Here is a 140,452-nt window from a genome sequence, read left to right on the forward strand (position 1 = left end):
AACAGAGAAACTCCCAGCAGCTTCAGAGGACCTGGAGCATTTTACCTTCAAGCTCTCTGCCACATTCCCTTTGCATCTGCTTCTAAGAGCAGCAGGAACAGCAGATGACTGATGTTCTTGCCTGCGGGAAAGTAAAGACAGTGTGGCAGCGAGGATCACTCTGGGAGAAACCAAGTGAGTCTGGGAAATTCGCCAATTCTTGATAGTTGCTGTGGATTAAAATGCTGTGGAAATGGAGAGGATGTCCTGCGTGCACAGCTCTGCAGAGGTGTCAAGTAACATTGGTCTGGTTTGGATGGAGAACGCTGAGGGGTGTGTGCGTGCAGTTTTGGAGGTGTTCATTGTCCCTAAGAGTTCCTCAGTGCCCAGAGTTGCTTCTTAGCAAGGGCATGAGGAGGACTGTGTGGTTCCTGTCCTTTTGGAGCACTTCTTGAAACACTTTTTGTGTCTCCACCAGAGCTTTCACCTTGTCTTGGTCTGAAAGACAAGTGCCTGCCAAGGAAGGCAGGAGCAGCCCTTGGAATGGAGACTAATCACCCCCTTCCCTCAGAATTATTTTAACTTTGAAATTAAGGGGCTTTCAGGCAAAGCTATGGGAGAAGGAGCAGCAGCTCTTTACGAGTATGTGCAGCAAGGCCAACAACAGCAGCTGTGGCATTAGCCACGAGCAGCCGCAGAGACTCAGGCCCAGCTTTCTCTCGGCCGCTGGCCATTTCCCCTCTGTGCAGTTCCGGGCGCGGCCGCCAGGGGCGCTGCTGGCTCCGGGCCCGGCGGCTGCGGCGCTCCCCCGCGCCGGCAGGGGGCGCTGTGGGGCGGGCCCGCTCAGCTCTCTCATGCTGTAATGGCGGACACGCCGGCGGAAGGGATGGAAAAAGGGCTTGATCCGCAAACCTCGGGGGCAGCCGACCACAGTGCCCCAGCAGGAACCTTGGAAGTGGCAAGCTGAAGCGGCAGGAACGAGCTCACCCGGGATAGCAAGCAAGAGGCAGCTGTAGCAGGAGCTGCGGGGTGTGCTGACAGTCACGGGGTGTGGGGTTACAGTCTTGCAAAAAAACCCTGGAGCAGTAGCGCAGGCACAGCAGGGGCTGAGCAGCAGCAGACCCGCTCCCAAACTGGGCCCAGACAGGCTCCCTTGAAGGGGGAAGGGGCTCAGGGATGCCAGGGTTTCCCCTGAGGCACCTCAGCAGACAGTGAAGTGTTTGCTAAGGAAGGTGCTCATAAGGTCCCAGTGCAATGGCCACTCCAAGGAGCAGAGCTCCACTCACGGTAGGAGGCAGCAGGAGACTGAACCCCGTGGTGGTGGCAAATTCTTCCCTCAGCGACCACAGCCTCTTCCCCCTCTGAGAGCTGAGAAAGCAAGAGAGCTAGGAGCTGTGCCCAAACTCATTTTCCCCAGCCCAATCCTCTCGGTATCTCTGCCCTCTGAGAGAAACCCTGTTGGAGTAGAGGGTAAGAGAAGTTCAGCCAGGTGCCCTCCTCCCATGAGCTTGGCAACTTCTTTTGTCTCTCTTAAGTACCAGTCATATTTTATTAAGAGACACATGGGACAAAATTCCATGACAGAAAGAAATAGAAGGGCAAAATACTAAACCCAAACACACCTCCATTAAAGATGCAAGCAATTGCCATCACACAGAGCAGCTTCTGTGAGTACCGGTCTCAGTTCGGAGACAAATTCTGGGAGAAAAATGCTCTAAAATTACTGTTTTTCTCTAAAGAGAGAGGCTTCAAACTCCCCTTTCTTCTGCCAATGACAGAAAGGGATGCCTGGGGTTGAAAGTGAAAAAAAATAAATGTTTTATTAACAAAAGAAATTTTTTTTTAAAAAAGGTGCCCACAAAGCACAGTGGGGGGAAAAAAGGAAAAGGAAAAGGAAAAGGAAATATTTTGAACTTTACAGCACACTCCCATCTCACCGCATGGCAGAGGCAAAGATGGCGACCGCCCTTCTGTGTCTATGGGGACGGGAGGAGAAAAGAGTTCACAGCAGCTGGGAACCTCTTGAATTTCTGGCGTGGGTCTTCTCCTTGCAGCAGGCGACGTTGGGGTCTCGGGTTCGGGACGGTCCCGCCGGCTCCCCGGACAGCCGAAGAAAAAAAAAAAAGAAAAAAAAAAATTAAAAAAAAAAAAAAAAAGCAGCCAATCGCCGAGAGAATTCCCGATACAGCCTCTAAGCTAGGCAATGAGAAGGGAAAAAACTTTTTGCTCCACGCGGAGGCGGAGGGGGGGTGGGGCGGGGGAGACAGATAACAATCCAACAAAAGGAACAATGTAGTCTCCCGGCCCACCCTGTCCGGAGGACCCAGAGGAGAGCTTGAACAGAGCCCGTGCAGGAACCCAAAGCTCTCTGCCCCACACCCGGATCCACATTAAAGCTGCAGCACACATTTTCTGGGCATAAAGCAGACGCTTAGGGAATAAAGCATCATCATAAAATCACCCCAAGGCAGTACCAAATTCCCCAAAAGACAAGACACATTGGAGGAGGGCACAATGAGTGGGGTTACCTTGTGTGCTAGTCACTTACTTTTTTCTGTCTTTCCTCCAAATACTCCTCACCAGATGACTCTCTGTAGAAATGCATGGTGACTAATCAGACTAGTGATCAGATGCAAGGCTCTGGGTGGAAAGAAAGTTGGCCAAAGTTAGAGAAAAGCAGCTTCTTGCCCGTGAGCAAAAGGAAACAGCCCTTTTCCAGAGTTGTGTGTGGAGGGGTGAAGGAGAATGGCCGCCTCTACTGTTTGCTTGGATTATAGGTGAGAGCTGGGTCTTCTGGGTGCAGAAGAGTACTTTGTGAAAAGGCTTTCTTCAGCCATAAGAATCTTTTCTTGTCCATCAGCATCTGGTGTCTTTGCAGGCCTTAGTGAGGGAGTAACTTGACCACAAAGGGTCCTGTTTCCTCTGCAGAAGATTTGTGTGGCCTGGCAGCAACCAGACAGTGTTGGGGTGGGGGGAGTCCACAACTTGGACACCTACTTCATAAACCTTGTCTTGCAGCATTTGATATACATGCTGACACTGGCTGGTGCCACTTGCTCTCCTAGGAGCAGAGCTGGTCATATGAGTCCTTGTTCAGTCAGCTCTGAGGGATGGAAAAACAGCAGTGATTCTAGGAAGATAGGTCTCAATTTTTCTCTAGAAGCTGCCTTTGGGTGTTATGATCAGAAAAGGTTCAGCAGAGCATAGGGAGCATGTTGTTTGAGTTCATAAACTCATGGAATCCCAGTTTGGAAGGGACCTCAAGGATCCAGCACCAACCCTTCCTGGCAAAAGCACAATCTAGACAAGACTGGCCCAGCACCCAGTCCAGCTGAATCTCAAAAGCGTCCAATGTTAAGGAATCCACTATAGGATACACAGGACAACCCCGATGAAGGGAGAAAATTATGCATCCAACTCCATTGATATCAGAAGGGTAATTAATTATTATACTATATTATTCTATACTATATTACACTACATCTAAACTGAATCTGTACAAGCACTCAACTCCACTGAACTGAATCTTGTGACTGTCTGCTGACTGACAGTCTGCACACATGCTTGGCCCTGATAGGCCAAGGAAACAAAACACCATCACTTTGGGTAAACAGTCTCCAGAATACATTCCACAAGAGCAGAACATGAGGAGCAGCAATAAAGATAAGAATTGTTTTTTCTTTCTCTGAGGTTCCTCGTTACAATTCCCAGAAAATATCCTTGGGAAGTTGTGCCTTGCTTTTCTCTGTGAAGAGAAATGCGGCCATGATCCACTACTTCCCTGGGGTGATTATTCCAGTGTCTGATTGTGTTCTCATTGTGGAAAATTTTCCTCTTCATCCAATTGGAACCTCCCCAGGAGCAACTTGCATGCATAAATGTGTCATGCTCAAAGTTTCAAGGTCATCCCTAGCTTCCTGTGACTGATGAAGTGCATTTGAAAGGATGCTGTCATTTGGATTTCCCGCTGTTGCCAGAAAGATGCTAAAATGGAGGACATGGGCATCCTGGATCCTCAGCATTGCTTCGCACCTTGTTTCTGTAGTGCCCTGCCACTGTGCTAAGTGACATGGTTAGTCACCGGTGAATGATGAGGAGGGGGAAAAAACGTGAACCAAACCAGCCCTGAAAAGACACATCAGGTGGCACCATACAAAACCAATCAGAAACTGGTGTGAGATTCTATTAAAAGCTGGAATTCTATGGAGGAAAAAAAAAATCATTCCTTATTTGGTAAACCTTGTTACATACAGGTAAAACTGTATAAAAGAAAGACCTTGTAAAAAATAGTTCAGTCCTTGCTAGTCTAAGCTAGCCTATTAAGTTTCTTTAAGAAAAATTATAAGAATGAGAATCAGTTCACATAACAATCTATTCTTGCAAGAAAACAGTTTGCACCTAAAAAATAAGTCTATCCCATGAGAATCTGTGAAGAAAGGATGTAAACACATCTAGAAAGAAAAAAGTTTGATGGACATGTACACTAGCCATTACCAACCAATGAACTGAATTTCATTGGATTGCTGGCTAACTAAATTCAAACATGATGCCTTCTGATACCATATAAAAATGAGCTGTGTGCAATAAAAATTGGGCTATTCCACACAAAGAAACAGGTGTCTTGTCTGAATCAATTGCAACAAAACCCTTGAGGTTTTTTGCTGTGATTTTAGTTCTAGGGATGCACAAAGGCACTGACACATCAGACTGGAGAGCACAGAGATGTGCTGGTGCCTTTTCTGCCCAGGGAAGGTAAAGGCCAGGACCTTTCTGGTCCCACACTGTAGGAGTGTGCCCCTTAATGAGAGAGTGGTAAAACTATCTTTTGTCCCCCCAAAAAGGAAAGAAGCCCAGAAGTTTCTCTCAACAATTAGATGAAAAGCCACCTCATAGGACCTCAGAGACTTCACCAAAACCTTGAGGACAGCTAATTGGATAGAAGCCAAAAAGTTCCACCTGAACCATCAGGTAGAAAAAGAAGAGAACAAAAAAGGTAAGAGCTTTTGTGAGGTGTTTTTACCAGGAGCAGACCTCTGCACCTGGCTCAAGTTTTTCTGTTTGTTATTTTGCCTTTTATTAAACCTTTTTGTTTCTAACACTGCAGCAGAAGTCATCCTGCTTATTTTATGCCCCCAAAATAATAGCTGAGCTATCCTTGGGTGTATTATATTTCTTTTGAGAGCTTATGAGACCTGGCCCAAGAAAAAGAAATATAATACCACACCTTTGTGTGGGAGCAATCCCTGGATGTGTTCAAATTTTGGAGGTGGAATCAAAATTTGGGAGGAGGGCTCATGAAGAAGAAGGACAGTGCCTTCCCTTCCTGGGGGAGGAAAATACCCAGGCCCAGGGTTGGTGGGGCAGATGTTGGGCCCAGGGAAGGTAAAGGCCACTGACAGCTTTCTGCAGTGCTCCACAGTCTCCCCAGTGTTCTCAGGGTTCTCCTCAGGGCTCCCAGTGCCCCTCCCATTGCTCCCTGTCTCCTGCACTGCTCCTAGTGCCCTCTCCAGTGCTCCCACATTTGCCTCACTGCTTTCCAGTGCTCCTCCTTCCAGTCTTCCCCAGTCTCTCCACTTGGATGGTGGCAATTTGCTGGAGAGTGACATCCCAGCAGGCATCAATGGTCCCATGGGTGATCATTGCTCCCCAAGCATGTCTCCCTCTTGGTTTCATATCATCTGTGCCAGGAAATGCACTCTGGAGATCTCCCAGATATCTGGATTCTCCTCCTGTCAGGTACCAAGGGAGGGTGGGGGGGCTTGAGGGCTGGCACAGGTGCCCCATGAGGACCAGGACTTTTGAAGGAGCCTCACCTACCTGTTCCTCCTGAAGAGCAGGTACCTGCAAGCATGGCACCCACCTTGGGCTATTCTGCTGCTCAGTCCCACCCTGAGCAGGAGGCAAAGAGGCAAACCCAGTTTCTCACCCTCCTGAAGAGCCCATGTCCCCCCATGAGGCCCCCCTCCCCTGTCCTTATCCCCATGGTCCCAGCACACTCTCAGCCATTACACAGCTTCATCACCAGGCCGAGACCACTCAGTCAGGTGGGAACAGAGGTATTTATTTTGTATCCACAGGTGGACCTCAGCAGGTGAGCAGCCTCCCAGCCCCATCACCAGCAGCCTCTGCTGCAGCCACAGCTCCAGCCCCAGCCCTTCATGCGCTGGACCAGCACCTGGAGCTGAGGTGAGAGGGAGAGAGGGAGAGGTCCAATCAAGCAGGCGGGCAGAAGGCAGAGAATTTCTGCAGGATTGGCTCAGGCCATCAGATCACATCAAGGTGGCCATGCAGATGCCTCTGGTGATTTCCCAGACCATGAGAAGGTCCCTGGTGCAGCTGAGGCAAAGCCAGATTGGGCTGAGACCTTGGGTGTCGCATATAGGTGTCCCCACTCAGGACAAGGTATTGTGGGGTAGGACTCTGCCAGGAAAGGACATGCTCTCAAGTCTGGGAAGGGGACGGCCTGCCATCAAGGTCCCTCTGTCTTCAGCCAGGACTTTTCTGTCCTGTATGGGAAGCCAATGCTGGGTGTCCAGGTGGGTGCTAGGGGAGTCCAGCCCACAGGCAGCCTCCAGATCCCACTTCTGTCCCCCAGAGCTGCCTCAGCAGGAACACAGGAAATTCCAGTCCTGTGGAGTTACCTGCAGAACTGCCTTTGCTGCTCCTGCCGCCGCCGGTTGTTCTCAGCCAAAAACATGAAGATGTTCCTCCGTGTCTGATGTGGCTCCAGCCCATGTAGCACCTGGATGGCTCGTGGGGAAAGGTGTCTGCAACAACAGGGAATCATCATCCCAGAGCTGCCAGCTGCCTCTACCCTCACCCCACCCTGCACCCACACAGTCCCACATCCACCCACCTGGACCCAGGCTGGAATCTCTCTGCGATTTTCTCTGTGGGGAGGGGGGTTCCAGCTGTCCCCCACCTCACAGTGACCCCCTTTCGTGGGGGCTGGGATGGACGGTGTGGAGCCCAAGCATCTCCAACGCTGAATACCTGCCAAGGAGGGGACACTCTCAGCAAACACAGATGCCACTTCCCAGAGGACCCCTGGATATGTGGGAGCCAGGAGACTTGGCACCCCAGCATGGCTGATGGCTGCTTTTGCCCCCCAGAGTTCTCCCTTGTGGGACATATAGGTAATTCCCTGCCCTGCACCTGGGCGACCCCCAACTGCATCCCTGGGATGTCCATCTCTTTGAGTCCTAAGAGTCCCCTTGAAGGCCCAGGACACTCTAACCCCATCTGAGTCCCCTCTCTTAATCTGGGTCCCCAGGGACTCCTATCACCTGGGGTCCTAAGAGTCCCCCCCAAGTCCCAATGCACCACCCCCAACTAGCCCAGGAGTGCCCAGAAGCCCCCTGGGACAGCCTAAGCCCTCCAGAAACATCCAGCCTCTTTCCAAGGGGCCTGTCACTTGCCTCATCAGTCCTTTGTGGTCCCTCCTGACCTCCAATTCCACCCTCTGTGCCCCTGTCCCAGAGGGGTTCTGTGGCCAGCCAGGATGACCTGACACAGAGGGTCTCTGCCCCTACCTGCGGTATCTGTTGGTCCTTCCCAGCAGCCCAGGCTTCCCATGTTGCCCATTCTGCCTTCTGTTCTCTCCAGTGGGAATTCCCATGTTCCCATTCTGCATACAGCTGCCAGACCTCCTGGAGGTGTCAGGCATGATTAGGCTCAGCTTTTGAGGGGCTTCCTTCAGGTCTGACCTATCTGGCACATACCTGCAGTGCTCTCTGGCAGTTCTCAGAAGCCAGGAGTGTGATGTCAGGCCTGGCTGAAGGAGCTAACTCCTGCCCACCTGCCTCTCTCATCCTCGGAGAGCTGGCTGGGCATGGGGTAAGCACACTGCAGAAATACCAGCAGTCATCAGCATGAGCGTGGGGCAGATAGGGAACCTGTTTCCCTCAGGGCCAAAACTCCACAGGTGTTCAGAAGAATGCGGGAGCTAGGGCTGTTCCCGTGGACCTTCCTAAGTTGCTACACAGTCCAAGGGTCTGAGGGGGATTTCACCCAGGGTGCAAGGATCCCTCCAAACCATTCCCACAAGAGTTTCACCTGGCAGGTGGCTTTGACCTTGGCTCTTGCTGCCTTGTGCCTGGCCTCTGGTATGGCAGCACAAGGAGGGAAAACTTTCCAGGATGCTCTTGCTCCCCTGAGAAAGAAGGAAGCTCTTGGGAACAGTCCATGAGGTTGTGTGGTCACAGATGTGATCACCCCATGTGTGACAGAGCAGCAGGAACCCATTCCATACCCGTTCTGACCCTGTGTTTCTCTGCAGCCTTTGTATGTTGGGTGGAAAAAGCATCAGACACAGTAAGCTGAAACCTGGAATCACAGAATGACAATATCCTGAATCGGAAGGGACCCACAAGAATACGTGAGGCTAACTCCAGAAGAAAATGATGCCACATGCTTGAGAAATGGCAGACCCCACACCCTGCAGGCAATGAAAGAACCAGAAAATCAAGAAAATGCACTCACCTGGGGAACATGTGGGCCTGTGCAGCCTGCACCCCCTGAGCAGTGGTCACTCCATTGTTGACACCAGAACCTGGTATACTTAGCCTCTGCAGAGTGACAGGGAGCTGTCAGGAGATTTCCATGGAGAAAGCAGACCGGTCTCCTGCTCCTATAGGAGCCACTTCTCCAAACTCCTCTTCCCAAATCTCATTTGTTAACATCATGGAATCAAAGAACCAATAAGACTGGAAGAACCCTTGGAGGCTAACAAGTCCAACAATGGCTACATCCACATATCTCTTAAATCCCTCCATGGTTGATGAGTCCACCATTGCCCTGGGCAGCCTATGTCAGGGGTGGACAGCCTCTTACATGAAGAAATTTTCCCTAAAATCCCACCTAAACCTCTCCTGGTGGAATTCATCTTCTGTTATCTGGGAGAACAGGCTGACCCCACCTGGCTTCACCCTCCTTTCATGCAGATGCAGAGCAAAAAGGTCCTCCCTGAGCCTCCTTTTATTCAGGCTCAGCCACCACAGCTGCTCCTCATGAGACTTGTGCTTCAGATCCTTTCCCATCCTCTCTACCCTTCTCTGCGTACTCTCCAGAACTTCAGTATCCCCAGATTCGAGCTCACCGTGAGCAGCAGAGCCACCCAGGTGTCCTGACTCTCCAGTGCTGCAATGCAGCTGCAGTGGAATTGCATGCACAGGACATTGTCCTGGCAGGACAGGATGCCAATATTCTCAAAGGTGAATGCAGGGCGCTGCCTGTCCCTCAGCTGGAAGGAGTACAAGAGAATGGTCTCCTCCACACAGCCCCTCACCACGTCAGGCGAGAGGGAATTGGTCTGGGACAGCCACCAGTAATCCAGTGGCATGATCACGATGTCACCTGCAAAGAGGAGAGCATTGTCACTACCACAGCTGAGCAAATTTTCATGTGAGATTCATGGCAAAATGTCAGAAAGACAGGTCAGTCTGGGGGCAATTCAAGCAGTCCTCCAACTTTGGAGGCAATTCCCCCCTCCCCCAGAGAGCAGAGCACACAGTGCCCCCAAATGTGGAGCTAGATCCCTTCTCACCAGGGATCATCACAGTTGGGAACACCAGCTCCTGTAGACAGGACATGTCCATGTCCAGCTGGAACACGGGTCTTCGAACCACATACACCTCTTCTGTGCTGTTGATTTGCTCTGGGACCACAGCAAAGGTCCCAAGACCTGGGACAAGAACACCCTGTCCAGGAAGAAATCAAAACAGTTGAGATAGCTGTCACATCCCAGACCCTTAAATCCAGGGGTTAAACTCAAAGTTCCTTTACTCTAGCTGGTGCAAAGGAGAAACCCCCACCAGCTATATTCAAGAGGTGAAAAATCACACAAAAGAAAGCTAAGGAAATTTTGGCAAAGGAATAAATACACTAACAAATTCAACATAAAACCACTTATCAGTCATCCCATTACTTAGCATTTACCCAAAAAGGTTCCATGAAAAGAGGATTAGAAGGAGAGACAGAGACAGAAAAGGTACAGCAAAACACACCTATAGCTACCAGCTCCTGGGTTCCCCCAGAGTCCCAGACAAGGCACAGTCCACATGCTGGCTACCTTGTGGTCTGCCTGTTTTAAGTCCTTGGGCCTTTGTGGGCCCATGCCCCAGGCGGAACTGCTGGTTCCACCATGGGCTATGATTGACAGCCCAGCTAGGGGCTGGGGGCGGGACAGAGCATTGCTTCACTATGCAAAGCCTGGCCTGCCCCTCCCATCAGACACAGACACTGGCATTACAAGTGCAAGATGTCTCGAGACATTGTTCTAATCCAGTCTCTGACAAAAGGAAGCGTGAAAACTGTGGGGAAAACCCATGTTCTCCATTTTTTTACTTTTCCTCTCCAAAATATTCACAAAAATTCCTCAGCTAAAGAAGAACCCAAGCCATTCCAACTCAGGGAAAGATTCCCATGGATGATCCTTGCATAGACCCAGCAGGATCCTGTATCTCTCTGCTAGATCTCTCCACCCCTGGCCGTTCAGGGTACACTAGGATGAGTTCTCCCAGGGTGTTGCCATGATGCGTGGGGAGAGGGACCACAGGAGTCCAAGACAGCAGCCAACCTTGTCCAGCTTCATCTGTCCTAGGATGTAGGCAGACACGACATCCCAGATGGCCACCACCTCTGGAAAATACCAGAAAGAGGCGTCAGGTTGCACTTGTGGCATTTTGAGGAGCTCTGTGGAGTGACAGATGGGGCTGACAAAGAGTCTGGACTGGACTGTGCCCCTGGTTCTACTCCCCAAGGGAGTTGGGTTCTCTCTACTCCCCAAGCAGGGCTGGGGCAGAACTGGGGGTGTGAAAAGGCCTCAGAACCAGGGCTGTGGTCATCTAACCCCCAAAAGGAGATCACAACCCAAAATCCAGCTGGCTCCTGAGAGCCCAGTAGGAGCTGTCAGACCTCCAATAAGAGCCAGAAACTTGAGAGGTCAGAGCTCCCACAGCTCAGAAGCTGGCTCTGGTAGGGGGACATGCTGTGCCCATGGGACCCTCACAGCAGCCCCAGCTCTGTCCAACCCTCCTTCTGGCCCCTGGGGGGCTCTCAAAACCCTTACCTTTGGTGGAGAGACACAGGAGTGTGGGGAACAAGTAACTCTGCTTCTTGCTGATGCTGATGGTGCAGCACCCCTCCATCTTGTTCCCCAAATGATCAGCCCCCTGCCCTGCCTGTCCCTGAGGGCCCTCCCATTAAAACTCCCACACCCACCAGAACAACCCCCCAACCCTGACTGAGGCTGCCGGCAGTGCCCAGCATCCCCCAGTTGTCACCATGGGGGCTGCCACCTTGTGATGTCACTGGCAGACTGGGGAGGTGCATTGTGATATCAGCAGAAAGATGGCACCTTGGAGATGGGGGAGGAGGGTTGTGGAAAGAAGAGCCTGTCCTGGCCCACCTCAGGTGTCGCCAGGTGTCAAGAGGTGTCACTGCTACTGAGCTGGGTTGCCTTCCTAGAGAAAATCATAGCTAATAACCAAAATAAACATATAAAAATATAAATTTATCAATAATATCTATTAAAAATTATGAAGAAACTGTTTTCTGGGCTTTTTTTTTTTTTGCTATGATGTATGACAGCTTAAGGGTTTTTATCCTGGCTCACACATTTCCAGGGGTCCTCTACGAAGTGGCACCTCTGGTTTGCTGAGGGTGTTTCTGTCGCTATTGAGTTAGGGACGGCTGATAGAAAGCAACATTTGACTCCATGCTCAGAAGGCAGAAGAGCAAATTTTATTAGAACTTTGTGGTATTCACATTCTCTGAACAGAGAGAGATATAATTCTCTCTCCCAGGATTTTTCCTGGGGAAGGCAGTGAGAAACTCAGAGAAGAGAAAACAATTCTTATCTCTATTCGCTGCTCCTGTTGTTTGGCACATGTGGAATGTGTTATGGAGATTGTTTACTGAAGGTGATGGTTGTTTGGATTGATTGGCCAGTTGGGTCAAAGCTGTGTCATGGCTGTCTCTAGACAGTCACAGGGTTTTCTTGAGTATCTCTTTACTATAGTTATAGTATCAGTGTAATATAGAATAGCTTAATGAAGCATTTCTTCAGCCTTCTGAAATCATGGAGTGAGAGCACATTATTCCTTCATCGGGGCCTGCTCTGCATCAATAGAACTTCACATTTTTATAGGCAAAATCGTTCACCCAGAACTTCTGAGTTTTTACATTGCCTCAGAGATGCAATGCATCGCCATACACCATTAGATCCTGAAACCAAGATAGGGATACAGCAGCTAATAAATTTATTTTTAGGGCGATCTATGGGAGATATCAGGAGGAAACTTCAGAAGCTCCAGGAACCAGAGGGAAGGAATTTGGAGGCCTTGCTAGATGAGGCATGGAGGGTTTTCAGCAACAGAGAAGAAGGATATAAGCAAGGGATGAGAAAGTTAATGGCAGTAGTAAAAGAGGAAGGTAAAGGAAGGCGGAGACAAGGACCACCTAGGCAAGGAGTGCCACCCCAGCTGGGCAAAGATCAGTGTTCAAATTGCAGAAAATTTGGACACTGGAAAAACCAGTGCCCTGAACAAAAAAGAAATGGGAAAGGGAACCAGGGAAGGGAGGTGGTGGTTGCTCATACAAAAAGCGACTGAAGCGAACCAGGGGACCTTACCCCAGGAGATCCACTGGTTATAAAAATGAAACTGGGGAAGGAGGGAAAAGAGGTGGAACTTACAGTGGACACAGGGGCAACATTTGCAGTTTTAAATAAAACTTTGGTGCCAGTGGGGAATGAATATGTTAGGGTAAAGGGAGCAACTGGCCAATCTGAAATAGCATATTTTTGCAAGCCACTCAAATACAAATATGGAAAACAGTGGGGCATCCATAAACTCTTATATATGCCCAATTCCCCAGATTCGCTCCTAGGGAGAGATTTCTTGGAGAAGCTAAAGGCAACTATTTTGTTTAAAAATTGAGAGGTTACTCTGGAATTGAATGAGCAAAAATATGTAGAAGCACTGAGTTTAATATTGACAGCCATTAAAGCTAAAGATGAAATTAGTGAGGAGATCCTGGATCAAGTGTTTCTGGGAGTATGGGCCTCCAATGTACCAGGGAGGGTGAAAAATGCATCACCAATATAAATTTAGCTTAGGGAATGAAAGCAACTGGTTAGAATGAAATTGTATCCTTTGAGGAAGGAAGATAGAGAAGGAATTAGCCCGATAATTGAAATTTTTTCACAGCTGGCATTATTGAAGGAGTGCCAATCTGACTTCACTCCTATCCTGCCTGTCTGAAAACCTGATGCATCATACCGGGTTGTGCAGGACTTATGGGCTGTTAATAAGATAACTGAGGATCTCTACCCTGTGGTGGCTAACCCGTACACCTTGTTAACGTGTTTAACACCAGAGCTAACTTGATTTACTGCTTTAGACTTGAAGGATGCCTTCTTTTGCCTCCCTCTCCATGAAGCCAACCAGAAAATTTTTTCATTTGAGTGGCAAAATTCCAAAAGTGGACAAAAAACTTAGCTCACATGGACAGTCCTACCCCAAGGATAACAACTTGCGAAGGATTTGGAATCCTGGGAAGTTCCATCAGGAGAAGGGCAAATATTGCAGTATGGAGATGACATCCTAATAGCTACCTCTAGAGAAGGGTCTGTGGCCTGGACCGTAAGCCTTCTAAACTTTTCGGGGCTTCAGGGATATAGAATATCAAAGAAAAAGGCTCAGGTAGTAAAACAAAAGGTGATCTACCTAGGTTATGAGGTCAGTGCTGGACAACAGACCTTGGGGAAAGAACGCATAGAAATCAATATACCAAACCCTGAAACCTCAAACAATAAATGAGCTAAGACCCTTCCTGCACATGACAGGATGGTGCAGACTATGGATTTACAACTATGGAGTACTCATGAAACCTCTGTATTCACTCATTGAAAATGGAAGGAGAGATCTTCAATGGAAAAAGGAAGCCACATAGGCCTTTGGTCAACTGAAAAGGGGTCTCATGTCAGCTACAGCTTTAGGACTTCCAGACGTGAGTACACCATTCTTTCTCTTCTCTCATGAGAAACAGGGAATTGCCCTGGAAGTAATGGCATAGGATGTGGGCCCATACATGAGGGGAGTTGCTTATCTTTCTAAACAGCTGGATGCAGCAGCCAAAGGATGGCCAGGTTGCCTCAGAGCAGTGGCCGTAGCTGTACTCAATATTCAGGAAGTTCACCTGTAAGTTCACCCTGGGCCAGAAAATGACTGTGCTAGTGTCACACCCAGTATCCTCAGTACTGGAAACAAAGGGCAGCCACTGTCTCTCCCCACAACAGTTTCTGAAATATCAAGCTATCATGGTAAAACAGGATGATGTAGAGATAGTGGTAACTAACATTGTCAACACAGCCTCTTTTCTTAGTGAGAACCAAGGAGAGCCAATTCATCATGACTGCCTGGAGACTATTTCTCAGGATTTCCTCTGGTTGAGATGATCCCAAGGTGTGTTAAAAGTCTTTTTTCCCCAACCCAGCTGTTGAAGAAGAAATCAGAAGTCTTCAGCTGTCCTTCTCAAGGTTGTTTATTATTTTATCTAAAATATTTTCTGTCTGACCTGCCAAGGTCTGTTCTGCAGGTCAGTCTGAGGCACACTCTGCCCACCCCTGGTATAGTTTATACTACAAACTACGTATTCGATATTTACAGCTATGTTCCAATACCTAGCACCTATGTTAGACTGTGACCTTCTAGTCTAAACCAATCCCAAAGTGCCACCATCACCAAGAAGATGGAGGCTAGGAAGAAGAAGAAAGAAGGACAGGACAATACCCAAATCCCTCCATCTTGTCTCCTAGACCCCCATAGTAAAATTCTTCAAAATTCTACCTTTCACCCTCTGACAACTACTGTTATGCTATCTAAACTTTTGTGTCTTGTAATTCTTCATATCAAGTTGGTAATTTGCTCCATGGGTTAAGATCGAATTCCCAAGTGTCTTTGGCTTCCTGCCAGGGTCTCTGAGCCCCTGCCAGGATTTTGAGCCATCCAGGGCATCCAGAGAGATGTCCTGATTTCCAACAACTATTGAAGCCACTTATTCCAGCTGCTCAGACCTGAAGAACACTCCTTTGGATGATGCGGAAACCTGGTTCACCAATAGAAGCAGCTATGTTATCAATGGAAAATGACATGCTGGGTATGCAGTTACTACATCAAGGGACCTAATCAAATTAGGACCATTATCAGCAGGTACCTCTGCACAGAAGGCAGAAATAATTGCCCTGACCTGTGCATTAGAGTTATCAAAAGCTATTGGTTTTTACCAATATTACTGAATGCTTTGTCTTGTCTGGTCCCTGCTGCTGAACCAAATAGCGGCAACTGTGGTGTTCCACCCCAGAGACACTATTTGGCTACCAGTTGGTCGCAGCTGGGCACGTGGGGACAAGTCCGGGCATGTCAGAGCTCCAGTGCTTACAGGCTGGGGCTTGTTGGTAGAAGAGGGTCACTTCTCAGGCCTCCCTGTGCTGGAGAAACCTTTTAAGGCGATGATGAAGAAAGGAGTTGGTCCTGATGGAGAGTTTAATCCAGAGTTTTTATTCTGGGCCACATGGCCTCTGAATGTAGTAACGACTCCACAAGGACTCCCCAGCGTGTGGTGTGCCCGTCCTTTTACCCAGGCGAGAGGGGGAGGGAACACAAGGACTGCAGCAGCGGCTGGCCTCGAAGACAAACCCCAGCTAGCTGCGGCCAGCACCGCCAGCAGCACGGGGGCACTCTCCCGATCCCGGGCTCTGTCAGGAGAGCGCCTAAGGCTTTCACCTTATGGGATGAGGATCCGCGACGAAGAGAAGGGGCTGCTACCCACAGAAGACAGGAGACGGACTTCGGTGACAGCACGATCCAGATTTAATCCAGGGAAACTGTCATCCGAAGACCTCGAACTGAGGTCTTACAGCGGTTTTTAAAGAGGGGTGAACAGCCAACGGGGAAACAGAGGGGTGTCAGGTGGGGGTGACTGACATAATGGGATGGCTAATAGGAGAGAGCATGGGGAGGGGCCTTGGTCCCTGAACCAATCACTCGATGCCTTGGGTAGAAGATTCTAGATGGGAAGGTTGGGCTATTGAGTGACGGACAGGGCACCAGGGAGGGGTTTAGGGGAAGATACATAGGTTGTCAAGGTAACTGGGAGGGGAAAGACTAGAAGGACGGGGTGATCGAGGAGAGAGAGACTCAGGGCAGAACCACTATAACTAAGGGGGGTACACGGAACAAACCATATTACAATCTGAAAATAAACACCACTACAAAGGACCACCAACCAGGTATGGGGGGAGGGGGTCTCAGGTGAGAGGAACATGTGGATGGGCCAATGGCCCCCCAGGGGTGGAGAGCATCCTTTGAACCTGCCAATCCCTCGATCCTCCCCTGGAATTTCTGGGTTGATAGACAGTGTGCAGCAGGAGTTGGAGTGGGGGAAAGGAGAGATGATTGACACACCACCTGAGGAAGGAAACTTCAGGGAGAAACCAGGGAAACTGAGGCACACCATGACAACACACCATAACACAAAGGAAAGAAAACAACTATTTATACAGATTCAAGATATGCATTTGGAGTAGTGCATGCCCATGGGGCTATCTGCAAAGAAAGAGATCTATTAAATTTGCAAGGAAGAACATTAAACATGCACAAGAAATAATACAACTATTGGAAGTTCAAATGCCTGAGAAAGTGGCAATCATGCACGTTAAGGCACATCAGAAAGTGAGCTCAGAATTGGAATAGGGAAATGAACTGGCAGACAGAGAGACAAAAGAAGCAGCAAAAGGTGAGGTAACAATAGAAGGAGCCTTAATTCCCGATGGCCAAATCTCCCTAGAAGGTAAGCCAGTGTATAATTAGAAGGATAGAAAGGTAATTGAGGATCAAAATGGAACATATATAACCAGGAAGGATGGGCTGTTACAGCAGAAAGGAAACTGGTTATCCCCTTCCATTTACTATGGCCATTAGTAGGAGAGGAACATTGGAAAACACACTGGGGAATTGATGCCTTGTATAATTATTTGATCAAAAGGATCACTGCCAGGAACTTATATGTCACTGTTACTCAAGTGGCCCGGTGTAGCCACAGCTCTCTTCATAGAGAGCAGGAAGGCACAACTTCCCAAGGATATTTCCTGGGAATTGCAGCGAGGAACCTTAAAACAATTATTTTCTCTATTCTCTGCTCCTGTTGTTTTGCACATGTGGAATGTGTTAAGAAGATGGTTTACCTGAAAGGATTTGGTAATTGGATTCTGGTGATGGTTGTCTATATAAATTAACCAATCACTTGAAGCTGTGTCCTGGCTCTGGCAGGCAGTCACAGGTTTTTCTTTAGTATTCTGTAGTATCTCTTTGTAGTATAGTATCTCTTTAATATAGTATAGTATAATGTAATATAGTATAGTTTAATAAAGCAATTGTTCAGCATTCTGAATCAATGGAGTCAGATGCCAATCATTCCCTGTGACAAGGGCACAATGCATTCAATAACCCAGCAGTGTGAACTTTGCCTCCAGACTGACCCAAGAATACCCCTAAACCAAACCTGGGCCAAATTGGAAAGGGCCATGAACCTGGTCATCAGTGGCAAATTGATTTTTCAGAATTACCAAGAAAAGGGGGGTATCAATATTTGTTGGTACTAACAGATACCTTTTCAGGTATGGCCAGAGGCTTTCCCTACCAGGACTGCCAAAGCCCGGGAGGTAACCAAGGTGCTGTTGCAAGAAATAATACCACACTTTGGAGTTCCAGCTACAATATCCTCAGGTAGGGGGACCACATTTTATTTTAAAAATAGTACAGCAGGTCAGTCAACTTCTGGGCATAGATTGGGAATTTCACATGCCATACTGTCCCCAGTCAAGCGGCCAAGTTGGTGAGACTAGGGCAGGAGGTTAATTTGCCTTGGCTCCAGTCCCTCCTGCTAGCATTGCTGCGACTCCCAAATAAGCCCAGAACTAAAAAGCTGAGCCCCTTCAGAATGCTTTATGGGAGACTATATGGTGTGCAGAAAGGGATAGCCACCCAAACTGGGGAAGAAAAACTGACTGCTTATATGGTAGCCCTAGGGAAGCAACTCAGAGAAATTGAAAAACATGTGGCTAGAACTCAGAGCAGAGGTCTAGATGGACCAGTGCATGACATACAGCCTGTGGATTATGTGTCTGTCAAGTGTCTTACAGAAAAGACCTTGGAGCCGCAGTGGGAAGGACTGTTCCAAGTGCCTCTCACCACTTTACTGCAATTAAGATCCAAGAGCAGAACGCCTGAATTCACCACTCTTGCATAAAGAAAGCTGCTGAGGCTCTTTGGAGAGTAACGCCAGGTGATGAACTAAGATTCACTCAAACAAAATAAGTATATTGGGGTAGAAAATGTTTAGCAAACCTTTAGCAATTGCAGGAATTTAATCAAGAAAATTGTTTTGTTAGAGTCCTAGGGTGACGTTATCATGCTTGTATACCCAGTCAGGGGTTCTGTTTATGCTGGATGTTATATTCTGTGCCTTAAAGGCTGGCTCTCACAGTGAAGGTGGGGAGAAGAAGCAGCATGGAGTTTCTTTATCAGCAGCTCTCCCCCACAGTCTGCTGGAACACAGAACTCCACTGTTGTTTTCTGGGCACAGACAGGACAGAACACAGCACTCCTTTTGCTTTTTAGATAGTTTAGCAAGCTGAACCAGTCCAAGTTTTCCCTGGACTGTTTTCCTTTCACTTTTCTTGGAACCGTTCAAACCTGCTCCAGACCAGGACCCAGGGAAACACTGAGAGCTCACACTTCATGGCCTACTGGGGTCTGCTCTGGGCAGCAGCCATTCCCAGCACCAGGGGGACTGATAACAGAGTTACCACTCCCAGGAGAGACTTTTCGGAATTTGTCATCTCTTCAGAGTGGTGAATGAGTTTTGTCACCCAGTACTGTTCATTTCTTGTGCTGGGGAGTGCTTTGCCTGTTAAATAAACCATTTTTTTCCACTTCTCTCCAAGGAAATTCTTCCCGAACTGGCTGGTGGGAGGGGCTGTGTGGGTGTCTTCGAGGGTCCCAGGATGAGGGAAGAGATGAGAATCTTGAATTCATGTTTCAGAAGGCTGATTTATTATAATGATATGATATGATATGATATGATATGATATGATATGATATGATATGATATGATATGATATGATATTGTATTATATTGCTAAAACTATACTAAAAAGAATAGAGATAAAGGATCCATCAGAAGACCAGAAAGGAAAGGAATAGAATGATAATAAAGTCCTGTGACTGCTCACAGCCTTGACACAGGTGGCTGTCATTGATCATCAAGTAAAAACAGTTTCATATGCTGGGTAAACAATTCTCCAAATCACATTCTGAAGCAGCAAAACACGGAGAAGCTGAAGCTTCTCAGGAGAAAAGATTCTGGCAAAAGGATTTTTCATAAAATATGTCTGTGACAGGGCCGTGTGAGCTTGCTTTCTGGGGGGGGGCCCTTTTGGAGGTTTTCTCCCAAATTTGCCCTAAACCAAACCAGAACTAGAAAATACCTCTAGCCAGGATAATTCTGAGTGGCCTTAGTGCCAAGCTTTTACTGGGTACACTAGATTCATGGGAGAATATTCTGATATAAAAAATCTAAACCTGTCAACTGTAGCCATGCACAAAAACCAAGTATATGGAAGGCAAGAGTGGCAAAGACAAAGATTATGGTCACTTCATGGGACTATAGGAGAGGAAATTAGGATAGGGTGTCAGATGATTAATGGAACAGATCATAAGAAAGCAATCCAAATTAGTGTTTCAACCTCTCCCACAGGCAAACACCTGGAGATTTGTAGTTGTTCAAGTGAATCAGACTGTTGGTATAACTTTACATTAGTACAGACCGTTGAGGTGGTTTGTCACTGGGCCCACGATACTATTGGGTTCACCTTCAAATTTAAAATAAATGCCACAGCTGAGCCCATTACTCCAGCCCAAACCCAAATCACGGCACCTAGGCCTGAACCCAAAATTTATAAAATTGGCCCATATGTAATAAGGAAGACAGGCCAACAGCAGTTGTTGTTTAAACCAGAATTCTCTTAAGTGTGTTGAATTATTAATGCAAACTAACATCTCTGAAATTCAACCAGCCTGCTCTTCTTTCCTAAAGACATCCTTTGAGGGTTGGCTGACATGGTTGCAAAAGCAGACATATACCAGAGGTGGAATGTGAAGAGATCTGAGTGGAATATTAGGGACAGGGCTGGGAGTTCTGAATGGAATTGATTCAGAAATATTAGTGAATAAATTGGCCACTGCGACAAGTGATCTAACAAAATTAAAACAACCCTTACGGTCATCTTGTTAGCATTGGGAACCAGTCAGTGGCAGGTTTCGAAAATATTACCAAGTGTGAAAAAAGCAGAAGACCAAGACCATGGATTAATTATAGATGCACTTGCTATGGCTCAAGATAATGTGTCTCTGGCTTTTAGTTGTATACAAGCACAATTATGGTTGCAATCAACAACTGCTTCAATTATGAGAGAAGGAAGTGAAGGAGCTTTACCAATTGAGACTCAAAAAGCCGTTTGGGACAATGCTATGGATTTTGAAAAGAAATTTCAGTCTTGGTGGACTTTAAGTAAACTTCACCTGTGACTTAAGTGATAATGTAGCTAATGCTTTTGTGTTCACCGTATGCAACACCACAGTTTACGTTATTCATCCTATTATAGCATTAGGACTAAATCAGTGCTCTACCCTTCAGAACACAGGACATTGGCACAAAGAGTAAATGAAAAATGGCAAACTGTGAATCTAGAATCTTGCGTTACCTGGGAACAACAGGGATTCATTTGTGAGAGTAACACAATCGATGCTCAAGATATACGTCTTGATACTGAACAGGGTGTTTGTCACTTTGAAATTCATCCGAATACTAGTCAAAGGACTGTGCTTGTATATATATTTGTCAAGGTTGTATTTGAGAACTGCATGTACTTTTATAAAAATAGACAAGAACAATGAACTTCTCAGTGAGAGTCATTTAAACCTTTGTATTTGTAACTTTGTTGAAATTTTAGGGTGTGACTTTCTCTTTCTCTTTCTCACCAGCTAATTAAGTCTGACAATAAGATGTATCACATGTTGTCCCCACCTATTGGAACAAACCTCATTCTAATCAGACAATTAATTAAGCGTCAGGACCTTTTCAAAATTCTAAAGGATATTCAGAAATCTGGAGAGGAAACTTTCATTACTGTCCATCATGATGCAAAGGAAATAAACAAGGTTCTCCAAAGAGTAAAACAAGATGCAAGTCACAATTAGTGGGATTCACTTTTCGGATGGTTGCCTATTGCAGCTGGAATCCTAAATACATTATGTCACCTGTCGTGGTTTGGCCCGGAAATGTGTTTCTGGAAAGGTCTAAGTCGGGCCAATCAGTGGCCAAATTCAAAATTGGCATGTGATGTGGCCATTGAGGATCTGGATACGTCTCTGAGAACACACGGGGGTTAAAAGCAGGAGATTCCCAGAGAACTTCCTCTTTGGGAATCCGGCGTTGGTGAGTAAGGTCTGACCTCTCCCCTGCCCAGCTGCGTCTGGGTGGGGCAGGGGGAGGCCATGACAGGGAGGAGGCCGGGAGCCCCAAAAGGTGCAGAGGTGGAGGAGAACATACAGGGGTTGATGAGACTTGAGATGTCTGGGCAGCCCCCCCGGAGAGAGGGACAGAGATTGTGCTGGCAGCTCAGCCGCCCAGAAGCGGGGGATGCGTCGAGAGAAGGTGCCCGGCAGCTGTGGGAGTCCTGGACAGGCAGAAGTGAAGATTTTAACCCCTTTGTAGACTAATAGAAACCTTACAAATACTGATCCTCCTGAATCAGAATGAGGTGAGAGAGAGATGGGAGATGAAATGGGCAAGCGTGAGGAAAGCTGGAAGAGGAGAGAAGAATCCTGAGTGTAAGAGATGATGGAGTGGCCTTGGGCTGGACTCTTTCTTGTATAGCCATGGACAGACCCGTGTTTTTTCCCTGTGACCCAGAGACTGTATTTAGGGGGAGGCAACACCTGGGAGTCAAGAGTGAAGCAGCGACGTGAACAGAAACGGCTGAAGGGGGTGTGAGATGCCCTCTGTCTCCACGGAGAGGAAGATCTCTGCTCATGAGGCCCCTCGGCCCCAGGGGGTGAAATGTAGGGGGGACGGGTGTCCCGAAGTTGAGAGACTGCTGTTTCTGGAAGTGGGTAGAACATCTTTAAACAGGGAGCCCTAAAAGCAGTCCTGGCCCGTGTCCAGTGGTGAGAGCACTGGACATGGGGGGAGAAGTCACGAGGGCCGATGTTCCCTGGGTGGGGCCATGGATGATGCGGAAGCACAGGAGGTTTTAATTGTGCTTCCGGGGGAGGCCCATGAGGCAAGGGGGGACTCCTCTCTCCCTGATGGATTTGAGGGTTGATAATTTGAGGGATGGTGAATCTGTGGAGAAAAGGGAGGGGGAGGAGGAAAGTATCTGGAAGGTTTTCATTTTTAGCTTGGTATGTGTTCCTTTTTAGATTTGTAATAAATAAAGTGTTGTGTTTTTCCCTCCATCCCCGAATGGGAGCCTGCTTTGTTCTGTTCCCGGGTCACATCTCACAGCAACCATTTTAGAAATATACCCTTCATGGGGGCCCTGGCATTGTGCCAGGGTCAAACCATGACACACCTCATAATTGTTTTACTAGTATTAGTTGGTATAAGTTTAACACTGTATTTTGAAATACTTATTTGGAATTGGAGACTGTTAAAAGGAGTAGCAATATTAACCTCTTTATCCCGAGTACATGGTAAAGCATTAGAAGACACATACCATAAGGATTGGAATTTTTACTAAGTAAAAGAATTTACTACTTTATTTAAAAGGGGGGACTGAAACATGGGATCAGAAACTAGAGGATATACACTAATCACAGAAATTAGAAGGTATTAAGAATAGGCACATAGATGATGGACATTGCTTAACATTTGCTGCATCCTTAGTTGTGTGAGAAAGGAAAAGAATACAGGAAAAGAATACGTGCAAAACAGCAAGAAAGAATGCAAGGATGCCTGATAAGGAGAAAGATGTTTATCAAGAAGAGAATACAGTATGCAAGGATACTGAGATAATAAGGCTCCTTGGGCCCCTGAAACCAGATGAATCTGGTTTCCTAGCTTGGACAGTGGCCAAAAGATCAGTAAGCACATGCAAGGCAGCAGGGTTAAAAGGTCAGTCCTAAGGAAGACACCATACTTCATCCCCTAAAACCCCTGAGACCCCCCAGATGACCACCAGAGACAACTGTGCAGGCCCAAAGGACTGATAAATTTATTATCATACAAAGTGGAGAGGGAGGGAAGCCAGGAAATTATCTATTGTGAAACTTGATGCATATGTAACATTCTAGGTGATAAAACTGCCTCTGTACAAGGGATACACATGTCTTTGTGGAGATATCGCCATGCATCTGGCCAAATAAAACCATACCTACTTTAAAAGCAATTATGAGTTTTACAGTCTCTCTCCACGTGTCAATTGAAGCTTTCTCTCGTTAGAGAAAAACAGTAATTTTAGAGCATTTTTCTCCCAGAATTTGTCTCCGAACTGAGACCGGTACTCACAGAAGCTGCTCTGTGTGATGGCAATTGCTTGCATCTTTAATTGGGGGAGTGTTTGGGTTTAGTATTTTGCCCTTCTATTTCTTTCTGTCATGGAATTTTGTCCCATGTGTCTCTTAGTAAAATATGACTGGTACTTAAGAGAGACAAAAGAAGTTGCCAAGCTCATGGGAGGAGGGCACCTGGCTGAACTTCTCTTACCCTCTACTCCAACAGGGTTTCTCTCAGAGGGCAGAGATACCGAGAGGACTGGGCTGGGGAAAATGAGTTTGGGCACAGCTCCTAGCTCTCTTGCTTTCTCAGCTCTCAGAGGGGGAAGAGGCTGTGGTCGCTGAGGGAAGAATTTGCCACCACCACGGGGTTCAGTCTCCTGCTGCCTCCTACCGTGAGTGGAGCTCTGCTCCTTGGAGTGGCCATTGCACTGGGACCTTATGAGCACCTTCCTTAGCAAACACTTCACCGTCTGCTGAGGTGCCTCAGGGGAAACCCTGGCATCCCTGAGCCCCTTCCTCCTTCAAGGGAGCCTGTCTGGGCCCAGTTTGGGAGCGGGTCTGCTGCTGCTCAGCCCCTGCTGTGCCTGCGCTACTGCTCCAGGGTTTTTTTGCAAGACTGTAACCCCACACCCCGTGACTGTCAGCACACCCCGCAGCTCCTGCTACAGCTGCCTCTTGCTTGCTATCCCGGGTGAGCTCGTTCCTGCCGCTTCAGCTTGCCACTTCCAAGGTTCCTGCTGGGGCACTGTGGTCGGCTGCCCCCGAGGTTTGCGGATCAAGCCCTTTTTCCATCCCTTCCGCCGGCGTGTCCGCCATTACAGCATGAGAGAGCTGAGCGGGCCCGCCCCACAGCGCCCCCTGCCGGCGCGGGGGAGCGCCGCAGCCGCCGGGCCCGGAGCCAGCAGCGCCCCTGGCGGCCGCGCCCGGAACTGCACAGAGGGGAAATGGCCAGCGGCCGAGAGAAAGCTGGGCCTGAGTCTCTGCGGCTGCTCGTGGCTAATGCCACAGCTGCTGTTGTTGGCCTTGCTGCACATACTCGTAAAGAGCTGCTGCTCCTTCTCCCATAGCTTTGCCTGAAAGCCCCTTAATTTCAAAGTTAAAATAATTCTGAGGGAAGGGGGTGATTAGTCTCCTTTCCAAGGGCTGCTTCTGCCTTCCTTGGCAGACACTTGTCTTTCAAACCAAGACAAGGTGAAAGCTCTGGTGGAGACACAAAAAGTGTTTCAAGAAGTGCTCCAAAAGGACAGGAACCACACAGTCCTCCTCATGCCCTTGCTAAGAAGCAACTCTGGGCACTGAGGAACTCTTAGGGACAATGAACACCTCCAAAACTGCATGCACACACCCCTCAGCGTTCTCCATCCAAACCAGACCAATGTTACTTGACACCTCTGCAGAGCTGTGCACGCAGGACATCCTCTCCATTTCCACAGCATTTTAATCCACAGCAACTATCAAGAATTGGCGAATTTCCCAAACTCACTTGGTTTCTCCCAGAGTGATCCTCGCTGCCACACTGTCTTTACTTTCCCGCAGGCAAGAACATCAGTCATCTGCTGTTCCTGCTGCTCTTAGAAGCAGATGCAAAGGGAATGTGGCAGAGAGCTTGAAGGTAAAATGCTCCAGGTCCTCTGAAGCTGCTGGGAGTTTCTCTGTTGGAGTCAGAAGACTTCCCAAGGCAAAACTAAGAAGACGGAAGCTGAGCTTTAACGTGTAAGTTCCCGTCATGTTCTAGTTATGTAGAAACACAAAATTCAGCCAAAGAAAAAGCACAGTGGGAAAGAGGGCTGAGAGTGTCACTATTGTCCAGTGACAAAGGGCTCATTTGGCTTATGTGGTGGTTTTATATGGGAAGCACTCAAGGAAGTGACTTTTCTAGGAGAAGCTGCTAGCATTTTCCTCCATGTCTGATAAATAAGACCAATCTGCAATTAGCTTTGAGAGTTGACAATCTGTCAAACTGATAAGGAAACTGTATACGCCTCTGTGAAGATACTTCTTTAGAATGTCTGCTGTCTCCTGGGAAGGACTAAGACTTCTTTCACCTTAATAAAAAATGCATCTTCTCCGGATTATTTTCATCAGAAACTGCAGTGTATCATAACAACTAATAAACCTCCAGTATGTGTGAGGAAATGGAGACTGGTGGAGCCTGTTCCTTTGCTTAAGAAACGCACTTGCCCCTTTGTGCAGGAAGGTTTATGAGGATAGGGGAATACTCCTCAACTTTATTTATTGTGGGATATCTGGCCCAGATTCTGGATGGAAGCAGTCAGTCTCACCATGTGCTGTGACAAGCACCTGGAATTCAAGTAATAAGCAAAAGCCTTTCCCCTCTTCTGTGGTGTGTAGAAACTTGGGAGTTCTTCAGAACTATAAACAATTAGTGCCAAAGATTTTTGGTGCAACAGATATTTAATTAGGAAGGGTTTGCTGCAAAATATCTATTACACATCCTGGTGTCAACCCCCAGGTTCCATTCCACCTGACTTTCTGTTAGTGGGTACCTCTTGCTTGTTTACAACCATCTAGCTTACAGGGGACTCCAGTTTCCAAACAGGAGTCCACAGACGCTTTGTCCTAGCAGGCCTGAGAAGCTGCTGGCCAGCTGACAAACTCTGACCGAGTTCCCTTGCCACAAGTTGCCTACCAGGAGTTGGCTGCTGAAGGATAAGGGACAAGTGTTTTCCTTGCTGTGAGCACAGTGCCAGATGCCAATCAGCGGTGTAGGGCTCCAAAGGCCCCAAATAGCCTCTCTCTAATAATTAGAAATCTCTAATAATAAAGTTACCTGGTAGAGCAAACTGATCAAAGCAACACAAACCTGAAGGGGTGAAAATAGAACACAGGTCACTTTATTGTCAGGTGGACGAGGAGTTCCTCTGATGCTGTAATTATGTCTCAAAGAAACAGCAGCAGAAGTGAGTGATAAAGTGACTGCAAGCAGAGATCCTGAACGCCAGCATTCTTCCTCTAATGCTCACAGTCCACTGTGAGCAGTCCAGGAGGTGATCCTCTTCTAGAAGGACCCTCAGCCTCTTAGCTAGTACCATGGTGGCAGTTTCACCCACTTGCAGCAACCTCCTGTTCAGGAAGCTCATTACAGGTGCCAGTGCCAAATTTTCGAGTTCCACCAAGGTTCCATCCCCTCTACTCACACTCATACAAGGACATCTCCTTTCTATAGCTCCAATTCATGGCTTTGCTTTCTCTACCTCAAGTTCAGTATCTTCCACAAAAAAAGCCTGACACCCTCTACCACAACTCAAGGCTTATTTTTTAATTGCTGCTAGGTTTTTGCTGGAGAACCAGTAAGCTAAGCAGAGTGCTCCAAGCTCCCAGGTTTAGCATATGAATATACTTGAATTGCAAAATGGGTACTCACACTTCTACATCACTAAAAACACCTATTGTATCAGGCACAGTTCCCATTTCTTTTAAAAATAAATATTTATAAACAAAAGGAAGAGATTCAGATAGCTACAAAGTTAAAAATTTTCCTGCCAACAGTACAAATGTTGTACAGTCACAGGACCAAGTTGTACACCAACACGAGCACTGTCTAAAAAACTCTCTCCTCATCAGCTGCCTCAGTCCACCCGCACAGAGATCCACATCTCCCTTTGCAGCAGCCAGCTCTTCTGCACTTCTCCATGACTTGTACTGCAGCTGCTCAATCGCCTTTCATGATCAAGTCCTCAATATATGCATCCAGTTCATCATCTGTATTAATATCAATGTCCTGAAACCAAAGCAACAAGGAATACCAGTGAGAAGTGAATACTGAGGAACAGCACAAGAAAAGAAGAGTCAGAGCAGCTTAGCACCCTCTGTTACATCTGGCCTGCTCAACCTCTCTGCCTCAACCTCCAGCATCCTCCAGCTGCTGACAGCTTGCCATGACAGCATCCCTAGCTTTCCCTGTCAGCATCCAAAAGACAGGAAACCCATCAACACCTGATGCTCAAACAACACACTCAAGTGATGGACTACTGTACTGATTTTTGTCGAGGCAGGTTTGGTTGGGGCTCTTTTAGATTTAACACGTTTTCCTTACAGGGAGAAAATGCTTCCAGATGCTTTCAGTAGCCTTTCCAGGTTGATCCTGATTTTATTGAAGTAGTTTTTTAGTTTAAAGTTAGTTTATTTATTTAAATGTTTTAATTATATATTTTCTATTTTAATATATAATGTATAACTAATGTATCAATTTTCCCACAATACTTTTTCTATATTGTTTGTTTAAAGGTTTGCATTTCTGTATGTGGAGTTCAGGATCTGCCCAAGATTGTGGCAAAAATTCCCTGATGAGCACTGTCTATGCCTGTGCCTGGGGAAATTCTCAAGCAGCCTCACGGCAGAGAACAGAACCTGTGCATTACATGAGAAATACACCATGAGAAATCGTTCTGAGAAATAACACACATCAGACTCCCACGGCCTGGATCCCAAGTGTGGGCAGTGACAGCCCAAGCTGTTCCCAACTGAGGAAGTTGGAGCTCAGCGAGACACTGGAGTGAAACACTTGTAATGCCAGAAGGGGATGAGCCAGGTGGCTATTCTGAGACAGCTCAGGATTTGCTACTATTCCTCACCCACCTCCTGCACTTTCTGTAGAAGGGCCATGATATTAGTCCTCAACTTCTGCAGTTTCTCCTCTGTTTCCCTCAGCTTCCTTTCTAAGTTCTGGAGGTTTTCCTCACAGGCTTTGGCCCGGGCATCGGCACGTGTCTGATATGAATTGCACAGGTTCTGCAGACCCACCTCATACTGCTTAAAATATTCCTTCTGTAGCAGACAAAACACAACAGATGTCATGTTAAGAGAAAGCACCAAGCATCACAAAAACATGAGCACTCACACGCTGTAGAAGATCCAAACTCCTGGCCCCCATGATCAAATCCGCCCTGCAGTGTGCCCCTGCACACTCTGCTCACACTTATATTTACATCTGATTTGCCTACACCAGCCAGCACAGAATTCACACAGTTTTCAATTTCTTCCAATACCAGAACTGCCCCCAAAGCTGCTTGAATTTAGATTAAGGGTGCAGTGGGTACTTTAAAAAGCATGAACCCACAGGTATGCTGCAGGCCTGTTTCACCCTGTAAACTGTGAGTATCCTTGGTACAGATCACCCAGACATCACAGCTTCTCACTGCAAGGTAGGGACAGCTACAGTAACCAAAAGCCCCAGCCACAACCAATGTGTCCCATGGAAGAAGCAGGAACAGTAACTCCAGCAAATGCCAGCAGATACCAGAGTTAACAGCAGGGGAGGAGACAAGAGAGAGACTGTCAATACACACACTGCAAGTCTGGGAATGCAAAACAGAACTATCTTTGGTCATGTGCTCATCTGCAGGTGGCTTTTTACATGTGCCTCCTTGGAAAGGTCTCTCTTGGTGGTATGTTGGAGAAAGAAAAAGTAAGAGAGGCCAGTTCCCTTGCCCTGCATTCCAGCCAGCACTAGTACCAGGTAACATTCTTCCTAGTACCCGGCTGCTGGTGGAAGCTCAGTCCCACCTGTCCTGTGCTCAGATAAACAGAGGTCAAAAGTCTTAATGTGTGCAGCTGACTTGCTGGCAGTCAACCTGCTCTCCAGGGGAAGTGGGAAGGGGTTTACTTCCATGTTCTCTCACACTGAAGTAAATGGCCTATAAAGGGATTGAATCCACACTAACGTTGTGGCTTCAAACCCTGTATGGGCCATTTACCTAGGAGTTGGACTCAGTGATCCTTGTGGCTTCCTTACAACTCAGAATATTCTGTGAATTTGGGGATAATTATTTGTTATTATTTATAAGATTGTCTCCAGATAGGTTATAAGGCTGAAAGCAAAACAAGCAGATATGTCTACCTCCTGCTTCTACAGTCCTGTAACCTGGTCTCTATTTTTTAGAAGTTTAACAACAATGGTTAAGAATTTAAGATAGTAGCAGACAACAGCATTCCCACACACATGCATGGTAATTAGAAAAATCCTCAGACAACTCATACAAGACTCAAGGCATCTCTCAGAGCTCTCATTCTTTTCCTCAGCTATGTTAGTCTGCCAAGGGTCCAAATTATTTTTCCAAGAGTGCGCTCCTGCATTATCAAGACGCACATTTGCCACAAGAATGGAATATGTGTGGGGAAAACACATAAACTTACTTTTCTAGAAGTACTGAACTCACCAAGGGAAATGTCAACAACCCTTCTGAGCTCATGGAACTCAGCTCATTCTTGGAGATTGGAAAACTTGGAGGCAAGAAGTATCGCAAACAATTCCTATGCAGGAAAACAAAAAGCAAAGCCAGAGCTGAGAGTTTAACAGACTGAAGTAATCAGACTGCAGAACTCATAAGATTTGCAGTGAACCCACCGAAGGATCTGGACCAGTAAGTCAACTGTTTCTTGGCTGCTGCTGGGACCAGTGGTGTCAGGCTCGATTCTGACGCAATCTGAGGTAGAAGGTTCAGCCATGACCACCTCCTCTTCCTGCTGTGTGTCTGGAGCCTGGTAGTCAGGAGAGGGAGGCTTCATAAGCCTTACATCCTCACTGCCCTTCTCTACCCTGAGAAAAAATATTAAGGGAATGTCAGGGATCTTTTTTTACATTGGACATACCTGAAACACGGTTAACAGTTTCATCAGAACCTGTACCCAAGTGTCACACAGACCTCTAGACACACAACAGCTGCCTCCAGGGCTGGCATCAGAGTGACAGACTGATGGAGTCTGTCATGCCCATTCCTTATGAAGCCCTGGACACTCCTGACCTCACATGTTTCCTGACATGACAGCAGCATATTTGTCTTCAGTATTTATGGCAATAAAACCTTCCTCCCAAAAAAAACCCAAGCCTCCAAAATTCAGTAGCTCAAGATAGTTACCAGCGATCCCTTGGTGTGGTGTCTGTAGGGACATAATCAAACTTCACCTTCCACCGGATTGCATGCCTGACCCTTTCCACAGCTGTGACACGGCCTGTGAACCACTCCTTGTTCACACGCACTTCCACGTGCAGCCCCTTATCTGTGAGAGGGAAGCAAAGGTGTTTGTAAACATTCAGCGGCTGGAAAGCACATTCCACAGAACTCTAGAGATTCAGGCACCTCAGCACGGAGCACACCTGTGACAATGCCCTCAAACAGTACGCACACCATCAAAACACAATGGGCACACAAGTCAGCTCCTGCTGAGAAACATGAAGATGCATGGAAATGAGCTGGCAATTTCAGATGGGAGATTTCTCCTGCACTCCATGCAGTTTGACATTGGCTTTACAGTCTCATGATGGGCTCTGGGAAAATTTGCCACATATCCCTAGTGGGCCACTTTCCAGACAGCTCCCTGGAAGCATGCTGAAAAGATGCCCTGCTCTGGCAGATGGTGCAGTACCACCCCAGCTATCACCTTTCCTGGGGTCTCCCAGTCACTCTTCTCTCACAGCAGTGCAGCAGATCTGGATACAGTCCTGAGCATTTTCCAGCTGACATGGCTGCATGATCCATTCAGGATGGGTGAACATGCCAACAGGTACACTCTGCAGCCCAGCCTCACCCCTGACAACATGACACAACCATCAATCACAGACCTTTCCACGTCACAATTGCCACTGGTCTAACCAAAGGGTTCTCAGCCAAAATTTTTCATGCAAGTCAGAGTAATCTTGGGGTTTGGAATTCAAATCTACACTATTTTTTATTTTAGAATCTCATTAATGAAATCACACGCTTAACTGGTACGACAGTTCTTTTCTACATCAGATACTGGCAGCAGCCCAAAGGCTCATTTCTTACCTTTCTGTGCTTTCTTCAGTTCCAACAACTCTTCCTCTCCAGCACTGTCTGTGAGCTGGGAGCAGAGAGAGCTCACATTAGTCACCTCCAATCAAGATTATAAACACCTGACAAATACCTTTTGCTGGGAAAACGAGCACACTCTTACCTCTACCACCACCTCATTGGAATCCTTCTCTTCTTTCACTGCCAAAAATTTTCCTCGTTTTGTCCTCTCCTTTTTGGGCTCACCCTCCTCCTCAGAGCCATCCTCTGGGATGTTCAAGGCCCTCTTTCGAGTGCTGGAGGCCTGAAGGAAGCAAACAAGCCCTAGGTATTAATTCCAGCCTGCTTCCAACCAAAACCTTCTTGCAGCCAAATTAAAAAAAAATGTCCCCCGCCCCAAAAAAAACCAACATCCAGTGGTAGTTAGTGAGCTTTTCTTGAAGGTTTTAGAGGTGCTACATCATCATGCAAACACTCACTCATGCCACCACTCCACGGACTTTTTTTTCCCTGAAGAAACAATCTGGTCTAACAGGAAAGAGATGAGACCAGTCTTCTCAAGGGGTGTAAATGGCACCCTAACCCAAGAGTAAAGTAGAAGTTCTTTTGTCCTGTGCAGTGCCCACAGTGCACATATCACAATACAGAACAGACAGGCTTACAGGACAGTGGGTGAAGAGCTGAGGGGTTTCATCCCATTGATTCTTACCTGTAAACATCTGCCAGAGGCAGATTTCCTTACTGCTGGCACCTTACTGGCTTTTGGATTGGGTGTCTCACGTGAGCTTTTGGGGCTCTGTTGGCCAGAGAGCGACTTCATGCTTGTACTTGGTTTGGCAAGAGTTTTTAAAGTGCTGTTGGACTTCCCAGTTTTCACAGTGTGATGGTGTGTCCTGGAAGTGCTGGCCTCCTCCTTGAAGAGCATGCTGGCTAGCTTTGGGGAGCTGGTATTTGGACGACTTAAAGAGCTCTTTTTCAGGTGAGTGCAAGACTTGTGAGGAGGTGAAGATCCTGGTGGCCTGCTGGGAGCATTCTTGATTACATCAGGCAAAGGAGGAGATCGTGGGCGCTGAGTTCGGGTGTGCTGAAACAAAGGAGGGTAGAGAGAGAGGAAGTGTACAAGAGTGGGGAACTGCTGTTCAGAACAGCTAAGGAAGCACAAAACAGTAAAAAGCATACAGCAGGATCCCATTTACCTCCCTTGAAGGCCGTGTAGTCACTTCCAGAGGCAGTCTCGTTAAGTCAGCTTGAGATAGAATTGGAGTGGTTTTCTACAAAAAACAAAAACAAACAAAAAACCAACCAAACAAACAAAACCCCCTCAAAAAAACAAACAAAAAACCCCCCAAACAAAACAACAACAAGAAAAAAAAAAACCAAATCAGAAAGTTCATGTTTAAAAGCTGCCAGGGGCTGCCTGAACCCATCCCAGCAGTTTTCCAGGCTAAACCCAACAATTATATGGTGTGTTTTGTGTCCTTCAAAAGACATCCCTTCAGCTGTCATTTCCATTTTCCCAACAGAAAATTAAATGCAAGCTGAGATGGTAAATTTCTGTTATTACAACAGCCCCAGCCCCATAAAGGAGCATAGATGGTTTCAGACTCAGCAGCAGCCCTTTGCACATAGAAGTCCATCACACCTACTCTGCTTAGCTGGAGACCTCCAGACTCACCTGCAGAGCTTCCAGCTTTTTCTGCTGCTGGCGGATTTTCTCTGTCAGTTGTTTCTGCTTTTCCTCATTTGATTTCAAGTCTTTTTTTAGAGTTCCCAGTGGTACCTTCTGCTTCTGCTCTGCAGCCTCACATCTAGCATGGAGGGAATGCAAGACAACCTCAGCAAGGACAGCAGAACCTGCATAATCTCACACAGGATTATCCCAACATCCCATTCCAAATGCAGCAGGAGAGCCACTTGCCTTTCTGCAGTACTCACAATCTCAAAAGCAGTGGTTTTCATCTTGGAAAAGAGATATGAATTAAGGATCAAAAGCATAGTTGCTAATAAAAAGGCATTTATGCTGGAAATCACCAATTCAGAGCCCAGGAACTGTGACAGTTGTGACAGCTTGTGTACTGCATCTGTACTCCAGACTTTTTCAGCAATTTTCCTTCCTATCAGCTTATTTGTTCATATCAGTTCTTCTTTCTACAGACCTCTCTCCCTTCATAAAGGAAAGCACAGTACCAGAAACCCGTGGCTAAGATGTTACCACAAGCCTTCCAGTCTCAGATGCCTTCTGCCTTGCCACTCAAGGCCAGGCAGCGTCCTTTACAATATTCTGTAGCTATTTTCTTTGTCCTTTGCTTTCCTGTGGCTGTTCAGCCCATGGCCTACAACAGTGGTGAGTATCCTACTCTTCCAGGTCCTCTCAGGTGCAGAATCCTGAAAGAGTCCTTGAATGAAAATAGAGGTAGGAAGTACTCTCTCAAATGGACTGGCATCACCTTTGAAGTGCTGGATGAGTAGCTGGACCTCAGGAGCACTGCCAGAGGAGGAAGAGAGGACTGAGCCCAGGCTCATCTCCTGTCACCAAAGAGTCATGGAAAGACAGACAAGGATCAGCGCTGCTGGGGTAAAGTCATGGAAGAATGATTTGAGCCAGAAAAGCAGCAGACAGCCCTTTTACAACACAAGAGATCGAGCAGATCTCACTCTGCACTGGAACCAAGCTGGTAACCTGCAGATGTGAGTCTTACTAGTAAAGGGAGAAACTGTTCTCACTGTAGAACACTCAAAGCTCCAACAAGCTGGGGAGAGATGATTCTATCAAGATCTCTATCTACCAGATACACTCTGATCAGCTTTGTGAGTGAGAAGGAGCACAAGCAGCAGTTCCTCCATCAGCCTCTTCCCTGCTGATGCACTTTCCATGGTTACTTCCTTGACTAAGGAAGTGTGTGTCATCACTGCAAAATGACTGCCTGACATGAAACATGCAGTTCCCAAAGATAAAGTTGAACAAGTGGCAACTTAAACAGGTTTCTCAGCACAGAAATGCATCTTCCAGCTCATGGCAAGGCTGGAAGCATTGCCAAGCTGTGTCTTACAGCACAGTAAAGAACAAAAGCACTTTGAGTTCTGTGTAAAGAAAAATTCAGACTACTCATGGCATCCAAACCCAGAGACTGCATCACTTGAGGGAGCAAATCTGAACAAATGTATTATCTTGGTAGTCAAATGGACTAAAACCAAGACTCTGATAGTGCTCAAGGAGCTCTGAGACACACAATCATCTTCAGCTGCTGCTTCAGCCACCCATTCAAATGACATTTGGGATCCAACTGGGTATCAGATAGGAGAATAGAGGCAAGCAAGCCTGACATTATTTCACAATGTGAAACAGGGACACTGCCTTCTCTGTAACAAAGTGAGCGATGGTGGCACCTGGTGCTGACATCAACACAGACAGTGGCATTGGAGGGAGTAACTGCTTCCCTGCAGAGAGCCTCACAGTACACAAGCTTGAGGATGCCACCCATGTGTTTCTCAAATCCTGTCATCCTTCAGACACTACAAATACCTGTAATGGTCAGGACACAGATATGAAGGCATCCAAAATCTGCACAAGGATCCAACAGTGCAGCACTTGGAATTTGCCCCAGCCAAAAGTCAGAGGAGTGCTGGAGAAACTTCTGCTCCATGTAAAGGACACAACTGCACTCACTGCTGGAAAGCACACGTAAGCCTACTTAATCAAAAAATGTCCTGGAGTTATTTATTCTCCCAGAGTAAGACTCCTGAGATCCCTTTCAAAGCTAAAATGACCAGAAGTTTGGCTCACCAGTGCCAAGTGCCCCACCTGCCCTTTCTCAGCTTCCTGCATGGGGGATGTAGGATGGTACAGCATGCACTGCGGAGGTACTCGGACCCACTCCAGACAACACCTCAACATGTTCTCACATGAAAAGCAGCCACCCACCCCCAATTTTCAAGGTATTGCAAATTAAAAATCTAAATTCTTTCATCAGTAAATCAAGTTCCTGGTAGGAGATACAATAAAGACCCCATTTGCAGAGAAAAGTGCACAAATATAATGGCAGGTGAGGAGGCCTGAATGACACCCTTCCATGGCTACACTCAGGCCATCACAGGAATTGCCATCCCAGAAGCTATCAGCCCATCTAGGGTCCATTTCCACAAGCCCAGAGGCCCAAAGGCAGCTCAGGGGATGCGAACTGGGCTTTTTGAGAATGGTGGAATGCAAATCTGTTCAGAGGAACAGAAACCCCTTTTGGGGTCCTGCCAAGACTGTCCTACGGCTGCCTCAGCCCCGGTGTCTGGTCAATGCGGGCAACTCTCTGAAACATCTTTTGGACCAACACAAGGAACCAAAAGCAAGTAAAGGAAAGGACTGAGATTATTTGGGAAGAACAAATATGGGAAAAATACACTATAAAAAGGGGCAGTTGTACATAAACCTTTGGCTGGTCAGTACACCTCTGTGTATTAACCTCCATGTCTCCCCCTTTCCTAGACGAGGGCCTCTGTTCTGCATGCACACCTGTGTACTGGGGGGCGTGCCAGCAGCTGCAGCGGGACCATCGGTCCCAGTGACTCATGTGCCTGAGTGCCACCAGCTGCTGTGACTACGGGTAAGTGAATGAACATGAGCCACAGGAATGTCAGGCCAGAGGAGCTAACCAGAAAGCTACCTGGGAGCAGGGGAGGGGATATCTAAGGGTGACCCGCAGGAGCTGATCACTGGAGACATGGGTGAGTCTCCTGGCTGATGGAGATGGGTATAAGGGTGTAGGTGGAACTGTGGGTGTCTCTAGGCAGAAAGGATGTGGGGAAGTGCAAAGATCCCAATCCAATCAAGACAGAGAGATCCCCCAGTGTGAGACACTGGGAGGTCTAGAGTTATGTGTGTGCTATGTGTAACCACAGGAGGTCTGTACGTCTCCCCCCAGAACTGTACGCCTCAGGGCCCATCTATCCCAGTGGAAGTAACCAGAGGCACGGGATCTGAAGGCCAGATATGGACATGAGTATTTCCACTAGTGGTCCTTCATCCTGATGAGTCAAGAGGGAAAAGGATGAAGCTGCTGGTATGGTCTGCGGGAGCATTGCACATGCCCATTTGTGCTATCTGTGGGGCTGTCTGTGTTTGTGTGTGTCTACAAGCAACATCTTTCAAACCTCGCTACTCCTTCCACCTGAAGGGCTGGTGATGTGCCAGGCCCTTAGGCTGCAGGCTCAGCCCTGCCCCAGCATTTTGTCCAGGAACATCCTCAGCACTGCCACATTGCTCAGAGCTCTACAGCAGGAGCTCTACATACACATGGAGCAAACAGGTATTCTTCCACTAAGAGGTACTAAAAGGAAGAAGTCAGAAAGTCAATACTTCGAAATGGCATCAATATTCTGCAAAATTTTCAGCCATAGATGTTAAATTTTTTATTCCAATCAAAAGTTACTGTCTGGATTCATCCCCTTTGTCTTTAAGCCCTGAGCCAGGGACCTGAGTTACAGAGGAGCAGCTTTCCTTCCTTACACAATACAGCCAAGAACTGGCTTCCAGCAGTGCTGCTTTCCACAGAGAAGCAGCCTAGAGCAATCATTTTCCTCACTCAAGTAAATGACTAGATTCTACCTACATTTTGTGACTGTAACACACGTCACTGAAAAGTGAACCATTGTGCTGTTTCTTCAAGTATGCAAAATGCCCCTCCTGGGCTCATCCCAACCAAGTGGAATTGCTGCAGTTTGGTGTCTGATGGGTGGGAGCAGTAGGAACAATAAAGACAACTGCAAAGCCCCCTGAAGTCACCTATCTCCCAGCCTGCATCATGACAGTTCTCCAACTGCCATCTATCCTGCCCATGGCAAAATTAATATAATCTAAACCTGTAATAGTATTTCTGGTGTCAGTGCAGAAAAACAACCAATGATTCAAATTTCACCATATCACTTGGTTGATAGGCTAGAGGCAGCTATCGGGGGTCTACCTCATTCCACCCTGCTCAGGCAAGGCCACCCAGCACCAGGAGCCCAGGACCACATCCTGGAATATCTCCAAGGATGGAGACTGTACAACCTCCCTGAGAAATCTGGGCCAAGATTTGGTCACCCTCATGGAAAAAAAATTGTTTCTGATACGCAGAGGTGTTGTGGTGTGATATCATGGCTTGCCTCAGTTCCCTTGGTTTCTCCCTGAAATTTCCTTTCCCAGGTGGGGTGTCAATCACCCTTCCTTTCCCCACCCTTGACCTCTTCTGGGCACTGTCTATCAACCCAGAAATTCCAAGAGGAGCATCGAGGGATTGGCAGGTTCAAAGAATGCTCTCCACCCCCTGGGGGGCCATTGGCCCACCCAGGTGTCCCTCTCACCTGAGACCCCCTCCCCCTGTTCCTCGTTGGTGGTCCCTGGGTCCCCTCTCCCCAGGTAAAAGGGCAAGCAGAGCACGCGGTCGGGGTTCTGGTGGAGAGTTCGGTTGGGAGAGTTCATTGGAGTTATTGCAAGATTCAGAGGCTGTATCACCAAAGTAAAAACTCTGGATTAAAACTCTCCATCAGGACCCACTCCTTTCTTCACCTCGCCTCAAAGGTTTCTCCAGCTCAGGAAGGCCTGAGGAGTGACCCCCTCAGCAGCAAGCTCCAGCCCACAAGCACTGGAGCTCGGGGCGTGCCCGGACTTGTCCCCACGTGCCCAGCTGTGACCCCAGGTACTGAACAGCGTCTCTGGGGAGGAAGGAGCACAGGTGCCACTGTTTGGTCAGCAGCCGAGGCCAGACAGACCAAGGCAGTCCCGGCAGTAATATTGGTACACTCCAATACAGAGGGACACTCCAGCATTCCAGTTTGTGCTCCTGGTGTCTGGTCCTGCCATTGGGCACCACTGGGAAGAGCCAGGCTCTGTCCCCTTTGCAGCCTGCCTTTATATGTTTCTATACATTGATGAGAATGCCCTGAGCCTGATCAGTCTGGGATGGACAGCACACACCAGTGCTGGGGCTGTCCTCTCTAAGGACAGGACTTTGCATTTTCCTAGTGGAATGTCAGGATAGGTTTCCGCTGGCTCATTTCTGCAACCTGCAGGTCCCTCTGGATGGATCTGTGACTGCCTGGTTTGTCAGCTGCTCCTCCCAGTTTGGTGTCACCTGTCACTTGCTGAGGATGTCCTCTGCAATTTGTACATTGCAAACGCCCACTCAGCATTCAGGTCCCTATACAATTGCCATTGCTGCTTTTTCACAGACTGAGTACAACTTAAAGGTACAGAATCCCTCCAACTGTTTTCAAAGAACAGACGACCAGGAAAAAGTTCCAAATGTGCAGATAAAGCACCTTGCAGAAAAGTCTTAATATTAACTGATTCTTACCTGTCTTGTTCAGGATCAGGGTTCATGGAGCACACCCAGCTATCAGGGTAGTTCTTCTCCACTGAGCTCAGCTGGAACGGGAGAGTCCGCCACTTGAGACAGACATCTGTTAGACAGACGCTTTGCAAGTTAGAAATACACAGCCTGAGACACATCATTTTTCCCCATAGCCCGTTTAATGCCCAAGGACCACACAAACAACAGTAAGACTAGTGGCCAAAAAAAAGTGAGACAGTCACAGAATATATTGAGTCAATTATTTCTTTGTGCTCACAAAACACTTGAATGAAACCCTCAAAGACAAACCCTCAAATGCAATGAAGCCTGGCACCAACCAACACCAGAGGACCTCACACTCCTGCTGCAACTATGACATAAAAAATGAATTGAACAGCCAGTCCAGACATCATAGCTCAGCCCAGCAGCCAGGCTGTCTCTCAATTATACCAAAGTAACACAAATCACAGACACACCCACTTAAAAAAAATTCTATTAAATTTCTGATGAACCAGGAACACAGATTTGTCTTCCAGCGTATTGCTAGCCTACCAGGAAACCAACAGCTTCACAAAATCAAGTTCTGCCAAGAAAATCCAAATGTCCTTAAATCAGGCTCTGGAAGAATATCAACAAGGGAAGACAAGAAGGAGAGCAAAGCCCCTCCTCCTTCAGAAGAACCTTGAAAAGACTGAGACAACCATCAAGGCAGAAGAGCCTAACAAATAATTCCACAAGAATGGCCTCACATTCCTTCCTATAACCACATCCTCAAGTACTGGGGAGAAAATAAGGAAGTTTGGTGACCCTCTGCCAGGTGACAAAGTGATGGTGTGGAGCTTCCCATTACTCTAACAAGGGCTTAGCCAGAGCTGTTTAGATGTGAACAGAAGAGAACTTGCATTGAATTCCACGGTAACTGTAAAAGGTTCCCTCTGTGCTGACACAGTGCAGGCCAGTGCATCAGGGTACAAATGACTTGGCCACTTCCCATTGCCTGTGAGGATGTTTCAGATCTTATTCTGGTGCTAGAATAGGTGAGTTCCAGTTCATTTGACATTTCTAAGCCTGCTCTCAACACTGCTACTGGCCGTACCTGCCCTGCTCTGTCAGAAGATCAGTTGTGAAGATCAGTTAGTGAACTGTGAAGGAAAGGAGCCTTATGCCAGGATGTCACAGAATACCACTGAGTGCAGACAAAGGCAAACTGCAGAGAAGACAGGCCCTAGGAAGGGGTAATGATAGTCCATCCCAAATCTCCTATGCATTTAACTGTCCCCATCTGCAGCCAGGAGTGTCCCTCCCATTCCCCAGAGAGAAGCAGTTGGATCAGACGCACCGCACTGAATTGTGGTGGGGATCTCCATGGCTCTCCTGCGCTTGTAGCGCAGTTCACTAGACGGAGGCTGGTTCCAGTTTGCTGATAAATAACCAAATTCATCCCAGAACTTGATGATACCTCTCTGGGCTGGAAAACAAACCACATCCTGCTCAATATGGAGCCATTATCACAAAATCACCATCTGCACTTTTGGCTGACCTCCAGCCACCCAAATCTCTCCTTCCAGACCCTGCTAATTGGGAAGCTTCATTACCTATTGCAACATCCTTCCAATACTGAGCCAAATGCTCTCCCATGGCCTTCAGCAAGTGTCGATACTCCTTGGCATCAGCAAAGTCTTGTTTATTATGGGTTGGCTCCAGAACCAAATAGGGCACATCCACCACGCCTACCACTCCTCCACATGCCCTGGAAGAGGAACACAGAGTGACACAGAGGAACACAGATTAAACTGATAGGCTGGCAACCTGAACTGTCATGCAAAATGTAAGATGGGCTCAAATATTTGTACTTGCTGTCAAGACCTATTTTGCCAGTCTCTAGAATGATGCACTAGTACTACTAGCACTCATCAGCATCAAATGCCAAGCACTTCATACTGCTGCAGGGATGACTAAAATTTGTGCAAAGAACACTCTATCAAGAAACCCGGGAAATATGAGGCAGTATTAAATTTAACTTATTTGTCAAAATGCAAACTGAAGGCTGACAAAATGAGCAGGCCTCAGGCTCATGAAGAATGATTAATGCAAAACATAGTTGTTGCACAGCCTAAGTTAGATATAGAAATGTGTAAAGCTTAAGCAAAGATTGCAGAAAAATCTTCAGGACTCACATGCCACCCTCCAGCTGTGGGCCCACCTTCTCATACATCTTGATCAGCCGACTGCAGTTATAAATGAACATGCCATCCAGCTCGCGCTGCTCAATGTTCACCCCAAAGATAAAATTCAGCTCCTTGGGCTCCTTCAGCGCCCTGTAGGGGACAAAACAGAGCCTCTAGGGATGCTGGAAATAAAGCATACTATTTGCTGATTTAGAGAGAGAGGGCATGGAAATCCAGCACCCTTGAGCATTAAACTGCTACTTCTGAAAAATACAAAATATTTGCTGAAAGAGCATTACAACCGAGTATGAACAAAATACAAAAACTTTGCAATACAAATACTAATTTAGACTGGACAGATAATTTTTCATTTGAATATGTTTTCTCCATCAGAACAGATTCTGGTTTTTACTTCAGATGTTTTTATTCAGTGAATTAGATTTATGAGAGCACTGTTGAATCCAGACTGGTCCTTTCCCATGCTATTTTGGTTTGTATTTTCCAGCTATCTATCCCTTTCTATATAAAGCATGGAAATTCAGACTTCAATACAAAAGTACAGTCTTGATATGATGATTCTAGAAAGTTCTCCTAATTCCAAGTTTCACAAGGCTGCTCCTTAAGTTCAAAAGCTGGAGGATACAATATACAGCCCAAGCAGAGCTTTTTTTCTGGAATGTCAAGATATCAATTTGCATGATTTCTCCCTTATCTATGCAGCAGATGACTCCAGCAAAAGTTGGCCTCGAGTATGTTTGTGAGTCCATACGGATTTCTCAATCTGAACCTTTGGTTACCAGGAATTCTATTTCCATTAAGGCCAAAAGCCTTGAGATTTTGATCTCTTTGTACCATAAATCAAACTCCCTGTGTCTCACAAACAAGTCCTGCCCTTCAACATACTAAATTAATGAGGTTCCACAGCTTCCCTGATAGCCATGCTGAGGATTTTTTGTAAGGATTCTCAGCCTCAGGATGAAGGTATCCTCAAATATGAGGTCCAAACTACTGCAAGGCAGAGCCTATACCATGGTCCTGCCCAACCCTCTCAATTTTGACCTGCGTTATATTCCCCCTGCCCCCATCAAATCCTTTGCAGTTATGTAGCTTATCTTAATGAGGAATTTGACTTCTGCTTAAATGGTTAGCTGAAGATGGTGGAATTCTTTAAAATGTTCTGTTGACTGTCTACTAATATAAAATATTAGGAAGACCTGAACCATGCACACATGAACCTACACAATGATCACCTGCAGATATGAGATCTGAGTCTGTCTTAATAGTGAAACTTTTCAAAAAAACCCCAAAATTAAATAAAATTCATACTAATTTTTTGTTTAAGGCCATCATCCCCCACAAAGATGCAATGGTACCCTGTGACACAACTTCATTTAAAACAGGTGACTGTAGTACATTCCTAGGAAAACACCTGAAATAGAAGCGTTCAGTAATTTCAAATCTCAACCTTTGCCAAGAGGGGTTTTGAACACTGTCAACTGCTGGGCTGGAATGTGACTCTTCGGTCTCAGCTCACTGAGGTAGAAAACCATGATTCAAGAGCATGAGCAAGTGTGGCAAAACACCCATCTCAGAGATTAATTTTCTTTTACTAACTTCTGGAAAAGAATGTAGAGCCTTACACTTCAAGAAATAGCATGTACTCACCTACAAAACAAAAAGGACATCTCATTTTTTATCAGAGAGGACAGGAAGTAAAATTATCATCTAAACCATGGAAAATGAAGTGGTGGGTCAAAAGTCAGGGATTTAATTACGGGAAATTTAGTAGCTGTCCTACTGTCTGGATTCAGATCCAACCTGATCTTACACAGCCTTTGGAAACCAGAAAGCAGTTCTTTCATTGATGCACCCAGCATCAGGGAAACAGCAAAAAACTGTCCTAGGACATCCTCTGTAACTCAAGAATTTTGCAAAAGACAACAGGGATTGGTTAGTACAGAAGCCATCCTATTATACACATCTTTCAGGATTTTTTTTTGTTTGTTTTCTGAATGAAGTACAATGCTGTGGAAAAGCATAATCCTCTGAACTGCTTCTGATCACCAGTGATGAATGCAGGGACACAGAGAGGTAACCAGCACAGTGCGCCAGCTGCTCAGTTTAACAACCCAGGCACATAAGGCGCCCATGGATATTTAACCTTTGAGGTGAACCGAAAATACATGCAAAACAGGAGAGCTATATGAGCACTTGGAGCAAACAGCCTAGGCACTCCAGAGTTTGGAAGCCCCTGCACTCACCGCTGCTTTGCATCCTTAATCCTTTTCTTGACATCAGCCTCCCGCCGCATGGTGATGGCCGAGTTCTGGACCTGACGCAATGTCACCTGCAAAGTCAAGCATCGCATAGTCAAGCTGGGAAATCCATAAAATTCACTCAATTTATGATTTTCTGCTCTTTCAGGAAGAGCTGAGAAATGTTTTAAATGAAAAGAAGTCACAACTGGTAGACAGGTACAACCAGTGTGACTCCACAGGTTGAGCAAACTTATGCTAGGTTGTTTAAGCAGCTATACAGCTGCTTGGAGGAAAATGTCTACATGTAAAAACAGGATTAAGGAAATTGAAAACAGTGCCACTGGAGCACAAGGAGACATCCAGGGCACTTGGATACTGCTGTTTCCATTACATACCAATAGGAAGCTCAGTGATATTAAACTGGTGTTACTTGCTGACCTTTCTGGTGTCCCCGCCAGCCCTCCTCCCAACTCCTGGTGCCAGGGCTCAGCCTTGCCCCTCAAAGCCACAGTCCCACTGGAAGGAAGCAAAGAAGCCCTCTCCAAAAGCCCCTGCCCAAATGCCACAGAGACAGCTGCACAGGCAGCAGGGAACAGCCAAAAAGCCCGTAGCTCTAGTTCTGTTCCCTGGGCCACTTACAACAGAGGCTGTCAGCAAACAGCACCTGGAATCTGGAGGTCACCTTCCCATGCAGGATATATTGGGTGTGTAGGCAGGGGAATGCCAGCACACTTCTCACTTGGGCTGCACACCACGTGAAGATGGTGAAACATATCCAGTGGCGATGAAGCCATGGAGATGCCTAAATGATGCTGGAAGTTCACTGCTGACTGTAGCCACCATGTGCTTAATCAGCACACGACATGCTGCCATGGGGTGCTGCCCAGTCAGCATCACTCCACTGCTTCGAACATCCCTTGGTGCCCAAAACACAACATGCTGCCAAAAACACAAGGCTCACCCTGGACTCCCGCGTGAGATCCCCTCCGAGGCGTAGCTCGAGGGCACGGGCTTTGCTCTCCGCCTCACGAGCCTTCTCTTCCGCTGAAACATACAGGCACAAGGATGCTGTCAGCCATTTGGTACAGACAGACATCGTTAGGCATTCACCCAAAGAGAGCAATTCCAGAGAGCCTTTGCTGCACTGATGTGTACAAAGGTACAAAGGAAACACGAAAATGTATAAAAATCAAACCTTACATGAGAGGGTCCCACTGACATGGCATCTTAAACATGCTCAGAGGTCACAATCAACTGGCACAATAGCAGGGATAAACTGTGCAAAAGCACATTTGAAGGAAGGATCTGTGAGGAAGACAACAAGGAACTGCAAAGTCTAAGGATTCCTATGGCCCTGCCTGCTCTGCTTGGTAATGTGATTCAGAGAAAGGTTCTCACAAAACCAAGACTAAGTTCAGGCTTGAAAAGGACTTCCAAAGAGGCAATTTTCTTGCAAAGATTAAGGGAAAGGACAACCCTCAGAAATGCTTTTATCTCTAATAATTGCTAAATTTTGCCTGGAAAAAAGACAAATCTGTGCTACGTGTTACATAGGACCCAGCATTCGGAAAACCTACCCTGCATATGATCCTCACATGCAAGAAACTTACCATGTAAAAGGAACTCCCCTTTTTGCCTCTCTCCTAGGCAAACAGGAATGCTGACAATAGGCACATACCACCCTTGTGTTACTTAAGAGTCATTCAATAAACCTCATTCTCTGCAAGGATATAATGGACTGAGAGCAGTCCTGAGTAACAAGGAACTGGGGATGCTGGTGCATGAGAGTTGGACCTTTTCCAGCTGTTTGCTCTGGCCCCCAGAAACTTTCCATGACCTGAGCTGATCCTACAGCATGTGCAGCAAGGGAGGGGGAGATTCTGTCCCTGTGCCCCGTCCAGGTGAGAACCCACTTGCAGAGCTGCCTCTAGCCCTGGGGCTCAGCACAGAAAGGAGCTGGAGCCACTGGAGAGCATCTAGAGGAGGCCAAGGAGATGCTCCAAGGGCTGCAGCACCTCTGCTCTGGAGACAGGCTGGGAGAGCTGGGGGTATTCAGCCTGGAGAAGGCTTCAGGGAGACTTTAGACAAAATGAGCTTTAAGATCCCCTCCAATACAAATCATCCTGTGATTCTGTAATTTGGCAATACAAAGGGTGCATGCTGAGGGATGGCGTAGCTCATGCCATGGCAAACAATGCCATGTTACATCATTACAGCACACCCAGAAGCCATTTCCCTCCTTGCTCTCCTCATAGGGAGATAAACTGTGGCTGTGAGACACTCAAAACAAGGAAACACACCAGTGGAGGAACGACCTTGCCTAAGATTTACATAGGATGAGGTAAGCAAGAAGATGACAGGATAGCAATTGGCTCCTAGGGATTACCAGTATCTCTCCAAAAAGCAGCACTCTGGTTGCCAGCCAGAAGGAAACTGGAGTCTGTAGCCAGTCAGTTCACTCAGACGACTACAACACAAATCTCTTTTCCTTTCTACGCATTGTCCCATTGGGAGTTTTGTTTGCCGCATTCCCACAGCAGCATGCTCTGGGGTTCACAGCTGCTTATCAAAGACTGTGCTGTGTAACTAGCCCTCATCACGAGACAGTCTGGCTAAATCAAGCCAACAGGAGGCTGGAGGCTGCTTAAAGCACTTGGTCCACTAATCAGAGCTTGTAGGGAAGTTGTTGGTGGGCTAAACATATTTGCAGCTAATGGAAAGAACACAGTGGTAACCCAGAAGGGCACAGGTCAAACCTGCTCCACTAACGCAGTGACAACTGAGACAGCTGACAGGGACCGATACAGTTACAGGGCTGAGGCCCCAAGGCATAAAGATGCATGTCCTATGCAGGACAGTGAGCACGCAGCAACTGGAACCCATATTCACATCCTCCCAGGGGACAGCAGGCATGGTGTACCCATGGCACTGCCAAGCACGTCACTGGACACACCAAAATAATCTGAAATAATACCTAGAGCAGCACAGAGCTGTTAGCTTCCAGTACTTGACACCTGCATGACTCCTCACCCCTTCCATTTGTTTGCCTTCCCAACTTTGGAAAGGGATTTCCAGAAGTGAGGCAAAGCAATGCCAAGGTGCCTCAGTGCAGTACTCAGTCTCAGTTCAGAAGAACACAGAAAGCAGGTGATGGTCTTTCACAGCCACCTTGCCCAGGAATGGTACTTTTCTCCTAGGTCCACCCACTCACTTAGGAAGCTTATTGCATGAGGCAGGAAGTTAGTTCCTGTGGAATGAAAAGTGGCTTTTCCTCATCTTAAATATATGTATGTCTTCACTCCTGAGCCATAGCTCTTTTTAGATATGCTAAAGCCATGCCACCAATAGTCACTGCTGCTCATACATCTTCCCCACCCAGCTAGTTTTGGTTATACTGTTTTAATTCCACAAGCTCATAAGCTACTTCCAGAGACTCAGCAATCTCTCAGTCTGACTGATGCCAACACATTCCTTGTAGGCAGATATCTCTGGCATTCTGGAACTGCTGTTTGCTCAACTGAAACCCACCGTTTGTCACAATGTACTCCTGGGTTTAAAAGAGCAAACTGCAAATCATTCCTGAGTGATGATCCCTCTGGAGTACTGGAGACCATGAGAAAGTAATCATTTCTACCAGTAGCAGAACAAGAAAGCTTGGTGCTACAGATTAAATCTATTTTTCTACAAGTAAAGCAATGAGACGTAGGCCTCAGAGGATAATACCCTGAGCATGTTTTAGTCCTGGAGGCTCCATGTGAGGCTACATGTATGCTCCAATCTTGCAGTAATAGTCTGAGGTCAGCTGGGAGTTTTCACCACAGTGTCCTAAGCCCTTTGCTCAGCACCCTCTTTCCCCCAGAGACACCAGGCCCATTCAGTGATCCCTGCACTCCCTGAAGCACTGGGCTGGGTTGGTGATCCCTGCACACCAAAAGCACGGGGACAGTTCACAGAATCAATTAGGTTGGAAAAGACCTCTGAGATCATGGAGTTCAACCTGTAACCAACACCACCATGTCAACTGGACCACAGCACTAAGTGCCACATGCAGTCCTTCCTTAAAGACCTCCAGGGATGGTGACTCCACCACCTTTCTGGGCAGTCCATTCCAATATCTAATGACCCCTTCTGTGAAGAAATTAATCCTAATGTCCAGCTTAAACCTCTCTTGTCGCACCTTCAGACTATGTCTTTTCATCCTGTGACTACTTGCCTGGGAGCAGAGACCTACCCCCACCTGGCTACAGCCTCCTTTCAGGTAGTTCTACCTGAGCCTCCTTCTCTCTAAGCTAAACCACCCCAGTTCTCCTCACAGGACACGCACTCCAGACCCTTCATCAGCTCCGTTGCCCTTCTCTGGACTCACTCTTAACACCTCAATGTCCTTTTTGAAATGAGGGGCCCAGAACTGGACACAGTACTTGAGGTCTGGCCTCACCAGTCCTGAGTACTAGGCAGGAGGGGGAAGAATCACTTCCCTGGTCCTACTGGCCACACTATTTCTAGCACGGGCCAGAATGCCATCGCCCTGGGCACACTGCAGGTTCAGTGATCCCTGCACACCCAAAGGCACCAGGCTGGTTTGGTGATGGAAATATGTGTCATTTTATGGCCAATGGGACCTGTTCTCAGCACTGGGACAACAATGGACACCATTTTTCAGTGCCATACACTAAGCTCCACTATTAAGTATCATTAAAGCCTCACAGACTGCTTCAGGGGAGAAGCTTCTCTAAATCCTGCTCTTTGCATCTTCTTGAAAAGCAATGGGAGTGTGTGCTCAAGACCTGCCCTAGCTATAGGGGTCAATGTAAAAATAAATTCACCTATGAGGATTGAGGCACACAACAAAATCTGCTTAAGCTTCATCTTACCAAGTCTATCTTGCCAGGCTGTACTTCCTAAAGGAGGAACAGAGAGCATGGCAATTTACATCATTTCACTCTGCTCCTTTTCTCTGGGGCAAGGTCACAATCACACTGCTCTCTGTGATGCTGTACAGGCTGAATACAGCACCATCCCTTGTATATATGACCTGCAGCCACACACAGACATGCCCAAAGCAGCTCTGATACAGGGACAGAGGACACATGCCTCCAAGTGATTTATGTAGTTGATTTATGAAACCTATAAGAAGATACAGGTCATAAATCGCTTACAACTTCAAGATTCTGCCTTCACTATGGTATTTTTGCATCAAGGGTTAGGGAGGGACACTGCTTTTTGTGTTAAATTTCTGGACATCTAATGCAGTTATAATACAGTTTAATGCTGTATTTATATGCTTGTGTGATTGCTATATGCTGAATATCCAATTATTACAAACTAAGTTTTCCCTGAGGATTACAGGACTTAACAGGAAAGGAAGATTAGATGGGCAAAAGGTATGCCTAGAAGGGTTAAAACCAAACAAACTAGGGCTCCCTTTTATACCCAGACCAATCCCTTTTTACATTAAGTGACAGAATAAAAATCTACTTTTTAACTGCCTTAACAGGAAAGGTGCAAAATGAAAACACAACCAAAAGCTCATAATATCTTAAAGGTGAGAGAAGAACTGCAGGATGACAGGGGTCAGCCAGGCTTCTGCTGGAGTGGGGGCAAACTGCTGGGACTCCAAGGGTTATCCTGTACATCTGCTACTCAGATGAAATGGTCTCTGGGAACAATGTACATTCCTTCCATTGCATGAACATAAGTCTGTGTCATCTGCAGTTGCTGCAATAATTCAATTCCTGAGCAATTCCAGTGATCCCAGAAGCAGCCAACCCCAGGTCACACCAATCAAGGGTTTAGTCCTCCCCTTAGTAACAAATGAAAGCGTACCCTGATGACTTACCTATCCTCGCCATGTGCTCTGCTTTCTTCACCTCTTGCTCTGCACGGGTCTTGAAACGGTTTGAAGTGTATTTGTACATCCTGTGATGATCAAAATTTATTAATCAGCAAACTCAGCAATAAGGTCAAACTAAAATTTCATCACTGCATGAGAGAACAAGGTCCCCACATGCTACTCCACTCCTCCCAACAGATTCAATAAATGGAGGAGGTTTACATATCATCAACTGGACGTTTTTGGATGAAGCTAAGCAAAATATTTTCAAGTCAGCGATGTTTTAGTAGTAGCTCCAACCACAATATACTCTCTTCTTCTGCATTAAGAAGTGGTGGTGAAATATATCCAAATTCTTGTAGCAAATCTCAAGACTTAGAGAAATAATTTCTTCAGAAGTAAAAAGGAGGAGTGAATATATATGGAAAGCTTCTCGAAACCCTCCTACCACAGCTAAATAACCTTTCCTGTAAACAGCTGTCCACAGGTGCAGTCTGACAGGGCCATCGCACACAGGGCTATCTCAAAGCAGAACAACAGTTTGATCAGAACTTCAAGACACTTCTGTATGTTTTGTATCTGACTCATAACCTTGTAAATTGTGCTGGAGATGGAGCAGCTTGTTTCACCTTCCCTGTATGCTAACATGCCAAATACAGATCCAAATTCACTGACTGCTGCAGAGTGAGAGACTGGTGTTTGTGAGGCAGAAGCTCATCAGTGTGTATCACCTCCAAGCACGTCACAAGGAAAAATGACACCTAGGACAAGCAGAGCCTGCAGGAACTCAGATCATCTCAAGACATGAGGTTTTGGATATACCAAGAGAGGAAAATCCCATCCCAAATGGATGGGATTAACTTTTTCAGTATTTAGCTAAACAAAAGCCATTAAAAATGCTGTTTTTACAGAGAGGCAAAAACACATGGGGATGTAACACTTGACTGACTAATTGATTGGAATCACACTTAGATCCTAATGAGCGACAAAATTCCCCCCAGATGGCAGATAAACTGTCAGGATTCAGAAGAAACAACCTTGTATTTATGAAAAGCTTTGTTTAGGTTTGTTTCTGTGGGTGAGCACACACGGTCCTGACATCAGACATAGTCTCACCAACAGGAATCCCTTGATCCTAAATCTAAAAAATTAATACCACAAGCACAGTTCCCGGAAATACATTTTGCTAAACTCATCTTCTGGTATTTGTAAGGATTTCCTCCCTGGGGAAAAAGCAGGTGAGTGCTAAGACTTCCAGAAATCACAGTTGGTGATTTCATCATGTCAGGAGCTAAAGAGTCAGGATTTTGGTGGCATCATCTCTAACCTATGTAAGGTTAGATGAAAGCTATCTGGGGCCGGGAGACAGCACACTTTGAAAGCCAGGCTGCTTTCAACATGTTGGCATAACTACACTACTTCACCCACACCTGCCTGACTTCTAAGGCAAAAATAAAAAGACAGAGAAGCAGGTGAAGCTGAATTATCCCCCCATGCCCAGCTCAGCAGGCGGGGCAGCACTTGGCGGGACCGTAGCGACAGCACTCCTTTGCTGTAGGGAGCACTGTAAGCAACTGTTGGGTGTCCTAGATGATGGTACCGTGAACCATCATGACCTTCAAGACTCTCATTCCAACTGCCTTGGAGTGCCCTCATGGAAGCACAAGCCTTACATGTGGCCTGGCTATTTCTACCTGCACAGCCCATATTGCTAAACAAGCTCCAACAGGTACTGGGGAAGAGATGGAAGCAATCCTTCAGGAGACACAGGCCACTCCCAGGGAAGCTGGGAATGTGGTAACACAACCACAAAGGCTGGTGAAGGATCCACACAAAACCATCCAGCCTCTGCCACCACAACATTATCAGCTCCAGAAAGATGAGGGGAAGGCTCTCCCACAGAAACATGGGTGGTGACAAACAGAAAACTAGTGTCCTGCTCAGGTGATGCAGTGCTATTCCTGAAAAACAGTGCAAGGGCTGCAAAATCTTTTTTTCAGTAAAGGCACTTACATACCCTAAATCCACAGTGGATTTCCATACATTGTCCTCTAACACCAACACCAGAACCTACAGACAAGCCATTGTACAGGCTTTTCCCTCAGAGATAAAGACAACCTGACGGACAGCAGGAAGGAGCCCCCTCTGATAGAAAAGAGCCCTTCAGATGTCTCAGACAAGCACACCGGCTACTCAGGCTGTAAGGCAGCAGCACCTCCACTATCTGCTCCCCATCCCTTTGCTTGACCAGGAAGGTTCAGCATTTACCTGGCCCAGGCTACTGGGCCAGAAGCACAGCCAATGCTGAAGAGCTGAGCATCACTGCTACATCAGCTGACCCCAAAGGAGCACCATAATGGAGGTCCCTTCCCCCGTGCACTCACACACAAAACAGTGCTGGCACAAATGCAAGGGATTAACCCAGTATTAACCTGCAGAGCACTCAAAGCCTAGTAGATAAATGAGGATGGTGAGCTCTGGCTTCAGCTCTAAAGGGAAAGTGAGGGCATAAGTGACCCTTTTCAGCAGGTTCAGGGAGAGAAATGTAAAAAAACCCTACAGCTATGGTAGTAAAAGCAAAGTAACCACTTTCAGAATGGACTGATTTACTGGTTTTCCCTTTAGAAAGAACCACCCAAGGCAGATTTGAGCTCTCCTGACGAAAAAAACAGCTTCCTCAACCTGCCAAGGGCACAGCATGGCATCTACCCCAAGAACAGTGCTGGCTCTCAGAACCCACAGTAAAGGCTTTGATGGCTTGTCCTTCTTCTAGAGCCCAAAGCCAGCATTGGGAAGTCCAGACAGAAGGGAGGAGTCTGGACACTCTCCAGAGAGGCCCAAAAAAGCCACAATAATTGCCACAAGACTGAGAAGATTTACACTGTGCTCTGCAGGAAGGCGTTGCAGTCTTTACTGATCTGTTGCAGGAATGGGGATTTTAAATGTAGATGTCTTTACAATGTTCAGGAATTTGCATTGGCCTATCACTCTAAGCAGATCTACAGGAGTCTGCTCAGATGTGGCACAAGCAGATCTGTGAGATACACTTGGCATCAGCACACATCAGCTTGGGGCTCCTTAGAATAGACTACTGACCACTTGAAGAAGACACTGAGGTAGATGAACATCTGGGGTGACCTGGGACACCTAATATTGTCATGATGCTAGGCAGCATCACCCACAATGATGGCATCTTGTTTATGAGTCTCACAAGAAGCTTGTCTCTGATGAGATAAAAATCTGTGTCCTCCCCTGGTTTCTCTCCCTAGTACTTCTGATGGACTACAGCACAAGCAGAAGCAGCACAAGGCCCTCCCATGTAGATAAAACATAGTCAAAAATACAGAAATCCAGAGATTCTCTACCCAGTAAATCAGGATTTACAGTGGCAAGTTCCCTGCCTTCTACAGGGGAACAACTGGCCTGGCCAGCATGAGGAGCAGTGGGTGTAACACTTTTATTTTGGTCAGGTTTCTGATACCATTTCACACAATCTCATGTAAGGAGCTGAGGAAGCCAAAGTTAAAAACCAACCAGGCTCTTCAGGCACTAACAATGGTGTAACATTGGCCTATGGCTGCTAACAGTGCCTAGTAGGCTGAGAATGAGCCCAAAATGCTATACTAAAAAACCCACAAATACTCTACAAAATTATTACTATTTGATTCAAATAAATTTTGCCAGGGTATGTAGAATGCAGACTGTGTGCTCCCAGAGAGAGTCTGCCTCAAGCAGACTGAAATACAGGTTTCCCTTTCCCATCCCATCCCAGTAACCTTTTCCAGTCTCTATTCTGCCAACTGACAGCACACCCCAGCTCACTGTCACATTTTTTGTTTAAGGAAATCTAAAAGGAATATAGGGAAAGCTTTTTCTCAATCTCTATTCAAACCTGGATTAGCTACATATAAAAGCAACTGTTTCAAAGCACTCAGTCTAGCTTCTTTTTGAAAATAATCTTAACACCCACCATATGCATTTCCTTCTTCTGCTCAAAAACAACAACATAGTTACCCAACAGTTTTGTGTGAATATGGCATTACATACAACAAGGATCTTAATTTCTTTGTTTGCTCTGAAAGGGAGCCAAATTGCACCAATGACTCATGCAATTTTCAAAGGCATTTGATTTTTCCATTATGTATCTCTCTTCCCATTATGTCAACAGCACATGCCATTCTCTTATGGTCTGATTCTGTGGCGTTAAGGTTAGGAATGGAATTATGCAGGATACACCTGGAGAGCAAAACACTACATCTTTTCTCTAACTCCAAATGGTCCCACACACCCACATATCTTGGATCCAACACTTACCTTGGCTTGTAGAGGCAGCATGAGAGTCGTTTGGTTTGTACTTTGTGTCCATTGATGAAGATCCTCATCCTGGGATCAATGTAAAGCACAGCAGCATAGGCACGGAAGGAGCGGCGCTCCGGCTTGCTGCAAGAGAGCCATCTACTTCAGAATATGCCCAAGAGATACCCTTAGCAAAACAGACAGATGAAAGAAAAGGTCTCTCTGTTTTAATTACCATGAAGCTACATTAAGTAAAGCTTTTCTTTAACGTTTTTTCTACTTATGTCTTCTCCAGACTCTTTGTTGAACTGTACATCACAACTACTGCTACAAGACACTGATACTCATGTTACTGCAACCTGAAGAGGGAGTTTGAATACATCTGGATAATAATGGCCAAATCTATAAACTGGACTATTTAACACTAAAAGGATGCCCACCAACCAAAGTGTTTCCATCCTTCAGTGAGTCAGTGGTATACTGCCACAGAACCTGCACTACTCACTGACACACATGGTACCACAACATCCGAAAGAAGAGGCAGTGATCAGTGGAAATCATGCTTGCCTTACAAACAGGCATTAAAGATACTGAGATCCCTTGGAGGGCCCCAAGGAATTTGCTCAGTAACATCACTCTAATACATAGAGCTGCTTTACAGGGTCTGAAACTTCCTATGGAAAATTCAACTACTGCAGGGAAAGAGCATGTAATCTCATCAAAAAGGTAAAGCTTGCTAGGTGTGCCCACGGAGCTCTGGGACATTCGGCTCATTTCAGCTCAGTTTTTTGTTTTCAGGCTACAGGTGATCAACTCAGCAAACATTCAGCTCTCTCTAAACAGCAGCCTGTGCTCTTCCAGCTGCCCTCTGAGCACATCCTTCTTGCCCCTCTGCAGGAAGAAGTGCTCCCTGCTCCCTGACAGATGTGATGATACACCCCACCTGCCTTCCATATTATCCACCTACAGAGGCTGATCTGCGCAGCACCTCATGTTTTGCCACAAAACTGAACAGCAATTTGGGAGCATTCTGATGAAAGCATCTTTGACAGGTATAGAAAATTAAGGCTCCTTTTTTATGGTGCCTAAAGGACAGTGAGTCTTCTTAGCTAATGGCTAAGCTGAGATCAGCCATTGCAGGCATTCACCCCAAACACAGCCACAACACCCATGGGCTGACACACACATGAACCCCAAAATACTTAAGAACAAAGTACAGATCTTTTAAATTCTCTAATTCACTACAAAAAGAGAATTTAAAAAAAAAAATCCATGCACACAGTATATAGCCATACCCTACACCAAATTTGATCAGGGCCTGTTACACCAGTCACACTTACGTTCCCTCTGGGGGTGTTTCTGCCATCTGAATATCTTGAGGGTCAGAAGTCACATCCAGCTCTGGCTCTCCATTATCCATTAGTTTGAGGTTAAAGATGATCACCAGGGTGCCTGAGCAAGTAACAAGTCAGCCAGGTGAATCCCAACCAAACCCCAAATACCTCACTTGTGACCTGCACCATCCGCATGTACCTTTCTCACCACGTATCTTATTGAACTGGTCCATCACTTCCCGTTCTGATTTGAAAGGGGAATACTTGTAAATGAGCTCTGTCTCGATAGCAAATTTCTCCATGTTGTCCGTCACGGGTTCACAGCTCCGTGCGTTCCAGGTGGGCAGGGGAACGATGACCTGCAAATCCCATTGTATTGAGAGTGACTCAGGCTCTCCCACTCCAGTCAGCCCCTCCTGCAGGTCATGGTCCAGTGACTTACCCCTCCTGACAGCCCCCTAAGTCACCATGAGAGCCCTTTCCAGCTCTTCAGTAGTTCGCATGTCTGTCAAATGCTCACAGACCCTCTCTGCCAGCCTCTGAGTTGCCTTCTTAAAATACCAGTCTCAGAGTGAACCATTCGCAAGTCGCATTAGCACTGGCTACTCACACACTCAATGGCTTTTGTTGCCCTTTTCATGTAGCAATTTTCATAATACTAAAAAATCCACTTTGGCTTAATTCCTCTCTTGAATTCGAACATCCTTCACTCATATTTATCCTGATCTCAGTCTTTGATTTTTTTAAAGGATGCTAGCAAGGTGGTTTCTCCCATTTAGAGTAAAAATATAGACAGAATTATAAACTGCAGCTGCACATCAATGACACAAACCCCATCCTAGAATTGTGGTCAAGCCAAAAAAGTAGCCAAAGCTGCTGTGGCAATTAGACTTACTTTACTCTTCCCAATCTGCTTCAGTCATGGGCTGGCTACCAGCATGCACTGCCCCTCCCCAGCTGATCTGCACAGGTCCCTTCGATCCCTCCCTCATACTACAAGATGCTTTCTGAGATGCCATCCCAGTGCAAATTTAAATTATCAACCCTTCCTGGAACAACAATGCCTGAGTTATCTATTAAAATATGCAAGTTTTTCATAGGTAGAACTACACTGACTTTTTATTAAAAATCAAAAATATCTGTAAGAAGACACACCTGCAGTTAATGACCCGTGGGTAGCAACTTCACTTTTTCATTAAACACTTTTAATTCTCTACACAAAATCAAATCAGCACAGTAAAATTAAATACATTTCAAACTCAAATTTTGTGGGAAAAGGAAAATGCAACATGTCTGGGCATGTCCTGAACTCAGCATAAGCACACCTTTAAGTGACTGAAATAAGCCCTCCAAACTTGCTCTACTCTAGAGAGACTTCTGAATTAGAATTAAAACAAAAAGGGAAAAAAATTGTTGACTTTGCAGAAGCCCTACAGCATAATGCCAAAAGAAAGCCTTACACTGATCCCACCAGAGTCACAAACAGCCCTGACACAGACTCTTCTGTGAGAGCTGGGCAAGTTCAGATGAGGCAGCATTCACTATATTAGTTCATTACAAGAAGCACATGCAAACCTCGTCAATGCCTTCTTCCTCATGGAACGTCCGTGATAAAAGGAGGCAAGTCATGGTGTTATCTTTCTTTGTGAACAGGATAAAATCCTTCCCAATCCGCATGGAACCCCTGTACGGAGAGGTCAAACTGTGTGTTACATCTGATGCACCATACTGTTCAGAATGCAGGCCACATTAATGAGCTTTCTTCCCATTATGTTCAGTTATGAGATGCCAAAACCAGGTTAGGCAGGAGGGTTGAAACAGCAACTATCATTTCTCGCTAAACATCTCATTCCTTTCAGAAGGCATATCAATTTGAGCATTTTCACAATGTTTCAAAACATTTAACATCAGTCACAATTAAAAGGTGTACAGCACTGCAGATTCCTACTATGTAGAAAGTTTAAACAAAAATTTTTAAAAAATTAAAAGACAACTGAGACGTAACAATAACCTTCAAATCTCTGAGCAGAAATGTCAGTGTGAAAGCAAGCACATTCTTCATTTCACTGTACCCAGAATCAAGTTTAGCAGTCTGGAGACAGAAAATTCATTTCCTAACCTAACTAAAGCCTTACTGATACTTCAGCTAAGGCAGCTTAGCAGCTTGTTGTCACAAAAAGGGACAGTCCCTTCGTTCTCCCCACTCTCCCATCCCAAACAGTGTCTTTGCATCTTCTCAATCTTCTCTACCAAGTTATCCTGTTACCAAGCTCATCCAAAACAGTCCCTTCGTTCTCCCCACTCTCCTATCCAAAATAGTGTCTTTGCATCTTCTCAATCTTCTCTAACAAGTTATCCTGTTACCAAGCTCATCCAAAACACCTTAACAGGTAACAATTAACATTTCATCAAAAGAAGTATGGGTGTTATGTCAGAGCATTTCTCTTCAGACTGCCTTAAGTCCATACCACAGCAGTTCCACAACCTACCTTTCGCATGTGCTGGGGCTTCAGGCAGCATCTCTCTGATGTAATAAAGTACACCTCTTGCTCAAGGTTAGGAAAGGACAGAGATCTGTCCTGGAAGCATACTGTCAGGATCTGGGATCTGTCCTGCACTGCAGCTAAAAAGATCCCCTAATTTTTCCCCCAGGTTACTGAGTCCCACTGATTTCCCAATGGGATGCATATAATCAAGCCACATGGGTGAGCACAAAGCAGAACAGCTGGAGTAAGTCACAAAGCCCTGTAACTTTTCCAAAGACACAGCAAACTTCTTCCTCTTTCCTAGCAAATCCACTCCAACCAGTAGCATTCCTTTCCCACATGTGCTCCTCTGCACTTAATCCTACCCCTCCTCTCATTGCTTCCATCATTCCCCTTCTCCCTGCATTTGTTTGGTTTAAGAACAAAAATAAACGGTTTAAGTCCATCTGCCTTGCACCAGATAACTTTCCTGTTGGGAGGCTGAAGCACTATTTTGCTCAAATTTTACTGCCTGTCTGCAACAGGGAGATGACCATTTTGTTTCCAGCTCTTCCATCATTTTCCCCAAGCTCTAACGCTCTGCCTTATGCAAGCATAGTCCCAAATCACTGTTGTCAGCTGTACAGAGCCTTCTTGGCCACTGGAAAACTACAACAGATGTTGAGAGAGCTCCTGTCTACCAAACCAGGGAATCTTAGAGTTCATCTGCTTTTTTTTTTTTTTTTCTGGGAAAAAAGCTATACACCTCTGAACAAAAAGTACATTGATCACCTAGACTACGACCTCCCCAGCCTCAGCAGGCTGGCTCTCGTTGTACCTACGATTTCAAGCCGTTCCCATACTGCCCGATTTGAGTGGACTCAGGTGATCGCTTGGCTGATTTACCAAACTGGATAACACTGGCAGCTTCATCTGCAACAAGAGACAGGGAACACAAAAAGCTTATTTCAGTGTACAGACACACACAGACACATCTTTTAGATAAAGAAGGAAGGTAACTCCTTCACCACTGGAAATAGGCCAGAAAAAGAGGCCAGAAGCCCAAGCTGAAGCTGCATCCTGAAGCTGTACCACAGAGCCCTGCGAGATACATGCTGATTGAGGGCACTGATGTTACCAGAAGATTTGTACAGGTGCCTTAATGATGACCAAAAAGGGTTTTGGTTTCAGTCTAGTCCACTGGCCCATGTGAACTGCATGAAGACGTTTCTTTTGGAAAAAAAAAATTCACAAAAATGATCTATTGTGTCCATCACAGTTGTCAATTCTTACAAATTAAGACCCTAGGATACAGTGGGTCTGTTGTATCCCATGTCCCGCTGACACCACACACTTGAGAGCACTGGCACTAGAGCATAAGTCAGGACTATTAAAAAGGTCAGTAATCCAGAATAAACACTCCTATTTCTTCACAGTGCTGAACTGAACACTCTGGTTAATTAAAGCACCAGTAGGACACAAGCTAACTTTGGCAGCAGATTGCTGGACTCCTGGCAGCCAGACAGCTTGGGAGAAAGTCAACACAAGCAGGTCCTACAGCAGTTAGCAGAGGACTTCATTAGCACAGGACAAAATGAAAGGACACAATGGCTTTACAGCTGAGAGGGTCTGTCATTTTTAGTTCCAGCCTTTCTATTGTTCAAGGGATAGACTTTTAACATCATCCCTAGGACAGAACGATTCCTTTCCCTTCCCCCAAGAGATAGTAATCATTTCACCAGAGTTTACTGAAGTTTAATTCCAGAGACAAGGAACACAAAGTGCCTTACTGTGAGGGCTAAAACCAAAAGCATACACAAGCTGTAAGGGAGCACAAGACATCATTCACCCCATCAGGCAACTATGGGGAGGCTGAGCCCATGGACAGGCTAGATTTCAGGATGCAGGAGACTCACACAGGCCTATCAGCATTGACCAGTTTTACAGTAAAATATTCAGTACTAACACCATTGGTCTGACATGACACCACTGAGCTGGTATCAGAACACCATTTTCAGTTGAAACTATATTCAGATTTAAAGACATAAATACAGGAGAACAACTGTGCAAACACCTCACTGCCTCAACTGCAGCTGTTCTCAGTGGAGCTCCACAGCTATTCCAGAAACAGCTTTGGACTGGATAAGAGTACCTCTGCCTTCCCTTCAGACTACTGTAGTATTTTCGAGCCAAAGAAAGAAAACACTGAAATGTCTTGTATTTGAGATCTGGGTAAGGATGTTGGCAATGATGATGATCATCCAATTATTATTACTCTAACTACTATTACTGTGTTATTTTAAAGCCTGGTGAGGAAAGTAGACACGGGATATTAAAAAGAGAAGGACTATTGGAACATTTTTGCTCCACAAACATTTTTCAGTAACTATTTTTAAGAAACTTTTAGAAAGTCTAAAAAGGGTAAAGAGTAATTATCCAAAGCACTTCCCCCCCCAGGAAAGGTTACCAGATGGTTTATCACTCAATGTTGGATGTCTGAAACCACCCTGTTATGACTCTTCTTTCAGGTCAGAGTGACAAAAGTGATGCTGAGCAGAGGGGAATGTGAGGTAGCACCCCTCTCCAGGCTGTCTTTAGGAGAGATTTAATATTTATAACCTCCCAAGAATCAAGACTTTTTTTTTTCAGCTCTTTAAAGGCTCTGGAGGGTGTTTCCACTTAAGGCTATTTTAGTCACCCTATTTTTGTTTCATTGTGCCTCAGAGTTACTGGATTTAAAAAAGCAAAACTCCCCAGCATGAAAAATAGAGAAGGGAGATCTATGCAAAACAAAGAAGAGAAAAAACAAGCTGAAGAAATTCACCCAAGATGGTCAAGATGGCAGGATTTAATTCATTACCTGGGGGAAATCAGCCTAAAGCCAAGTTGAACTTTCTGAGGATGGAGGAACAAGGGAAAAGCTGTGGTCCTTTATCACTGTAACAAACACAGGACACCAACCCCACATGGGGCAGTGACTGGAAACAGACAGTGACTGACAAATCGCTTTGATATATATTCCTGTAATTTGTTTTAAAAATGTGTTAACTTTAGAGGAAACATCGATGTTTAGGTTAAAGATTTAACCTTAAACAAGGTTAAAGAGACATTTTCTCCTGAGAATTGTGTGGCTCCCCTGAAAGTAGCCCCCAAGAGTCACTGTCCACACACAAGATTGTGTATACACTCTAAAGTAGGAGTTGGAGTTCCAGTTAAACATTGTTCCTCACCACTGTGAGCCTTGGATAAACAGTATTTTTTAAAATACAAATAAAGCAACTACTAAAATACTAAACAGCAAATATTAAAAACTAAAATACTAATAAAGCAACCAAGACACAACTACTTAATTAACTGCTTCCATTAAAACAAAAGCTGTTTTGAGCTTCCAAACTTCAAAAATACAGTTGAAAAAGGTAAGACCGGATATATTTGCTTCAATCTCTCAAAAAACAATGGAACAAGCCCTCTTAAAAAGTATTAGAAGCCAAACAAGGCAGCTAACTGGGCTAAGTCTGCAGAGATTTACAAAGGCAAGTCACACTTGACTGATTTGGTCACCTTCTACAAGGCAGCACTTCCTGTATTTATGGAGAGAGTAGTGGGTGTTATTTGGCTGGACTTCAACATAGCATTGGACACAGTTTAACACAGCCTGGTCCTGGACAAACTGGGGAGACACAGACCAGGCAAGTGGTATGTAAAACAAGTAGAGAATTGGCTCATGGGTCATGCTCAGAAGTGATCATCAATGGTTTTCTCTCTGGCTGGCAGGATGTCACAAGCAGAGACCCCAGGGACTGATGCTGTGCCCCACATTGCTCAACATCTCCAAACAGGATCTGGACAGCTGGGTGCTTTTGAATCCTCACCAGCTTTGTTGATAGGGGTAAATAGGAATGTTTTCTTAGACAGCTGGACCAGCTGAAATAGTGGGCAAGCAAGATTGTGTCTGAAGTTCAAGGGACTGTAAAGTCCTGCACCCAGGATTAAATAACCCAAGAGCCCAGCACAGACTGGAATCAGCAGATTGGGAGGAATAGCCTTGCTGGAAGGATCCTGGTGGACAGCAAGCTGAGTATGATCCAGCAGTGTCCCACAACAGCAACTGAGGCAAACAGGATCCTGGACTGTATCCACAGGGACATTGCCAAGAGACGGAAATGTGATTAGCCCACTCAACTTTGTGTTTGTCAGGCCCCCACCTGCTGTACTGTGTCCAGTTTTGTCTCCTCAATTCAGGAAGGATGCAGACAGACTTAACAGGGTGGTGGAACAAGGAGATGATCGGAGGGCAGCAGAAACTGTCCTATGAGAAGAACTAGGTCTCCTTTCTTGAGAAAAGAGGGCCCAAGGGGAATCTCATCACAGTATTACAGTACTTGAAGGGTAGCCACAAAGGCTATGCTTCCCTAGGAGCCACATGAAAAAGAGGCAACAGATACAAGTTGCACTGGGAGAGGTTTCTTCTTAAAAAAGTAAGAAATTTTTTAGAGATCAATCAGTCATTTAATCAATCACTAGAAAAACCTCCCCAGGTGTGTGGTGGAGTCCCCAATCACTGGAGAGACAAGGTGCTAAATCATCTATTCCCTTTCCCATGAAAGGCTGGAACAAATGATCCAAAGGTACTTTCCAACCTGAGCACTTCTGTGATGAAAATGCCAGGTAGATTTATTTTCTTCAATTGCTTAAGAATAAAACTACAGTCACTTCCTAAACTACTTGTTACACTTTCTCAACCTACAAGTTGATTCATTGAATCATTCAACCTGTATTTTGACTCTTTAAATTCACGCAGCACTTCCAGAGCCAGGCATTAGGTAAAATTTCAAGCCTGAGTAGTGATTTCACTGATAGTATGAGAAATGTGATGTGCTGCATGAGATCTATTGTTTGGTTTTCTATGGACTCCTATGTAGTTTCTTACAAAAGAGCCAGTTTTGGACCAGTACTATTATTTTGTGTTGGGAGCAGAGGGTATATACTGGATAATAATATATTTATTAATATTTGAAATTAGAAAAAGGTTCTTCACCAAAAGGATGGTCGGGCACTGGAACAGACTCCTCATGGCAGTGGTCATGGTCTCAAGCCTGACAGAGCCCCAGAAGCATTTGGACAACTCTCTCAGGCACAGAACACCCCAAAATCCCACCCTTCCAACTCAGAAGATTCTATAATTCTGATACCTTGTGACGTGATGGTTCTTTTGAAAAGAGCTGTCCTATAACATCAAGAATCCTTGGACCTCATGATAACTCATGACTACAATGTGAGATGTTTCCAGCTTGAGTGCAAATGTATTTTGATCTTGAGACCACACAACCCAGAGTGATCATTAAGAGAGCCAATGCAGTGAAAACTGAATGCAACTGCAGCAGGAATCACTTGACAAACACCCCTCATTTTTAGAAATGAGGCATTGTCATTTGGCTTGCTAATCAGAAGCCATTCAGATAGAGCACACAAATATGACCAACTGCCTCTCTATACCCTTCCGTTTTCAGAGCCTGCCAAGACTAATCTAGAATTGCCCAAGACAGAACAAGACCAAAGAGAACAGCAACAAGACAGAGTAACACAAACTGTTACTGGAACAGTTAACTTAAGCCCTGCATCTCTTTCCTCCATTCAGAAGTGCCCAGATGCAACTGGGTTTATTCACTTATCATTCTCAGATGGTGCCAGCCTTCCAAGCCATCCTTTCAGTTGACTTGTGAAGATCCCATGCTAGCATGGGCTACAACAGCCCTACAGCAAGTCATGGAGGTATTTTTTTTAACATGTCAGCTTTATGTACAATAAAAACGATTTTTAATTGAAGTTATCATGCATAAAAATAAAATACTCCCAAGATCCATGATTTCTGTTGAAGCAAAGTCTGTACTGAGGAAGAAAAGTCCAATAAAAAGTTTTCTGCTGACATCTCTTAAAGTCAGATAGGAGATCTTCAGGATATCTTTAAAACTGGTAGACCCTGCAATATGAGAAATTTATGCTCATATCCCTACATCCAGGGATGGAACCAGAGAGTCTCACGCAGCAAGTTTGAATGAAAGACTCTCCTTAGCTGCTTCCATCCACGCTGACAAGCAAATGGTGCAGCACACAGAACTTCCATCTGGCAGCCCTTGGTCAAACATCAAGACAGTCGAAGAACATGAATTACATGGAATTTGCTATATATAAATTCACAGTGCTGTGAAACACTCCTGCAACTCACAGTATCTGCCAACCTTCCTTACTGAGCATTTCAGGCTATCAGGATAAAATTCTTCAACATTTAGCTGAAAGATTAGTCAAAAGAAGCCACTTAATAGCTGTTCTAGGTAACCCAAATATTATTATATTTCATATCCATCTGTGCTCAAAGTTGAAAGTCTCTTTAAGACCCAGCAGTGCAGCCAAAATCAGAACCAGAGGGCTGGGGATGGGGACAGGCAAGTGTCAAGCTCTTTAAAGTCAAAGCATTCAGGCAGACCTTCTCTCCTCTCATAGCTTTTGCTCAAGGCAGAGGCTCTGTTTTGGGTTTTTTTTTTTTTTCTTCTGTTTCTCTCTGACCTCCAGAGGGGGTTGTTTCAGGTAGGTTTTCTGTGCTCACAACAGTAGCAACTGTTGCCACAAAATGGGATGCTGCATGTCACAATAAAAAACTTTCAGAGTGAATTTTTCAACATGTGTCTGCAGCTGCAGCATGGTGCTAAGAGGAGTGCAAGAGGCCCCAGACCCTGCAGCTGCCAGCAGCACCCAGCTGACAGGAGAAATCACAGAGTCTGAGCCACCTTAACTGGCTGCCCTGCCATCCTCTGCCAAGACAAAGGTGAAGTCCTTCCACAGGTCCTAGTCCTTCACCGAGTACCAGCTGCCAGAGTGTGTCAGTCACATATACCCACGGAGCTGCTGTCATTTTCCCTTTGTCTCCCCACACACAGTTGCCCATGGCAAGCATCATCTTGGGGAAAGGTGTCACTGCCATTTTGAGTTTCCTCTTTGTTCCCAAGGAGTCCATGACATTTAGCAATTTTGTATCTAGTGACTATTTACTGTTAGTTTGTACCTGTTGCTGTTTTGCTTGTTAGTAAATTGTTATTTTTTCACTTATTTTTACACATTTATTTCCTGTGGAAAGGGGTTGGTTAAAACTAAGGGGATATAACTCATTTCAGAGCATCCCCCTTAAATTGTCTTAAACCAAGACAATAGCCACTACTTAAATCCCATTTTAAAAATCAGCACTACAGATGCAATAACTGTATAAAAGCTGCCATAAAATTCTGTGGCATTAGAACAGACATCTGGCACCTTCCAGAGAAATGCACAGTTTTCAACACAGGCAGAGAAGGTTGTACTTTCCTCTCCCTGATCTTAAAGATTATCAGAAGGCCACACTTCAATCTCAGAGCTTTTTATTTATGGATGGGGCTTTACGGTTTCCTTCAACTAAACTGATGGCAGGAAAGTACTCTTAAGAGACCCATTTAGCATCCTTAATTGTATTCCAAAGAATATACAGAAGGTACCAATAGTTCAAACCAAATTCCTTTATGGAAGTCACAAATCTGTGTATCAAAGCACAAATTAAATTGAATTAAATGCTTCATATCTATATGGGTTTGGGCTGGGATAGAGTTCAATCTCTCCATGCTAACTGGCATGGGAATGTATTTTAGAGAAGAGTGTTGCTAATACAGGGTTTTCATTAGTGCTGAACACAGCTTACATAGCATCAAGGTCCTTTCTGCTTCTCAAACTGCACCACCAGCAAGCAGGCTGGGTTGTACAAGAAGCTGGGAGGGGACAAGTCTGGGATGGCTGATCCAAACTGACCCAAGGGATTCCAGACAGGATCATAAAATTCCAGAATGGTTAGGATTAGAACGGGCCTTGAAGACCATCTGGTTCCACCCCCTGCCGTGGCAAGGACGCTTTCCCAACTAGACCAGGTTGCTCCAAGCTTCATGCAACTTGGTGTAGTGCTCACCAGATAAAGCTGGGGAAGTAGGAGGAAGAGGGGCATGTGTGGCCTTACAGCATTCACCTTCCCAAGTCACTGTTTTACATGATGGAGGCCTGCTCTTCTGGGGGTGGCCTGCCCACAGGAAGTGGGGAATGAATTCCTTGGTTTGCTGTGCTTGCATGCACAGGTTTTGTTTTCCCTACTGAACTGTCTTTATTTCAACCCATTAAGTTTTCATATTTTACCTTTCTGATTCTCTCCACCATCCCAGTGGAGATGGAGTAAGCAGCTGTGTAGGGCTGAGTTGCCAGCTGGGATTGAACTATGAAAATATCACAAGAGGAACTTAAAGTACTGAGGAATCAGTGCAAAAATGTTAGTTGTTGCTTATTTACCCATTTCCTTTGTCTTCTCCAAATTCACCTCCCAATTTCACCCAATCTTTCTACTGTGTATGAAACTCCTCACAGGATGACTTACCAATCCTCAAGACTCAAAGGTGGGTTGACAGTGCTGCTCATTGATGCTAAAGTAAAGCAGAAAAGCTTTTCGCTTTCTCCTGCTAGATACAACACCAATTTACAGCAATTCTTACAAGGCAGAAATACATTTGCTATATTCTCATATTACTAAGGTTTTATATTGTCCAGTATTGATGTCAAACACAACGTCCATGATGAAACAACGGCAAACTGTTTTCAAAGCAGAACCTTAATTTCTGCCATGGCACACTTTCTCGTTAGAGTTGAGATACAATAATCATCTGGCAGCCAGATGGGGAAAAGGCTTATGCCATCAAACCTTGCGCTTGTTACCCTTCTTGCTCCACTATTCTCCCTTCAACCCCAAGGCCAACTTCAGCATACTGGGAAACTTCAAGTCAGGCTGACCCAACTCTATATTGCAGCAAAACAACTTTCTTTTGACCAGATTAGTTTTCTGCAGTGGAAGAGGTAAATGGTTTGACATGTAATATGGTGTGAAAGAGCAAGTGGAGAGGCAGAAGCATGTACACAGGCATGGAACATGTCCTTTTCAATGGAACTAAGCTGTTAATTTAACTTAAACTAGAACATGAAACCTCAGCTTGCAAATGCAGATGTAACTTTCTGTCACTTACTTGAATCCATTCCTGTTCCATCATCTAAAAAACACAGTATGAATCCACCTCGCAGGTCCTCTCGTCGCTCTGCAAGAGAAAAGTTATTCACTGTTCCCATAAGCAGAAGTTAAAAGTTCCATAAAATGGGATCTGTGTTAACAACAAAAGTAACACAAGAAATAGGACTTTTAAACCTGCAATATGGTTAAGCAGTAAGAAAGAGCACCAGATTTTTGTTACAGAATGACTAAGAACTTCTTCACTACAAAACTGTATTGTGTCAGTGGAGTTTTTTAGCATTCACTACAAAGAGCCACTCACTTCACCTGACCCCAGGTGAAGGCTGACTTAATTGCTTCCCCAAGATATTTGTAAAGGTACTCCTTTTTGAAAGACAAAAGGCACTATGGCACAGAAGAAATGGTAGAATAGAATTATTCAGGTTAGAAAAGACCCTTACGATCATCAAGTCCAACCACGAATGTAACATAGTTGAGTTCACTAAACCATGTCCCTAAACACCAGATCTACATTTTTTAAATATGGGTAGATAGTGACTCCCCCACTGCCCTGGGCAGCCTGTGCCAGTGTCTGACTACACCTTCAGTGAAGAAATTTTCCCTAATATCCAACCTAAACGTCTCCTGGCACAACTTGTGGCTCTTTTCTCTTATTTCTGTCACTTATTACCTGGGAGAAGAGCCCAACCCCTACATGGCTACATTCTTCTGTCAGGGAGTTGTTGGAGCAAGGTGGCCCCCCATAAACCTCCTTTTCTCCAGGCTGAGCTCCCCAGCTTCCTTAACCACTTCTCATCAGACTTGTGCTTCAGCCCCTTCTTCAGCTCCCTTACCCTTCTCTGGACATGCTCCAGCCCCTCAACATCTTTCTTGTCTTGAGGGGCCCAGTACTGATCCCAGGATTGGGCATAAGCACCCTCGCTCTTATTCAATCAAGGACAACATACATTTGCAGCCTAAATCAAAGTTAACTACTGACTTAATTGCTGACAGGCAAGGTAGCAGCATGAGTGACTTACCAGTATAAATGTCTATTCTTGTGGCATCTGCATCTCTACAAAGAAATAAAACCACAATTGATATCCAAACATTAAACAGAAATTAAGCTAAAAATCCAGGCATACACAGGCATTTCCAAAATAACTGGCTGTATAGATCAAAGCCCACAGAGGCCCCACAGTCATCAGTGACAGAAAACATTGTCCTACATATTGTTTATCTGAACCTAAACTCCAGCACAAGACATTGCCAGCACACAAACGGGTCTGGTGACAGGAAGTACCACTGGCATTCTAACAAAAGTCATTCTGGGCTGGGAATCAAATGAGTATACACTTCTGAGCTCCCTCCTGTACAAAACAAACAACATCTATAGGTTTTTCTGTCGAGCTGCCTACAAAATGTTTAGTAACTCCACATAAAGCCTCATTCCAATACATTCAAGATTACTACAGGCAACTGCCATTACAAGATCACTGAAGTGCCACACTTCACACACTGCATCCTCTCTGTATTTGAAAGTATAGCTGGTACAGCACCACTGCTCTCTTCCCAAACCAACCTGGGTTTGCTGACTAGAGGCATGGCACTATAGAGCTGTAACAAAGCCCCACTTGACAAATGCCACAGCCACTTTGTTTCAATTTTGTACCTCCAGCCCAGCCTAGCTACTTCTTCCCAGAAGACAACCTCTCTATAGCCAGAGGGGAGCCAAGAGGTGAAGGGAAAACCACCCCCAAAGGCCCCCTACTTTTTCTTACCTTGTTGCAACCATGAACACAGCACCAGCTCGCATGTGAGTGCACACACGCACACAGAGCTGATTCCCTGAACAGAAGCTTTCCAACTCAAAAATGCCCCAGTTTCAACTACTTACATCACAAAATGCACACTGTGACAAATCACACTTGAGAGAAAACAATCCCAAAATACTTCCATAGTGCTTCATGACAGTACTTCCTCTAGCTCAAGACAAAAGCACACAAGGCTTGGGAGGCTTCTATAGCAGGGATTCCCTCCACATACAGGTGAGACAGGTGGCCCAACACCTGCCATTTCCAAAGACCATAACTCCTGAATTGTCAAAATTCCTTTAGCAGTTCTTGCTTTATTTTTCAACATCCCACTTCTGATTTGATTTTCATTGTAATGTTTGATACTATGATTTTTTAGATATCAGAAGAGCCACAGCTTCTGTAATATTTATTTTAGCAATTTCTTTACACAAAAGGGCAGACTAGTTTTTTCTTTAAATCTCTCTTGTGTCTGCTATCAATTTCTTTTCCAATATGAGTTGTTCCAGGATTCATTCAAACCTGTCTTTCCAGGAATATTTTTTTAAGGGGGTTGATGAGGCAATGTAAGAGGAGAAAGTGAAATACTCATGCTAAATTAAAATTCTATTTTCTTGTAAAATCTACTAGAAGTGAAAATTGCTTAAGATCAACTAATACATAGGTGAATTAAATCTTAACCAAAGTTACCTCAGGAATTAGGCAGTCTCAGCTACATACCTGGCATTATCTACAAGTTCAGCAAGGGCACCAAACAAGAACTCATGGGTAGTTCTGCAATGAAACAGAAATCATCAGAGTTACACCAACACTGAAAAAAAGAGAGACCTTTAAATAAGCGAGAATCTCAACTACATTTTAAACAAATCCAGTCAAATAGGTATAACACAATGGTCTGGCTGACAGCAGACTAGGAACGAGTGATTTACTGTCTGCCAGAGGCAGCCATGCAGCAGCCAGTCTGTCCCAAATTGCAGCTCATTATGGTCTAGAACATACTGCAGCTACACAGACATGACAGAGAACATGATGATCCAATGAGCCTATGATCCAGTCAACAGTTCATGGAAGTCCTTATACAGCACAGTGACAGGTCTTTTCACAGCAACTAAATACTGCCTACAAGTAAATATGGCCAGATGAGGATTACCATAGAATCACAGAACAGTTTGAGTTGGAAGGGACCTTAAAGCAAATTTTATTCCAATCCTCCTGCTATGGGTAGGGACACCTTGCTCCAAGCCCTGTCCAACCTAGCCTTGAACACTTCTGGGAATGCGGTAGCCCACAGCCACTCTGGGCAACAAGACATGAACAACATTATTGACAAGGTGAGTCTCCCCCATGCACACAGTCCTACTGCGGAAGTTATTTGTGACAGAAAAATGCTTCCAGATCCTGGCTAACATCCAGTAGGTGCAACTGCTACTAATCCAGAGAAAGTCTTCTGACACCACTGTACCATGCCACCTTTCCAAATTAACACTAAAATAATGAACCCAGCTACCACTTCAGCACAATCTCAAGAGACATGTTTCATTTCCAGCCTCTTAACTGACACCTCTTTTAAGCAGTTTCCATTTGGAAGCCATTAGTTATATGCCTCATAACTGAAACAGATACTGACAAAAACTTAAGCAGCTAATAAAAATCATTATAATACACTGTCTGTTGGCATAAATGCCGTATCTTCACTTCGTGCCCAAGCTGGCAACCTAACTTCAAAATCTAACAATTTTTTCAAACATAGATGAACCACATCCACTATAAGTTTAATAGCAAAAACATGGAGAAACAGTTGATGGAATACGTTACTCCTCTAGGGTGTTCAATGAAGAGACCAAGACCTCGGAAACCAGTTTAATCAACATGTTTCAGTTTGCACAAAACCCTCACATACAGCCAACAGGTGACCAAAAAGAATGTATTTCTTCATATTTTCAGCCTTCCAAGAACAGACACATAGGTACTTCCCACACACAAAATATATAGCTGTCCACACTGTTAATAACCACAAAACACACTTCCATAGCCATATTCAGGGTGATTACACTGAACCCATCAACACAGCTCCAGTCATAGGAAAAGACATCAGGCTTTAAAGTTACCACTAAAACAACAGAAACAGAGATTTCCCTATCTCCACTCTCCCGCAGAGACAAGACCAATGGGAACAGTGTTTGGAAGACTATCTACCCCATCAGAAAGCTTCCATAGAAACACAATCTTGGTATTCCGTCCTTTGAACAGGAATTCCTGCTGTCCTGGTTTCAGCAGGGATAGAGTTCATTTTCTTCTCAGTAGGTGTTAAGAGATGTGTTTTGGATTTAGTGCGAGTACAATGTTGATAACACACTGATGTCTGGTGCCAAGCCATTCATACCCTAAGTCAAGGACTTTTCAGTGTCCTGCAGTAGTCAGCTATACAAGCTGGAGGGGAGCATGGTCAGGGCAGCTGACCCAAAGTGGGCAGAGGAATATTCCGTACCACAGAATGTTCTGCCCAGTCTACAAATCAGGGGAGGGGCCAATCACTCTTGGGGGACAGGCAGGGCATGGGTCAGTGGATGCTGAGCAATCGTATTGAGCATCACTTGACTTTTGGGGTTTATTCCTCTCTATTATCATCATATGTTTCTTCACTCCAATATTTGAAATGTTCTTATCTCAGCCCATGGGTTTTAGCCTTGTACCATTCACCTTTCCATTCCACTGGGGAGGTGAGTGAGCAGATATGTAAGATGATTACAGATATCAAATGTTCTCCCGAGTTGAAAAGTGTCTATTCAGCTCCACAGGTCAACATCACCGAAGTTTATCTAGGAAGTAACCCATAAGCAAATGGATGCTTTAGCACTAGTAACTATGCTTTATGAGCACTTTTTACTCCACAATTTTAGGAATACTTCAAAGAAAATATGCAGATAAGATACAAATAAGGATTTCCAAAGAAAGATGCTGGAACAAAACAATTGATAGCACAGCTACAGGTGACAAGAAAGGCAAAACAAAACATTGCATAGCCCAACACTACTGACCTTGACTACTGACTTTGCCACAAGCCAATGAAATTCACTCCACCTATTTATCACTAAGAGAAAAGAATATATACTATGAAAGTCTTCCATTCAATTTATTAATTTGAACACACTTGTCAATATCTAACTTAAGTCAGATGAAGTGCTTTGGGACCTGATTTAATCAGCTAATCTCAAACAAACCAAATGGTCTTGCCTTACAGTCAAAAGTGCCTGAAATACTTCACATCCATCATGATCAACCGGTGACCATTTCTCACACCTCCTCAAAAAAGTTTGGGATGATTTTACTTGCAGCACAACTTCAAAAAACAAGACAAACTGTTGGCAAAATGAAGCCTATCAGAGCTTGCTACTAACCTGCAAACATGGTGAGCTTATTTTAGATAGGCATCATCAGAGGCAAAAACAACCTGCATCAGAGTATCCAAAATACAACTATTACTGCCATACAATGGGTGAAACGACATATAGAAGGGAGGAAAGTAGCATCAAAATCCATAGTGTCAACAACAGCTCATCTGGGTAGACAAAGACTGGCCTGGATCATCCCACAATGTGCGCCTTCCATTTGAGCCAGCTCCATGCAGAACTGGAGGCTTGATAAGGAATCTAAAAGGGGAGTCCAACATTGAATTTGGCAATTTATTGAAACATAAGTGACAAAAGGTCAAATTAGATGGCTCTAAAACACAACCAACTTCAAACACCTCTACAACGAATCATTTGGAGTAGTGTCCCAAGGGAAGAAAAACTTGTTTTGTGAGAAGTTCCTACAGGAACCTCCTGCTTGAACCTAGGTGGACTCCAGACCCTGCAGACAAGTATCTAATTACTAATGAGAGACTTAAGACTTCACTTTTCTTCTGAAGGAGAGAACATCTGGGAAAATAGTTTATTTTGGCACATCGGGAACAACAGCCATTCTCTAAATAATGCACTCTGTTTCAGGCCAAAATAGAGAAAAAGCACATGAAGAGGGAATTTGGTGAGGGAGTGAAATACTGTTGGTCTATTATTACTAGTTTTCTTCAAGTCCATCATTTAGTCATTTTGAAGTCTCTTCAAGTGACCTTCTTCCACTCCAACTGTATTCACCAGGACAATTCTTGTTATACAACAACACACAAGTTGCAAGCTAAAGGCTAGCTACTGCTAGAAGACAATTAACAGGTCCTCAACTTTTAACAAAATAATTCAATTTTTTATTATAAATATTCAAAATATGCAAATACAAATTAGTTGGTCTCTGTTATATTTTTGGCATCATCTCAATTAATAACTTTGGAAGTATCTTAATGTATCTTAATGTAACAGCATTTAATTGTTAAGGAAAACCAATGCAAAGGTAAGCAGGTGACACTGGAAAGTCATAAAACAATTCACATGTAATTTTCATGTGCTTATGCACACTGATTTTCATTCTAGGATTTAAAAGAACTTTAACATGGAAACATAAGGGTTGAAAAAGACCTTTAAAGGTCATCAAGTACGGCCATGGGCAGGAACACCTTCCACTAGGCCAGGTTGCTCCAAGCCCCATCCAACCTGGCCTTGGACACTTTGAGGGATGAGGCAGCCACAGCTTCTCTGAGCACCCTTTTCCAGGGCCTTCCCACCCACACAGGGAAGACTATCTTCCTTCCATCTAGTATGAACCTATCTAGTATGAACTCTTATGTTAAAGCCATGGCCTTCTGTCTCATCACTACAGAACTTACAAAAAAAGTCTGTCTGCCCTCAACTATTCATCAATAAATCAGTTGGGAAAGCAGAGCGATATTTTTACTTTTTAAAAATATGGCAACTGAATCTATTAATGTAGATGCTGGAGGTTCAACTCCATGTGCCATCAGACATGCAAGCATTAAGCTGCTATTGGAAAGATCTGCTGCAGGTCCTCAAGCTCAGGGACCTGACCAACTGTCTCCTGTAAAGCACTTCAGATTGAGTGCTCTGACTTGGACATATGGAAACTTTTCTGAAAGAAAGTCTTTAAAAGGAAGGGGAGAAAAAATTAAAAAAAAGAAAACAACACATGGTTTTCTTCTGCACCCTAGCAGCCAGATGGTTGGTCTTTCACTGCAATTTAAAGAATTTCTACCTCCTTGATTATGAGAATACACTTAGCACTGAAGTAGAATTTATCTAAGATGGGATGGTCTCCCTCAGCAAGAGAGCAGTCCAGAGGAGACCAGTCTCCTCTATCAAAATCTCTATACTGGCCTTGGGTTGATTTGGGGATTAGCTCGTTTTCTTTTTTGCTCTTTTTTTTTCTGGAGGAGCAGGAGAGGTTGGTTGTTATGGGTCAGTTTGCTGCTTTGTTTTTATAATGACTTCCATAACTCCCATTGCCATTCTTAGGGAAGCATTTCATTTATGCACTGATTCCCATAACCTCAAAAGGCTCTTTGTTCACAATGGACGAGCAGCTCTGGCTTTGGCTTATCCAAGCATTGGCTTCCATCTCCATCTCTTTCCAAGAATTCGGTAATGCAGGTATCACTGCAGACATGCAGCACACCACAAGCAGACAACAGCGTAAACACAATGGCAACATGAAGCAGCTTTAATATACTTGAGAGCAGCAGCAACAACTCGGTCTTTAGCACAGGCTTTATCTTCTTATGAAGAGCTTTGTAAGCAAACACAAGCTGCTGACAGAGCACTGCCATCATCTGCACAGTCTTCTCATCCATAAAAAAAATTGTCTTCTAGAGCTGGACATGAGAATTTCACAAATCAACAATAGCACCACAACATGACTCAGTATTGTCTATCTTCAGGCACCAGACTGTTCACTCCAACTGCCACCAGCCAAGCTAAAGAGCAGACCCAAATGTGACATGGAGCCACCACTAGGTTTATTTCCCTGTTCAAAGCCCATTACTTTCCTGATTCTGAAAATAAGTGGATTGTAATGGTCTTCACATATGTGAGATTAGTCTTAACTGCTCTTGTAGATGTATCTCATTACCAACAGAACCAGACAAAAATCCTTTGCAACCAAGTTGCCCATGTTCCTGTGCCTTCTTTAGACTGCTGTCGACCACTGTGATCCTTCACATGTTGAAAAGAGAAACAAAAAGATAAACCTGCACTTTATTTATTCTTCTATTGATGGATAAAAGTAAGCCAACTCTTCCACAGAACATCAGCAGACAATCTTACGCTGGTGACCAGCTGATCAAAATGAAGCAATGCCAAGTGATTCCACAGAGTTCTTCCAGTTTGGGCAGAACAAGCTCTTCTATCTCCTCTATACGTGCCATTACAAGGCTTAGGAGCAGCAGGCGGGTGTTGATGGGCGCCCTAACCCCGCTTAAGTGCTGCTTCCTGATGGTGCTTCTCATTTGCTAGACATGCGTCCACGAGAAACTCATCTTAAATAATGGCTTTGCCTCTTCTCAAGAGGTATTATTTTGGGGCATTCACTGGCGACATGTAAAAATCTGACTGGAAAAAATGTTATCATAATCCTGTTAAAAATAAACCTGCAAAACAGTCACACATAAAGCCAGATGCCGCAGAGGGATGGTGGCTGGCACGACAGCGCACACACACTGTTCTCCAGAGGTCCGACCGTGCGGGTCTGGTTGCCCAAAGGGCCTCCCCGTTCCTCCCGGGGCCTCTTGTCCCCACGCACCGGCTCTCCGTGATCCACGGACCTGTCCGCGGTACAAAAGCCGGTCCCCGGAAGGACCACGAAGCGCCCGGGCCTGGGGCTGGGGCCCACTTAGCCCCACCAGCCCTCGTGGCTTCGGCCAGGCCCATCGCACTGAGCCGGGGTCCCGAGCAGGCCAGATGCTGCGGGCCCGCACCACCCCAGCCGGGTACTCACGAGTTGGTGTGCAGGTATTCGAAGGTAAGCTGGGCCCGGTTCAGGCTGCTGTAATTACCCAGGGACATGGCGGCAGTGGTCGCCATCGGGCCTGGGCCTGCGCCGCATGCACCGGCGGCCGCGCGCGCCTCGAGCCCGCCCCGCCCCCTGCCGGTCACGGCCCCCGCCGGGTGAGCAGCCGGCGCTGCGCTGCGCTTCGTTATGCCGTGCCGCGCCGCGCCGCGCCCCGCCCCGGCGGTGCGGTGCGGTGCGGTGCGGTGCGGTGCGGTGCGGTGCGGTGCGGTGCGGTGCGGTGCGGTGCGGTGCGGTGCGGTGCGGTGCGGTGCGGTGCGGTGCGGTGCGGTGCGGTGCGGTGCGGTGCGGTGCGACTTTGTCTCCGCCGCGCTGGGACCGCACCCTGCACCGCAACTGCCCCCGCGGGGCGGAGCCACGCGGCCGCCCCCCATTGGTCAAGAAGAGGCACGTGATGCAAATGCCTCGGCGCGGCCAATGTGGGCTCTGCGCCGCCGCGTGACGAGCGCGCGCGGCCGGGTGGGAGCGGCGGAGGTGGGTGAGTGCGGCACGCGTGGCCGCTCCGGGGCCCTTCACGGGATCCTCTGTTTCCCTCAGGCTCCGTCCCGGCGGCAGCCGAGCGCCTCAGCGCCGCGGGAGCGGCGGCCGCGGCCTCCTAGGGCGGGGGAGCGGCTGTGGTGGGGCCGGGCTGCGCGGTGAGGTGGCCTGGGAGCGGGAGCTCCCTCCGACCCTGGGCGAGCTCGCCGGGCGTGCGCGGAGGGCACCAGCTGGCAGGGACTGCCGGGTGCCAGGTTGGAGCGGGTGAGGCCCGCCGGTCCCGAACGGCGGGAGTGGCTCCAGGACCCGTCTGGATGGAAGGATCCCGCTGCTGATCTCTTATGAAGGCTCTGCGCAGATTTCGGCGGGTGCCGGTCCTGCTGCGCTGGTGAAGGCTCTGTGAAGTCACCGAGCAGAAGCTCCTGAAAGTGCCCGTACTTACCAAAAAACATTAATGTAAAGGGTATATAAAGTCATAAATATTCTTCAATTCTGTGCTTTTGGTTCATCTTGAAATGTGAAAGGATTGAGCTCAGGGGCTGTCCTATCTCTGTCCTTCACCCATCATTCCCCCCCTCTACCCTCACAAAATGCAGCCTGAACACAGGAACCCTCAAGACTAGGAGTACTTGTCTGAGCACCTGACTTGTCTGGTGGAAAAACAACTCCAATTGTTCTTCTGACATGGACACTGAAACAGCATGGCTCTGTCTTGGATAATAGGAATCTGAACTTAATATCCAAAATCTGAAGGAATTAAGTCTGTGCAGAAATTATTGTGGTATATTTCTTCTTGAAGAATGTCCAGCAAGAATGAAACATGTAAGATTTCAGATTTAAAAAGGATAAACATTATTTGACACTTTATTTATAGGGCACCAAAGGGAAAAGGTAGAGGTTTTGTTAAAGAAAAGAGAAGCACTTTAATTTTGTCTGATAATTTTCCAACAATAGAATCGAACTCATTAGAGGAAAAAAAAGAAGGCTGTGGGAGTTGGGATTATTCAGCCTCAGGAAGAGAAGCATCTAGGGTGACCTTACTGCAGCTTTTCAGTACCTATGGGGACTCCAAGGGAACTGGAGAGGGACTTTGGACAAGGGGTAATGGCTTCCCACTGCCAGAGGGCAGGGTTATTGGAATAATAAGAAGGACTTCCATGGGAGAGTGGCAAGACCCTGGCACAGGGTGCCCATAGAAGCTGTTGCTGCTCCATCCCTCAAAGTGTACAAGGCCAGGTTGGACAGGGCTTTTGAAGCAATGTGGCCTAGTAGAAGGTGTCCCTGCCTGTGGCAGGGGGTATAACAAGATGAGTTTTAAGATCCTTTCCATCCCAAACCATTCTATGATTCTGTGGTATCCAAGAGGTGGTAAAAAGTTAAATCTGTTACTCATGATTGGTAAATGGCTAATATCTGACTTTCATGTTTCAGTTGTTTGACCTCCATCCCCAGTTGTGTATGAGCATGACCTAATGAGTCTGCAGCTTTGTCCTGGGAACTTCACTTCCCAGAACAGCCTTTAGTTCTGTTTACCCTCAGTTTGGCCTGTTCAGGCCAGCAAGTTGTATCATTCCTCCTGTCAGGGATTTCTCTGTGTGTTCTTGTGAAGGCGTGAAAAAATCACTGTGCATGTGTGTGCAGTGGCTCTTTTAGGCCTTATCTCTGAAAAGCTGTCCACAACAGGACATTGAACTGCATGAAAGAATTATAAAAATTACTGTTGATCACTGTGTTTAGGTGTATTCGGTTTATGACAATCAATGAGTCTATTACAGATTGTAGCATCGTCTGTTGTGCTAAGTTTTATTTTGTTACATTGTAGTCAATGTCAGCAGCAGATGTTCAAAAGCAATATCCTATCAGTGTAAGTGCAAGGTAATTACCAAAATATGTGTTCCTGAGGAACATGAGCCTCAACTTATGCATCATATCAACCTTGTCCTCTTAGGTAATCATAGTGTCTCTGTGCCTACCAGGAATTTTGTCTCGTCATCTTACCTTCAGGGAGGAACCAATGTTTCTTTCCTGGTGTTGGAGAAGTTGACAACATTATCTGAGTACTGCAGTGCTGTGGACAGAGCAGTTGAACACCTTCCTGCTGCTCCTATGGGATCTGACCTGTTCTGTAGGCGGGCTAGCTGGATGCCAGTCCTTTCCATCTGGCCCTTGGTAGAAGACCAGTACAATGCGGTTCTATTTCATTTGGCCAGCCCAGGCAGGAAATTGCTCATTACTGTCTCACCATTTGATGGTGATCAATCTGACAAAAGTGAAGTGAGAATTTAATTATTACACTTTCCCTAGCTGTTCTGCAGTAGGTTTCAGACATGTTCCTGACTTCTGTTCTTTGGTCTATTTTGCCCAAGTCTTGAAAGATTTATACCTTCATTTGCTGGCTATCTCAGCTGCCAGACATTGGCCCAAGGTGTGATGAAATGAATTCACCTTTTTTTTGCAAAGCAGCATTTAGATTATATCACAGCTTTGCCTTGGCCACGGCAGAGCCATGCTTTGATAGGAACCTCTCTGTCTGTGGATGGAGACATAACAGGCTTGTTTGGCCTGTGTCCCACTGCTGCAAACTGCTGAATTTCTCAGTACTTTGTAGAGATGAAAGTCTTCCCACTGGAAATTCACCTTTGTCCTCTTTTGGGGCAGCTGTTTTTCCTTGGAAACTCTCTCCCTAAACTTTGTTTAAATCATTCTAGATCTTTCAGTTATACTGGTTATGACAGGTAACCTCCCTTTTTGGTTTTTTTTTTCCTTCTGCTACCAGCACCATTTCCCTGAGTTTCTGTTCAGTCCCAGGATCTCTGCATCTTACAGTAATGAACAAAACAAGTCTGGCTGATCAGGTGTCACAGGCAGTACCCCCTCATTTTTGAAGTCTCCAGTGCAGTAGAAGGCAGCAGTTTGCTGCACTAACTTTCCTCATAAATGACCTGTGGGTTGGTGGTTTGTGCAGCCCGTACAAGTGGAGCTTGGGGCAAACTGTACTGCTCTTCTTTAACCCTAAGGCTGAGTTTCTTACTCTGAAATAATCCCCAACTTCACTTGTAAAACTAGTCTTTTGATTCCACACATTTTGATTCAAAATCTATGTTTCTAGGTTGTGGTGTGAGTTCCCATGCAGTCCCATGTAGTGTTTTCTGGGTGCTTTGGCACAGCATTTTGTTAGGCCTCTTTCCACTGGAGTCCAGGCTGAGGTCATTGAGGAGTTTATTTATGTGGCCACTTTTGTGCAAGTTGAAGCTAGCCGCCTTCTACACCTGTGTGGGCCTTGAGTCAACAATTGTTCTTTTTCTCCCTATTTTTTAAGAAGCTAGCCTGCTAAGGCAATACTTAATGCAGGAGCCATCATAATGGTAAGTACTAGATTCTGCACCAGACAAGTGCTGTGAGTGCAACAAAGTGTCTTTTTCACACACCTGTGAGGTCTCCCAAGTTAACTGTAGCTTTATTCTGTGTTTATGTACATGAAGAAATGTAAAACTTTGCATTGTAGAAATTAGATTTTCAGTGTCAGAATTAAATAAGCAGGCAGTGAAAAATAAATCTGGGACATCACCAGTAATCCTCAGGTGTTTACTGGTCCTGCCTTTATCCTTTGTTTTTCTGGAAGGAAAAAATGGCATTGCCTCTGGATGCAGAGTCCTCTGTCTTACCTCATGACAGAAACTGCTGAAGTTCTAGGTCAGTGCTGTTCTACTGAGCATTCACCTTGGTACTTGTAAGAAGATTGGGTGCAGTTGCAAGCCCCAGTAACCAGATTGGCATGGATCTCTTTTCCATTGCCCTGAGTTTGTAGAAAGAATTTCAAAGCAGCTTCCTTTAATAGGCTTGAAGTCATGTTGCCTCACAACTTTTTGGTTTATTCTTTCATGTCATGCTGTATGCTGTCTCTGCTGTGTGATGAGTTCTCATTGTCTCCCAGTACAGAATGGGAACTTCTGCCATGAGTACGGAATGTTGCTGCCTCCAGCGTGGGGTGTTGTCCTTTAGACAGAGCATGCCAGTCTCACTCACAGAGAAGAGCTATGTCAAAAAGCATCAGAAGCATTCCTTTTCTTGGGCATGATTTGTATCTCCGTGTCAATTCAATACAATCCAAGAACAGAACCCTGAAGTCAAACATTTAGAAGGAAGTGTTTTCCTCCTGGCTTCTCCTAGTAAGAAGTTATTCCCTGTATGACCTGGGGCAGCCCTATTTCTTGTGTTCATAGGCACATCTGCCCAGCTTCTCCACTGTTTGCATCAAGTAGCAGAGCAATTTGCTGACTAAATGTAAGTATCATGAAGTTGGACCTCTCTTCATGGAAGTGTCTTTTCCTCCTGTGTTGGGAAGCCTAAATCCTGCAGTTCTTCTCTGGAACAGTAGTTTTATGAACAGTCTGTTTATCAGTCCTTACAAGATGTGCAGAGCGAGATAGTCAAAGATGAGCACCTAAACATGTGTGGAAGGTACTGGCATAGCAGTTCAGAGACCTTCTCTGTAGTGCTAGCTGTCAATCTCTCGATGCTTTGTTTTCAGGGAATGTCACATCATGGATTTAAATTCATTATTTCAGTCTAGGTACCATTCTCAGTCAGACACTGGTGGTCAGGAATTACTTTGTAAATGAGTTTGCAAAAGAGTGGAAAGGGTGATTGAGAGCAGGGAGACATCTTGGAGTGAATTGTCAGCAGAATGGTGAACAGGGAGGATCTTCTACTGCCAGTCAGGCTCCCAGTATCCTGAGCCCATGTTTGATTAATGAATTAATAACATGAAAAAAATGTCACAGCTGTTACAGCATTCATGTCACCACCTTAGTCCTACTGCAGAAAACACTCTGCCTTGGCAGGAAAGACAGGCAGAAGAGCCTACGAGAAGATGGTAGAAAAGGAGACATTGTGGTGTCTTACAAGACTTTTCCTCACAAACTTGAAAGAGTTATGGATGGTATGAACTCATTGTCGAAATTGATAGTTTGATCGAGGTTGGATGGTTTTCCACAGGGATGCTGCAAAGGACCCAAGCCCAGAGGCTTTCTGCTCTAAGCTGTAACTTTGATGTTTTTAGTGGCTTCGACCAACGTAAGAATGTGTGCAGGCTTCTTAATAAGGTAACTAACTAGTGCAATTCTTTTTATGAATAAATAGTTTTTCCTGTCTCATTATTTGAAATATGTGGACTGTGTTTCTTGTGGGTTTGGTCCAACTGAGAGTGTCTGTTTAACCCAGGCTGATGGATGTGTGCCTGACGTGGGTAGTTCAGGTGATTTCAGTCTGGTAACTTGAAAGCAACCAAAAACATACTCTTATAATGAAAAGCTTATGGAAATCTCTTGGGTGTCTCATGGCAGCAGCATCCAAGTAGACTGAGCTGTGGTACGAATGAAGAGATGAACAGATGTATCACCATATCTGGTACAGAACATGCATGGGGAATGCTATGGAGAGAGCAGGGTTTTGCCAGTCATTCCCATCAAAGCATCTCTCAGTGGTGACTAGATAACTGCTCCTCTAGCATTTCCTGTGAATGCCATCATTTATCAAATGTCTTTTGTCATCTCTGAAGGCATTAATCTCCCCTAGCTTTAGATGTAGACAAGTGCTAGGTGCATGAGAACCCTGGGCTGCCCTTCTGCCTTATAGGAATCTGACATCACCATGAAGAACTGATTGCCTTGGTGGGAGAGAATGAAGAGAACTTCACAGATGTGTAATATATTCCCCGGAATGTCATGGTTTGCAGGAAGCTGGCCGGTCTGGCAGTCAAGAGATGGTGTGAGGAGCAGAAATACTGCAGGAAAAAGCTGTCAGTACTCTATCAGTACACAGCTCTGGAGACTGTCCCTAGCCTGAGCTAGGACTATCAGGAAGCTGGGAAGTTCTTGGGAGGCCAAAAAAGAAGAATCTGTGAGGCAGTGTCATTTTTTCAGCAACTTCACCCTGAAGTAATTTCTTGTCACTCAGATCTTCCGTCCAAACCTGTTTTTTTTCTTTAAGAGAAACAAAGTCAGGAAATGTATTATCAGCACAGTTGGATCATCTCATGATGGTTTAACCAGTCCTCATCAATCCTATAATCCCATTTGGAGGATGTGTGATATAATTTTGCTTGTTCAATACATCCTAAGCCTCGCTTCTTTGTCCTGCACTGGTGATCTGCATAATACATAATCTGCATAATATTTTGAAAAGACAAAGGATTTTGTTTTGTGAAAGTGGTTTTGCCTGTGCCTCTCCCAACCTCCTTCCCTAATCCTGCCCCACCTAATGTAAGAAAGAGCAGAGTATCCATGGGCTCACAGGAGTGTCGTGGTGGCTTGTTTCCTACTAGCGTGTGGGATAATGTGTATGTGAAAACCAATGAAGAGACTCCAGCCTGCGTTGAAAGTCAGTTTTGGTGTTGCATCAGGTGGCACTGGCTGAAATGTAGGAGAATACCAGCATTAATGACAGTAGTGCAAAATTTAAAGGAGGTGTCTGGCTCTGGGCTGAGGTTAAACGGAGAGGTGACCGCTAAGCCAAAGAAATGCCAGCCCTGTCCAAAGGCTGAGAAGAAAGCAAGAAATAGCCAGACAAAGGGGTGAGAGTATCAGCAGTGCTGCCTGACTGGGATCACTCACCAAGGCTACAATCACTGAACAATTTCTGCAAAATCAGCAGAAATTGAGCCTGAGAGAGAACTGGGCTAGGTTGTTCATATGGTAGGGGGAAATAGGGGCAAAACAGAAGGCAAAGCATGTGATGGGGCTGTTTGGTGCCAGGGTGGGCATCAGCTTGGGAGCGTGACACCAAATCTGCTAGGGTTCTGTGGGTGGTTTGCCTTGCTTCTGCAGCCATGGTAGTGGGATGTGACCCCCAGCATCACTGAACAAGTGTCCTGACATGGCAGCTGTGAGTGTGACTTAAATTAGCAGCTCAGTTCATCAGAATCTCAGAAAAGGCCATTTAAGGAATCTCGTCTGTGTTCACATCCCTCTGCAACTCTCCAGACAGGACTGAAGGACAGAGGAAGGTCATAAACTGCCCTCCCACTTCCCAGGAAGAGCTCTGCTGGCCCTTTCCCATGTTGCTGCTGGCAGGGTCTTTGAAGTTGACAGCATGTCTCACACTCTAGCACACCCAGCCATTTGGTTCAAACTGGGAGGTGACCCTTGCCAGGAGGGATTCAGCATTTCCAGGCCATAGGAATACATGCCACCAGACCTGTCAGTGCAACTCAGACCCACCTGAAGTCATCCCAACTCCAAACACTAAATGGGGAAGCTGCCTGAAAAATGAGGGAACACTTTTGCATCAAGAATTACTCAAGGCTTTGGTATATAGTGTTCTCAAAAATTTGTTTCAGTGTTCTTATAAATGTTCTATTTGAAGAAAAATATTGTAATTAGCCAATATTCCAGAATCTAAATATTTTGCTCTAAGACAGTACTTCCTTTCCCCACCTCATAGAGCTTTAATCCTTTTCTGATTATGTAGCTCAGGTTCTGGTCGTGATGAGGGCTACCCTACACTGTTCACATATAGCTACGGTCTTAATCCAGCCACTGTCATAGCAAGGGGGAGAAAAGAATTCATCCTTAGTTAATCCTGGGAAGAGTTTTCCATCTAACTTACGCGCTTCGAATGAGGAGTATGAAAGAATGCACATTGGAAGAGGATGGGAGAATTGAGGGGCAGAAACCAAGCCTCCCTCGCTGCATCAGCTGTGCAGGGAAGGGGTCACTTGCCAGAAATGGAGAGCCCTTGAAAGAGATGCCATGGGATCTCAGAGCTTGTGAGATCCCTGGAGCTCAGCATGGTGAAGAACAGGCAGTGTGGGTCAAGTGCCACAACTGGAATTTGTCCCTGCCTGCTCCTCCCTGAGGTTCTCCAAAGCCTTTGCTTGTTAAGGGGCTCGCCTTCCCATTGGATGGCAAAGGTGCTGCCTGCTTTCATGGTGTGGAAAGGGTTTTAGGCACACCACATGGTCCCTGCTGTGGAGAAACATCCTGCCCTGCACACAAGGATCTGAAGTGTTCACAAGTGTGCTGGATTCATGGTTTGGAGATGCACCAGGCAGAGAGGAGTGTGAGCCTGCACTGAGGGATGCGCCTTGGCATGACTGCTGTTGGAGCACCCAAGTGGTTGGGCATGCTCTCCCCTCTCCCAGGTTTGTGGCAGAGCTGAGATCAGGCTGCTGGGCTGTAGGTGTTGGAACGAGCAGGCACTGGGTTCCAGGTATGCAGACGTGTGAAGCCCAACTTCCTTTTGGGATGCCAGTAACTGATAGGAGCTGGGTGTCTCTTGAGCAAGTGCTTCCCTGAAACATGGAGGAAGATGAGAAGACTGGAGGCCAAAGGATTCAAGAGAAGAAGTAACAGCATGCAGCATGTTGGTGCAAGTTCTGCCCAGCACAGGGAAGCACATTCAGCTGGAAGCCCATTACCCCAGCCTCATGTTGAGGTGTAGCTAATGGGGTTTGGACCAACTGGAGGCTCCTGCTGCCACTGAGGCTGAGCCACAAGACTAGGCATAGCATGTGGGTTCAAGGGAACCTGGAGCAGTGGTGTCTTGTCACACATAGCTGTTGGTGGGACAAGCTGCCTGCTCTTTTTGCTTTCGGTGGGAAGTTTGGCAGTTAGTGTGTGTTCTGTGGTGTTTCCTCAGTGACCAGTCTGGCAGTACCTGCTGTGTTTCCATGGGGTGGTTTGAGAAGTCCATTATAGGAGCATCTGAAGAATTGTGAGGAATTTTTGTAACATCAGATGGAGACTTTGATCCATTTTATGATCTTGGTGGATGTTGATGATATCCTTCATTATTCTGCTGGTTCACTTTACCATGTGTACTTGGGGCCAGGAACATCTTAACAGGAAGAGAAGAGAAGAGAAGAGAAGAGAAGAGAAGAGAAGAGAAGAGAAGAGAAGAGAAGAGAAGAGAAGAGAAGAGAAGAGAAGAGAAGAGAAGAGAAGAGAAGAGAAGAGAAGAGAAGAGAAGAGAAGAGAAGAGAAGAGAAGAGAAGAGAAGAGAAGAGAAGAGAAGAGAAGAGAAGAGAAGAGAAGCCTTGTAACACCACCTGCTGATATGCAGGATGTTAAAGGTGTGTGGGTGTTAAGAATAAAACATAAATGCTGTGAGGTGATTGTGAGAAGCTTTGCTTTGTGACAGCTGGTTTTTGTGTCCTGCATCACAGCTGCTGGAGTGGGTATAGGAATGGGGCATGGTTTGGGTGGCAGGCAGAGCAGTTTCTTGAGGGACGAAACACAGCATAAGGGACATTGAAATGCGGGCACAACTTGCAAGGGATGGCAGAATTTTTGTGAAAGGTTATCTTAAGATTTCTCTGTGTGCCATCATACCACGAAGGAGGGAGAAGAAATATCATGGAAGGAGATAGCTGGATTGGGATGCATCTGACAGCTGTAAATGAATCAAAAGGAGCCAAATGCTGGTTTGTAACCACCATACATGATAGAGCTGCAGTTGACTCTAGTTCAGTGACTGAAGTTGGGACATAAGAGAATGACCTCCAGAAAAGGGAAGGGTGGGAAAGCACTTCACAGGGAGCCAGCAGAGCATCACATTATGCTGGTGGAAGTTTTTGCTGCATACTTGTTCATACTGGCTTTGCAGTGGATAAATTAGTCTATCTCCAAAGTTAATTGGAGACCACATGCAAAATGCTGAATGGAGTACTAGCAATCTCAGTTGGTCAGTTACTAGCATGGTGCTAGTAACTCCAAGACTGTGGGTTTGATCCTCCTATGGGCCATTCACTTAAGAGTTGGACTTGATGATCCTTCTGGGTCCCTTCCATCTCAGACTATTCTGTGATTCCATGAAGAGCTCTGTGAATCTCATTGTGTATGGACAGGACATTTTAATGCAACAGCTCAGCCTGCCTGTTGTATATTAGGCATAGCAGCAAGGATTAGGAGTCCAGTGCAAGTGTTGGCAGAATCACAGCTGGGCAGAGAAGACTCCTGACCCAGTGGCTGTTCGGTTCTTTCTTAGGTAAGCCACCCAGACAAGAAGAAGCAATGCTCTGGCATGAGAGTATTTCTCCCTCCACAGACGGTCTCCAGTCTACAGCTTTCATATCTGATCTTGTGCAAAGCAGGAAGGGAACAGAAAAAGGATGTTGGTAGTGCAGCCAGCTATGCATCAGAGAAAAGTCTAGAAACCACTATAAAAGTAATGGAAAAGAACAGTAACTAGTGAGATTTATTACAGCTAGGAAAACATCTGATATTTTGCACACAGAAGGTGCAGCATTGCCAAGAAAAATCTCAAGGTAAGCCCACAAAACTCAGGTAGTGCAAGAGGACACAGCAGGAAAGGAGAAGGGTGGTCCTGGGGAGGAACAGCCCTGAAGAGTATACTCAGGAATATTTTTCCAAGTCTTCTTAATTCCTTGTGACTGTCCTGGGGAGAATCAAGTGTCTATAAGGAGAGAATATGTTCAGAAAAGAGTCTGGTCTTAAAATATTTTACATGATAAATGAGACAGAAGGGCCCCTGCCTCAGGTACAGAGGCAAACAGACCTGTCACCAGAGAGTAACAGATGAAACCTCATCCTCTTGATCCATAAGGATGTGGTAGTCCTGGAGCATGGGGCAGCCATCACCAACCACAGGCAGCAGAAAGCCCAGAGGTGTGACACAGAGCCACGCTGTCCACCTGTTGGTAGGACATGACCCATTGGGAGCAGCACACCCAACTGTCTTGTGTCAGCATGTGACGTGTCTCATTAGCAAATATCTAAATATTTTGCAGGTCTGATCATGTACAGGTGCTCCATAACATTATAGCTTTCAGACTTCTTGGGGTCGCTGGTGCTTGTGATGCAGTTTCCACACTGCCAGTGACCACAAGACAGCAACTTCTGAATGCTGAGGCAGATTTGTCCCCAGCTCCTCAGTTCTGTAGGTGAAATTGTGTCTATAGTCAGGGCTGCCCATAGTCAGGGCTGCCTGCAGCCAGCCTGTGAGTGTGGGCCATGCTGAACCCTGCACTTGGGGCTGTGTCTCCCTCCATGCAGGCAGTGTCACAGCTCCAGGACAAACACTCTGTTTGCCTTGGCACAAGGCTGCAGAGAAGACCTGGGCAGTCCAGGGGGTTTGGCCACCTCTACCCAGGTCTGTTTGGCCTTGCTTAGGGCAAGTGGCACTTGCTTGTGGTACAGTAGTGCTACTTTGGTTTCCAGTCCCAGTGATTTGGGGGACCTTCCCCGAACCCATCCCTGCAAGAATCGTCTTGCTGTTGACATACAGCTTGTAAATAAAGCCATTTTTTTAGGCAGTCTGGAAAACAATTCCTTGATTGCCTCCCAGTGTATTGGTGGTCAAAACCCCTAACTCCTAACTGACAGGCAGGATTCTTGGAGATGCAGATGGCTACTCTAGTCTTCTGAGAAAGCCCTGAAAGGGTTATTGTGTTTCACAAAATAGCTCAGGCTGGAAGGGACCTCAAACTCATTTCATTTCATTCCCCTGCCATGGGCAGGAACACCTTCCATTATCCCAGGTTGCTCCAAGACCTGTCCAACCTGGCCCAGAACACTTACAGAGATGGGGCAGCCACAGCTTCTCTGGGCAATGTGCCAGTGCTTTAACATCCTCACAGGGAAAAATTTCTTCCTAATATCTTATATAAATCTTTCCTCTGACAGTTTTAAACCATTCCCTCTTATCCTATCACTGCCTGCCCCCACTAAGCACTGGAAGGCAGCAATAAAAGGTCTCCCTAGAGCCTTCTCCAGGCTGAGCAGCATTTGGAACCTGGGTTTTAGGGGTAAGTGACCAGGAGTGGTATCTTTCCTGAATCCCTGTTCTTTTTCCAAACCCTTTCTTGGCCACAGCAGATCTCAACATTTCATTTATGGGCTTTTGAGGTGTCTCAAAAACGGGGAAAAAGTGCTGTGTTCATTCAGTATGACAGAGAAATTGGAAAGGCAGGATGGAAGATTGCTGTCAGGTCACCTCTCAGGAATGCCTTGTCTGTCGAAATACTGAAGCAGCCTCCCTCAGTGTAACACATGGCCAGGGCTTCATGTGAGATCCCAGAGCTGCAGCTGAGCTGGAGCCTCCCTCGGTTCTGATAGCACAGATTCTGGAGAGAAAGATACTTCTCTCCAGCTTCAGGTGGAGTTTCTGATGTGACCAGGGGCTAAAGTCCCCCTGGGACCCTGTTTCTTACCACTGCTGAAGGCACAGAGAAAAGCAGGATGAGAGTCCTGTGGATCAGCATGACAGGAGGAATACAACCCCTTGGAGGAAGAACAGTCAGACAAGGGGGATTTGAAGGTCTGGGCAGGCTGGAGGGAAAACTCTGCAGCCTACCAGTGCCATCTAAGCAGGCTCACAGCTCTGTGGGAAGTTCAGATGCCACAGAGCACCTCTGCAGGCCCTGGCAGCACCGGCTGTGCAACAGGACAGGGACCATGCGCTCAGCCTGGGTACACATGTTGCCATGCACAGATCCATCTGGAAATGCCAGCATACAGCAGGGAAGGGAGGTTCCCACTCTTCTTTGCAGGCTGGCAGCCCTGTGGTTGCTGGAGATGCTAACACCAAGGCCCTGTTTTCAAGCACTCCAGTCATCTGGGCCCACTACCAGGGAACAGGCTGCAGCCTGGGGAGTTGTGTCCTGAGCAGATGCTAGTTCCATGGCTGCCTCTGCCTGTGGGCTCCCTCTCCTTCTGGTGGATATGGCTTGTGGCTGCATGCTGCACTGTGGGGTGCTGTGCAGTGCCCTGGGCTCCTGGGCTCCTGCAGTGCTGGGTACTGAGTGTTTCCCTCTCCCCTCCTTCCTGGGGCACAGGGCAAGGTAGACTTATGGCCAAGAGGTGCCCTGCTAGGAGCAGGCTGTGTCAGAGGCACTGCAGCAGAAGCAGATCCAGGCTCCTGTGGCAGATGTGGTGCTGAAGGATAGACCCACTGGCTCCTGTGGCAGGGCAGGGAATGGGACAGACTGTGCTCGCTTCACAGGATCCTTGGGGGATTCTGTTCAGGACAGGGGCCAAAGGTCACTGGAAGGAAATGGAGTCACACTTTAACTCCTACAAGCCAAGGCAGGAGCTCAGTGCTCCAGTGCTGCAACCCCCACAGCACAAATTGAGCTGGACTGGGGTGGGCATGGACAGGAAGGGTGCTAACCCAGCACCTTGTGTGTGGATCTACCCTCTGGAGTGGCTCCACCAGGAGTGCAGGTGCGTGTCCTGAGCAGGCTGAGCCCCCGAGGACTCACCAGCATTACTCCTATACCAGCACAAGCAACAGACAAGAGCCTGCAGATAGACAGATAGACCTGCCCGTTCTCTTCCTCTATGCAGGTAGAGGCACAACAGAGATCCAGCCCCTGAGACCCACACCTGGGGCAAATTGCTTCTAGTTCATAGGGAAGTGGTGTGTGCTTTCTGCATGCTGGTGCCCATACCAGCCAGCCAAGTGGGACAACTGGAGCCCTCTGTATGTGGCAGCAATGTAGCACCCCAAAAGTGGGGCCTTCCTTGTCACATGGCTCCTTCCTATCCCAGATGAAGCAGCACCTCCAGGCAGGTAGGAGGCTGCCCATTGCCCCTGCCAGCAGCAGGATGTGAGGGATCCATTACACCTGATCCTGCCCTGGCTCCCAGCAGGATATGAATCATTCCTGAGAAATGGGGATATGTTTAGGCATGAGTATCCTGTCCTAAGCAAGTGGCACCAGTTCTGTGCAGGCAGGTGGTCCCTGTGGCTGGTCTGGCTGCTGCAGAGCTTCCATACTGCTGCCCTTCTGCTGATGCTGCTCTCCAGCTGCACTATGTGTCCCAAGACACATTCCTGTGCATCACCCTGGCCACTCTGTGCTGCCCAGCCTCCATCCACACCCAAGGGCAGCCCTTAACCCATCCCTTACCCTGACCCATCTCTGAGGTGTGCCCATACCCAGGTTCTGCCGTCTCTCAGAGGGTACAGCACTACATCCACCCCAGGTCCTGCTGCTCTGGCCTCTCTTCGTGCCAGCCTCTGAATTAAACAAGCTGCATAGTTCCCAGGGAATTACTGTCAAGGAGGATCTTGTCACATCATCACACCCAAGGCTGCAATTCTCAGGAGTGAGACGAGGAAGAGGAGGCAGGGAGAGCCCAGCTTCTCCTGCAGCCCAGGCAGATGGAGGATTTTCTCTCCTGCCACGAGGAGCTGGGAACCATGGAGTACTCTGCCATGGGAGGCCCTGAGAAGTAGGTCTGAGAGCTCCAAAACTCAACCACCATGATGTCACTGTTGATAATAGCATGGTGCCCTGTGGGACCTGCCCTGTTGTCAGCATACAAAGGAGTAGCAGCATCAGGGTTCACATGTGCATACCATGGGCAAACAGCACAGTACAGTGGAGCCAAGAACTACCCTTCTCCTCCCCTTTTTCCTGCTCCTCCCTACCCCCCCCCCCCCCTCGCTTAGCTCATCCTGCTGCTTTGGTCAGTTAGGAGTGGGTGCCTGGCCCAAACATACACCTGGGGTGACAGGTCTCCCTTCCCTGGCTTCCTCTGGGACTGAGGCCAGCCAGGTCAAGCCAATTTGTGATTTTGGGAACAGTAACAAAATATTGGGTGTGTGGACACTGGGATGGACAAAGGTCTGTGCATGTCAGAAGTTCCCAGGAGAGGAGGTATGAAACCAGGAAAGCTTCAGGAGGAAGAAGAAGTGATGGATTCCAAGACCCTCCTCTGCCCACTGCCGCCTGTGTAGCCCTGCACTGCCTGAGGGTCTTTGCTGCCAGAACAGCAGGGTAATGCTGGCCCCACACTGTGCTCCTGGGCCCAGAGGAAGGGCTATGCCCCAAATGAGATTGAATTGAATTGAACTGATTGAATTCTCCCTGCCTGGCACTAGTCACATCCCTACCCTTGTCTGCATTATCCCATCCGTGAATCAGGCAGGTGCCCAGACCTGTTCCAGACGTGTGCTTGCACAATAAAATTCCGTCACTGCTACTTAACATTATGTTTAGCATCCCCAAAGGGAACCCAAAGGATTCTTGCCCCTCCTCCCTTTGCGGCACTTATCCCCTGGCAGAGGGAGCCCCCAGGATCTGTGCACCCACCCAGGCCTCTGCCCCCTGATGCAGGTTCATCCCATCTACTGGGTAATATGATCACCTTTGTCAGCACAGAACACACAACAGCATACTGTGATTGCTGAAAACTGGTGAGATCACTCCCTCACCTGCCCTGCGCCAATGCACAGGGTAGCCTCCCCACAGCCCTCCCAGAGCCAGGCTTGGAGCTGGAGCCCTTGAAGAATCGTGTTGCCTGGGCTGTTGGGGTCCACTCCGGCTAGCTATAGACCCTTACCCACACGACACTTCATAGACAAAGGTAAAAGATTAGAGAAGCACTCTCCTCCATGTGGGAAACCTTGTCCTTTATTCCAAGGCACACATCAGGTGGACAAACCCATGGGAGAAAAAGAGAGCATTCCCAGGCGGCAGGGAGCTTTTATACCCCCGGGATGGGGACAGAGGGAGAGGTGCACAGCCAATGGGACACCAGTGAGGAGTGGCGAGGGGAGGGGTAACCCAGGGGAGAGAGCACCAGGTGGTACCGGGACAGGTGAGGGAAAGACCATGTGATGGGGAAAGGGGGTAACAAACCATATGATATAACATAAGCTATACAGTGCAATATAAGACTATTCTGTGCAAATTCCCAATCACCCAGTGCAAGAGAACAACTAAACTGGTGCACCACAACAAGCCCTGGGCTCTCCAAGGGGTTTGTAAATATTTCCTTGCTCCACTTCATGGAATAAGGAGGTCTGCTTGGAGTCTGTGCTTGGCTGGCTGCATGTCCACCTCAGCCCTGGGGAGCCCTTCATATGCTGTGTAGTGGGTGGTGATCCTGGGTATGTGGCAGTGGGTCAGTGAGGATGTGACAGGATCACTACCTGGGGGGATGGAACCAGAAGTGGTGCAGACCTGTAGGAGCACAGGCAGGATAAGTGCCGCTGCACATGCTGAGAGCTGAGCATCCAAGGCTACTTTATCCACAAAGCTCAGCATGCTTCTGCTTCCAGGTGCTCCATATGGGAAGACCATGCACAGATCCATCTGGAAATGCCAGCATACACAGGGAAGGGAGGTTCCCATCCGTGCTGCCAGCCCCACATCTGTATCCCTTGCCCTGCCCAGTGCTGCTGCTGGCAGAGGGGCTGGGGAAGAAACCTGATGTAACTTCAATAGCTTAAGGTTGGCAGTAGGGTGCCCCCCATACTGCAAGGGCAGAAGAGCTGCTACCAGCTGTGCTGCCTGAAGGCCAGGAGCTGGATATGTGGCAGGGCCTGCTCCCACGTGACAGCAGAGCTGCAAGTGATGCAGACCCCTGAGTGTGCTGGTGCTTGGTTCCTGAGGGGCTGTGTGACAGCAGAGATGGAGGGCACAGCAGACCCCAGGCCCCTGTGTGGCGGCTCTGTGACAGATATGGCAGGGATCATCCAGCAAGTGAAGATGATGATGCTGCTGAGACTGGCAGAGAGTGATATGTTAGATGGCACAGTGATTGGAGGGGTCGGCTTTAGTGTAGTTGCTTGGGCAGGGGCTGTCATGCTCCAGTGGAGCCCAGTGCTGCTCAGGCCTGGAGACTGGAGAGCTGCTGAGGAATCTAGGGCAGCAGAGGGCTCTGGAATGCCAGTGCAGCTGGAGACCCACCCTGGCAAACAGGCCTGAAGTGAGACATCTGAACCAACACTCCCAGTATGGAAACTGCTGGACCTTCTAGGCATCTCTACCATACCCCACCTTTCTGGCCTACCATGATGGGTTCTTCCCTGTGTCAGATGATGCCATGGTCCTGCTCCATCCCATCCATCTTCCCAGATCACTGGGAACTCCCAGAAAAGCAGTGAATTTAATATCTATAACCTTCTCTGGAGAAGCCCCTTGGTTTCCGGGTTGCTGGACAAGGCAGGGAGCAGCACCTCTCCCCCTCACCTACAAGCTGGAGTCAGATGGCAGCTGCCTGCTTTGCAGAGCCCACAGCACCTCTGGGTTATGTCAGGTACTTAGTCCTCTCCAGGGAATACTTCTGGCCTTTGCCCAGAAACAGGATTGAGCTTCAACATGTTTGTCCTCTACAGAGCAGGTCTGCACTTCAACTGCAGGTAAGGAGCTTGGGGTCTCCAGGGGAACCTCTCGACAGTAAGACACCAGGGCTTGGCTGTCCCAGCACTGCCTTCTAGGACCTGGAACAGGATGTAAAGACAAGCAGCTTTTGAGTTGGAGCAAGCAATAGGATCATGTGGGGAGCAAAACACATCCTCAGGGAGCCCTCGCAAGTTTTTGGGGGTGCCCTGGGCATTAATCCTGCAGCGGTGTCAGGGAGCAGCTCAAACAGCTCCCCAGATCATGCAGGGGCATCCCACGGTGTGACCCCCCAGGCCCGATGGGGAGGGCCTCTAGGCAGGAGATGCTGGTGGCCCCGCATCCCGCAAGCCGAGGGGCGCAGCAGCTCCTGCGGGTGGGGAGTCCCCACAGCCCGGCAGGGCTCGGGGACACTCTGCGGGCAGCGATACGCCCTGGGGTGCAACCCCAAGGGGGCCAGGCCCAAGTTCCGCCACACGGCAGCGGCGTGGGATCCGGGACAGGAGTGAGTCCGGAGCGGCACGGCACGGCACGACTGCTGGTGCACGGTGCCGGGACAGGGCTGGGCACCGGGTACAGGACCCACAGGTCCGGCGGGGCGGCGCCGGGCCGGGCTGGCGGCGCGGGGCGAGGCGGGGCGATGGGAAGCGGCAGGGCGGTGGGAAGCGGTGGCTCTGCTGTTGGCGCTATTGGGAGCACGAACGGGAGCGGAGCGGAGCCGGGGAAGGGGGGGAGCGGGGCGGGGCGGGAACGCAGTCGAACCCAGCGCAGGGCCGCACCGCCCCGGCCGCGCTTTGTTGTCTCGGCCGCCACCGAGTCCCGGCCGCAGCAGTGCGGGCCCAACACGCAGGATGTCTCAGGAGAGTCTCCTCGGGATGGACGAGGGAGCACTGCGGAAGCTGGTGAGTCCCCAGGCTGCTGCGGGTCTCGGAGTACGGCGCGCGCCCGCGGCGGTTCCGGGGGTGGATCGTGCCTGGAGGTGTCTCGGCTCCTTGAACCCCCTCGGGCCGGGGGCTGTTGTCCCAGGCGCGGGCAGAATGGGACCGGGCGGGCCTCGGGTCTGTTGCTCGGCCGAGGGATTCCAGAGCCATGTCTGGGAGCGGATGTAGCGCTGGAGACCCAGCGCTGGTCCCAGGCGGCAGCACCTGGAGGGACCCGCGCTGGCCCGGGTTGGGCTCTGGGTCGGGATGAGCTCCAGACGAGCTCTGGTGATTCCGAAGGCTCTGGCCCCGCTGCTCTGGCCACTTTTGGCCCTTTGCTCGCAACCTCGCCTGGCCGTACTGCCTGTCGCGGCTCCATCTTCTCGGCCGGCGGATCCCGGGGAATAGTTCCCCGATGCTGGCACAGTTCCCCGCTCTCCCGTTGCGGGCTCCCGCGCTGCCGGGGGCTGGCGCAGTGCCAGGCGCACTTCCCGGGCTCTGCCTGAATGGCTTTGCATCCCATCCCCTCCTGCGCGGCGGCTTCTGGGGCACCGACCGGAGCAGTCCCAGAAGCGAGAGCTGCAGTCGTGCGCTGCCGCGGCCGGTGGGCTCTGGAAGACGAGGGCCTGCGTGTCCCGAAGACGGGACTCAGGATACTCAGCCGGGTCTGGTGTCCTGGGAAGTCCCTACAAATGCCCGGCTTTGGGCAACCCCAGGAACCCCCGGGCCGGGACTAGGGCTGTGCTGGCTGCGCCGGGGATTAAGCCGGGGTGGCCCGGGCCAGCGGGGAGTAGTCACAGCAGGAAGCTGAGTCAGCCGGGAAGACAGGTCTGCTGGAACAGGAAAGAGTCGGGATGCCGGCGGGAAGTGAGGGCTGTGCAGTGCCTCCGCACGAGAGCTGCCCCCGGCTGAGCTTTCTGTCCTGTAGCCCTCAGCCAGCTCTGAGTGACACTGCCCTTGGTTCGAGCTGAGGAGCCCACTTGCTTCTCGTGGGGTGATGTCAGGGCCAATGGACCATCCATCCAGAGGCATGGGGTTGGGTGGTCAGGGTGTCTTCCCATCTTGCCAGTGCTCCAGCTCTGCCATGTCCCAGCCGAGGTCTCTGATCTGGGATGGAGCCCCAGGAGCAGTGGGTTCCTGGTGCCTGGCCAGCCCAGGGAGGTGGATCTCATCCTGCAGCAAGCACTGCTTCTATGGCTGCTTTTTCGATGACATGCTGAGGCTTCTCCTCCCCAGAGCACTGTGCTTGTGACCCACATTCCCCTGTGCTGTGTGGCACAGGCTGGAGGAAGCCTCATCTGAGCTGACATGAGGCAGGGAAGGAATTATTTTTCTTCTGGTTAGGTTTTTGGCTCCAGTCAGCTGGAAGAGGATTAGTCCATATAAGGGAAAACTGTCTCTCCCACTGCTTCCTCCCTCTTTCTCTGCTCTCCCCAGCCCTCCACTCTGCCTTGCTTCTCCTCATTTCTCTCAAGTGACACCTAGGCAGCAGCATCTGATGTCCCCAGGGAAACTGAAAGAAGGAGGCTGGGGGACTTGAGGAGGTCCCTGCATCCCCCTCACTCCTGTGCTGGCTGGGCTGGGAGCTGCCAGGAAGCCTCTGCCCTGCAACTTCTGCCATAGGCATCCATATTCCCTCCCCAGCTACTCACTGGTATCCCAGTCCCAGGGAGGCCTGTTGTGATGAACCAATGGTGCAGCATAAAGGTGACCAAGGGCTTGGAGAAGGTGGAGGAGAGAGCTGTGGGGGATGGGGTGGGTGCTACTGCAGTGTGGCCCTTAGGTGGATGTCCAGAAGCAAGAGATTGTTTGAGTGCTCACAGCTGTACTGAGCTCCAGGCTGTGGTCTGCCAGCTTTGGGCTGGGGAATGCTTCCCTCCCCCAGCCCCTCCAACTCTTAGTCTGGTTAACTAAGGAGGATGTAAATACCTTTGGAGACAGAGTCAGGGCAGGCCTGAGCTAGGAAAGTTGCTGCCATGAGATCCCCTTCTTCTTATACCCAGTAGCCTTTGGCAAATCTTCAATGGCCCTCGGAAGCACTGCATCCCTGCCATATCCCTGTCATCCAGTGTCCTTCCTGCTTTCCTCTGCCCGGCAGGCAGCCATGCTCCCCATGGCTCTTTCCGAAGGTGACAATGAAGCTTTGGGCTGTAGGAGGTGCTCAATGTGCCAGGCTCATCTGATGTCCCAAAGCAGTTTCCCTGTGGCCAGGCTCCAGCCTCCAAATTGCTGTGTGCTGCAGCACTCCAAAGAGCCGGATGGATGCCAGGCTAATTGCAGCCCTCCTGGAGGAGCTGCCCACTGCACTAGGGGTCTGAGCACTGCTGTGTTTGGCACCAGTGGGGAAGCAGCCTATGGGTGCTGTGTCAGTGCCTCTTCACAAAGGCCCTCTGTGTGCTGAGGAGGGTGTTTGCTTGGAACCATTAATTTGCTGGCAGCTGGGCAGGGCCCATGGGGCCCCGGCATGTACTGATCCCTGAGCCTTCCTGTGCTGGCAGGGTTGAGTGCTTGGTCCTTTGCAGCTGTTGTGGTTTCCGTCATGCTTTCCCATGCTACTGGCTACGGAGCTTCCAAAGCTGCGCATTTGCCTCATCCCAGCTCCCTGCTGACGTGGGCTTGGAATAAGGCATTTTCTTCTGCCCTGCCATTTCTCCTCTGGGGAGAAGCCTTCCAGGACCTGGGTGCATGTCAGGTCCCAGCTGAAGCCTCCTGGGTAGGACAGACCCCAGAGGTGGCAGGTGGGTGCCACACAACACGCCAGTGCCAGCATGTTTCCTGCACCAGGGTCTGCAGGGCTGGTGTCCCATTGTGTCCTCCTTTCCTGGCACTCACTACTTTTACAGCTGCTGTGCAGATGCCTCTTCTCTCTCCCCCCACCTCCCCCACTGCCCCAGCTGCTGGGGCCAAGCCATTCACTGCCAGCAGCTTACTTAGGGAAGGGCCAAGGCCTTGGCCACCCAATATGTAGTTCAGGACTGTTTTCCTGTCCTCAGCCTTTGGATGGCTGCAGGGAGAGCTGTCCTTACCGCAAAGCTCTGCCTCCAGCCCCTCATTTTGAGCTGAACCAAATTCCACCACTTCCCAGCTCACTGATGATGCCCTGTTTGCAGTGAGCCAGGCTTCCTGGCTGGCTGCCATTGCTGCTGGACCATGCCATTGTCCTGGTGGTAGTTGTCCCCACTGTAGTGGCATCCTTGGCATGCCAGCAGCCATCTAGGGCAGACAGGAAATGAGAGGTCCATGAGGATGGAGGGGCTGGTTTTCTCTCCAACACTCTCCACTGCTCTGGCGGTGCCATGGCTCCTGCTCTTCCCAGCTGCTTCCCTGGCCTTATGGTGGCAGAGGTGCCTGCTCTGGATAAAAGCCCAGAGTGGGCTGCAGGCCTCAGGTCTAGCCAGGATGCTGGAAGGGATGGTACTGCCTGCTAGCATGGTAGGGGCTGCTGGGGTGGGAAGGAAAGAGCACCCTGGCTCCAGGCAGCTCACCCAGAGCTTGTGTGTATTTTTAGAGTTTGCACACCCTAGGGGTTGGTAGTCCTGGCCACTGGTATCTTCCCAGCTGGGGAAGGATAATGCTCCCTATTGGGCTTTGTGGCTGTCAAGTGTTGGAGGACAGCAGTTTTGGCTGCTGCTGGGGTGGCACATGGCATCTCTGTGCCTGCTCTGTGCTTGCTGGCTTCCCTAAGTTGGGAATACCCTCCCATGTCAGCAAACTGCAAGCAGAGAGGGCAGAGGGCAATAGCTTCTCCAGAGAGATAGCTTCTCTGCAGAGAAGTCTGCATACAGGTAGTGGTGTGGGTCCCCCAGTGTGGCTCAATTCAGGTCCAGTCAAGGGACTAACCCTGGATCCCTGCTGCAGCAGAACTCAGAGAGCCTAGGTGGGTGGCCTGTCAGTGGCCCATGGGATAGGAAGGGAAGGGACTGATGTGCTTGTGCTGTGGCACAGCCATGGCTTCTCCCAGATGGGGCTTGATGCTGCCAGCAGTTGCTGTTGGTCACTGGGTTTATTTTTAACGAGCTCCATGGGAAATCACCTCCCAGGTTCCTGATGTCAGGGCAGTGTTGATGTCCTACAGCAGGATAGTGTGAGGATAGTGGGACCATGCCTGCTCTGACTGGGCTTTCACTGCAGATCTGGCTGTCTTCTGCCCCTTGAACATCAGGAAGTGTGTTCATAGCATTCTGGAAAAACTGGAGCTGGTAGTGGGGCTGGGATGTGACCTGATCCGGAAGAGGGAGAACAGCTCTGCATGTCCATGCCAGGTGCTGGCCTTAGGTGGAGTGAGGAGCACCTGGAGTGCCTGTGACAAGTTCATGAGGGCATTTGTGGAGGAGTTGTGGCTGTGCTTCTCACACATAAAGGGTTGGACTTGGATTTAGAACAGATCCCACTCATGGATTTGGTTCCAAGAGCCACCTGCCTTCTGCTAGCAGTGAATGAGGGTGGGGAGGGCTGCAGGGTGGACAAGATGACTCCTTGGTGGGATGCTGAGGTCCTTTCAACCAGCACCTCCTGGGAAACATAGGATGAGAAGAGAATGGGCTCTTCTGTTCCTTCGTTGCTGGAGGGGCTGGCGTGAGTAGGAGGACTCATTCTAGAGCTGGTGGTACTGGGAGGGGCAGAGCTGCAGGGCACCAACCCTTGCAGGCAGCAGGACCACTGGTGGGTGTTCATTTCCCATGCTTGTCTCTTTGACCTTTACATGCCCGGAGGTTTCATTGCCACCATGACAGCCCCTCCTCACTATGGCTGGTCCCAGCATCCTGTCCCAGGGGGGCCGTGCCCACTTCCTGCAGGGCCTGGCAGTGCCAGGCAGCATGCACTGGGCACGTGGGTGCCACACACAGACAGTGCCTTTGTCCAGAGTGTGAGCAACTCATGGCAGTGTGGGAGAGGGTGGCACCAGGACCGAGATGGGGACTCAGTGACCAGAGCCAGTGTTGAGCCCTGCCCTGTGCACCCAGCTGGAGGCCACACTGGACCTGGCTGAGCGGCGCCGCATCCGCTCGGCTATCCGGGAGCTACAGCGGCAGGAGTTGGAGCGGGACGAGGAGACATTGGCATCCAAGCGCTTCCGTCCAGAACGCAGCAGCCATCGACAGGACAACAAGGAGAATTGGCCACAGTGAGTCCTGTTGTGAGCTGGAGTCATTCCTGCCTCTGCCCTAGGAGATGGGGGCTGCGGTAGCTGGCCCCACTGTGGCTGGGATAGATTTGAGTGAACATGAGGGTGGGAGCAGCATGCACAGAGCAGCTTGGCACATGGTAGGGCCTGTTGCCTGGATCTGCCAGCTGCCCACAAGGGGACTTTGCTTATAAGTGCCCGTGACAGCTCCCAAATGGCCACCCCTCCCACCCTGCTCAGGTCCCGGCACCGGGAAGAGGAGCAGAAGGCAGCCCTCGCTGCCTTGTCTGAGCAGCTCGAAGCTGTCACCAGCGTGGAGGAACTGACAAAACTGGTAAGTGACTGTGTGCCGGGGCAGCCTGTTTGCTGGGATGGAACTTGTGCTGGGGCTGACCATGGGTCACCCTGTGCTGGGGCTTTCCTGGGTCCCTCCCTCTTGCAGCTGCGGTCAGCGGGTGAGTATGAGGAACGCAAGCTGATCCGAGCTGCCATCCGTAAGCTGCGGGCTGAGGAGATTGAAGGTGAGGCACCATTCCTATGTTCTGAGGGGGAAGCCCTGGAAAGTGTGAGATGTGGGCAGCTCCTTCCTGAGCACCATTTTTGCTCCCACCCAGCTGCGACCCTGGCTGGGAATGTGCAGAGCAGCCGAAAGGATGGCAGCAAGCCCCCCACTGTGCCTGGGGAAATAAAAATTTTCCAGAGGGACAATGCTGAAACACCAGCCCTTACTGGGAGTGAAGAAAGCTGTGGTGAGGGTAGCACCAAGCCTCCAGGCACAGACAGGAGCGGGGAGAGCAGCCACCAGGACGATGAAGAGCCAGCACTGGCTGGGCCAGAGGAGAGTGGATACAGGGAGGTTGTGAAGCAGGCCCCTGCCCAGCAGCCCAAAGGCTCAGCGGTGAGTGTGTACAGCACTGCAGGGGGTGGGACTGTTCAAGGTTTCATCTTTTTTAGAGTTTGCACCTTTTCACCTTTTACTGGGATTCCTGTGCCAGCTTGCCTGGAGCACAGAGCCCTGGGCAAGCTGTGGTTGCCTGCCTGAAGGGATTGAGGCAGGTGGGACTGGGGTCTTTGGGGACAGGGCAAACACAGCTGGGCTGTGCCTGCATGACCCCAGCAGTGGTGAGCTGGGGCTGGGTCTTCAGGCCAGGGTTACCCTTGGGCTTATCCCAAGGATGCTACCTGGTGGGGATCTGGGGGCCCCTTGGTGCGTGTGGTGCACCCATCTCTGCTCCAGTTCGTGGGGATGGGGCTCTTTGGAGGCAACAGCTGTTCATCTCTCCTGCAGCAGTTCTCCTGTGTGGGTAGAAACCTCAGTTCCCTGTCCCCCTTCTCATGATGGCTGTTCCTGCCAGCCTTTGAGGGGCCAGGGCTCATTCTGGACTGAAGCTGCTGGGAGCTTTCTGGATGGGGGAGGGATAAACTGGTAGGCAGAGCTACAAGGAATAAACTGGGGTTTTCAGTGCAGCAGGGATGACGCTGCAGAGACTCTGTGGTGGTAGGCGATCTCTGCATCCAGCCCTGTGGGGTTGCCCTTTGAGGGTGGGGGTGAGAAGAGGAGAAGCAATGGGTGTACCCGCAGCCAGGTAAGAAGGTGTGGGTTCTCCCATTTGCCTCTATCCAGCCCTGCTTCTTCCTCCGCCTGCCCCAGGGCTGTAGCAAGAGACTTCCAAAGGGATGTAGCCTTGTGCCACCTTTCAGCACTGTCTGCCTCCTCATCTGGATGTGCTGGCATGCTGTCCCCAAGCCTGGCTGGGCTGGGACATCACTGAGCAGCTGAGAGGGCTGTTCTGCTGGCTGATTTTGATCTGGCCATTTCCATTCCTGAGTTTGGGGCCCGGCTCTCCTGTGCCCCCTCAGGGTATGGGCCCCTCTTAATCTCCCCCTGCCATAGAGTCATGGTGCTGCTAGAGGCACAGCCAGGACTGGCACCTTGTTCCCTAGCTGACACCAGGACACCCTAGCCCTGCTCAGACTTATGTCACAGACAGATCCGTCACCTGTGTGTGGTCCCATGTTCGGAATATTTCATCATTTGCCAAGCAGAGCTGCAGGTGCTACGGACAGGGACGGGACAATGTAAACCTGGATATTCCCTACATCACGGAACCCTGGAGTGCCTGGGCTGGAGGCATGGGGCAGGTTTGGGGTCCCCCTTCACTAGACACTGTCTCTCTCCCTGCCCAGGGTGTGGGGACACTTGTCCCCCTGTGAGCCTCTTGTTGTGACCCCTGTGCAGGGACTGGCTTGTCAATTCCCAGCAGCATGCAGGCAGGGACCTGGATAGCATGCGAAGAGTCCACAGCCTGTGTGTCCCTGCCTGGAATGGGCCACGGCCATGGTGGCCCAGTGGGAGACTGGAGCGGGGCTGGTTCTACTCCCCCCAGGCCTGCAAGCAAGAGGATGTGGTGGAGCAGGAGCATGTCCCAGCTGGGATGCAGGAGCTGTGCAGCCAGCAAGCGAGAGACCCCCAGAAACGTGGTGCTCAGGGTGAGTCCCCATAAATACCCATGGCAAAATCCTGTCAGGGTTGTGTGCCTGGGGCCAGAGCTGTGCCTGGCTGGCTGCAGGACGATGGAGGGCATACTATCTCACAATGGTGGGCAGGGCAGCTGGGTGCCTGGAGGGGCTGCAGGATGCATTGGCAGGCTACCTGAGCAGAGTCTCTTCTCACCCACAGCTGTGGTTTCAGAGACCCTTGTGCTCCTGGAGCTGCAGCCAGCCCCAGAGCCCCATCCAGAGCCTAAGGATGGTGGTGAGGACCTGCAGAAGGGTCAGCCCCAGGCAGCCTGGAAGGAAGGGAACCTGGACAGCCCTGCCAGCGCCCCAGAGCCCAGTGTGGCGCAAAGCCCCAGAGGGGAGCGACTCATCCTGGGCCAGCCCAGTGCTGGCAGTCAGGTACAAAACTGGTGGCAGCTACCGCTGCCCTCCCTGCCCAGGGCTGGCAGTCTGTGGGTGAAGCCAGCTTGATGGGGGGACTGCATGTAACCCTCAGCTGAGTACTCTGCCCCTCTACTCCCACAGCTTCATGTTGGGGTACACTGCCAGGTGCCGGGGCCAGGTGGGAGACATGAGAGGCCATCAGTGGGTAAGTGTAGCCTTGAGGGGGGTGACATGAGAGCTGTGGCCGCCTGCCAGCTGGGCAGTGCCACCCCAAGGCCCCCCCGCTCCCCTGTCCTGCAGCATGTACATCCCAGGCAGCCCTGGGGACATGACTCCAGCCCACGTGTGCTGGGCCAGGATTGTGAGTGCAGGACACAGCCAGGCCAGAGGCTGCCCTTAGCTGGGGGCCGATTGCTGCCTAGCCAAGTGGTGGCAATGCCCACCCCAGCCAGGGAGCTGGGTGCCAGGCGGGCTGTTTACTGGGGCTCCCACTCTGGCCGGGTTACTGCAGGGCCATGAAAGGGAATCTGTGCCAGTAGCAAACCCTGGCCTTTTGCATTCTTTGTCCCAATAAGGCTGGGAGCTGTGCACGGCTGGCTCTGACCACCCCTACCCTGGGCCCATCACCCTGCAGGGCCTCCCCACAGCCCTGAGGGATTCCAGTGTCCAGCAGTTGCCCTCTTCCTACTGCTGGGAAAACTATCCCCATGGCTGTGCCAAGAGGAAGTGGGGGAAAAACCAAAAAGCAGCTCTGCTTCCAGGGTCAGGGGTGCTCCCCTGACAGGCGGAGGTTGCTGTCCTTCTGAGGAGCCCCTGGAGGCTGCTGGCTCCTGGGAAGGAAGAAGCCCTGGGAAGATACTAGGGGTGATGGGTTGCAGCAAGGCACAGCCCTGGGGTAGAGGCAAGTGTACCCGACCCCCCACCCTTGCCTCACTGGAGGCTCAAACCTGGATTCTGAGGAGAAGCTGAGCCCCGTCCCCCCTCCATGGGCATCAATGACCCAACCCAAGGGCAGAGCTCTGCCTGCACCTTTGAAGGCTGAGCCATCTGGTCCCTTCAATGTCTCTCCAGAGGTGATGGTATGCCAGGGCCTGGTGAGGACAGGTTTGATCCCAACCTTTCCAACACAGATCCCAGGGACCCCTACTGCTCTGCTGGGCACAGAGCCTTCCTTCTGCTGTGTGGTTTTGCATTGCAGGATGGAGCCTGTGCCTGGGGTGCAGGGCAGCCCACAAGTGCTGATGGATTTTGGCACTAAGCTTTGGGGAGTGTGGAGTGAAAGGGAGGGAGACTGCAGGGTGCTGTGCTGGGGTGGGGGGATGCCAGCAGCACCTGTGCCGTGCTCACCCTCTGCCCCCTTTATTCATTCCTTCCCTGGCCTGTCTCTTTCCAAGCATCAGTGCCCACCCAGGAGGTCATGGGAACCCCGGCTCGCCTGAATACTCACCGGTGGGAGCTGGTGCCCTCCTCCCTTTGCCTGGCTAGCCCCACGGGTAAGATCCTAGTGGTGGCTGCCTCCATTCTCTGCTTCCCGGTGGCCGGATGTCCCCGGTGGAGCCTGGGCAGGTGTCGAGTTCTGCAGTGCCAGGATGCCGCAGCATGCTGCTGGCTGCCCACCTGCCCTTTTGCTTCCTGCCCAGAATCCCTCCCTCCCTCCCTCCTATCCATGTGCACAAGCGTCCGGCACCAGTGGGGGGAGGGAGCAGAGACTTTGAGAGGCTGCAGCCACCCTGGGAAATGCTGGCTGTATCATGGGATCTCTGGGGGACAGCAGTACCTCCCGTGAGCACGTGAGGGATTGCATGCGTGGGCAGGCGCTCCGGGGGCATTGTGCGTCCTGTGGGCAGCCTGGGGGGGGGGCTGCATGCACAGTGCGGCATCCCGGGGCGGGGCCAGCATGCATGGCAGGGGGCACCCCAGGATGGGGGGCAGCGTGTATCGCAGGGGGCACCGCAGGGCGCTGCATGCACGGCGCGGGGCGAAGCCCCGGCGGGGACACGCGCGGGCGGCCTCAGTCCGGTGACCCCGCGCCCTTCCCCGCAGAGCCGCGCCCCGCGGGACCCCCACCTTCCCCCGCCGCCGGCTCGGTGCGGGAGCGCGCACAGCGGTTCGGGCCGGCGGGGGCGGGCGGCGCGGGGGGGCGGGCCGGGCCCGGGGCCGCCCAGCGGGGGCCCCGCACGGCCCCGCCGGCGCCCGCTCAAAACGCGCGGGGCAGCGGCAGCGCAGCTCAGCACCCGGCCCCGCGCCCCGCCGGCTCCCGCCTCGACGCCATGAAGACCTTCTTCACCATCGAGATCAAGGATGGGCGCGTGCAGCCCCTGGCACCCCGCATCACGGCCGCCCCCGGCAGCCAGCGGGCAGGTGGGCACTGACGGGGTACGGGGTGTGCAGGACAGCTCCAGTGGGCAGATGGCATCTGTCATGAGGCTTGACACTGTAGGGGTGATGGACTTGGGTGTCATGCAGGGAGGTGGGATTGGAAAAGGTGCAGATCTCTGTGGAAGGTGGGCACCACAGGGAAATGGACATCCAGCGGGCTGTAAGCACTACAGGACTGTGCTCCTAATATGGCAGTGTGCACAGCTGGGCAGTGGAGCAGGTGGGTCCAGTGGGCCATCGGACACTGACATTTGGTGGGCACAAATGGGCAGGGGGAGGCAGGCAGGCTGAGCCAGGCCAGGTGGGTGCTGATTGGCAGCAGGGGCATTTAAGTGCTTCCAGAAGAACAAAGCATGCCTGGTAGCCCTCATCCTTTGGCATGCACTCTCATTGTGCTTGGAGCATCTCAGTTCGGGGAGACCATCCGGCCCTGCAGCCTGTCCGTAGCCCCACTGTCTTACCATGTTTATGTTTGGGCTCATTCCCCAATCCCTGCCCTACCCCTGCAGCCCTACCCCATCCTCTCCCCACTGACCTGCTGGTTCAGGGGAGCCCACGCCATCCTGCTCTCTTCCATCCCACTGCTGCACCGTGTCTGTTCCAGCCCTGCCCCAACCCTGCTTGCCCGCAGATGTAGCTGGCTCAGGATGGCTCCTGTGGCCATCCTCTCACCGGGGGGTCTTGGCTCCAGCTGAAACACTGCAGAAAGCACCCTTCCTTGGGGAGGATGAGAAGCCAGGGCAGAGAGGGGTCTTGACTGCCCCATCTCTTGCTTTCCCCGAAAGCACTTTCCCTGTGCCAGAGCTCAGTGCTCACTGCCTGGGCAGGATGTGTGGGGCAGGCATATAGTCCAGCCAGAGCCACTCCCCACCTGTGGCGTTGAGCCTGTGAGCTGGATCAGACCTCACATGCCTCTTGCTCCCCTTGCAGAGGTGACTCTGGATCTGCGGAGCACTCCCATCCGTATCACCACCATCCCGAGCAGCGTCAGCAGCATCTGCAACATCAGCAGTGTCAGCAGCAATGTCACCAAGGTGAGAGCCCCGGGGGTCTGTAGGGCTGTGCCCCACCTGGTCATTGCCTGGCAGCTCCAGGGCTTGGGATGGGGACCAGTGACCCAGAAGTTAGTGTAGGCAGCATGCTCCAGAGCTTCTGTCTGGTTTTGGTTGGTGCTTTTGTTTTGATAGGGTTTTTTTCATCAAGAGACCCTGGACTTTGTGTGTGGTTGCACACCCCCAAATGAGCCCCCTGCTCTGTGGACTGTGCCACCATGTACTCAGACACTTGGGGAGGTGGGCAGAGGGGGACAACGAATCTTTTGTGGGTCTCACTTTGTTTTAAACACCTTTAAGGGTGGCAGCAGCTCAGGGAAAAACCCATTGCCAACCACCCCTCTGTTTTTCCTCGTGGGGATGAACCTTGGTCATGTGTCTGGGGAGCCTGCCTTGGAGGGGGGCTACCCCTGGAGCTGTGGGTTGGAGTCTTTCATGTTTCTGCTGTGCCATCCTGAGTGGAGAGTTCTCAAAGCCCCAGCCTGTTGAGGAAGGATTCTTGGGTGCAACTGGAGAAAAAAAAACTGAAAAAACAACCCCTCTGCAGTGTCTTTGCGGGGAGAGCAGGCTGTGGCCATCCTGGGGCTGGGTGCACACAGGAGACAGCCCTTCAAGTGCTTTAATCTGCTCCTGCCCATCTAGGGTAATGCAAGGCGCCCGTGTGCCGCCTTGGCAGGAGCCAGGATGTCAAACGTGGCTCTGTTTCACTCATGGCCCTGCGCACGCCTGGCTGCCTCTGCAGGAACAGCGCTGTGTGTGGCCTGTGTCACTGCCAGTGGCTGTGGTACCACCCGTGACCTGGGGCATACTGGTGACTGTGGTACCACTGGCTTCACCCCATCCTCAGCCCAGCCCTTGCCACCATGAGGCAAGCAGTGCCCACAGGTGCTGCCCACACCTGCCAGCAGGTCCTGCCTGTGGGCAGCTGGCTGCAGTGGGGTGACTTCCCTAACGGGCATGCTTGGCCCAAGCACTTGTCAGCTCTCATTAAGGTATTAGTGGGTCTGTCCGGTGAGGTGGGGGGCCTGAGACCCATCAGCTGCGTGGCAGGAGATGCAGCCTCCAGGTATGCTCCCAGTGGGCAGCGAGGAGGAGGAGGATGAGGCAGTGGTGGTGGCAGCCCTGCCATGTAGGGCTTGGTTGGAGGACCAGCAGGCTATAGGGACCTCGGGGCAGTAGCCATGGTGGCATGTCTTCTCGTTGGTGGGGTACTGCCTGTATCTGTGCAGGCACCTGCTCCCCCTGGGGCAGGCACTGGGGAGCACAGGCATATGAAGACCTAAAATCCATGCTGTGACCAAGGCCCTTGCACCAATGCCAGCCTGGGGCTGGAGATGTTGTGCTGTGGGTGATGCTGGCCCAGAGTGGGAAGGCGCTTAGACAGAAGAACAGAGCAGTGGCTGGCTTTTTCATTCACCCAGCACTGCCGTGGTCACCACTTTGTCCCACAGCCCCGAGGCTGATATCTGGCCTGGAAGCCTCCAGGGGTGGGGGGGCCACTTGCAGGGCTCCCCTTGCTGAGCCACCTGGTCCCACAGCCGGATGTGCTGCCAAGTGTGGCGCCTGGCTCAGCACCCCTGCACGGGACCCCCGGCTGCTGGGACCAGAATAGCCCACAGGCAGGGAGTGGGCCAGCCTCCAGCTGGGGGGGTGCCTGGGCCCCTATAAAGGGCAGCAGGACAGCTGAGCGGGGCTCGCCGCAGCGCCTGCACCGCCACCATGCCGGGGCTCAGCTTGGAGGGGCTGGTGCAGGCTGGGGTGGCTGAGCTGGCAGAGCTGCGGCAGGAGCTGGTGGCATTCCGGGGGGCAGCAGAGGGGCAACTGGAGCGGGCTCTGCAGCAAGTGCAGGCACTGGCACAAGCACTGCAGACACTGGAACAGGAGCACCTGGAGTTGCGGGCAGAGCTGGGGCGCCTGGGCCGCCGCCTTGATCTGCTGGCACCAGGGCTGCAGGTGCCCCCCGGGGAGGACATCAGCACCCTCTTTCTGGAAGCACAGGACCCTTGCGCTCACTTTGAGGGCACTGAGGAGCCCAGTGGCCCTGTGGCACATCCACCCACTTTCTCCAGTACGCGCCAGCAATCGACCCTGCATCTCTCCCGAAGCAACAGCAGCGTGAGTGTGGGCAGCTCTGCCCCATGACAGGGGGAAGGGAGGTGGTTACCAGCCCCCAGGGCTCTTGTGGGTATCTGTAGCCCTGGCACAAGGTGTGACTGTGGCAGCAGTGCACGGGGACACGGCACCATGGGGATCTGCCGCTCCTTGGGCTCACTGTGGTTGGGCTGTGCACCCACCTGTTTCGCATTCCCAGGGTGCCAGGTGGGAGGCCACAGGCAGCAGTCTTGCCCCCACCACAGCACCAGGCACAGGTGGTGGCATGGGCACATGTGGCCAGTGTCAGCTCCGGCTGATGGCTTTGCCATGGATCAGTTTACCAGTTCACAGGATGCAGGATGGGGCCAGGTGTGTGCCTGGCTGCTCTGGCCCCACTCTGTCATCTCTGGTGCCCTGTGCCCTATTCTGGGCCTGGCCCACTGCCTGCTATGCATTGCTGGGGGGTTGTGCTGAAAGGGACTTGGCGTCCTGGCTATGCTTGGACAGGGGCTGAACTGGCCTAGATCTTGGCAGGGATGCAGAGGAAAGCTCTTGACCTCCTGCACAAGCTCTTCTCTACACTAAGTCCCTTAATTCCATGGAAATCCCTGTGCTGCTAATGGTGTGCACTGGCCTTGCCAGCACCTTGCCCACTGCTGGGTAACACCCACTGCTCAACCCAGAGCCGTGGACAACTCCTGCCTTCTGGGGGACCCAGCCACCTCCTGCCAGGGAGCAGGAAGGATTTGGAGATACTATGGTAGCCAGACTGCAAGGAAGAGAGGGACTGCTGGGCCTTCCTGGGGCATGGAGTGCTGCAGATTGTCATGTCCCCCTACCTGCCTTGGGCACTGCAGATGCTTGCAGCACCGACCAGCTGAGAGCGCTTAGGCCCCATGTGGCACATCCTGTCTAGACTTCTCACTGCCTGTAGCAGTGGGCAGGTGTCAGGGTGATGAGGGACTGGACCCTGAGAAGAGGTGGGGGCATGGCCAAGCTGGCAGGGGGCTCAGCTGCATAGTGATGTCCTTGCAGATGGAGCCAGAGGTGGCGGAGCAGCAGCAGGCACCAAGGCAAGAACCAGAGCTGCCCAACGGCATGGAGAAGGTGCAAGTGAGGGAGGTGGAGAGAAAGAGCAAGCTGAATGTCGAGGAGCTGAGCAAGATTGAGGATGAGGATGTTCTGGATAAGATGGTACTTCTTCCTCTGGTTTGGGCTCCTTTAAGAAGGTAAAGGGACCTCAAGCTGATGGCAGAAGACTAATGATGACTTCCCCCTCCTGTAGTTGGATCGGACGACAGACTTTGAGGAACGACGGCTGATTCGAAATGCCATGCGGGAACTGCGGCAGCGCAAGCGAGGTACTCGGGGATGGTGATCCCTGCTGGGGTCAGAATGGTGGTGGTGGTGGCAATATAGGGCACTGAAATGTGGCTGCCCAGCCGCGGGGAAGCAGTAGGAGAGTGTGTGCTGGTTCCTCTGTTGCCCCCTTGGCTTTGCGACGCCAAGGACATCATCCTTCCCACAAACCAGTTGTGGGCCAGCAGCAGCTTCAGGAGTCCTGGTGTGGCAGGAACCATGCCCACCACCCCACTTCCCTGCTGATGCCATCTCCCTCTCATGTTTGCAGACCAGCGGGAGAAGGAGCGGGACCAGCGGCTGCAGGAGGCTAGGAGCCAATCTGTGACAGGAAGAGCTGGCCATGCCACAGAGACCACCACCACACAGAGCACTCAGTCAGCCGATGGCTCAGCAAGCAGCACCGTCACCAAGACTGAGCGTCTCGTCCAGTCTAGTATGGGCTGGGCCGGGAGGGGATGTGCCAGCCCTTTGGGGGCCTTGCAGAATGCTTCCCAGTGCTCCGCCACCACAGCTCCTTTGCCATTCACTGTCTGTCCTGAGTCTGGCTAGACTGTCTTGGGAGCAGGACAGTGTTTCAGAGCTGAGTCTCTGGCTTGCCCAGAGCCTGCTTGGGAATAATTAAGGGTTTTGTTCTGGTGACTTCCCTCTGAATCCCCAACCCTGGCAGGATGGCAGGGCCTCATCTGTACCTTTGGCCTGTGTCTTGTCTCCTATATCCCTGCTCTCCCAGTCCCTGGATGGCTCAAGCTGAGTGGCTGCAGGGACTGAGGGATGCCCCAGCTCCCTGCTGCTTTGCACTTGCCTCTTTGTTCTCTGCCTGGGGGCACATGCCCTCTGTCCTCTCTCTGCCTGCCACACCCATGGCTCTACCACCTGGGACTTCTCCCTCTTGCAGTGAGTGGGTGTGAATGCTTGGCAGCAGCAGGTGTCTGTGTGTGCTGCTCCTCCCAGCCCAGCAGTTCCCGTTGCTTTGTCCCTGCAGGTGATGGCACCAAGACCTCCCGTACTACAACCATGGAGTCAAGTTACGTGAAGAGATCAGACAGTAAGAGTTTTTCCTGCCCTTTCCCCATAGCATCCTCAGGGTGCAACCCTGGGGCATCGTTGCTGAGCTGTCAATGCCCTGATGCAGGCAGAGTCCTGCCTTCCTGGCACAGCTGCCCTCAGCTCCTGCCCAGGGCCTCTTTCCTTCCTTTCTCTCTGCAGATGGCAACAGCACTTTTGTTCAAACCAAATCATCCTACAGCTCTTCATCCAAAAAGACAGGCAGGTGAGCAGAGGTGCCTGTGGAAACAGCCCCACATGGTCCCTGTCACTTACCTGCTTGCACAAACCCTCCGCCCAGCTTGCAGTGTCCCCATGCAAATGTGACTCCAAAGCCTCCTGGTCCTTGAGGTACATCCACTGTGTTCAGAGGTTCTCATGAGTCCTTCCTTGGGCACAGAGATAGGTCTGCCAGCTGAGGACCTTAAACCACCTCTCTTCTATCCCAGGGACATGGAGGTCTCCAGAGTTCCAGGGCTGGCCATGGGCTGAGACCACAGCTTGCCTTCCTCTGGACTGCCACAGTCCCTTTAGCATTGCCTGTCTCTCTCCCAGCATTTTTGACCGTGAAGATGAGAGTGCGTCTCGGCAGAGCAGCCTGGCCGCACTGGAGCGGCGTCAGGCAGAGAAGAAGAAGGAACTGATGAAGGCTCAAAGCCTGCCCAAGACATCAGCCTCACAGGCACGCAAGGCCATGATGGAGAAGCTGCAGAAGGAGGGTGGAAGGTGAGGCTGGGCCTGGGGCAGGCTGGCCAGGGCAGTGACTGCTGCACAAATAACAACTCTGCAGCTATGGATAACACCCCATGTCTCCTGCCACAGTTCAAACCCTGCAGCATCACAGACCGCTGTGCAGCGCTCCTCCAGCTTTGGCGTGCCTAACGCCAACAGTATCAAGCAGATGTTGCTGGACTGGTGCAGAGCCAAGACTCGGGGCTATGAGGTGGGTGCCACCTCCTCTTCCTGTCCCAAGGCCAGTCACTCTGTCCCTTGGTAACTTTGTTGCTTTCTCAGCATGTGGACATCCAGAACTTCTCATCCAGCTGGAGTGATGGCATGGCCTTCTGTGCCTTGGTCCACAATTTCTTCCCTGATGCATTTGACTACAGTAAGCTGACACCCCAGAACCGCCGCCAAAACTTCGAGGTGGCCTTCTCTTCTGCAGAGTACGTACCTCTCTTGCCATTACAGGGACTTGAGATGGCTTGGAGCAGCTTGGGGTGGCTCTCCTGCTCGCTGCTGGGGCGAGGGGGGATATGTGGAGTTGATGGTGCTGGAGGTGGGTGCCTGTAGGTGTCACTCCCCCCATGCAATGCAACAAGGTTAGGTGCTGTGGGGGCAAACAGCAGCTGGAATGGGCAGAGTCACAAGAGGCCAGTGCAGCCCAGTCTGGTGTGGGAAGGGTGGGTATGGGGGTCTGGTTTCCTGAATGTGGGGCAGAGCACCCAAAGACAGAGCAGCAGCCCCATGAGCCCACCTGGCTTCAGGCAGTACTTTCCATCCTGGGGTACCAGGTGTGGGACTGCAGTCTGTGGGGGGAGCAGGGTTGGCCTATGCCAGGTTCCTCCTTTCACAGTTGTAGGGGCTCAAACACCATTGCACCTTCTCCAGTCTCTTCCTTTCTCCTTTTGCTTCTGGTTTTCCTGGGTGCTGAGAGATGGGAGTGCACCCAGCTGGAGGGCTGGCAGACAGGCCCTCTCTCCTTCCTTCTGTCTCTCTCCCACCCACCCACCCACTCTTCTCCTCCAGCACCCTGCCAGGGGGCAGGGCTGGGGGTGGGGGTCCCATCCTGCTGATGTCCAAGGTGGCAGGGTGAAATGGGGACTCCCACAAGCTCCCAGGGTGCCGTGGTGCTGTTTGGTGGAGCGAGAAGGGGGCTGTGGGCCTGGCTCTTGGTGCTCCTGTTAATGGATTTTTTGCCTTAATTGGGAAACTGGTGCGTGGACTTGAGAGAGCCATCGATCTCTCCGGCCTGGAAGCCAGGTGGCCTCTCGTCCTTCCTCCTCCTCCAGCTCTTGTGAGCGTCCTTTCCCGAGCTTCCTGCACCAGGGCTGTGCCGCGCGGTTCCAAGTGGAGCTGGGCAGGAGGGCTGGGCTTGCCCCCCCGCCATCCTCCCAGCGGTTCTATATAGGAGCTGTATAGAGCGCCGCTCCACTCTGGAACCCGCACCCCGAGCACCTGGCGCACCAGAACACCTCACTCATCCTCCTACTCCTCCTCCTCTTCATCTGTCTTTCCCTCTGGACTTCACGCCTCTCCACGCCACTCACCTGCCCCTCTCCCCCTTGCTTGTGCCCCCCAGTATCACTGAATGGCCTTGGCATGGGGTGCCTGGAGCCCTCCTGCCCCTGCATCATGCATCGCCAGAGCATGCCAGAGCGGAACAGCTGCCAGTGGGATGGGAACTGCACTGATCTGTGTCTCTTGTTTTCTCTTCCTCCCCTCCCTGACTGGGCTGCGGTCACTGGCTTGCCCCTCTCTCTCCCTGCACCCAGGAAGCACGCGGACTGTCCACAGTTGCTGGACGTGGAGGACATGGTCCGGATGCGCGAGCCAGATTGGAAGTGTGTGTACACATACATTCAGGAATTCTATCGCTGCCTGGTCCAGAAGGGGCTGGTAAAAACCAAAAAGTCGTAGCCCATTGTCAGCTCCCCCAAGACTGATGGTGAGAACCTTCCCCTCCAAGTACCTGCCCATGTGCCCACCACCACCAGGGCTCAGCAGGGATCTGACTGCCTCGGCTGTGGATGAAGCTGGGGGATGCTGATGGGTGAGGGGCAAGTCCTGGCGGTGCCAGACATGGCCCAGCAGGACATTGGCAGAGACAGCTGGCTGGGCTCCAGCCTTCTGGAATAGTACCTGTGGGGGTTTGGGCAGGGGGGACTGTTTCACCCTGGAGTGCTCTTTGCTCTCCAGCTATGGGGAGGGTAGTAGTTAGAACAGAGCCGTGTCCCCATGGCTGAACGTGATCGAAGGGTCAGCTGCTGGGGATGCCGCTCAAGGTGTTCTGAATGGTCCTGTCTGAGTGTGGGTGGCCCTCAGGATGCTGCAGCATCACTGCTTCCACTTGCTGCCTCATTCCCCTGCCCCAGGGCGCATGCCCAGCTCCAAGAGGCTGCCTGCTCATATATGGGCAGAAGCAGGAGCCTGGAAAGTGTGACTCAAGGCTCAGGTCCTGCAGTGTTTGTGTCAGGGTATCCTGGTAGAGCTGTGGCTCCCCCAGCTCTGCACAGTGCTGGCACACCAGGGCCCAAACAATGGCTTTATAAGGGCAGTCACTCTCCGTGCACTGTCATTGCTCCACCACTACCCCCTGAGCCAGGCTGGCAGTGGCAAGGGCTTTCCCAAGGCCCCAAGCATCATCCCCCCCATCCACACAGTGGCCAAATCATGAGGTGGGGCTGGTGCCAGCCAGGCTGTGGGCTTGGAGCCCACTGAGCAGGCAGCAGAGACCTAATGCAATGGCTGGGGCCATGGGATCCAGGGTGGGGGCCTCTCCTGGGCCCTGGTGCTCCCCAGGGGCTGGCACTGGCTGGGGTCACTCCTTGGGGTGGAGCACTTCTAGGGGGCAAATGTGTGCAGTGGGGCTGCTGCAGGAGGGCAGAGAGGAGGTACAGGGCTTGGAGGTTGAGGGTGATGTTGTGGTGGGTGGCAAGCATAGGATTCAGACCCTCCTTGTGTACCCTGTCTTTGGGGGCAGGGCCCTGCCTTGGGAGATCCTCCTTTTGCACCCAGAGTCTTGGGGCAGAACCTTGAGCAGCCCTGGCCAAAGCAGCTGAACTGGCTGTGGCAGCAGCAGGGGCTGCCAGTTTGTGTCAGCACCACCCCCAGTGCCAGTGCAGCCCTTGCTCCAGCAGCAGCAGCAGCCTGAAGGGGAAACAGTACCTGGTAGGGGTGCAGGGCCTGGGCAGGGCCAGGAGGGTTGGCAGCAGTGGTAGGGTTGCTTCTGTGCCCCCTACCTCTTCTCTCCCTGTAGAAAGGAGGGGACAAGAGGTGGCCAGATCCCCTCCATGCCTTTCCTGGTTGCCATCCTGACTCCTAATTGTGTTGTCAGTCCCTTCAAGTGCCCAGGGAGCCCCAACTTGGGCAGAGATATAGCCCAGGGAACTGGATGGGTGGCAAGGCAGAGTGGGCCACCCCTAAAAAAGGGCAGCGGCAGAGCCCCAAGGCTACCTTGGGGATGGGGACACAACCACAGCTGATCTGCCAGGGCACCACAAGACTGGTAGCTCCTGGAGCCAGGTCCTGCATGGACCCCTGCACTGTGGTGGAGCAGGGAGAGGAGGAGATAGGCCAGGCTGAGTGAGCTGAAGCAGGGCAGTGCCCACTCCAGCAGTAGGGTGTGCTGGGCCTGGTGCAGGTAGCCCCTGGGCTCCAGTCCAGGGCAAAGGAGGGAGCCAGGTTGCCAGGGCTTAGGGGAAAGCAAAAGAGCAGTGCCAGGGCTTGAGGCAGGAGTAAGGAGCAGCATATAACCAAGATCCACCCCCTGCTTTCCCTGAACTATACGGAAATAGTAGGGAAAATAGGGGAACTATAGGGGAAATAGTAGGGTTTGAGCAATGGCACAGCAGACACCTGCAGCCAGGCTGGGCTCTCCCTAGAGGACATCAGCATCAGCTGGAGGAGCAAGAGGAGGAGGGTGGGCACGGCTTTAGCAGGGGTTGACTGCCAGCACCAAGAAGTGGGATGGAGAGGCTCTGGGGAGCCAGGGGTGCAAACAACTGGGCAACCCGTGCCCTGGGGCAGGCACCTCCCAGGGCAGATAGCACATGCTTTTCTCAGTGTCTGGAGCAGAACTGTGGGTACCAGGGTGGGGTGGGTGGTGTGTGAAAGGAGCTCAGCAGGTCTGAGGGCAGCAGTGCCCACACCAGCAGGCCCTGGGCAGTGTGGGGTGCCCATCCCAGCCCCCACAAGGGGCAGCCTGCTTGAGGCTATGCTGAAGGCTTCATCTCTGCAGGACGCTGGTGGACTGCGTGCCGCTGGTGGAGGTTGAAGACATGATGATCATGGGGAAGAAGCCTGACGCCAAGTGCGTCTTCACCTACGTGCAGTCCCTCTATAACCACCTGCGTCGCCACGAGTTGCGCATGCGGCAGAAAGAGTGCTAGAGCCTGCCCTTTGCAGCCCCACTGCTGCCCTCACCCCAGAGCTGCCTGCGGGCAAGGGAGCTGCTTGCCTGGGAGGCTCTGGGGGACCATGGGTCTGGCACTGGCAACAGAATTCTTCCACCAGGGCACCCCCACACCTCTGCATTGGCAGAGCTGCTTCTGCCTCAGCCAGCTGTGGGCTGACCCTGTGGGCAGAGCCAGGTGGGCACTGCTGGGGATGCTCCCACCTTGGCTTGCTCCCTGTGCTCCAGCCTTTTTTAAGTTATTTGTTCTCCAGGAATTATTTGCCCTTCAGGTACCATCCCTGTGTCCCTGGGGTGGCGTGGGCACAGCTGTGCCCTCAGACTCAGGCCCCCTCATGGGTCTGTGGCTGAGCAGGGCTGTGCAGTTCAACGAGGGTCATGGTACATCCTGCAGGCAGCACCTGTCAGTGGTTCCCTTGGCCCCCTGCAAGGAAGCCTTTCTGCCCACTGCAGGCCCTGCTTGGTGTCACCTCCCTGGGGACAGCTCCACAACCATGCCAACTCCCTGCTTCCCACCTCCACGTGCACCTGAGGCACTTCCACATTAGGGGCACCTGTGGGCTGGGGAGGGGGTAGCAGCAAAGGGTCCCAGGGCAGTGCAAGGTGAATGGAGCAAGCTGGGACAACCGCCCCCACTCTCCTCTCCAGCTCAGGCCACCCACGTGCTCAGCGCTGCTCGCCCCTCTGTCACATCTCTACACCCGCGCTGACATGTGTACCAACACCAGCCAGATAATAAAGATTTATTTAGGGCAATGCCTCTGGCTTAGGTCCTTCTGCCAGTGGCATACTGCACACCACAGTGCTTGGGGAACACTGGCAGTCCAGCTGCTGCAGGCCTCTCTACCTGCAACTCAACTGCTTACCCAGCCAGAGGGACACTGGGGCATGTACTGCTCCTCACCTCATTGATGATGTCCATAGCTGAGCCACCCTGACCAGGGTTCACTGCCCCCTATTGCCCCAGGCTTGGCACAGGGAAAAGATTCCACATGGCCAGCAAGACAATGGTCAAGTGCAGCTGTGCCCCACTGCCTTCCCTAGCTGAGGGCCAGATGTCCCCACTGGGCCAGTGCAGCCATGGGGCTTTGGTTCAACACTGCAGGATTCACTTATGGGTTCATGGCCATCCCCCTGCACCCCGTGAGAACAGCTCATCCCTTGCCATGGTGCCCACCACCCTCAGCCCTCTGTCATGCTGGGGAGGGGTGGCACAGGAACAGCAGAGTCGGTCTGTAGGTTGGTATGTGGCTCACCAGCAGTGACTATGACTGTGCCATCGTCTCCTACCTCTGTGAGAAGCTCTGGGGCACCCAGCTGTCCTTGGAACAGAGCAGTTTGGGATGCACACCACCAAGCTCCCTCTGAAAAGATGACACAGTACAGATGACTGCAAATAAAAGCTTTACTAGGAGTGGGATATGACATAAACCCTGCTGGGGGGTAAAGCCCCCTTCCTGGGACAGCTCTCCCACCTTTGGGACTCAGCACATCTACCCTTAGCACCTGGCGCTTTCTGCTGAGGGTTTCATCCTATCCCAAGCAGGCAGGATACTGCTGCCCAGTGCTGGGAGCAGCTAAACATCTGGGCACAGCAAGAGACTGAAAGAAATGCTGCTGCTCCTGACTGGCCAAGGATAATGGGCTCCAAGGGCAGGAGCGCATCAACCAGCACACAAGCAAGAGTGGGGGGGAAAACCTTTGCCACCCTGTGACACCACGTCCAGCTGCCATTAACGCACTCACTCCCTGCACTGGGGACTGGCTGCAGGACCCTGTCCTGAGGGTGGCACTCCTTGCTAGAGGTCTGGGTGTTCTTCCTTGTCACGTTTGGGTGGGGTCTCGCCATCAGCAGTGGGTGTTTGTGGGGGCAGCAGTATTGGCAGAGACTTGGCAGGGGCAAACTGGAACTCCTCTGGCACAGGGGCATCAGGTGTCTCCTTGCGGTAGAAGCCCAACTCCTGCACCAGCTGGTTGATCTCTTCCCGGGTCATGTCGCTCAGGGGAATTCTCTGCACCCAGACAGGGGCTGTAGCCTGGCACCCATGGGGCACTGAACACCCCAGGCCCTGTGGCAGCAGGTGCCGCACTGCCCACTCACCTCTAGCTCCTCATACCGGAGGCTGAGGAGCACAAGCTCAGGGTCAGCACCAGGCAGGTGTTTCATCTCCAGGTTATGGCTGGGCAATGTGTCAAGGAGTGGGCAGCACTGACCAGGCCCATGTAACCCTTATCCCATCCCATCCTTCATCACGTCCCCTTCTGTCCTCTGTCACAACCCATTCCTGTCTATCCTGTACCATCCCCCATCCCAGCCCATCTTCTCTCATATCCTATTGCCTTCCATCCCATCTGTTCTGTTCACCATCCTATCCTTCATTGCATAACATCCCATCCTGTTTCCCATGTAATACCATCCTATCCTTTATCACATTCCCCAACTACCCATTCTCCACTCCTCACCAAACCCTGTCCTTCATTCCTCACAAAACCGCATCCTGTCCTTCAGCTTATCCCCTCCCATACTTCATTCCCTTGCATCCTGTCCCTCACCCATCCTATCCCGTCCCTCACTCATCCCATCTTGTCTCGCAACCATCCCGTCCCGTCCCGTCCCGTCCCGTCCCGTCCCATCGGGACCGCAGTGCAGCTGCTGCCGGCAGGTACTAGAACGGGATGTCCTGGGTGACGAACGCCTTCACCTGCGGAGAGTGGCCGGTCGGGCCCGGCTCAGTGTCGGGAAGCCCCGACTCCCCGCCCCGGCCCGGCCCCAGTACGTACCTCCCTGAGGCGGTTCAGCCGTCACCCGCCGCAGGTCTGCCGGAGAGAACACCCCGTCAGGCGCCCGGCGGGCACCGGTTCACCCCGGGCACGTCCCGCGGTCCCCACCCGCGCTCACCTCCACCTTGCCGCGGGCCAGGTCCCGCAGCACGGTCTCGCGGAGCCGGGGGTGCTCCGAGCCGCTGCCCGCCGCCAGCGCCGCCGTCAGCAGCAGCCACAGCCCCGGCCCCGGCCCCGGCCCCAGCGCCCGCATCGCTCCCGCCGCTGCCACGTCCGGCGCGGCGCGGGCACGCGCACCGCGCATGCGCGAAGACTCGCGCGCGACACGTGCGCGCGCGAACGGAAACAGACCGCGGGCAGACGCGTGCGCACCGTGTGACTGGCACATAGCCGCGAGCGCTGAGCGTGCGCAGAGCGACAGCAACAGACACAGCGACACACACAGAGCAACAGACACAGCAACAGACACAGAGCGACACACACAGCAACACACAGAGCAACAGACACAGAGCGACACACACAGCAACAGACACAGCAACACACACAGCAACACACACAGAGCAACACACAGAGCAACAGACACAGCAACAGACACAGAGCGACACACACAGCAACACACAGAGCAACAGACACAGAGCGACACACACAGCAACAGACACAGCAACAGACACAGCGACACACACAGAGCAACAGACACAGCGACACACACAGCAACAGACACAGAGCGACACACACAGCAACAGACACAGCAACACACACAGCAACACACACAGAGCAACACACAGAGCAACAGACACAGCAACACACACAGCAACACACACAGCAACACACACAGAGCAACAGACCCAGCAACAGACACAGAGCAACACACACAACACACACAGCAACACACACAGCGACACACACAGAGCAACAGACACAGCAACAGACACAGAGCAACACACAGAGCAACACACACAGAGCAACACACACAGCCACAGACACAGCAACACACACAGCGACACACACAGAGCAACAGACACAGCAACAGACACAGAGCAACACACAGAGCAACACACACAGAGCAACACACACAGCAACAGACACAGCAACACACACAGCAACAGACACAGAGCAACACACAGAGCAACACACACAGAGCAACACACACAGCAACAGACACAGCAACACACACAGCAACACACACAGCAACACACACAGCAACACACACAGAGCAACAGACACAGCAACAGACACAGAGCAACACACACAACACACACAGCAACACACACAGCGACACACACAGAGCAACAGACACAGCAACAGACACAGAGCAACACACAGAGCAACACACACAGAGCAACACACACAGCAACAGACACAGCAACACACAGAGCAACACACACAGCAACACACACAGAGCAACACACAGAGCAACACACACAGAGCAACACACACAGAGCAACACACACAGCAACAGACACAGAGCAACACACACAGCAACACACACAGAGCAACACACACAGCAACAGACACAGCAACACACACAGCAACAGACACAGAGCAACAGACACAGCAACACACACAGCAACAGACACAGAGCGACACACACAGAGCAACAGACACAGAGCAACACACACAGAGCGACAGACACAGCAACAGACACAGCAACAGACACAGCGACACACACAGAGCAACAGACACAGCAACAGACACAGAGCAACAGACACAGCAACACAAACAGAGCAACACACAGAGCAACACACACAGCAACAGACACAGCAACACACAGAGCAACACACACAGCAACAGACACAGCAACACACACAGCAACACACAGAGCAACACACAGAGCAACACACACAGCAACAGACACAGCAACACACACAGCAACAGACACAGAGCAACAGACACAGCAACACACACAGCAACAGACACAGAGCGACACACACAGAGCAACAGACACAGCGACACACACAGAGCAACACACACAGAGCAACACACACAGAGCAACACACACAGCAACAGACACAGAGCAACACACACAACACACACAGCAACACACACAGCGACACACACAGAGCAACAGACACAGCAACAGACACAGCAACACACACAGCAACACACACAGCGACACACACAGAGCAACAGACACAGCAACAGACACAGCAACACACACAGCAACACACACAGCAACACACACAGAGCAACAGACCCAGCAACAGACACAGAGCAACACACACAACACACACAGCAACACACACAGCGACACACACAGAGCAACAGACACAGCAACAGACACAGAGCAACACACAGAGCAACACACACAGAGCAACACACACAGCCACAGACACAGCAACACACACAGCGACACACACAGAGCAACAGACACAGCAACAGACACAGAGCAACACACAGAGCAACACACACAGAGCAACACACACAGCAACAGACACAGCAACACACACAGCAACAGACACAGAGCAACACACAGAGCAACACACACAGAGCAACACACACAGCAACAGACACAGCAACACACACAGCAACACACACAGCAACACACACAGCAACACACACAGAGCAACAGACACAGCAACAGACACAGAGCAACACACACAACACACACAGCAACACACACAGCGACACACACAGAGCAACAGACACAGCAACAGACACAGAGCAACACACAGAGCAACACACACAGAGCAACACACACAGCAACAGACACAGCAACACACAGAGCAACACACACAGCAACACACACAGAGCAACACACAGAGCAACACACACAGAGCAACACACACAGAGCAACACACACAGCAACAGACACAGAGCAACACACACAGCAACACACACAGAGCAACACACACAGCAACAGACACAGCAACACACACAGCAACAGACACAGAGCAACAGACACAGCAACACACACAGCAACAGACACAGAGCGACACACACAGAGCAACAGACACAGAGCAACACACACAGAGCGACAGACACAGCAACAGACACAGCAACAGACACAGCGACACACACAGAGCAACAGACACAGCAACAGACACAGAGCAACAGACACAGCAACACAAACAGAGCAACACACAGAGCAACACACACAGCAACAGACACAGCAACACACAGAGCAACACACACAGCAACAGACACAGCAACACACACAGCAACACACAGAGCAACACACAGAGCAACACACACAGCAACAGACACAGCAACACACACAGCAACAGACACAGAGCAACAGACACAGCAACACACACAGCAACAGACACAGAGCGACACACACAGAGCAACAGACACAGCGACACACACAGAGCAACACACACAGAGCAACACACACAGAGCAACACACACAGCAACAGACACAGAGCAACACACACAACACACACAGCAACACACACAGCGACACACACAGAGCAACAGACACAGCAACAGACACAGCAACACACACAGCAACACACACAGCGACACACACAGAGCAACAGACACAGCAACAGACACAGCAACACACACAGCAACACACACAGCAACACACACAGAGCAACAGACCCAGCAACAGACACAGAGCAACACACACAACACACACAGCAACACACACAGCGACACACACAGAGCAACAGACACAGCAACAGACACAGAGCAACACACAGAGCAACACACACAGAGCAACACACACAGCCACAGACACAGCAACACACACAGCGACACACACAGAGCAACAGACACAGCAACAGACACAGAGCAACACACAGAGCAACACACACAGAGCAACACACACAGCAACAGACACAGCAACACACACAGCAACAGACACAGAGCAACACACAGAGCAACACACACAGAGCAACACACACAGCAACAGACACAGCAACACACACAGCAACACACACAGCAACACACACAGCAACACACACAGAGCAACAGACACAGCAACAGACACAGAGCAACACACACAACACACACAGCAACACACACAGCGACACACACAGAGCAACAGACACAGCAACAGACACAGAGCAACACACAGAGCAACACACACAGAGCAACACACACAGCAACAGACACAGCAACACACAGAGCAACACACACAGCAACACACACAGAGCAACACACAGAGCAACACACACAGAGCAACACACACAGAGCAACACACACAGCAACAGACACAGAGCAACACACACAGCAACACACACAGAGCAACACACACAGCAACAGACACAGCAACACACACAGCAACAGACACAGAGCAACAGACACAGCAACACACACAGCAACAGACACAGAGCGACACACACAGAGCAACAGACACAGAGCAACACACACAGAGCGACAGACACAGCAACAGACACAGCAACAGACACAGCGACACACACAGAGCAACAGACACAGCAACAGACACAGAGCAACAGACACAGCAACACAAACAGAGCAACACACAGAGCAACACACACAGCAACAGACACAGCAACACAGAGCAACACACACAGCAACAGACACAGCAACACACACAGCAACACACAGAGCAACACACAGAGCAACACACACAGCAACAGACACAGCAACACACACAGCAACAGACACAGAGCAACAGACACAGCAACACACACAGCAACAGACACAGAGCGACACACACAGAGCAACAGACACAGCGACACACACAGAGCAACAGACACAGAGCAACACACACAGAGCAACACACACAGCAACAGACACAGAGCAACACACAGAGCAACACACACAGAGCAACACACACAGCAACAGACACAGCAACACAGAGCAACACACACAGCAACAGACACAGCAACACACACAGCAACACACAGAGCAACACACAGAGCAACACACACAGCAACAGACACAGCAACACACACAGCAACAGACACAGAGCAACAGACACAGCAACACACACAGCAACAGACACAGAGCGACACACACAGAGCAACAGACACAGAGCAACACACACAGAGCAACAGACACAGAGCGACACACACAGAGCAACAGACACAGAGCGACACACACAGAGCGACAGACACAGCAACAGACACAGCAACAGACACAGCGACACACACAGAGCAACAGACACAGCAACACAAACAGAGCAACACACAGAGCAACACACACAGCAACACACAGAGCAACACACACAGCAACAGACACAGCAACACAGAGCAACACACACAGCAACAGACACAGCAACACAGAGCAACACACACAGAGCAACAGACACAGAGCAACACACACAGAGCAACAGACACAGCAACAGACACAGCAACAGACACAGCGACACACACAGAGCAACAGACACAGCAACAGACACAGAGCAACACACAGAGCAACACACACAGAGCAACACACACAGCAACAGACACAGCAACAGACACAGCAACAGACACAGAGCAACAGACACAGCAACACACACAGCAACAGACACAGAGCGACACACACAGAGCAACAGACACAGCAACACACACAGAGCAACAGACACAGCAACACAAACAGAGCAACACACAGAGCAACACACACAGCAACACACAGAGCAACACACACAGCAACAGACACAGCAACACAGAGCAACACACACAGCAACAGACACAGCAACACACAGAGCAACACACAGAGCAACACACACAGCAACACACACAGCAACAGACACAGCAACACACACAGCAACAGACACAGAGCAACAGACACAGCAACACACACAGCAACAGACACAGAGCGACACACACAGAGCAACAGACACAGCGACACACACAGAGCAACAGACACAGCAACAGACACAGAGCAACAGACACAGCAACACAAACAGAGCAACACACACAGCAACACACAGAGCAACACACAGAGCAACACACACAGCAACAGACACAGCAACACAGAGCAACACACACAGCAACAGACACAGCAACACACACAGCAACACACACAGAGCAACACACAGAGCAACACACAGAGCAACACACACAGCAACAGACACAGCAACACACACAGCAACAGACACAGAGCAACAGACACAGCAACACACACAGCAACAGACACAGCAACACACAGAGCAACACACAGAGCAACAGACACAGCAATACACACAGCAACAGACACAGAGCAACAGACACAGCAACACACACAGAGCGACAGACACAGCAACAGACACAGAGCAACAGACACAGCAACACACACAGCAACAGACACAGAGCGACACACACAGAGCAACAGACACAGCAACACACACAGAGCGACAGACACAGCAACAGACACAGAGCAACAGACACAGCAACACACACAGCAACAGACACAGAGCGACACACACAGAGCAACAGACACAGCAACACACACAGAGCAACAGACACAGAGCGACACACACATCAACAGACACAGCAATACACACAGCAACAGACACAGAGCAACAGACACAGAGCGACACACACAGAGCAACAGACACAGAGCAACACACACAGCAACAGACACAGAGCGACAGACACAGAGCAACACACACAGCAACAGACACAGAGTGACAGACACAGAGCAACACACACAGAGCAACAGACACAGCAACACACACAGAGCAACAGACACAGCAACACACACAGCAACACACACAGCAACACACACAGCAATACACACAGCAACACACACAGAGCAACAGACACAGCAACACACACAGAGCAACACACACAGCAACACACAGAGCAACACACAGAGCAACACACACAGCAACACACACAGCAACAGACACAGCAACACACACAGAGCAACACACACAGCAACACACACAGCAACACACACAGCAACACACACAGCAATACACACAGCAACACACACAGAGCAACAGACACAGCAACAGACACAGCAACACACAGAGCAACAGACACAGCAACACAAACAGAGCAACACACACAGCAACACACAGAGCAACACACACAGCAACACACACAGCAACAGACACAGCAACACACACAGAGCAACACACACAGCAACACACAGAGCAACACACACAGCAACACACACAGCAACAGACACAGCAACACACACAGCAACAGACACAGCAACACACACAGCAACACACAGAGCAACACACACAGAGCAACACACAGCAATCAGGCGAAGATGGGCATCATCACACAGCAAGACACACACATCAACACACATACAGCAACAGGCACAGCAGCACACACACAGCAACACACACATACACCAACACACACCCAGCAATACACAGCAACACATAGCAACACACATAGCAATGTTGCAGTGTGATGTCACACACAGCAAGACACACAGCAATACACACAACACACACAGAGCAACACATAAAATGCAACAACACAGCAACACACAGCAATACACACGCAGCAACACACATAGCAACAGACACACAGAGCAATGCACACAGAGCAACATACAGCAACAGACACAGAAACACACGACTGCAACACACAGCAGTATAGTCAGCTACACGCAGCAACACACAGCAACGTACACCCCACAACACACACAGATTAAAACACACACCACACAGCAACACATAGCAAAACACACACAGCAACACGCAAACAGCAACACACAGAGCAGTAAATACATGGCAACAGACACAGGGCAAGACACCGAGCAACACACAGCAACCGGGCACAGACTGACAGCAACACACAGCAACACACAGAGCAAATCACAGCAACACATACATAGCAACATACACACATCAACACACACCAAAACACAGCAACCATGCGCACATCAACAAAAACACACACAGGAATACACATGCAGCAACACACATAGCAACACACACAGAGCAATACACACAGTCACCCACAGAATCACACACACAGCAACACACACCAACCACGCATAGACTGACAACACAGAGACCAACACCACAACACACACAACAACACACTGCAGCCATGCACAGGTCCACACCACACAAACCAACAGCACTACCAACAGCACCACACACAGGACCACACGGACCAACTGTCATGGTTTTATATTGGAGGCAGTCAAGGAAGTGACTTTCTAAAAGAGGCTGCTAGCAGTTTCCCCTGTGTCTGACAAAAAGATCAATCAGTAATTAGTTTTTGAGAATTGACAATTTGTTAAACTACTAAGGAAACTGTACACGCCTCCATGAAGATACCTGTTACAGACATAATAGTCTGGGAGGGTCTTTTTCCCTACTGCTTTTCCCCAAAGCAGTAACGAGGCCAGGCCGGACCCGTCTCAGCCAGGCCGGGCTGAGCAGCTCCTGCTGTGGGGCCGGGCCCCTTCCCAGGGAGCCCCCAGGCCCCATCGGCTGCCGGGCAGGGCAGGGGAGGCCGCGGGGCCGAGGCCGGGCCGGGCCATGGCTGTGGCTGCTGGCATCTTGCTGCTACAAAGCCCTGCCCTGCCACCAGCCCAGGCCCAGCTGGGACCGCTGGGCCCCAGGAGCAGCCGGGGCAGGGCTGGCTTGGCCAAGATTCTGCTGCTCTTGAGGTTCACCTGCACCCACTGGGCAGGGGGAGGAGAAGCCGTCAGCCCCTGGTGTGCTGCTGCTGTGTTCTGGCCTGGCTGCTGAGATCCTAACTGCTTTCCCCTCCAGCCCAGCTCTGGCTGCAAGCTACAGAGCCTGGCCAGGGTCACATAACCATCTGCAGGCTCTGGGTGAGATATTAACTCTTTCAGTGCTTCAATCCTCCCTTGAGTGAGAGAAAAGGACAAAGTGCAAACATGTAGCAGAACAGCATTAAGACACTGTGAATGAAGACATTGAAGAAGAAGTCAAGTCCCAGATGGAAGGGATGAAGAGATGCCTTTAGTTTTAGGCTGAAAATCCTCTTATAAATATATGGAGAAGAATTTAATTGATACATCAGGCTCTTTTTCTTTGTAATGCATTGAAAAGTATGGGGAGATGAGTTGTTCAAATGGTAGATATCTAGCAAAGGCCTCTGTCTTAAAGTAAGCAAATGTTAAAGTAGCTATGATCCCATAAGAATGGGATCACAGCTACTTTATAAGTTTATATATATAGAGAGAAAAGAGTGATGAAGACCCTGTGCCCCCAGGGAGAAAAGAAGACCTCTCTTCCCAGAAATTGTGATTTTAAAGATAGATAAATAGAACCTTTGCTCTTAAACAGTTCGTCTTTAAAACAGTACCCCATAAATTGACATGGCCCATAAATACAGCTGTGAGAAAAGCTGTGAAAAATGGGAAGGACTTCACAATTGCAGATTTTCCTGGTGGTTACTATTCATAGAAATTCAAAGCCAGGAGAGAACTGTTTTCTTACAGAGCAGTCTTCACAAACTAACAAGAGAGACTTTTCTCCCTAAGCGAACCAAAGAAAGACTATTCTAAAAGTAATAAATTGACTGCATTGTTTCTGTACATTGTTAGAGAGAAAGAAAAGGTTATGGGGGGAGAAGTGTTCTAAAAGTTTTATTATAATTCTTATTATTCTTTCTTTTAGTTACTATTAATAAACTTTTCTTTATGCCCTTTTCAAGTTTAAGCCTACTTTGCCTTCCTCCTTATCCTATGTCACAGCAGGAAATGAATAAGTATATTCTAGTAAGTGCGCTGGCATTTAGCCAGCACTGAAACCCACCACACCAACTGTGCACAGATCAGCAGCACACAGACCAACAGCACCTCCACCAACAGCACCAACACACAGAGCAACACACACAAACAACTACACATACACACAGAACGCCATTGCACTGACCGACACAGAAACAACACATACTGACAACAGGAACACACACCCCAGCACCACACATCAACACATGCATACCAACACACAGACACACACCCTGACCCTCACTGCCATGAGCTCACCATCTCCTCAGGGCAAAGCAGGTGAATGACATCCTGAGCTGCATTGGGGGAGTGTTGTGAGCAGGCTACAGGAGGTCACGGGGGCTCCTATGAGACCACCCCTGGAGTGCTGTGTCCATGCATTGACTCTCCTCAGTCCTTTCCGAATTGCCACCATTGATAACAAATTATTGCAAGTGCCCCTCCACAACGCCAGGGACTTCCCACAGTTCCTTTGGCTCCTGAGTCCCATGGGGACCCAGGGATCTTATACTCTCTGACCAGTATCCTCCTCTGCCTTACTCCTTAACTCACCAGGGTCCTCCATCTTCTCAAGTTCCAGCCTTCCCCAGACACTGTAGCAGGCACAGGATGAGGATGGACCTGTCACCCAGACTCCTGTGTGTGTGTGCACCCCGAGTACAGGTGTTCAGACCTGCCCGTACAAAGTGCTTCACTGGAGCACATGGACACTGCCACACACGGGTACAGCAGCACCTACACACAAAGCCACATACACACAGCTGCACACACAGACACACACACATCCCCAGCTACACACACAGTTGCACAGAGCTGCACACATAGAGCTGCAACACAGACCAGTACACACATGGAGATGCACATTCAGCACACGCAGCCCATAGGCAAATACACACAGAGCCGGGCACAAGCACACAAACACACTCACACACAGCTGCACAAGGGTGTGTATGCTCATCAGCAATGCAAACACTCTGTAGCAGACCACAGACATATCCGGCACAAGCTGACACAACGGCTGCAGTCGTGAACAGTCGTATACAGAGTAATGCACCAGGGCAGGCATTCATTTGGAGGGGCAGATGTGCACGAGCAAGGACAGATGTGCACGGCCGGGTGCACACGCGCACACGCAGGGCCAGGTGTGCAGGGGCGGGCGCGCGGAAAGGCGCTCGGGAGGCGCGCGGCGCTCACGCCGGCGGGGCGGGCCCCAGGTGAGCGAGGGGCGGGGCCGCTCCTGCGCCTTCACGGCGCCGAGCAGGTGGCGGGCGTTGACGTCACTGTGTGGTACGTCACGGGGCGGGGCCGCAAGGTGCGCGGGGCCGGGGCCGCGGCCGCGGCCGGGGCCGCTGCGGTCTCCTGCCGCCGATGGACCTGGCCCGGCGCGGCAGCGCCGACCGGGGCTCGGCCTCCGCCGCAGGGTCTCGACCCGGTCCCCCGCGCGGCCCCGGGAGCGCGGCTCGCCTCCCGCCCGACGCTGGGGTTTCGGCGGCGCCTTTCCTCGGTGGCGGCGTCCCGGGCGGCCGTAGGAGCTCCCGACCGGACGGGCACGGCTTCGGGCACGGCTGCCCGCGGCGCGCAGGAACCGAGGAGCGGCCCCAGGCCCAGACCCCGCCCGAGGGTCTCCCGCTGCCGGCCTTGCTGTCCCCCGGCCCGGGTAGCCCCCCGTCCCCGGCAGCGCCCGGCCGGGTCGCATTCCCCGCGCCGGCCCCGCCGGAGCGGCGGGAGATGCTGCCCAAAGCGGAGTCCAGCGACCACATCGCGGCCTGGGCGGGCCCCGCGGTGCCCCGCGCCCCCACGCTGCCCAAGGCCGTGTCCAGTGAGTTCCTCGCCGGCGGATGGGCGGGCCTGACCCCCCGAGCGGAGCCGGGCGAGCTGCCCGTTCTCGCCCGGCCCCTCGGTCGTCTCGGCCCCAGCGACGTCTGCGATCTGCTGCCGGACTGCCCGGGACGAGCCTCGGAGGACGGCGCGTTCCGGTGAGTGGGGCCGCGGGGCGCTCGCGGGGACGGGGTTCGCAGTGCCGTGGGAGCAGCACCCGCTGTGCCCCTTCTTCCCGCTGTGGCGGATTGGGGTGCGGGGCTGCAGGCAATTTCCCGGCGGCGAGGATGTCTGGCGCCACTGTTCGTGTGGGATATCGTGATAGACACTGACTGTGGAGTGAGTGCTACCTGCCCCGGCTGTCCCCGAGCACTGGGGCTAGCGTGGCGCAGCTCTTCTTCCCTCTTGAATCGCCTCCCCTGTAACTGAGGCTCCTGTCACTACCAAAAGAGCCTGCGGGCCCTTTGCTGGTGCCCGTTGCGCAGTGGCATTAATGTGTTCTGACGGATGTGGCTTTGCGTTGGTGAAGGACACCGCTGCGGGGTTGCAGCACCGCTGTCACATGCGCTGCTCTGGCCTTTGTGGCTGGCAGGGGCTGGGAACTGAGATCCGGGTCTTTTTCCCCAGGAGCCTGAGCCTTCCTGGGGAATGGGGGGAAGCGGTTTTCCAGAGACACCCTGTCTCACAGCCTGCCTGTGTCAGCCGGTGGTGATGAAGACAAGGGCTCTTTGTGTTGGTTTCTAGAGTTTCAGGTGCAGATCCTGGGGGATCTTGGAGGCAAGGATCTGTCTTTCTCATGTGGGAGTTAAGGACCTGGTGTATATGCCATGACTAAGCTTCAGCCTTGGCTACTTCTGTTGCCAGCAGAAAGCTTCCTTGCTGGATCTGGGGGCTGAGCAGGGTTACAAGGAACCCCTCTGAGCCTTCGTGTTAGCTGTTCTTCCTTTGTCCTCTCAAGCATCACAGTGGTCACCTGGAACGTAGGTACAGCCATGCCCCCAAATGATGTGACGTCCCTGCTGCACCTCAACACGGGCGAGACAAACGATGTGGACATGATCGCCATTGGGTAAGAAGATGAGGTGCAGCTCCTCCTTTTCCTTCCCCTCCCCCCTCTGGCAAATCCCCTTTTGGGGGAATCCCCAAAGCCCCAGGGGACAAGGAATGGAAGAGCTGCAGCCCCAGCCACCCTTGGGGCATGGGGTGTAGGGAGGGGTGTGCATCACAAATGATAGCATGTCAGAAAAGGTGATGGAGAATCAGCTCCTGGTAGAATGGGAGTGCTGAGAGGAACTGTAAGCCTTGAGTACTGATTAGACTTGAATACTCATCGAGCCTGAGGTTGGCTATGCTGGACCAAGCTAGCCCTGCTCTTGCTGCGAGCTGTGGCAGTCCTTGGGTCAGGTCTGTCAAAGCATTTGACTCACCTGGCCAAGTCCTCTGGGAGCATTCTCCTATGTGCTTTTGCGTGTGGCATGCAGGCATCAAGGGCATAGATCTCTTGTTCTCCTGAGGCTGGATTGGCTCCATTCCCCTGTTACAAAGACCTGCAGACAGGGCAGCACCACAGCGCTGTGGTGAGGCTGGTGAGGTGAGGGTGGCTGTCCCTTGAGGACTGCAGTGGTGTATGAATTCCTGCTAAAGCCAGGGATGTGCTATCTTTGCACAGGGAGCAGGAAGCAGCCTCTGCCTATAGGTATGAGGTGGAAAAGCTGTATCTGCCTCCAGGACTAACCCCGAGCAGGATCTGCAGGGGCATAGGGTAAAGGCTGACACTGCTGGAACTATGTTGGAGCTCGTTGTGTTGGAGCCAGCCTCTCAGTCCCCTCAGCAATGCAGGCCAGTGCAATGGGTCTATGTGGATGTTAGAGGTCAACCTGAGGTGGATGAATGGGATGAGGGGTGGAGCTGATAGTAAGAGACCTGCTGGGACCATGTTCTGGCTAGGGCAGGGTGTCCTGCTACTCCTCATTTCCTGGCATCTCTGCCTGGCTGTGTCCTTCCTCTGACCTGTATCTTTGTGCTCTAAGCACTCGATATTTTTGGGCAAGAAATTTCCTGATTGTGCTGTTCTCTGTGGACGTTTTTCCTTCTCTTCATTAATTGCCGAGCTGGGAGAAGCACTGTTAGCTTTCTGGTTGCTGCTGCTCTCAGCTACGCAGCTTGAATACATCTGGACACCTTGTGCTGTTGGGACATGACTTCTCTGTAGAGACTGAAAGGCCCCGTAAGCCCCTCTTACACACCGAGATGGGCTTTAGGCTCAACCCTGTGCAGCTTAACTGCTTCTGCTTTAGAAAGGGCCAAAGCTTCCTGGATTCAGGGCCACTTCTGCCTCCTGCCACCACATGGCCCAGAATCACTGGAGCAAGGACATGGCTGGTTTGTGTTCCAAAATCAATGTCTTCCCTTGAACTGCCCTTCCCACCCTGTCCTGCTGCCCAGCATTGTGCTTCTCTCCCAAGTTCTCACTAACTGGGATACAGATGGTTTCCTGGTGTGGCTGAAGGACCTGTACATTTCCTGTCAGGCTGCAGGAGGTAAACTCCAAGATAAACAAGCGCTTGAAGGATGCCCTCTTCACAGATCAGTGGAGTGAACTCTTCATGGATGTGCTGAGTCCCTTCCACTTCATCCTGGTAAGGAGTCCTAAAGGAGTTGGCTACTGGTGTTCTCTCTGCCTGCCAGGCAGGTGGGACACAGGAATAGAAAGCTGGGAGGGAGGTGCAGTGGGAGAGCTGGCTGAAAGGACAGCCTGCAGCCATCCAGGCAGCAGGGACCACTGCTGCATCTCACCCAGCAAGTTGTTTGGCTTGTGCCACCCAGCTGCCTTTCCTGCGCTTATGCTTCCCCTCTGATGCTTTGGGGTGACTTTATGTTACCCCTGCATTGAACCAGGGTGAGGAGGTGAATGTGGAAACTGCCTGGTGCTGCTGCAACAGCCTATGAGACTCAGGGCAGGCTCAGCTCTCCCAGACAGGTTCAGCTCATGAAAGCATTTGTCTCAGAGCATATGTAAGCCCAGCATCACTGAGGCTCAGGTTTGGCCGTCAGTGCTCAGGAGGGTGTGCACAGATCTCTGAACCAAATGTGCTGTTAGTCATCTGTGGGGTGGAGGGGCACACAAAGGGTGGAGGTGCTGCCCCATGGCCTGGAGCGGGGGGCATTGTCCCCAGGCTCTCTACCATCCTACTCCAGCCCTTGCTCCAATTCCAGGTCAGCACAGTGCGGATGCAAGGTGTGATCCTGCTGGTGTTTGCCAAGTACTACCACCTGCCCTTCCTTCAGGACATCCAGACAGACTGCACCAGGACAGGGCTGGGGGGATACTGGGTGAGTGTGGCCCTGGGGGGAGATTGCAAGGGGCTGGCTTCTCAAGGAGTCATGGGATCTTCTTGGTGCAGGGCAACAAGGGTGGGGTGAGTGTTCGTCTCTCCATCTTCGGCCACATGGTCTGCTTCCTGAACTGCCACCTGCCAGCACACCTGGAGAAGGCAGAGCAGCGCAAGGAGGACTTTGCCACCATACTGCACATGCAGCAGTTTGAGGGGCCTGTGGCCAACGGCATCCTGGACCATGAGTGCGTACCCCACCACTTTGCTTCCCAGTCTGGGCTCTAGTACCAGTCCCAGTCCTTGATCACCTCCATGTAGGGTCTGGGGTCTCCCCCTGCATCCCAGCACAGCTTGGAGATCAGGTCTTGCCTGCAGAGCTGGCCCAGCATGGACTACTCAGCATGGTGGGGTAGGTGTTTATAGAGGGGTCTTGGTCTCACCACATTCAGGGCTGGTACAATTCCTGCCTTACTAGCACTGTTGGGGTTTGGGACCAGTCAGCGGGGCCAGCTCTGTCCCTGTGTCCTGGCTTTGTGATCTGAATCCAATGGGTGCCTCACTGTGGAAATTTCCACCCTTGGTTTCAGCTTGGGGAAGTCTGGCCCATTTGGCTAATGGTGCTTGGTCCTACCTGCAGAATCCTGGCAGCTGGCCAGGCTGCTGGCTGAGCAGTGGCTTGTGCCAGTGTTCCCAAGAGCACCTGTGCTGTGGGCTAAGGCTGCCCCCAGGCTGGGGCCATCTTACCCCTGCTGTCCCTGGCTCTGATAGCCTCAGCTCTTTCAGCCCATTGCCCTTGCTACCATCCACAGCCTCGTGTTCTGGTTTGGGGACCTGAATTTCCGCATCGAGAGCCTGGACATCTGTTTTGTGAAGTATGCCATTGACAGCAATGTCCTGAGCCAGCTCTGGGAGAAGGATCAGGTGAGGGGTGGGTGTGCTGCCAGCCTGCACTGGACCCCTAGCAGTCATTGACTCTCCCCAAAACTGCCCATGCAACTGTGGGACAGGGCATGTCCTCTTGCAACTGGTAGGACACAAAGGGCCCTGGCTCTCTTATCTCTGAGGGAGGAAGGGACAGCAGAATCCCAGGTCAGTCTGGATGGAGCTGGGCACACTTCCTTCATGAGTGTGTGAAGAAGAGCTGAGGCATTGAGTCTACAGACTAGCTGCTGGCATAGATGGACAAACCCTGAGAGCTGTAGGAGCTGGCAGGAATGGGACTGGGATGTCAGTGTGTGAGGGTGGGGAGATCTTGGCAGGATTTCTGGAGGGGTCTGGCTATGGGGGTTGTTGTGCTCCTTCCCCACAGTTGAACATTGCCAAAAGCACGTGGCCTGTTCTCAGAGGCTTCCAGGAGGGACCCCTGAACTTCCCACCCACTTTCAAGTTTGATGTGGGCACCAACAAGTATGACAGCAGGTAGGAGAGCAGAGCTGGGCATGAGGTGGGGTTGAGAGATGCAGGAGCTGTGGGGCTCATAGCCAGTGCAGGTGCTGGTGTGGATGGGTGGGGAGAGCAGCCATGCTAGGGTGGGCGCAGGCTGGACTGTGATGCGATGGCAGTGCTGGCGGCAGCACATGTCTGTCCCTGCAGCTGTGTTGAGTGCCAAGGTGAGCCACATCCTCTGCTCACATGTGCCATAGTGCCAGGGGGAGGTAGTCTGGGGCAGAGCCCACTGCCCCTGCCAGGCAAGACACGCCCCTCTGTGCCCTGCAGTGCCAAGAAGCGAAAACCTGCCTGGACTGACCGCATCCTGTGGAAGATAAAACCTCCCAGCAAGAGGTTGGGCACAGGCGGGCACCGGCCCAGCCAGGGTGTGCTGTCAGTGAGCCAGCTGTGCTACTGCAGTCACATGGAATACACCGTCAGTGACCACAAGCCAGTAGCTGCCATCTTTGCCGTGCAGGTGAGCACTGTCCCGGACTGCTGGGAACACAGGCAGGAGCTGCAGGGGCAGAATGTGCAGCCTCGTGTGTGGGGAGCTTCAGTTTGGCGAGCTCAGCTGCCTTGCCTCTTATTGGGAGCTGCTGTGGGTATATGCATGGGGTCCCTATGCAGCAGAGGCAGCTCTTTGCCATGCCCTTTCTCACCACATACCTGTCTCTGACAGTTTGCTTCTAAGGTGGACAAGCCCCTGGTTGAGATTTATGTGGCTGACGAGTGGAGCAGGCCTGAGCAAGCAGTTGTCAGGTACAAGATGGCTGTTGGCTTCCACCGGAGCTCCTGGGACTGGATAGGACTCTACCGGGTAGGGGCTTGGGGGCTGCTGGGGCTGGAGGGAGCGGGGAGCACTGCACAGCACTGCGGGGTCCCTTCTGAGCTACTCCCCACCAGCGAACATGGTGGGGCATGGAGCTGTGCCCTCCCTTCCCCTGGCATCATGACGTGGTCCTGGTTCAGGAGGCTCTGGTCCAGCAGTTCCTTCTTTCCCTGCTCTGTGGGCCCCACGGCACACCTGCAGGGGGGTGGAAGGCAGCTTTGGGTCACCCTGTGTGAGCAGAACTGGCTGAGCACCAGGAGACTGAAGAGTGACTGTGCTGAGTGGGGCTCACATTGTTCCACTCACTTGTATTGTCCTATGTATTGTGCACAGGTGGGGTTTCGGCACCCTAAAGACTATGTGTCCTATGTCTGGGCCAGGAGTGATGAGGGGGAGCGCTGCCTGGAGAAGCAGCTGTGTGCACAGGTGAGCTGGGGCCAGCCCTGCTGTCTTGCTGGCACCTCTGCCCCATAGTGGGAGGACAATTGCCCCTTTGTGCCCCTGGATGGGGGAGACAGGCACCTCATTCTTGCTTTTTGCGGAGTATGGGGCAGGCTCATGGTATGGGCAGCAGAGATTTGTGCTTTTGGCTGGGGTTGGAGGTGGGAGCGGGGGCACCCCTGTGCCAACCCCAGTGCCCATCAGGTGTCTCTGGGCTGCAGGTGATGTTCTCTGAGGAAGCACTGCCCAAGGGGAACGGTGAATACATCCTTGGATACTACAGCAACATCTCCAGTAGCATTGCTGGTGTGACTGAGCCCTTTCAGGTGAGCACAGCCAAGAGGTGTGGGGGGATGGATATGGGGGGTGGGGTTGTCTCTGGATGGGGGAGGCCAGCTAGTGTGTACCTAACAGTCCTCTGTGAGGGTCAGCTAGCAGTGCTGATGCAGGGGTGCAGATTTCCCTACCCAGGTCAGAGGAGGGCAGCAGCTCTACAGACAGCTCAGGCAGCAGCTCAGAAGAGGACGACAGTACACTTGTCCTCCTGGCTCCCAAATCCCGTAGTCCCAGCCCGGGCAAGATGAAACGTCACCGGAGCCGAAGCCCCAGCCTGGCCAAGTTCCAGGGCCTCATCCTTCGGCCATCAAGCCGGGACAGGGGTACAAGCCGCAGTCCCTCACCCCAGAGCCGTTGCAGCCTCCCCAGGAATATCCCCACCATTCATCTGCCCCATGAGGAGCTGGGGCACCATGAAGTCAAAAGCAAGGAGCTGGGACAGGCAGCTGAGAGCCCAGACAGCAGCTCATTACACCAGACTGTGCAGGAGCAAGGTGGCCTCCGGCGTGTCTCTGCTGACAGCTCCCTGGCCAGGGCTGACCCCCGGAGCCTGGGCCTGCTGCCTGCACTGCGCCTGGAGATGATTGACCAGGCCCTGGGCCGGCGGCGGGAGAGTGCAGACCAGGGCTATCATCCTTGCCGAAGAATGAGCCCCTCCAGCCCCCCAGGCTGTGGCCCCTCCCCAAAGGAGGGGCTCAGCCCCCAGGAACTGGACAGACATAGCTGTGCCATGGGCCGCTGACGCAGTGGCTCCCTTCCTCCTCCCCGTAGCGCGCTTGCTGTGTGCTTTCCTCTGCCACTTCCCTGCTGAGACACTCCCTCCCTTATTTATTGCAGTGACTCCTCACCCCTGTTATGTGCCTGGCAAGTAGAGGCCCCCCCTTGCTGCTCCCAGCCCAAGCTCCTGCCCTGGGCTGGGGGGGTGCTGCTCCCCCACACAGGGGAGGGTGGGCAAAACTGGTCTCATGTGGTTTGGGGAACCTCTCATGAACTTCCGAGTGCAGGACTCTTGTCCCATGGGAGGAGTGCTGGCCTCACACCTGAGGTGGCTCTAAAGGCCAGGGCAGGGCTCTGGCAGGAATGGTGACAGGCTCAGAGCAAGGACTACCACAGGGTACCCTGGAGATCAAAGCTTGCTCCTTCCCTGCTCTGCCACTGTGCCTCAGCCTGAACATAGTGTAAGTGACAAAATAAATGATCCTTCCCACCCCAGCTGCACTGTGCTCACTGCTGGGGGCAGCATCAGCCCTGGGGTGGGGACCACAATGTCAAGAGGGGACAGCAGGCTCAACTCTTGTACCATACACCATGCTCTGACTAACCACCCTTTATTTTTTCTGCTGTGTTCAGGTACTGACCCCAGCCCTCCTACCCTGCCTGGGCAGGATTACACCTCTCTGCTCAAGCCCCCCAGCTGAAGGGTCACCAATCTAGGGGTGGGGTGTCCTGCCATCCCCCTTGCCCCAGAGCACACCAGGGAAGGGACAACGGGTTTCCTCTTGCCTGAGCCCTCCTATTTCTTTCCCCTTGCTTTTGATACTCATGGATGGCAGCCACAGCTCCTTGAGAGGCTTCTCAGTCCCTCTGCCTGCTCTGGCTGTGGTCCCCAGCTCCATGCTGTCATGCTAACAGCCATGCTCAGTGCCATCCTTTGATCTGAGGACCAGACCCCAAGCAGCTCCCAGCTGCTGCGCAGCACATCTTCCTCCCCATGACAACACCACTTGGGTGTCATCCAAGCACTGTGTGGGGCCACGCTGGTGTCTGCTCTACAACCAGATGCTGGCACTGCTCACAGGGGGTGCCTCCCACGGCATGTGTCTTCCAGTGTGGATGCTTGGCCTTTGAGCTCACACGCAGAGGGCCCCAGCGTCTTAGAAGCTTTCTGAGCCGCTGTGCAGGTACAAGCACAGCCCTGGTCACCATGGTACAGCTGCTGGAAAAGCAAAGCTGTGAGCATCACTGTAACCCTGCAGCACCAACATCCACTGCCCCTGCCCTGCAGCCTGCTTGTGGCACAGCAGAGTAGGGACCAACGCTTGCACTACCAGTTTCCTGCCCCACCCAGGCCCTGGCCTCTTGCCCTCCCCACTTACCTGTGCTGCAACCCCCTCCCTGGGCTGCAGGCAGCAGGCAGCTCTAGCACAAAGCAGTCCGTGGTGATGCGGTCAGCCAGGACAGCCAAGTCCATGTCACTGCAGTCCCTTGCCCTGTGGAGGCACCGTGCCAGTCTGCAGGCACAGGAGGGCACATGTCACCAGGTGCTGGGCAGGGCAGTCACCCCACCTTCTCTGTATGCACATAGTGCCCTTTTCCTCCTGGACTCACACCTGCGCGTGCAGTTGCAGTGGAAGAGTGTCCGGCTGTCCACGTTGTGCAGCTGGTACCTCACCTCATGGGGAGCAATCTGGTGCTCACACTTACCTAGGTGCTTGTTGCACCTGCATCCCCTGCCCGGGCCTGAGGAGAGTGGGGAGGTAATGGGCACCCCCAGCACACGACCCCACCAGCCTGAGGCCTTGGGCCACCCCAGCTGTGGTGTGCACACGCTGCCCACAGTAGCAGCTCACCCTGCTGCCTGCGCCCCTTCACTGCCGGCACGGGGGTGGCTCCACATTGCGCTGTGGCTGGGCTGGGTCTAAGGCTGCCATACCGAGGACGTGCTGAGATTCCAGCTCCTTGCTCTGCGCCAACCAAATCCCGTCCTGACACTGTCAATGCTGTTGTATGGCCAGGCTCTAGCCCCCACTGCACTGCTGGGTGCCTGGTTGTGAGCTCAGCCTTGTCCCTGGCCGATGCAGTGGTACCTGGGACCTGTGGCTGCTGGGCTGTCTTAGGTTTCCGTGCCTGGCGGCGCCCAGGCTTTGCCCTCAGTTCCTGTCGAAACCGCTTACGCCCTGTTCTAGAGAAACTCCTCTTGCCCGGAGGCTGCACAGTGGGGCTGCCCCTCTCCTCCGATGGTAGGCTGGGGTGGTACTGATTCTGCTGCACCATCCTGGCCAGAGGCACTACTCCATAACGCTCACACCTGGGGACACCACGTACTGTGAGGTCCTGCACACCAACCCAGCCAGTGCCCGAGGAGGCAACCGGGCAGGAAACGCTGAGGGCCGGGGCACCCCCAGGAACTCACCCGCCCCACCAGTGCCACTGGATGCACTCCTCGCTCTCTTCCAGCACAAAGCACGGCACCTCCAACAGGTTGAAGAATGTGACGCCGATGATGTTGGAGACGGTGTCGTTGATGGAGAGCAGGCACCGCCGGAACCTGCGGGCAGGGGACCGGTGAGGAGGGCGGGCTCCCCAAGCCCCCCGTCCCCTCACGCCCCGGGCTCACCTGGCGTCGCAATCGCAGTGGGACACGGTGTGCAGGCGATAGTTGCGGATACCGTAGTTGAATTGCAGCGCCGTGATCTGCGCCCAGCACTGGTCGTGCTCCCGACAGCACCGGTCGGGGCCGCGGAAGAGTCCTGCGGAGGCGCCGATGAGCGCGGCCCCGCGCAGGGAGACCGGGTGCTCCCGCCGCCCCCCGCCGCTCCGTACCCAGCTCGCTCCAGTTCCCCGCCGAGTTCCCCGCGCCGCACCACAGCGTTCCCGGCAGCGTCCACCCCCGGCGGCGGCGGCGGCGTTGCGGTCCCGGCGGCACGGGGTCGGTGCAGGCGGCACGACGCCGCCACAGCGCGGACAGAGCCCGGCGCAGCGCGGCCCCGGGCGCGGCAGGCGGGCGATGCGCGCAGGCGGCACGGAAGGCGCGGGCGAGGCGCGGCTCGCGGCGGGCCCAGCAGGCGCGGAGGCGGCCGGGGGCAGCCCAGACGCTCTCGACCAGCGCGGGCCCGGTGGCGGTGCCGGCGCTCAGGAACGCCACGTACCGCGCGCCGCCCGCGCCCGCCGCCTCCCGCGCGCACACAGCCCCGCCGGGCCAGGCGCGCGCGCATGCGCAAAGCGCCGCACAGCCCAGAACCGCGCGCGCCCACATCCCGCGCACCGCCCCGCCCCCCCACCGCACCCGGCTTTAACCCCGCGCCCGACGGCGAGCACAGCGCTGATTGGCCCGCGCCGCGCAGGCCCCGCCCCGCCCCGCGGTAGGCGGCGGGATGCAGCCGGGGTCCCCAGCCCTGCCTCGGGGTCCCGGCTACCCCCCCATCCCGGGCATCCCCTGCTACACGCACCCCACCCCACGTGCTCTCTCCCTGGGCACTCACGAGTGTGCTCTCACGTGCACGACTCTGGATGCAGGTGTGTGTGCAGGTGTGCACAGGTGCCTGCACGCTCGCTTTGAGCACACGTGTACACACGTGTGTGAGTGTATGCCCCTGTGCCGTGCGTGCCCCTGTGTGTGTCCCGCACAGGCTGTAGCCACGTCCCTGCTCAAATGTCCACTGTGTGCAGTCAGGACACCGAGCACTGTCCTGTCCAGCGCCTGCAGAAGCTGCCCATGGCCCAGAATGAGACCTTCTGAGAGCTGAGGATCCCTGAGGGTGGAGCCACCACAGCCCCCCAGGGCAACTCTTCCAGTAACCTGAACTGAGGCCTGACGCTCACAGTACAAAGGTGTTTCTTGATATTCAAAGGATCCTGCCACATCCCAGTTTGTGCTTGTTGCATTTTGTTCCAGTACTGGACATCACAGGGAAGAGATGAACTCTCATCTCCTTGCACCCTCCCTGCCTGTGTATTAGCAGGATCCCTCAAAATTCCTCTGCTCCAGCCTCAGCCGACCCTGCTCCTGCAGCCACCCCACAGGTGCTCCAGTCACTCCACCACCATCATGGCACTTTGCTGGACTCACCCCAGCATGTCTGTGCCTTGCCCAGGTAATCCCAACTGGAGCAGCACAGGCTCCCCATTGCTGCTCCCTGCCCAGCTTTGCCTAGTGCCATGAGGACACATCCCTGGCTTCTGCCTAGCCGGTGCCCAGCAGGATCCCAAGGATCCCTGCAGAGCTGCTTTCCAGCTGGTGGCACAACTTGTGCTGGTACATTATCCCCCTGGGAATCAGGATCTCTCTACCCTGGAAATACTTTGGGAGGGTAGCTGGGCTGTGGGGCAGAACTTACCCCTCCACCTATCCCAGAGCCCCAGTGCCCCAGGGAAAGGTTGTTTAGGGTAGCCAGTGTGTCTGGGAATCTTGCTGCATCACTGCTGCATCCCAAAAAGGATGCTGGCCCTGCTCTGGAGAAGTGGCCCACTTAAGTCCAGATGCACCTCTCTGTGGGAAGAGAAGTTCCAGGGAGGGAGGGAGGGAGGGAGGGAGGCAGGAAAGAAGGAAGGCCGGAAGGAAGGCGGGAAGGAAGGGAAGGAAGGGAGGAAAGGAAGGAAAGGAAGGAAAAAGGAAGGAAAGGAAGGAAGGTTGGTTCCTCTGGTGAGTTTTTTTCTTCCAGGGCTAATCTTGAGTCATGTCTGTGTCCTGGTTTTCTGGGAGGCGCCAGGGGAGGTGGTCTGTGGATCCCCATGTGCCCTAACCCTAACTGGGAGACACTGGGGCCT

The 140,452-nt window shown here is 50.5% G+C and overlaps 6 protein-coding genes and 1 long non-coding RNA gene across 24 annotated transcripts; 3 read left to right on the top strand and 4 right to left on the bottom strand.

The window, feature by feature from the left end:
- Positions 1-2,143: 2,143 nt before the first annotated feature.
- Positions 2,144-11,260, bottom strand: LOC135282748 (coiled-coil domain-containing protein 81-like). 4 transcript variants are annotated; one of them, XM_064392781.1, is made up of 12 exons: positions 11,048-11,260; positions 10,556-10,617; positions 9,524-9,677; positions 9,077-9,333; positions 8,461-8,546; positions 8,231-8,304; positions 8,035-8,131; positions 7,701-7,824; positions 7,512-7,628; positions 6,836-6,972; positions 6,621-6,746; positions 2,151-2,619 (listed from the first exon to the last, which is right to left on the bottom strand). In XM_064392781.1, exons 1-12 carry the CDS (start codon positions 11,124-11,126, stop codon positions 2,556-2,558), a joined length of 1,377 nt encoding a protein of 458 aa, XP_064248851.1. In that variant the 5' UTR covers positions 11,127-11,260; the 3' UTR covers positions 2,151-2,555. The 4 variants fall into 4 exon arrangements, with proteins under 4 accessions (XP_064248854.1, XP_064248851.1, XP_064248853.1 ...); XM_064392783.1 differs by lacking the exon at positions 2,151-2,619 and adding an exon at positions 6,121-6,160 and having other exon boundaries at positions 11,048-11,259; XM_064392782.1 differs by lacking the exon at positions 2,151-2,619 and adding an exon at positions 6,434-6,485.
- A 6,042-nt stretch (positions 11,261-17,302) lies between these two features.
- On the top strand, positions 17,303-18,973 carry LOC135282750 (uncharacterized). 2 transcript variants are annotated; one of them, XR_010348794.1, is made up of 3 exons: positions 17,303-17,319; positions 17,657-17,765; positions 18,172-18,973. It is a non-coding gene; the product is annotated as an uncharacterized LOC135282750 (long non-coding RNA). The 2 variants fall into 2 exon arrangements; XR_010348793.1 differs by having other exon boundaries at positions 17,310-17,765.
- A 7,460-nt stretch (positions 18,974-26,433) lies between these two features.
- On the bottom strand, positions 26,434-75,213 carry MORC2 (MORC family CW-type zinc finger 2). 7 transcript variants are annotated; one of them, XR_010348791.1, is made up of 26 exons: positions 74,803-75,207; positions 68,644-68,697; positions 67,150-67,184; positions 66,129-66,197; positions 57,891-57,981; positions 56,159-56,267; positions 54,783-54,942; positions 54,590-54,701; positions 53,268-53,393; positions 48,960-49,039; positions 44,082-44,164; positions 43,124-43,209; positions 40,872-41,012; positions 40,290-40,444; positions 40,034-40,162; positions 38,698-38,803; positions 33,048-33,180; positions 32,569-32,643; positions 32,082-32,456; positions 31,536-31,676; positions 31,388-31,442; positions 30,479-30,620; positions 29,968-30,159; positions 29,757-29,873; positions 28,200-28,388; positions 26,434-27,342 (listed from the first exon to the last, which is right to left on the bottom strand). XR_010348791.1 is itself a non-coding variant. In XM_064392775.1 (26 exons), the coding sequence occupies exons 1-26, from the start codon at positions 74,886-74,888 to the stop codon at positions 27,274-27,276; spliced, it is 3,087 nt and encodes a 1,028-aa protein (XP_064248845.1). In that variant the 5' UTR covers positions 74,889-75,204; the 3' UTR covers positions 26,434-27,273. The 7 variants fall into 7 exon arrangements, 6 of the variants coding, with proteins under 6 accessions (XP_064248845.1, XP_064248846.1, XP_064248849.1 ...); XM_064392775.1 differs by having other exon boundaries at positions 29,780-29,873; positions 74,803-75,204; XM_064392776.1 differs by having other exon boundaries at positions 29,780-29,873; positions 74,861-75,022.
- A 17,764-nt stretch (positions 75,214-92,977) lies between these two features.
- Positions 92,978-115,195, top strand: SMTN (smoothelin). 4 transcript variants are annotated; one of them, XM_064392069.1, is made up of 22 exons: positions 92,989-93,348; positions 98,331-98,491; positions 98,732-98,825; positions 98,934-99,012; positions 99,106-99,389; positions 100,879-100,981; positions 101,172-101,389; positions 101,516-101,579; positions 102,769-102,867; positions 103,418-103,735; positions 104,684-104,787; positions 106,804-106,920; positions 107,935-108,093; positions 108,185-108,260; positions 108,530-108,694; positions 109,244-109,306; positions 109,468-109,531; positions 109,861-110,031; positions 110,128-110,248; positions 110,320-110,471; positions 111,801-111,973; positions 114,266-115,195. In XM_064392069.1, exons 1-21 carry the CDS (start codon positions 93,298-93,300, stop codon positions 111,943-111,945), a joined length of 2,808 nt encoding a protein of 935 aa, XP_064248139.1. In that variant the 5' UTR covers positions 92,989-93,297; the 3' UTR covers positions 111,946-111,973; positions 114,266-115,195. The 4 variants fall into 4 exon arrangements, with proteins under 4 accessions (XP_064248140.1, XP_064248138.1, XP_064248141.1 ...); XM_064392070.1 differs by lacking the exon at positions 111,801-111,973 and having other exon boundaries at positions 92,978-93,348; positions 101,184-101,389; XM_064392068.1 differs by lacking the exon at positions 111,801-111,973 and having other exon boundaries at positions 92,983-93,348.
- Positions 115,196-115,830: 635 nt separating this feature from the next.
- SELENOM (selenoprotein M) lies at positions 115,831-117,539 on the bottom strand. Its single transcript, XM_064392072.1, has 5 exons — positions 117,339-117,539; positions 117,221-117,256; positions 117,107-117,141; positions 116,541-116,619; positions 115,831-116,451 (listed from the first exon to the last, which is right to left on the bottom strand). Exons 1-5 carry the CDS (start codon positions 117,522-117,524, stop codon positions 116,239-116,241), a joined length of 549 nt encoding a protein of 182 aa, XP_064248142.1. The 5' UTR covers positions 117,525-117,539; the 3' UTR covers positions 115,831-116,238.
- Positions 117,540-128,043: 10,504 nt separating this feature from the next.
- Positions 128,044-136,177, top strand: INPP5J (inositol polyphosphate-5-phosphatase J). 2 transcript variants are annotated; one of them, XM_064392759.1, is made up of 12 exons: positions 128,044-128,751; positions 129,552-129,662; positions 131,124-131,232; positions 131,810-131,926; positions 131,998-132,173; positions 132,738-132,849; positions 133,238-133,347; positions 133,645-133,834; positions 134,039-134,176; positions 134,522-134,614; positions 134,851-134,955; positions 135,101-135,338. In XM_064392759.1, the coding sequence occupies exons 1-12, from the start codon at positions 128,144-128,146 to the stop codon at positions 135,191-135,193; spliced, it is 1,962 nt and encodes a 653-aa protein (XP_064248829.1). In that variant the 5' UTR covers positions 128,044-128,143; the 3' UTR covers positions 135,194-135,338. The 2 variants fall into 2 exon arrangements, with proteins under 2 accessions (XP_064248829.1, XP_064248827.1); XM_064392757.1 differs by having other exon boundaries at positions 128,047-128,751; positions 135,087-136,177.
- A 100-nt stretch (positions 136,178-136,277) lies between these two features.
- PLA2G3 (phospholipase A2 group III) lies at positions 136,278-138,956 on the bottom strand. 4 transcript variants are annotated; one of them, XM_064392761.1, is made up of 7 exons: positions 138,509-138,956; positions 138,303-138,435; positions 138,099-138,233; positions 137,536-137,993; positions 137,296-137,425; positions 137,062-137,196; positions 136,278-136,898 (listed from the first exon to the last, which is right to left on the bottom strand). In XM_064392761.1, exons 1-7 carry the CDS (start codon positions 138,939-138,941, stop codon positions 136,697-136,699), a joined length of 1,626 nt encoding a protein of 541 aa, XP_064248831.1. In that variant the 5' UTR covers positions 138,942-138,956; the 3' UTR covers positions 136,278-136,696. The 4 variants fall into 4 exon arrangements, with proteins under 4 accessions (XP_064248831.1, XP_064248830.1, XP_064248832.1 ...); XM_064392760.1 differs by having other exon boundaries at positions 136,278-136,901; XM_064392762.1 differs by lacking the exon at positions 137,296-137,425 and having other exon boundaries at positions 136,278-136,901.
- Positions 138,957-140,452: the final 1,496 nt, after the last annotated feature.

The sequence above is a fragment of the Passer domesticus genome, chromosome 17, assembly GCF_036417665.1.
Source record: "Passer domesticus isolate bPasDom1 chromosome 17, bPasDom1.hap1, whole genome shotgun sequence".
Classification (NCBI taxonomy): Eukaryota; Metazoa; Chordata; class Aves; order Passeriformes; family Passeridae; genus Passer; species Passer domesticus.

Bases quoted from the DNA above. Each gene is read 5' to 3' on its own strand.
- PLA2G3 (XM_064392760.1), bottom strand. From the start codon at position 138,941: ATGTGGGCGCGCGCGGTTCTGGGCTGTGCGGCGCTTTGCGCATGCGCG. The intron at 138,436-138,508 runs GTACGGAGCGGC...GCGCCTCCGCAG, and splicing joins GGGGAACTGGAGCGAGCTGG to GACTCTTCCGCGGCCCCGAC. The intron at 136,902-137,061 runs GTAAGTGGGGAG...TTGCTTTTCCAG, and splicing joins GGGAGGGGGTTGCAGCACAG to CAGCTGTACCATGGTGACCA.
- MORC2 (XM_064392775.1), bottom strand. From the start codon at position 74,888: ATGGCGACCACTGCCGCCATGTCCCTGGGTAATTACAGCAGCCTGAAC. The intron at 31,677-32,081 runs GTAAGAATCAAT...TGCTTCCTTCAG, and splicing joins CCTCTGGCAGATGTTTACAG to GCCTCCAGCACTCGAAAGAG. The intron at 30,160-30,478 runs GTAACTATCTTG...ATTTTTTCTCAG, and splicing joins ACCACACCAAGGGATCGCTG to GGTAGAGAAGGGCAGTGAGG.
- INPP5J (XM_064392757.1), top strand. From the start codon at position 128,144: ATGGACCTGGCCCGGCGCGGCAGCGCCGACCGGGGCTCGGCCTCCGCC. The intron at 131,233-131,809 runs GTAAGGAGTCCT...CTCCAATTCCAG, and splicing joins GTCCCTTCCACTTCATCCTG to GTCAGCACAGTGCGGATGCA. The intron at 133,835-134,038 runs GTGAGCACTGTC...TGTCTCTGACAG, and splicing joins CTGCCATCTTTGCCGTGCAG to TTTGCTTCTAAGGTGGACAA.
- SMTN (XM_064392068.1), top strand. From the start codon at position 93,298: ATGTCTCAGGAGAGTCTCCTCGGGATGGACGAGGGAGCACTGCGGAAG. The intron at 108,094-108,184 runs GTACTTCTTCCT...CCCCTCCTGTAG, and splicing joins AGGATGTTCTGGATAAGATG to TTGGATCGGACGACAGACTT. The intron at 109,307-109,467 runs GTAAGAGTTTTT...TTCTCTCTGCAG, and splicing joins TTACGTGAAGAGATCAGACA to ATGGCAACAGCACTTTTGTT.
- LOC135282748 (XM_064392781.1), bottom strand. From the start codon at position 11,126: ATGGAGGGGTGCTGCACCATCAGCATCAGCAAGAAGCAGAGTTACTTG. The intron at 7,629-7,700 runs GTATGTGCCAGA...TGACACCTCCAG, and splicing joins ACTGCCAGAGAGCACTGCAG to GAGGTCTGGCAGCTGTATGC. The intron at 2,620-6,620 runs GTAACTCCACAG...CTTTCCACCCAG, and splicing joins CAGCAAAGGCAGTTCTGCAG to AGCCTTGCATCTGATCACTA.